The sequence below is a fragment of the Pleuronectes platessa genome, chromosome 10, assembly GCF_947347685.1.
Source record: "Pleuronectes platessa chromosome 10, fPlePla1.1, whole genome shotgun sequence".
Taxonomy (NCBI): domain Eukaryota; kingdom Metazoa; phylum Chordata; class Actinopteri; order Pleuronectiformes; family Pleuronectidae; genus Pleuronectes; species Pleuronectes platessa.
Window position 1 is genome coordinate 27,442,815 of NC_070635.1, and position 144,179 is coordinate 27,586,993.

At 40.6% G+C, this 144,179-nt stretch overlaps 4 protein-coding genes across 9 annotated transcripts in view; 3 read left to right on the forward strand and 1 right to left on the reverse strand.

Annotated features, from left to right (window-relative positions):
- The first annotated feature begins 18,894 nt into the window (after positions 1-18,894).
- Positions 18,895-37,537, forward strand: LOC128448849 (palmitoyltransferase ZDHHC3). 2 transcript variants are annotated; one of them, XM_053431665.1, is made up of 7 exons: positions 18,895-19,127; positions 20,738-21,191; positions 22,487-22,611; positions 22,848-22,944; positions 23,428-23,509; positions 26,898-27,028; positions 36,221-37,537. In XM_053431665.1, exons 2-7 carry the CDS (start codon positions 20,850-20,852, stop codon positions 36,425-36,427), a joined length of 984 nt encoding a protein of 327 aa, XP_053287640.1. In that variant the 5' UTR covers positions 18,895-19,127; positions 20,738-20,849; the 3' UTR covers positions 36,428-37,537. The 2 variants fall into 2 exon arrangements, with proteins under 2 accessions (XP_053287640.1, XP_053287641.1); XM_053431666.1 differs by lacking the exon at positions 36,221-37,537 and adding an exon at positions 31,569-35,923.
- Positions 32,202-52,258, reverse strand: LOC128448850 (transmembrane protein 42). The gene is made up of 3 exons (XM_053431667.1): positions 51,500-52,258; positions 46,381-46,527; positions 32,202-45,233 (listed from the first exon to the last, which is right to left on the reverse strand). The coding sequence occupies exons 1-3, from the start codon at positions 51,731-51,733 to the stop codon at positions 45,090-45,092; spliced, it is 525 nt and encodes a 174-aa protein (XP_053287642.1). The 5' UTR covers positions 51,734-52,258; the 3' UTR covers positions 32,202-45,089.
- An 8,285-nt stretch (positions 52,259-60,543) lies between these two features.
- On the forward strand, positions 60,544-84,213 carry kiaa1143 (KIAA1143 ortholog). The gene is made up of 3 exons (XM_053433127.1): positions 60,544-60,799; positions 80,132-80,285; positions 82,838-84,213. Exons 1-3 carry the CDS (start codon positions 60,686-60,688, stop codon positions 83,038-83,040), a joined length of 471 nt encoding a protein of 156 aa, XP_053289102.1. The 5' UTR covers positions 60,544-60,685; the 3' UTR covers positions 83,041-84,213.
- A 16,207-nt stretch (positions 84,214-100,420) lies between these two features.
- ppp1r35 (protein phosphatase 1, regulatory subunit 35) overlaps positions 100,421-144,179 on the forward strand; it is a 46,018-nt gene continuing 2,259 nt past the window's right edge. The window contains exons 1-6 of one of the 5 annotated variants that reach the window (XR_008339815.1): positions 100,421-100,551; positions 101,373-101,553; positions 131,086-131,185; positions 134,841-134,950; positions 135,030-135,126; positions 140,845-140,992. Coding sequence is in view for 4 of the 5 variants with exons in the window: in XM_053431645.1 (XP_053287620.1) it covers positions 101,374-101,553; positions 131,086-131,185; positions 134,841-134,950; positions 135,030-135,126 (487 nt within the window). In the remaining variant the exon portion in view is untranslated. Of the gene's footprint in view, positions 100,629-100,970; positions 101,058-101,372; positions 101,554-131,085; positions 131,186-134,840; positions 134,951-135,029; positions 135,127-140,844; positions 140,993-144,179 lie in introns of all 5 variants that reach the window. The other 4 variants (XM_053431645.1, XM_053431646.1, XM_053431643.1 and 1 more) reach the window with 4 other exon arrangements.

Genomic DNA, 144,179 nt, shown 5'->3' on the forward strand with positions numbered 1-144,179 from the left:
GTGGAATTAGCGAGAAAGCTGCTAAAAGAAGAATAGAGCATCGAGTGCTTGAGCAGAACTAGTGCATTTTTTTATATTTATGAACTACTTACATTTAACAGTTTGTTCTCATCAAGTTTTTTCATAAACCTGACTTTCTCCGATTGTATTTTTATAGGAAAATCTCTGTCTCTCCACACTGTGCTGGTAAGTTTAAGAAGAGATGTGCTGTGCTGTTTAAAATACATTCTCCAGGTTTACTTTATCTGATCCATTTCATCATGTGTTCACACAGCCTGATTCCCGCACACAACGATGCATATTAGGCCGAGACTCGCTGAAAGTCCGGATTTGCAGTGCGGAAAACGACGCCATTGTATGCAAGTAACTGTTTAGGAATTAGTTTTTTTGATGTGGATCTTCCAACGGTGATGCAGCGAGGCTATTTCCATTTATTAATAATAAACTCATGTTACTCATGTTGTTTTCCAGCTGCCTGTACTATGACGTACTAAGACAAGCTATGAGCCAGTATGAAGGAGCTTCCCGTACATCCAACCGGACCTTGCATCAGCATTGAGGAGTTCAGGAGTCGTCAGAGAAGAAAGAGGGTATGGTTATATTAATTAAATAATTTTTCAGTTATATGTATAGGTGTATGTTGTCATTGAACTGTGCTAATTGTACTGAATGTGATTACAGCTGATTGAAAAGGGACAGATGACATGGATCCAGCATCTGGGTCGTCCAACGTATGACCAAGAGGCTGCAAAGAGACATTTCAAGCTTCACCCGATTAGTTTTTCACTGGCTAGGCCAGTTGTGTTTGTACAATATTTGTGCTGTATGTAAATAAAGCTTTGACTCAACATATACCTTGTTCATGTTTTTTTCCCTGTACAATATGTTCACATATAACATAAAGCATCACATGAATGAATGTATAGTCTTAACTGCACTGCTTTTGGTAAAGGCTTACTAATAAATTATAATATATATTAATATATACATTATTAGTAACAACTGTTATGACCACATGGCTCAAGCATGGCATAACAAATTGGGAGACACGCAGTGACAAGTTTTTGGTATATTTATTTAACAATAAAAGGCCCTAACAAGGAAATTAATTATCAGTGTAGATGGCAGCTTAACTATGTGTAATGTGTTATGGACTGGTGTAATGAGAATGTACAACAAAACCAAAATGAAGACGATGAGGTTTGGCAGCAGCTTCAGTCACCCAGGCAGCGAGAGCCCGACAGGCTGGATGTCTTCCTCCTTTTATGGGCCAACCAGGCCAATCAGATCAATCAGTTGCACCTGCTGCAGAAAGGGAAGAGCCAAATGGCCCAAGTAGTGAAGCAGCGCCTCCCCCCACCACACAGGGGAAGGACACCTTCCCTGACCGCCAGGGAAGGGGGACGTAACACAACTATATACATTTTATTATTAATATTGTTTGGGAGGGGTTTACCCACGTGCGTACTACAATGACACATGGTGATCAATAGCACCACTTCTACCAGCCAATCACGAGTGACTTTTCGTTTCAAGAGTCTGTGGTTTCCTCCAATGTTGAATCGAGAGAGGCTCTTACCAGCGGCTTCACTCTGATTCATATGCTTATTCGCGACCCCCCCACCTCGGCTCTCCCCCTTCCTTCGCCAGACCCCCCCCCCCCCCCCCCCCCCCCCCCGCGGTATGTTTACTCCACTTCCCTACGGTGTAACTCGCTCTATGAACCAAGTAAGTTTGCACAAACTTACTTGGCCAATAAACCTGATTCTGATGAACCTATGGATGCTTCAAACCTGTGTGATCTAATTTATTTTAAAACTCATCCTTTTAAATTCCCCCAAAGCATTTTGATTGTGACGATGCCATCAAGAATTGATTAATTGATAGTGAATGAATGAATCAGGCCTTTCAAGTTCAAGAGTACTTCCAAGCTGTAGATCTGTTAAAAAAGAAGACTTGGAAGAAATTCAAAAACCACTGTTCATCAACAAACATTTTATTTCCATTTTCAAAGGAAGTTTTCTATGTAATAACAACAGCACTTCTTGTTAAGGAAGCCAGGGATCATGTTGAATATCCTTACTGAAGTCCAGTTCAGTAAGTTGGACTATCTATAGCTCTATTAAAGTGATGAATAGACTTTGTCGATTCAACTGACATGACATTTTTAAAAATATTTTCTGCTCCAGAATCCTGTTTCGTACAACATGTACATTTAAATTAAAACCTTTCAAAATTGTAATTAAGCAATATGTTCCTCACATTTGGAAGGGATAACATACATAATTACATAACGAATGGGATCAGTCACAGTAGTAGAAATCTCGTAGAAATGTTTTGATTTTATGGTTTTACATAGTGAACAGGCAATATTGATCAAAAAGCCTCATCTAGTCTCCAGCAATTTTTGAAATAGGTACTATGACATTCTGATAAGCCTCGTTGAGCTAATGTGCTGAGAAAACACCTAACAGAGTATGCAGTGATTGAAAATTGTGAGCCTTCACTTGGTGGTTGGCAAGTGGATAACAGCAGACATATGTTGGATCACAGATAAATGGCACAACCCACTGGTAAGACCTTAGAGCCTTGTTTGTCTGGGTTGCCCTTATAGAAAACCACAGACAGAAAGTTGAGACCGCAATTGGATTCAGCAGTGAAAAAAGTGTCAATGTCGTTTTCAGCAACACGGCAGGGGATTCTCCGCTTAGATGAATTAACATAAAAACACAGAAATCTCTGGAGTGTTCAGGTGAGGGATGGCACAGGATGAAGAGGCAGGACAAAACACATTAATTTCACTGCGAACATCATGACCTGACTCATTGTTGCACAACACCACTGGTTTCGGCCCCCGTCACCAAAAGCTCTCTCGACATCCTCATCGGTGTGTTCCCATTTCGCTTTCTTTTTGATTTTTTTTGTGGCAGTTTTGCGTCTGTTGCATGTCGAAATACTTTAGTGGATATCCTGCTAGGTTTTGAAAATGGCATTTTCATACATTCTCTGGAAGGGGGCTGGCCAGATAAACTGCAGAAGGTCTGGAGGCTCTCACTCAGGCATTTGAGCTCACACACAGCCCCTCCTGAGAAGGTCAAAAAGTTCTCGCGAGTTCAGTGCATGTCTCAAAGCGTCTTTCAGATGTTTCAAAAGTTACAATACCATCACAAGTGCTGTGAGGTGAAAGAATATACTCTGGTGGAGGTACTGCATGTGCATAGAAAGTATTTATATAATAGGGTGAAATGATAGCTGCATATGTGCATGCAAGACAAATTATTTAATTAGATTAATTAATTGAAAAATACTTTGTACAAAAATAATATATACACACTTAGTGGTCACATTTTAGTGCAATCTAATTACATTTGTATTGTGTATAATATAGCAGATATAATCTCTATCTCTTCTCTCTCCACCTTTAAGGCTGGCGCATGGTTCTGCATTTTCAGAGACACGCAAGGACACGCAAACGTCGGTTTGCAGTGGCGATGTAAATAAACAGTCAACGACGACTGCCACACACAAAGAAGGCATCTCTATATTCTCAACTGGTCGAGGTAGATGCGACACCTTTGCCTAGAGAAATGTTTACTCTTACAGTTATGGAGAAAGATTCTCACTTAAGCCTAATTATAGGTTCCATTTTGTCTGATATATTTCTCAAATCCGATATATATATATATTTTTTCTCCATATACACATATACTGTATGTATCTTCTCTGGAAGTTGCACTTGAGATACTATGTGAGGCCTTTCTAGTACTTCTTTTTAAGAGACTGCTTAGTGTAAAAGCCCTTATCGTCGAGCCTAGAGCCTGCTCTTCATAGGTCAGCATAATTTCCGAACAAGAAAGCTATATAGTCAAGAGAAAATATTAAATAAAAGAACCAAACTGTGATGGAAAATGAAAAGATGCTTTCAATTGAAAGCACAACTTTATGGGGATGTGATTAGAGCCACTGTGTTAGGGTTTGTTGTTCTGTTGGACCCCAAAGCAGACACTGACTGTCAGTTTTGAACAAAAGGAGAGTTTATTTGAACAAATAACAAATGCAGACTGTGGCGGCAGGGTGCTGGCTGGCTCGGATATACGCGGGGAAACGAAGATGAGGAAAAGCAGCAAACAATTCATTAGAAATCTAGGTGTCACTATGGACCAGGCCTGACTCTGGACCAACATGTCAAATGTCTGATTTACTCCTGTTTTAACCAGCTGAGAAATACAATTTACATAATGTGATAAACAGGAAACAAACTTAAGCAACTAGCTTTGCAGCTAAGTCCGCCGCTCAGTGTCCGGGTGTCTCTCTAGTGTCTGAGTTCCAGAGTCGTTCCCGTGAGGCAGCTCAGAAGCTGCCTTTTAGCTCGAGGACCAATCAGCTAACAGCTCTCATCTTCGCTGATAGATCCTCTGTGTTGCAGGTGAGGGAGCTCTCCCTGCCCCCTCACCTGCACAGACAGATAACCACTGAATGATAACACTGATAAAAAAAACTCTGATTTAGAACCAAAATCGACAGAGAAAGTATGACACCGTTAGATTCGGGACGAATCAGAAGCTTTTAACCAGGAAAGAGGTGGGAAAACCACAACTCGAAAAGGCAGTGAACATATACAATCTGAAGCTCTGAAGCTCAGTCTTTATTTAGGCTCCGGAGCCTGCTCGGGTTTATTGCTTGTGAAAGAATAAATTCTACTGTATTGAACTCTGACCATCTTTTTTTCTTTTGATCAACAATTGAAGGCACCAGTAGCAATAGAATATACGTGTTGGATAAGAAGTCAAGTCTTAACATCTGGCCCAGTCTTAGACATTTTATTTCAAACAGGTGATAGAACCTTCTATTGCACGATAGTCACATATTTGCAAATAATTTCATGTCGCATTTCCCTGCCCCCCCCCCCCCCCCCCTGTTTACTTTAGTAACTGCAAACAATAACATTGGTTGATTTAAAATCTCAACAATGTTATAACAATGACATCCCCGGCAAAACTGTATCGTCTGTTTAAATCAACGACTACTGATGACGTATCAGGTTTCCTCGATGACTACTGAGTATGTACTCCTTGAAAGGCTGTCCCAATTCATAGGGGAAGATTTCAACCACTACTCCTTGTGACTCTTCTTCAAGAGAACCCTCGGAAACAAGGGGTGAAATCGAATTGGGCCTATGCATAGATTTAAATTTATATATATTTTACGGTAAATTGGCATTGCTAAATTGAGGTTAAGGTAAGGGTTACTTTATTTGTATCCATAGGTAGATTTGTTTTGCTGCATTAAAAAGAGGAAACATCCATCAAAAACAGTGCAAAATTATAACGCACAGACAGAAGACAAGACCACAAATACCATAACAAAAAGTACTAAAATGCAATGCTATCAATAGAAAACTGGATAGGGACAATACAAATTTGGCTATAACCCGTTCAAGTGAACGATTGCAGATGGAACAAAACTATTTCTGTTACTTATTGTTTTACCCCTTTGGGCTGTAAACCTTAGACCAGAGGGTAGAAGTTGAAATCCTCCATGTAGAGGATGCGAGTCAACAATGGTAAGGGAACTGGTTATCCTCTGTAACTGTGTGGTGTACAGGGATTCTAGGCTCACCTGACGCTCACCAATCAGCCAACTATATCATTTCACCATCTGACTCAGTCTGTTTCTGTCACATAAAGACAGGGTAACACACCATAACACCAAAGAAAAAGATAAAAGCATGATAAAAGTGTCAGCATGGGTTTTTCAATATTAAAATAGAGCATTTTAGTTAAACAGTACAAACGCTTGTGACCCTTTTTGCACAAAGCTCCACTGTTACTTAAAAGTTTAGCTTGGAGTCAACAATAGTCCCCAGATATTTATACGCTTCCAGACATTCCAGTTGGGGAATATTGACAGGGTTGTTCCACAAAAGAATCCAAGAGCAGAGGAGAAATCCGATAGCAGAGGATTCACAAGCGCGCAGAAAGTAGCCAGAATGCGGCTGAAGCATTGAGCACAGGAAATTTCATGGGACCAACAATATATATGAGTGCAAGCACATAGTTTGAGCAGAAGCAGAGCAAATTTAAGTGCATACAGGGGTTATTTGAGTGCAAGGGCAGGGTTTTTATGGAAAGTCATACACAATCTGAACATAAATTCAACAACTCATGCGCTCAAACTGAAAGACCATGCTCTTGAAATAAAGATAGGAAAAAAGTTCCAGAGAGGAATGACTCCTCGCAACAACAGGTCCGTGGCTGTTTTAATTTGCCTGAAGCAGAACAACAATCACAGACGCATCTGCGTACTTTAAAATTTAATTAAAAGATCTTAACTTTAAAAGAGCTCTGAAACATATTTGTATAAAAAGCAAAGGAGAGAGCACACACCCTTGTGGTGAGCCAGTGGAAGAGCAAACTTTATCTGATTAAAATCCATTCACTCTCACTCTCTGATGTGAACCAAGATCTTGACATGGCCTTTCCTTTTTCAGTAAGGAACAGGGGTACATCATGCTTCGCTCAAGGACAACATTTAAGATATCGGGTTATATTTTATGAGGTTACTTTGTGATATGACAACAGTGGAACCTTTTCCCGCTCTATCAGATTTTGGATGATTAAGGTGGATTGAGAAAATCTTCCGTTGAGTGTAATTTGGGTACCAAATTCGGGTGCCTCCAGGGAAGGCGCTGCTAGTTCCTCCTCCCTGCATGCAGTGTTGGACAACCTCGCTTCACCGCTGATTGCAGCGCACAAGTAATTCATCATATTTATAAATCCGCGGGTTCCAGGTCAGTTGGCTGGGATGTCGACCAATGCAATGGTGTCAGGGCTGGCAGAATGGCAAGCGTGAACCCAAAAGCACGACAATGAAGCAGAGTTGTAATAAGCAAAGTTCTTGGTTTAATAAAGAAAGAAGGGGTCAGAAGCCAGGCAGACAGTCAGGTAACAAACAAATCCAGTAAGGAGCAGACAAGAGGGAATCCAGGAACGAGAAGGGAGTTCAATCCGAAAAGGAGCAGGCAAGAGGGAATCCAGGGACGAGAAGGCAGGTCAACACGAAAAGGAGCAGGCAAGAGGGAATCCAGGGACGAAAAGGCAGGTCAAGGTGAAGATCAGGCAAAACAGGGATACGCTGGAAAGCTAGGGAGAAACACACTAAACAATCTGGCAGAGGACAAAGGAAACAGGCAGGTAGATATACTGGGGTGACTAATGAGTTGATGGAAGACAGCTGCGTCTGTGGGTGGGGCCGGTAAAGGGATCTGTGGAACGAGGAAGTGCAGAGCAGGAGGGAGTGGCTGAATACTGAAAGGACATATGGATTAGTATTTACAAAATATAAGATAAGACAAATAAAAATATTAGTAGGAGGGTGAATTTGTGACAAGTGGACTCCACACCCACTCTTGCTCCGGTCTCCATGCCATTTCCTGTTTAGGGTTCTTTGTTGGTGGTGAAGTCAAATCCAGCAGCACCCCTGGGTTTTGGTCCTTCATCTCCGGTAGGACAGATCCCAGCAGGCCCTGTTCATATCACCCGATATTCCAGGTGTTCACTACATATCTTGTTTTTGATAACCACAAATCATTATTTTTATTTTTCCTTTCTTACTTTATGAACCAAACACACATTTGATATTTCGACATAAATTTTATACACATTGTCAAAAATAACCCTTACAGTATGCATATTTACCACGGAACACCTGTCATTAATTTCTCCCGCCTATATCAGTGGTTCTCAAACTTTTTGATACAAAAACAAAGAAAAATGTAGTTTTTGCTAATATAACTAAATTAATTCAAATTCAAGTTTCCCCTTTTCCTGTGAACCAAGAACATTTGCTGATACAAAAAACAAATTAAAAATCAACTATCCATTTTTTCTGTTAACAAAAGAAAAGGAAAAGTATCAGCAATAAAAACATCAACAAACAAAACTATAGTATAAAATGCTCGTGTCCTGCTTCCATGCAAAGCAGGTCCTCCTTTTAGTTCAGCTACACGGCACGAAAAAACACGCGCTATGACGTAACCAACGAATCATCGACGATTAAATTCGTCTGCGATTATTTTTGTCATCATTTTTTGTCTACTACGCCGATTAATTGTTGCACCCCTCGTTCCCTCATGGGTTGCCGACCCCTAGCTACGGCAAAATAACGATTTGTTTACTGTTTCGCCTCACATTTCCCCCTCCCGGTCACATGCCCCACCTGTTATGCCTCGGCGCGCCAAACAGTTTGAGAATCACTGTGTTAGTGCAAGAGTGGAATATTAATATAACTCAAATAAACAAAATGTGGGAGACTATATGTAAGAAAGTAAATGCTATGGGTAAAACAAAAGAACAACGTACGAAATTAAGAGAAGCTGGCAGGACATAAGAAGGAGAATACAAGAAAAGATTGCTATAAAACTTCTGCAAATAAAACAGGTGGGGGGCTGGTGGAAGAGATGCCTCTGACCAATATTGAGCAGCAGGTACAGCTCACTTTCCGGAAAAAAATGTTCTCTCCATCTTCTTCCATGCAATCTCCTCCTCCCCAAAATAACTGCAGCCATCTGTGCACAACGCTATCCCGATTAGCAGCTGCCTTTCAAACGTATTAAATATAGACGCAGTCACAATCACTTCAATTATTTTCAGGCTTTGTAAATCACAGTGTGTGTGCTAAATTAAAGTATTTGCATCTACTCCTCCCAATATTTTGTGCACTCGGGTAGAAACGCCTGATATTGCATATTCATTAAGGCAAACGTACTAAATTGACAGAGCCTGTTATTCTCCACGCAATCCTCAGTGCACACCGTTTGTAGATAGGCTTGCAAACCTTTAGTAGATCAGGCCCTAAGTATATTCAGGAGATCTTACAAAGAGCATCACAATATGACACAAATTTACGTCTATATAACTGCAGCTGTGGATTACAGGATATGGAAACAGTTCCATTAACTAATCTATTGGCCTTTGCAACTTTTGCTATATTAGATGAAACAGTTTGATGGCGTTTTCAACAGTTTTTTTCTTAAACAGATGACGGAAACATCTTTAAGCTGTTGCTCTCTTAAATAGATAGAGACATGCAGCATGAATACTAATCTTGAACATCAAGTAAGTGTAGGATAGAGTTCAAAATGAGTGCAAGAAAAACTAAGACACTATTGTAAGTTATTCTATTATCTTACTATTGTAAGATAGACCCCTCCATCTTATGGAAATGGAGGGGTTAAAGAGTAATAGTACCCAGAGAAAACCCACATGGACACAAGGAAAACATGCAAACTCTTCACAGAGTTATAATATAATATTCATTCATCTATAGTATATTAACCTGTTTGTCAATTGTTTCCCCTTGTGACGTGTCTTGATGCACTTGTAGTGTACTAGCATCAGTTCCATTTCAAGCCCTTGCCTTTTCATATATTCAGTAAGTCATAAACTGTCATAAAAGCATTCCTAAAATTAGTATTGGCCATTATGAAGTGTATCATGATATACTCAGCAAGTTACTTGTTGGCATTATCATTGTACAGCTGTAAGCATTCATATAGTGCATGTCAAATTAAAGATATACAACACAAGTTATTATAATTTAAGACTTTCGGATTATTTGAGAAGTCTTGATATCTTAGAAGAGATACTGTTGCTCTGCATGCAATACATATAAGGTGTAGATTATGATATTATTTAATGGGATGTTAAATTTACCGAAAAGACAGAGAAGTTTAAGAATATTGTTGAATATTTAGTATATTAAGAGCCTGCATTATGATTTAGAAATATGTCTTTTAGCATTGGTGGCATTCTAATGAAACTTGAATTAATCATCAGAGCTACTTGAAAAGTATAGTCATTGAATCAGTGAGAAAAAGATTAACTTTGGTCTACATAAAGTACATACTGGGAAGATATCTGCTTTAAATGAATGTAATTCATTAAAAGATCAGTATTGTTCTGTGTTATGCATACATGTGGAGAAAAATACATTTAAAAGCAGCTTCAAAAACGTTTTTCACAACTAGTGAGCTTGAGGGTTAAGAATATTGCAATGATGTATGAGTATATGTTTTGATGATATCCTTCAACTAAGCACCTAGTTAAAATCTGATCATTTTATTCAACCTGTCTGTCAATTCCATTGGAACTAACAGTATAGTCAAGTATGCCCTCTGCTGTTGTGCTGGTGAATTACAAGGTTCCAATTCCAACGCAACATCTTCACATTGTATTTTTCAATAATCTGTAAGATTAACATCTAAATCAAAATTGAACGATTCAGCTGTTCAATGATTGAAGCCAGCATATCTACTTATGTGTTTCCCTCTTGGAGGAGCAACTGGTGGCAATTTTTTATCGAGTTATTAAAGTGCAATCCAAATATTAAATGTTTATCAGCTGCACTAAATAGGGAAGAAAGTTCAAAGAAATAAAAGGTAAATGGGGCAGTTTGAGATATGGTATCTTGCCCAAGGACACTTTTGCATTTGGAATGAGTAAGATTGGGATAGAACAACCAACCTTCTGGTAAGAAGACAACCGCTCTCTTGGTCAAAAAAATCGAAGAAACACATTGTCAACGTGTTGCGTATGTATAGTTTGTGCGTAAAGCAGAATATAAATTTTTATTATTTTTGGTTTAGGAGTAAAGGCCAATGTATGCTTCTGCGTTTTGACGGACACGGACAGATAGCTCTCCTCGGAGAGCTTTTCGTGCCGCGCTCATTTTTCTAACTACACGTCGAAATGACGGACAGCCCACGGATAGCACTTGGCTGTGATTGGTCCGCTAACGCCAGCATTTCGGAATGGAAACTTCCTGTTCCATTCCCTACATCACAATAAACCAAAATCACAACTACGACTCTATGATTAATGTGACAAGTGTGTTAAGCCAGCGGCGTTGTCCGGCTGACGGTGGCTGGTTAGAGCACTTACAGCATGTGTGTACGGTCACATACGGTTATAACGAACTTTGATAACGGGGCTAGCGGGCTAGCCACCATGCTAACTGCGGTGGGAACAGCGCAAAAACCCGCTGACTTTAATCCCACGACTGTCATGACACTGTTTCTCAAACACCGTCAGGTTAGAAGCAAACACTTGGTAGTAGCTAGTATCGGGTGTCCGTGCTGACTGTGTGTGGAAGCTGGGGGGAGCTAGCTGCCTCCGTGTAGCTTCAAGCTGTTGCAGCTGTTGAATTAGCAACGCAGTTTGGAAACAAGACCGGGGAACCGCTGCGTTAAGACACGATAACAAAAGCATTTTGACCCGCTGGGTGTCACTTTATTTCAGCAAAACTGTCGCGTCATCAACATCCTTTTTGTTGCCATCGTTCACTGTGTGTGAGGAGCCGGGAAGAAGGTAAATAAACCAGCGTGGACTTCTTCTATATACATCATGAGGTAGGCTTCTCTAAGCTCGACTTCACTTGCGCCATCTACTGTTCTGGCGGTGAATTGTTTTCACAACAAAAAGGCTCGTAGAACTATAAATCAAAAAGGGTCCGTCCGATCCGTCCGTCCGTCATTCCGAAACGGACTCGGAGAAGCATACTGAGGCCTTAAAGGCCAAATTATAGTCGGGTTGCACGCACGCACGCATGCACGCAAGACACGCAACACGCCCCTTTCGTCCCCTCTGCGGGCTTGCGTGCGTCCGCCAATTTTCCTAACTACACGACAAAGCGACGCGAGCCTCACGCAGCCCGCAAGGCTTGTGATTGGTCTGCTTACTACATCCCGTCCAGAGTCTAGTTTCCGGTTTCATGCCCCACAATACGCGGAAATCACGGAAGATTTAGAACAGGGGTGTCCAAAGTCCGGCCCGAACCATTTTGTATTGGCCCGCGGCATATTCTAAAAATATAATGAAATGTGGCCCGTTGTATGAAAAAATAAATCATACATTTTTAAAGTGTAATTCCTCTTTTCACCACATTGGGGCAGCATCACATTATTGCAGTCTCTGCAATCAGGCTGGGGATCTGTTTCCTTGCAGCGCTCACATCTCCGCTCATTTCTACCATGGCAAACGCACCGAAGAAGAGGAAAGTTGACACCAAGGGCCGCCGCTTTCAAGAGAGATGGGAGTTCGAATACTTTTTCACAGAAACTCGAGGCAATTGTATTCGTCTCATTTGTGAAGAGAAGGTTGCTTTGTTTAAGGAGTTCAACGTAAAGAGACACTACCAGACGAAACATGCTGAAAAATATGACAAGCTAACAGGGAGTGACCGTGCTGAAAAAGTGAAGCACCTGCAAACTGCTCTAGCAACACAACAGAGATTCTTCACACGGGCCCGTGAGTCAAATGAAAATATCACCACAGCAAGCTACGAAGTGGCCTTGTTAATAGCTAAACATGGCAAAGCTTTTAGTGAAGGTACATTTATCAAGGACTGTGTCATGAAAATGGTGGAGAACATTTGCCCCGAGAAGAAGCAAGAATTTATGAATGTTTGCCTGGCACGTAACACTGTGGCACGGAGAGTCGAGGACATATCGTCAGATATTCAGAGACAACTGAGGGACAGGGGAGTGACTTTTGATTATTTCTCATTAGCCTGCGATGAAAGCACCGATGTTTCTGACACGGCCCAGCTCTTGATTTTTTTAAGAGGAGTTGACGACAACATGAAAGTAACAGAGGAGCTGCTTGACCTCCAAAGCAGTGTTCGAATTACGTGGGAGCCAGAGGGAGCCGAGCTCCCAGAGAGTGAGGACTAGCTCCCATGAAAGCAACAAAGTCAAAAATCTGAGGGGGTCTCTCATATCTGAAGGTGTCTGCCATACCTAAAGTGTAAAGATGCTAATTAAATAACTGTTGATAAAGCAAGGGGATATGGCTGGGCAATCATATGTCTACATAGTTTCAGTAATAAGTTAAAAAAGTAAAATAGGTAGAGTGTAGTCAATCTAACATGCTAGTTAGGTGAAATGGTCAGCAGTTGGTGGTAATGACCATCACTCAAGAATAGTGACTCCCTATTGGTTGAGAGGCGGGATCAAAACAAACACACGGGAGAGCACAGAGAGAAAAAGAGGTGAGAAAGGAGACCGACTGAGTTGAACTAACAGTGAAGTAAAAGAGGGAAATTAATAAGGATACTACAGCAGTATTAAGAAGGTGACGCCACATTAAGTTTTGTAAGAGTTTTTTGTTTTCATTCAGCTCGCGAAAGGGCACAGTATTTTATGTTCCGTTTGTTTGGAGTTATCTAGCTGGCTCAGTATTGTGCACGTATACAGTGCTAGCTGATTTAGCGGAGGTGTACCGCCGTCATCTAGCAAGATAACGTGCTGCTCAGGTAGCACCCGAGCAACCCGGACGCTCGTGGTTCCTTTGAGGCAGCCTACGTGGGAGCTACGCCACTGAATAGCGCCGCTAGCTGCCGGGAACGCTAGCGGTTCCATTCAGCTACGTGGGACGACCAGTTGGCCAGGAACGATTGCCGGTTAGCTACGTGTGGATGCTAGCGGACCTACTGAAGGCAATATTATCGGTGCACGCGCCACAAACCAGGTGGTCGTGAGTAGCCCTTATTGGGCGCCAAAGAACCCAGTTAACAGGACCTGCAACGGGGGGTTGAACTGATCGTTTTATTTGTGCCTTTCCAGTGCCGGCTTTTGTATTTTCTTTTATACCTGTATGATGTTCCTGTTTGTAACAGGTGACTGTAATTGCATGTGAACACAAAGTTTATGTTATACTAGGGATAGTTTTGTGACAGTTACTATTCGGTGTGGCCTATTATTAGCTCCCATATTGATAACTCAGTTTTAAATGTGAAGTGCTGTTTTATGCAGTTAATTGATAAGGGAGATTGCTATTGTCATTATTGGCCTAGTGCCCATATCCATTGAGTTTGTTATACAGGGACTAAATATAGTTTAAATAGCCTAAACATAACTACATCTTATTTCTGGTAGCGAATCATTATTATTTCAACTACATGACTGCTTTGGTTAAATAAATTATTTGTAATAGTTGACAATGTGTTATGGACTCCACTCATTTCCATTAGTAGATATTATTCAGGGAGTTTAAAGTGAACTCAGGTAAAAGCCGAGTCTTAACAGGGAATTGACTATAGGGCTACATATATATGGACTATTACAATCAATAATATATTGAAATTAATTAAAATAAATCAATTTCTGTACAAAAATGTGTCAGTCTGTTGTGTGCGTGTGTCAAGTTATATACAGCCTATGCCTACCGTGCGCAAAAGCGCTGCTCGCGCCTAGGCTATTTCATTGTTTAGCCTTGGTAGGCTTTGTGCGTGGTGCGCCAACTTTTTTATGAGATAGAGACCCCCTTAGAGACAAAAAGATAATTCGAACCCTGCTCCAAAGCCTTAAGGACCAAACTAGAGGAACGGATCTATTCGCTTCTCTTTGTTCAGCTGTGGATGATATGAAACTACCGTGGAGTAAAGTTTCTGGTATCATTACCGATGGTGCGCTTGCCATGACTGGTGAGCAACGTGGATTGTCCACACTGATCCGCAATAAAGTCAGCAAAGAAGGAGGTAACGCTATAAAACTCCACTGTATAATTCACCAGCAGGCTCTCTGTGCCAAACATCTCAAATGTGATCATGTTATGAAACAAGTTGTAAAGGCAATCAATTCTATTCGCGCTAAAGCTCTTCACCACCGACAGTTTCAGCAGTTCTTGCTTGACATCCAAGCTGAATATGGAGATGTAATTTATCACAATGATGTGAGGTGGCTAAGTCGGGGGTCCGCAATGCAGAGATTTTTCTCTCTCAGAGAGGAAATTTGAATGTTTTTAGGTGAAAAGGGGCAGCCGATGGAAGAATTGTCCGACCCTATATGGCTGGCTGATTTGGCTTTTTTGGTTGACATAACGAAGCATCTGAATGGGCTGAATGTTAAGCTTCAAGGACGAGATGCAGTGGTGAGCCAGCTATACGCTCACATCAAGGCCTTTAGAACAAAACTGCAACTTTTCCAAAGACACTTGTCCCAAGCAGAGCCCTGCACCGCGCACTTCACAGCTTTGAAAGAGGTTATTGACAGTTTCCCACAGGACAACATTGGTGTGCAAATGAAGAGTTATGCAACAGCTATCGCATCTCTTTCTGTGGAATTCAACAAACGCTTTCAGGATTTTGCAGTTATTGAAAAGGACATGTTGCTTTTTTCTTCTCCCTTCTCCGTGGACCCTGATGATGCTCCTCCACAGCTGCAGCTGGAGCTCATTGAACTGCAGTGTGACGATGAGTGTCACGCCAAACACCTGCAGCTTTCTCTCGTTGACTTTTACGGGCAGCTGGATAAAGGCAGATTTCGAGAAATGCGAACATTTGCCAAGAAAATGCTGAGCTTATTCGGCTCAACATATTTGTGTGAGCAGACATTCTCTGTCATGAACTTGAACAAGAACCAATTGAGGTTGTAATGGAACATTTATTACATTTCACAGCAAAGACAATTATCAATTCTGGTTCATACAATTCTACCTAGCTGCGGCTAGGGACCAGAGCACCCTGTCATTTAGTCAGACTGGGTCAATGGCACAGAACAATGGAATCACATTTGATTTATACTAAATAAGTCCCTCCTTTCACAGAGGTAGAATGTTTATCCAATCAGCTCTCTGCGTGTTGTCTTCAGGCTTAGATTTGGTCACCTCCAATCTGAATGAAGGACCCCTTCAAAAGTCTCACTACACATCAACATCAGGCTTAGACTCCAAGTCTCTCTTAGACCCCCGTCTCTGCTGGATGACCCATGAAAGAGTCTAGGTGTGAAAACCTTTTGTCCCAGCAGAGGCACAGACGAATCTCTAACAAATACACATCTAAGTCTCCTAAGCTGACCCGCACATGTTGCAGTTCTTGAAACACACAGAAATACATCTCAGAATAACATTCCCATCTATAACTGTCATTCCTTGCATGAAACATAACTAAATATAAAATCTGCCATCACAAGGTCAAGACTGAGTGACTCCCACTTATGTGACATTTTACGGATCTCAACCACTGCCCTCAAACCAGACCTGCCCTCTTTAGTGAAATCCAGATCTCAACATCACCCTTCTCATTAGTGTCAGCAAGTTACAGGTTTCTTGATCAATCTGAAATTGAGTGTTTTGAACTCCTGTTTAAAATGACCATGAGGCAAAGATTTTGATCTAACTCATGGAAATGTAATGTATATAGTTCAATGTTATCTGAGTCTCCAGATATAAATGTTTTGGGCAACAAAGCGAGTTGCAGCCATTGTCTGCAGTACCTGTCATGTCAGCAAGTTATAGGTTTCTTGATCAATCTGAAATTGAGTGTTTTGAACTCCTGTTTAAAATGACCATGAGGCAAAGATTTTGATCTAACTCATGGAAATGTAATGTATAGTGCCTTGCATAAGTATTCACCCTCTTTGGACTTTTCTACATTTTGTCATGGTATAACCACAGATTAAAATGTATTTCATCGTGAGTTTATGTAATGGACCAACACAAAATAGTGCATCATTTGGAAGTGGGGGGAAATATTACATGGATTTCACAATTATTTACAAATAAAAATCTGAAAAGTATTGAGTGCATATGTATTCACCCCCTTTACTGTGAAACCCCTAACAAAGATCTGGTGCGACCAATTGCATTCACAAGTCACATTTGCAAGTCACATAATTAGTAAATAGGGTCCACCTGTCTGCTGTAAAATCTCCTGTCACCTGTCTATCTCAGTATAAATACACCTGTTCTGTGACGGACTCAGAGTTTGTTGGAGATCATTACTGAACAAACAGCATCATGAAGACCAAGGAGCTCACCAAACAGGTCAGGGATAAAGTTGTGGAGAAATATGAAGCAGGGTTAGGTTATAAAAAAATATCCAGAGCTTTGAACATCTCTCTGAGCACCATAAAATCCATCATAAGAAAATGGAAAGAATATGGCACAACCGCAAACCTACCAAGAGGAGGCCGTCCACCCAAACTGAAGAGTCGGACAAGGAGAAAATTAATCAGAGAAGCAACCAGGAGGCCCATGGTTACTCTGGAGGAGTTGCAGAGATCCACAGCTGAGGTGGGAGAATCTGTCCACAGGACAACTATTAGTCGTCTACTCCACAAATCTGGCCTTTATGGAAGAGTGGCAAGAAGAAAGCCATTGTTGAAAGGGATCCATAAAAAATCCCGTTTGGAGTTTGCCAGAAGCCATGTGGGAGACACAGCAAACATGTGGAAGAAGGTGCTCTGGTCAGATGAGACCAAAATTGAACTTTTTGGCCTCAATGCAAAACGCTATGTGTGGCGAAAACCCAACACTGCCCATCACCTTGAGCACACCATCCCAACAGTGAAACATGGTGGTGGTAGCATCATGCTGTGGGGATGCTTCTCTTCAGCAGGTACAGGGAAAGTATAGGGTCAGAATAGAGGGAAAGATGGATGGAGCCAAATACAGGGAAATCCTTGAAGAAAATCTGATGCAGTCTGCAAAAGACTTGAGACTGGGGCGGAGGTTCATCTTCCAGCAGGACAATGACCCTAAACATACAGCCAGAGCTACAAAGTAATGGTTTGGATTAAAGAATGTTAATGTCTTAAAATGGCCCAGTCAAAGCCCAGACCTCAATCCAATAGAGAATCTATGGCAAGACTTGAAGATTGCGGTTCACAGACGGTCTCCATCCAATCTGACTGAGCTTCATCTTTTTTGCCAAGAAGAATGGACAAACCTTTCCATCTCTAGATGTGCAAAGCTGGTAGAGACATACCCCAAAAGACTTGCAGCTGTAATTGCAGCGAAAGGGGGTTCTACCAAGTATTGACACAGGGGGGTGAATACTTATGCACCCAACAGATGTCAACTTTTTTGTTCTCATTATTGTTTGTGTCACAATAACATTTATTTTGCACCTCCAAAGTACTATGCATGTTTTGTTGATCAAACGGGAAAAAGTTTATTTAAGTCTATTTGAATTCCAGTTAGTAACAGTACATAATGGGGAAAAGTCCAAGGGGGGTGAATACTTATGCAAGGCACTGTATATAGTTCAATGTTATCTGAGTCTCCAGATATAAATGTTTTGGGCAATAAAGCGAGCTGCAGCTATTGTCTGCAGTACCTGTCATGTCGTGTCCTTCCCGTCATTAGAGTACACAAGGTACAGCACAGTGAGTCTGTATAGCATACAGAATTTTTATTTTTATTTATTGTTCTATAGCAGTGTTTATTTGCATGCAACTTTTGTGGTTAAAAAACATCAGAAGAAAATATTGGCCCCCGGGCCTCTTCACTTTATCAAATCTGGCCCTCTTTGCAAAAAGTTTGGACACCCCTGATTTAGAAGAACGAATATGGACCAAATAGAAGAGCACTTGGCAGAAGAGATCCGATATTATAATCGCTTGTATAACCCGTCACTGACTAGCGGATTTGTCTAATCATTGTTTTTATTTTCTATATAGTTAAACAGAAGACTTTGAGGACAGGGTTGAAAAAATGATTACAACAAGAAGGCTACAAGCCATTGCGAAAGCACTAATTCTTAATTCCTAATCGAAACTCAAACCAATAAACTACCTTAAACTGTGTCCTGCAACGCCATGCCACTAAGAAAAGGAAACTGAACATATAGTATTCTGTGATAGAAAAATAAATACACTGGTAGCATAACATTTAACAGCTTTATAAAAAAAGTATGTTTAAATATATATATATATATATATATATGTTTGTATATATTTTTTTTATTTACATTTGTTAGTTTTTTTAGTTTTTTTCGTATAATGTTGGAAGCCATGGAAGAGGTGGTTCCCCGAGTATGTCAAATTGGTGGCGCATGCGTACGTCTGAAACGGAGGTGGCTTTGCAGGTCGAGGTACTCTACGCATGCGCGAATCCCACAACCTCGGTGCGCAACCAGTTCACCATACGCTGGAACCGTACGCATCCAAGGTTGCAAACACTATATCGAGGATATATTGAGGAGGAGTCACAGAACAGCTGCAGAGGGATCGGGTGGAAGGTGCTCTTCCTGGCTCATCGTTCAGATGACATTCAGCGGAAAATAATGATCATCCATCTCCAGTGAAGGCAGCCGAACAGTCCCGGTAGTCTATCGCTTCACAGTTGAAAGTAAGCATACCGACAGGAATATGTGAACAAGTCAGTGAATGCTCACTCTGAGACGTTTGTAAAGCAACAACAAGCATTAGCTAAAATGTACTGTGTGTTGGTGTGTGTGTGTGTGTATCAGGTTTCAGTGGATATGTAGGCCTGAAAACTGTCTAATCACTAAATTATTACTTTATCTAGCCTAAGACAAGGATGCCTGCTTACCTTGCAACAATGACAAAAGTAAGATATGCATATGATGTCTTATGCATACGATTTTAATGTAGACTTGATGCATCAAGGAGACCAGATGGTGAAACATTATACAAATGCCAACAGAGTAACATAAGCAATTGTCTGACAATTGTCCCACAGCATCCACATATATCTTCCTCTACTTGCATCACCCATTCCAACAGCACATTCATGTTTGGCTAGAATTGCTTTCACTCTCTATGTTAACTGTAGGTGTTCTCATCCTATTGGATAGTTTAGTCAAAAGCATGCATACCTAAATCACATTGTGTCCTTAAATCTTGCCACTGGTGGAATACGCAAAAGAGGTGAAGTTGGTGAGAGTGGATGTTGGTGCCTCTCTGTCTGGCGCATCTGAATTAGATATGAAAATCCCTAAACGTAGACACTACAATGCACTGTTTGTTGGTCCATTATCTATAACCTGACCTTGGGCACTTCTTGTAGAGAAGGGAGTGTGTGTGGAATGTACAGGATTGTAAAACTTTCCTCAACATAAAGTCTGCAGAACCTCAGGAGGAGCCGATGTGAGTAAACAGCAGGAGATCCAGCGCAGGATTCTCCCCGAGTGAGTAGGGAGGTTGATGATGGTTCATGCGTAAAGTTAAAAAATAAATAGAAAAAAAAGAAAGCAATTATATCAGGGTTCCGCAACGGAATTAATACATTACTTACTGCATCTGTCTGTTGCACCACCCCTTACCTGAAAAGTCCTGTAGAGGATCTCCCGCTCTTTTGTGCTTGTGTGTAAGGCAAACAGCAGAGAAAGACTGGAGGCCCGCAGGTGTGTTCTGAAAATGGAATTAGAGTTGCAGGGATGCTTGAGGTTCCGTATATTTATTGCTCAATGGGAGAAAGTTTAATTAGTGAGTTTACACGGACATGTTTTACGATAGAACAGGAATTATTAACCTGTGTATCTTTGGACCGTGGGGGGGTGCCAGAATACAGAGAGAGGACCCACACAGTCATGGGGAGAACATTATTATACTGTATACAAACAGATTTATTCATATATTCATCTCTTTTTTCAAGGAATTTTCTGTCAAAAAAGTGCCCATCACAATTTTTCTTAATCCCAACCTAATATCATCAAATTGCTTATTCAACAGTTACAATGCTAAATTTATTCAGTAAATTCTCACTGTTAAGAAGCTGAAACTACAGAATATTACATGTTTGATTATCAAAAGGGCTGACTATTGATTATGCGTCAATAGATTAAGCGAATTGTTTCAGTTTTGCAGCATCTTTCATTTGTGTCTATTGCTAGTATGTGTTTTTTGTACAATACATCCAACAGTAGCAAATTTTTAATCCCTCAGATTTAATAGAACCAATGCATGTGGATTAATAATATGCTTTTTCCCCCTTAGAAATTCACAAGAGACAAAAATTGTAGACCCTCCTGCTCCTCGCCATCAGCATGCGGTGACTGGGGTCTGAAGACCCAGTGTGTCCGGCAGCAGAAGGCAGCTTAAATGAAGGATGAAGAGCCCAGTGCACAGATACAGGGACGTAGACCATGGGCGTGGGCATTCCGGGGATAGGGCAGGAGTAAACTGCCTACAGGCTGAGCAGCGAATCCCCATTTCCAAAGATGTTATCACTTCCTCCTCTGCCTCTGCCATGTGGTTCATCTGGGATGCCTGCGGCATAGTGTGTGCGGTCATCACCTGGCTGCTGGTGTTGTATGCCGAGTTTGTGGTGCTGTTTGTAATGCTGCTGCCCTCCAAGAGTCTGACTTACTGCATTATGAATGGGACCTTGTTCAACACACTGGCCTTCCTTGCCCTCTCCTCACACCTCAGAGCCATGTGCACTGATCCTGTAAGCTGAGCTTTTTCGGGGGTTAATTTCTGGGGCTGTACCCAAATAAGATTTTTTCAGTTGGATATTCAATGATTCTTTTTATGTGTCATGTAACACCATTTTTTGTTGAAGGTTTTGGCGAGATGTTCAGGGTTACTGCGATCATGTAATTTACTCACCCTCTAAGCTATTAGGGTTGGGCAATTGGCCGAATATAACGTCTCTAATATAACATCTATAAAGACTGAGTCCATTGTCAGTTGTTATTTTAGTCATAGCTGGGTAAAAACAACATAATTTGTCTTTAATTATTATTACAAACGTGTTGTGTTAGAATGTTTTGCTGCACTGCACGTTTGCAAAGATACAACGGTTAAATGGTTTGTATTTATATAGGTTTTTTCTAGTCTTTACTGTACAGTTTGCCATTCACACACACATTCATACAGTGCATCTATTAGCAGCACTTATTTTCTATGAGGGACAATTCAGAGTAGGGCTACACGATATTAGGAAAACATGTCATATGTGATTACGTTGTTTGATATTGCAATGACGATATGACTTGCAGTCCCTGGCTACGGATGCAGAGACCACGTCAGCTCCATAGCCGGGAGAAGGTGCACAGCCCGGCTGCAGCGCCACCGGGTCCGGGTCAGACACCACAGAGCCATGCACAGCTCCACTAAGTCCACCTATGGCTTTAATTTGGGTCTTTTCATACACGTTTTTTTTATCTTTTAGCGTCTCTGTCATTGTCCACTGCGCCAACTGCGTCAAACCAAATAAAGCGACACCAGCTCCTCCAGCACCACATACATTTACTAAGTTTACAAAGTCTGTTGTTTTTACCCAGACTGCATATACTAGTGTGTCCAGAGAGAGAGAGATAACAAACTGAGCTGAAATTTCTTCAGAGTTAATTATTTGGATACTTAAATACAGCAAAAGAAGAAATTGAAACTGCGAAGAAATGCAAAGACTTTATAGAGCTCTCTGTGTGATAACAAACACGAGATAACTCGTGAGCCATCATATTTTTATTTTTGTTGCATTTACATAGAATGCAGAGAAAGTATTCATGAGGATGTGCATGTCTAATAACTGACTTGTCTCAACATGCATACTTATATCATCTTTATTCGGGCAAAACATGTCAGTAATGATGTATGTCGAACAAATGTTCAAGAATGTGTATGGATAGGCAATGCAAAATCTCAATATATAAGTATGTTTAGCCTTATTTGCTAATTATTTTGACTAATTATCAAAAATTACACTCAAGTCTTCTCTGTGGTGATGTTTCCTGGAAGGGGGCCGTACCTAAAGGGAATGCTACTAAGGAATACATAGAAAGCCTTCAGTTGAAACCAGGGCAGGTGGTCTACAAATGTCCAAAGTGCAGCAGCATCAAGCCTGACCGAGCGCACCACTGCAGGTAGGGCTAAATGTGGTGTAATATGCTCATTTCAGTATTTGATGTTCACACACCTTGTCCTATATTTACAGCTGCAGTGTTTTTGTACAGTGCACACTGTTATCAGAAATGTCAACCTAAGAAAATTGCTCCTGCCACAATCTTGTTTTTTTCACTCTCTACTAACATTGTAATTCACAGTTTGCCTTTTATTTTGATCAATTACTGTTTCCCCTTTACGTGTAACTCTCTCACAGTGTTTGCAAACGCTGTATACGGAAGATGGACCATCACTGCCCCTGGGTCAATAACTGTGTTGGGGAGAGCAACCAAAAGTACTTTGTGCTTTTCACAGTAAGTTCACGCTGACAAGGAGTCTCAATCAGTTAAAGACCAACTTTCAGCATCTAAAGTTGGAAGATAAGATAAGCTTTATTCATCACGTACGCAATTTTACATGGTACAATGTGCAGTGAAATGTGTTATTTTGCCTGCATCCAGTTTTTTAAATAGTAAAATAAAAGACACAATATAAAAAATAACACACAGTAGTATTACAAGGTAGGATATATAAATACTATTATATGTAAAGTTAGGAACTGTATAAGTGTTTAGAGTCTGGTTTAACGCTCAGAGATTACCAATTTGTCAGATTGTAGCTGAAAACCCATTTTACTAGCTTTTTTAAGGGGTTACCTTGGTAATCAGTAGAAGTTGCTGTTGTAATGCCATACAGATGCAGATGAGAGGGATTCCTCAGTGGTTACCACTTTGTATGCAGTGTATATGAGGAAATGTCCTTCATTGTGTCTTTTCTTTTCTTGTCTTTTAACCCAGATGTATATTGCACTCATCTCTCTCCATGCTCTGGTCATGGTGGTCTTCCATTTCCTCTATTGCTTTGAAGATGATTGGACAAGTAAGTGTTTTTAAAGCTCTATAACCTATAACTTCCTTCCCTATCAAAAAAGATCTGTCAGAATTTTGAGTCCTGGATTGATATTGTATTTCACTGTAACTATTCTCTGACACTTTTATTGTAATACAAATTAATTTAAGTAACATTTAAAATTATTTAAGGATATACATTGGCAAGGTTTATTTTAGTTTGAGATATCTTAAAAACTAAAGAATGTTTTACACCTAGATTTGGCAGAACAGGTGCGTAGGAGAGGGACAAGTAGATCAAAAACTGTGAAAAGAGCTCCAACGTGAAATCAGTAATTTATTATGATGCATTATTTTGGTACTAGACCTTAACAGGTCAGCCACCCAGTCACATTTTTTTCAGGTTAAGTTTTCAGTTGAACCTGAATTGATTCATTCATGGCAAGTTCAAAATTACCATTAAATGAAGATAAATTATCATTATCATAATGAATATGATCAGGCCTCACAAAATTATATATACAATAACCATTGTCATAGAAAAAACTATATATCATAGAAAAATAAACATTTATACATCAATCCAGAATCTTCCTCCATGTCCACCTCAACATGTAAATGCAACCAAAATCCAAACAAAATCAATCAAAATCATGTCTAACACATTTTTAAATAACTTTTTCGGTTCAGAAAGTTATCGATTCACCCTGCCTTCCCTTTGAAAGTAGAATGGAAAACCTATATTTGTTTTAAGAGGTGAATAAACATTATTATTATTATTACTTACTTAGACAAAAAGAAAGACGAGAATGGCAGAGCACATACTGTACCTCCGCCAAAGCCATGACATGTGACATGACATGTCTGTCCTGCCGATGGTCTTAGAAGTTAGAACATGAAGGAAAAATGACTCTGTCTAATAATCTGCACCAATAATTTCAACCAAGAAAACTAAATGACCATCAGTTAACATCAGGCTTTTCAAGCTAAGTCACAGAATAAGACAGTATTTTTCTCTTTCTATCCATAATGATGATGAATTGTTATGGATAAATCTCCATCAGGCTTTATCTACACTGACAATACTTAATATATAAATAATAGCGTTGTTATACAATTAATGTAAGGTGCCTATAGTTAATGTAAGAAAACCTTAAGAATTGGACATTGTCCTTTTGTAGTAGTTGGAAATAAAAAAATTGCAAATATTTGCGTTCCTGCGGGACTCCAGACAGTGTTCCTTCCTCAAACTCCTTACCAAAAACCATGATTGGCTACATGCCGGGTATAATCGGTAACGGTGGTGTTGTCACAAGTTTATAACCCGGTGGGAAAGACTCTACACAGTGGCATCCCTAGTGTCTAGTTGTTACTATTGTAAATGGGTTGAAGATAGAAAGAAAGTTGTCGAATCATACAGCAGCACCCTTAGACTTTCATTCTGTTTTCATTGCAATTTGCTGTTTGACTGACTGCCCTTAATTAGATCTCGTTTTTTTATTTTATTTGTATTACTATTAATATTTGGTTTACAAAGTCTTATCTACAATTAAGCCCGATTCGACTTTAGTTGATCCCAAAGTCAGAAAATCTATTTTGTAAGATGAACTAAAAAAAGAGTCGATTGTAGGTTTGAGAGTAAATACAGCATTAACTGTATTGATGTTATAAAAACTTTGTGAAATATCATGATTGAAAGCTGTCGCTGACTTAGGATTAGTTGAGCATGATTTGTCAAGGTGGGAGCTTAGTACCATGGCTCCATATCCCAAACATTACTGTTAGTGTTGGAAAAAAACTCTTCTCGCGATAATCTTTTTCGTCATGATATACCACTATATAAATCAAGTCAGCGCCACTTCACTTAGGCACATTCGTTAGGTCAACAAGGGAGACAAGTTTGTGTGTGTGTCTGCTCATCTCTGTCCCTCTTCACACATAAACAGATAATCACAATTAAAAAAGCCACAGAATTCATATTTATGTTCCTGGATAAACGGGACGTTGCTCTTCTGCAACAATTATGTTAAAACACAGCATTGCATCATAATCTGCGGAATAACTTATCTTCTGTCTGTCTGTCCGTTAGTCCATCCGTCCATCCATCTTCACACAAGAACTGATAATCACATGTTTTCAGTTATTATGATTTCTGATCATTAAATCCGGATCGTTCTGGTTACTTTAACCCTGATGTCCTGGAGACATGTTATGTATGTGTTGTGTAGCAGGTTTAAATGTGCGTATCCTAAACACTTGAGCAATTCAAAGAAACACCAAGTAAACGTCTGTACTGTACGTGTCCTAATAACTTCTGATCAGTGATGGTGTTTATTGGTGAAGTATAAAGTGAGCGCAGGTCAGTGGGGAGTGAGGAGGAAGCAAACTCAGACAGTACAGGACGACAGGATCTTTAATTTGAGTGTCCTGTCTACGTCCTTGTAGTGATGCATCTAAGAATCAGAAATGTCCACATCTCTCTGCAGGAGCCCAAACATTAGCACATGTGCGGCTGCCGAATGCAACTACTACACTCTGCTGTGTGCATCAACCTAACCAGCGACGTGGCTGTAACTCTATTCCAGCCACAAGATCAGTTCGGTGCTGCTTTATTCTCATTAACATTGGCTGTTCGGGTATTCTGTCAAAACATGGACGGAATGACTTATGGATCATGTCTTATATTTCTATCTCAAAAAATATATATTGTGATAATTATCTTTATTGTTTTATTGCTGCAGCCCTTACTACTTTGCAGATTCTGTCTCTAAATAACGTCTTTGCCGCAAGATGGCATAATTCATGCCTGGGATATTTTGGCTTCATTTCTTGGGAGAGGGAAGAAGAGGATACCTTTCCTCCATCTTTATATACAGTCAGGATTAAAACTTGAATTAGTTAATGGATGTTTCTGTTACGGACTGTCAAGCAGTGTGAGCAGCAGTTCCAATTTTGAGTGACCTCATCATAAATATGAATACTCTCCTCTACTTTGTTCATAATGAAATAAGACAGCAGGTCACATTGAAAATCAGGTGTTTGTTGATTTTTTATGATGAGTCGATAAATTTACAAAACTTGCCACTTAACAAAAATGTATGTGTATAAGGGACTGGAAAATACAGCAGCAGTGACTGACTGTAAAGTGGTGATAAAATATAGTATTAAAGTTGTACTTAAACCTGTAGCTACAAGTTTTTCTATCTGCTTAGAAATTCACCCTAACTCTCCATACTCAGTGTATCACTCTCTGTGGCTGCGGACTGATTAGTGTATAAGCTTAGCCTCCTTCATTTAACGAAACATGGTTCAACATTAAAATAACTGTAGTTTTTTTTTATCTTAGTGTAGCGGTTTTTCATATGATCCTCTTCTTTGCCCTCTCAATTCTCTTTCTCCTTGTCCCTCTGTCCCCCCAGAGTGCAGCTCCTTCTCTCCCCCTGCAACAGTCATCCTCCTCATAGTCTTGTGCTTTGAGGGTCTCCTCTTCCTCATCTTCACCTCTGTGATGTTCGGCACCCAAGTCCATTCCATCTGTACCGATGAGACCGTAAGTGACCTGTTTAGTGTCAAACACACCCCTCCTAACCATTTTTTCTACAACATCCTGCTACTTTTCAGATGTTCTCCATGCTATTTTCTCCCTCTGTTGTTTAAAGATTAATATCGTTGACTTTCCAAATCTAATTTAGACCATTGCAGCCAAGTGATGTTTCTCCCTCTGTAGCCTGAGGGTACATCCACACAACTACGTATTTGTTTCAAAACACATCATTGTTGCTATGCGTATGCCTGTCATCCAAACTATAATGGAGAAGTTTGAAATAGAGTTGGCCCTGGTTTAGTTTGAAAACTCCAGTATTGTGATGTAGTCTGATTCGTTTCTATCTGTAGAGAATCGACTACTAACGGTGAGGGCAAAACTTTAATACCTACAGGTCCATCTTGTCATCGATCCAGAAGAACCAATCTCTATTGCACTATAGCTGCTCCTTATTCACAGTGACCATCTGCCTCTTGTTAACACCAACTCACACTTGCCTAATGTATATGAATAGTCAGCTGATTCACATTTTCAGGTGTGTTAGTATGTACAGGGATTATTACGGCTGGTACGACACAGAGGAGACCTGTCAATTCTGCAAATCCCAGAACCTGAGCTTGCAGCACATCCTGTCTGGCTACAATGATACGCTTACACAGGGCCAGTATGAAGCCTGAGGGTACATCCACACAACTACGTTTTTGTTTCAAAACACATCATTGTTGCTATGCGTATGCCTGTCATCCAAACTATAATGGAGAAGTTTGAAATAGAGTTGGCCCTGGTTTAGTTTGAAAACTCCAGTATTGTGATGTAGTCTGAATAGTTTCTATCTGTAGAGAATCAACTACTAATGGTGAGGGCAAAACTTTAATACCTACTGGTCCACCTTGTCATCGATCGATGCAAATCCCAGAACCTGAGCTTGCAGCACATCCTGTCTGGCTACAAGGATACGCTTACACAGGGCCAGTATGAAGCTCCCTGAAATCCTTGAGATATGCAAACTGGAAGCCAGCCTCTCAACAGTTCAGAATCAGAATTCTTTTGTTGGCCAAGTACATTTTCACATACAGGAAATGTATATGGTGTAGTTGGTGCATATGGAATAAAACAACAATATATACAAGTAGAAAAAGCACTAACTGAAATTGGCAAAAGAGCAAATATCATCATAACAAATAGTGAAAACTACAAATAAAAAATACAAATAAGAGACCAATGTTTTAGGAAATAGAAAAATAAGTTATTTGGGCACTTGCAGAACTAAGGTGCAGTGATTTATTTTTGATGTAGTTTGTAAGGCAAGTGGGCAAGATTCACAGCAGCAGGACAAGGGAGTGGTCTCTCCTGTCTCCAGGAGTGGAGTGGAACATGAGACCTGACCTCGACCACCAGTTGAAACTTCCCTTCCCTTTGACAGGACATTGTGCTATCGCTTACCCCCCAGTGGGACAGTCATCATTGCTGAACTGTCGGTTCCATGGGACGATGGTATGGAAGTTGCCTTCGAGAGGAAGAAGTATACAGAGCTGGAAACTGTATGCTCAACAGCAGGATGGAGGGCATACACTTATCCAGTGGAAATCCGCTGTACAGGATACACTGTCTCATCCACCCAGCGGTTCCTTATGTCTATTGGGGTCAGAGGCTACAAGCTGAAGCAGGGTCTCAAAGACCTTGCAAAGGAGGCAGAACAAGGGGCTCCAAAGGAAGGATATGGTTTGGTGCAGAGAAGGATTCTAGGGCCAGCTGCAGTGAGTGGTAGTGAGACATCCCTGCAGCTGCGCTTTCACCTCGAGATTTTCCGAGATTAAAGGAGCAAGTGAATAGTGGCTCCCACTTGACAACCCTGCAGTAGGCGCAATGGCACCATCTTAGATGCGTCAAACAGAGTTGCCCAGCAGGTGGACCCACTTGTGCTTACATTTACATTTGATTCAAAGCCAAATCGTTTGTTTTGGACAGACATTGATTCAGTTTTAAGAAGCTGTTTTAAAACAAAAACGTATTAGTATGGATCTAGCCTGAGAAAATACTTTTTTACTTTGATTTAAAATCTTTGAATAGAAACTTGAAGGTTGAATGTGTGGTTTGGGATGGTAAGACCAGTGATACAGGTATATATGGTTTCAAAAAAATGCTTGTGAAATTAGTCTTACAGTAACATGGAGCTCTTCCACACTAAGCTGTATGCATCCGTTAGAGCAGAAAATAAAAATTTAATGCAGTGCAGGACTTCCCTGTGCTTCTCATACAGCTTGTTATACTGTATTGGAATCATGATATGCAGTTATTGTAGTAAGGAGGAGATTGCATGGAAAAAGACTGAGAGAATGTTTTTTCAGAAAGTGGAACTGCACCTGCTGCTTTAAACTGGTCAGGAGCATCTCTTCCACCGGCCCTCGACCTGTTTTATTTGAAGAGGTTTTATTATGAGATATAATATCCTGCCATTTTCTCTTAATTTTATCGGTTGTTCTGTTTGTTATACCCACAGCATTTACCTTCTCACAGATACTCTCCCATATCGCGTTATATCAGTTATATCGATATGTCTTTGCTGTAGCTTAAATACATGTTATTTGCCTTTTCCACTAACACCTCCAATTCCATGACATTAAATTTCGCTTTCTGCTTGCTGTCACTTTGCTCTCTGTAATGCTCCATGGCGGAAACCAGTAATGAACGCAAAACACTCAAATTCAAATACTACTGCCTCTACCATGTTTGCACCTGTTATCAATTACGCAATTAATTTTAGAAGATCACCCGCAAAATGTCCACCAACTAAATGTGAAATCTGTTATAATGCACACACAATTTAGCACTCTTTATTCAGGCTCTAAGTAGATCAGGCCTATGGAGTATTCCAACCTTAGTCACATTATGTAAACATGTATAAGTGCGACTAAAAATGCTCCTTGGTTGAACCAGTGCACCTAATAGTTAGCTGTCTATTTGTATTTAGCAAGTTGTGTCCTTTGTCTGAGAGCAAGGCAAAGTTTACACTCAGTCACACTCACTGACACAGACAAACAAAAAGTGAAGCAGATATGAGAGAGGAGAAATTGTTGATGTTAACAAGGCAGTATGTGTCGAACAGTGGCAACTAAACCGAATACAGTGTTTCCATGACGGACCGCCAATGCAAAACGATTAGTGCCTTTGGATCAGGGCAGAATCTGGGTCAATATATTGTCCAACAAAAACTGTTGTGTGTAACAGGCCTGCCTTAAAGGTCCAGTTTGTAAGATTTATGTGAAAGTTATCTATTGGCAGAAATTGAATTTAAAATAAACACCAGTGTGTTTCATCTAAACTGTACAAATTGTTGTTTTCTTTACCGTAGAATGGTCCCTTTATATTTAAATACCAGACTGGACAAAGTAAACACCTTTTGAGTTTTTATAACTACTGAAGGATACCACAGGTTCTATGTCACGTTTGGAGGTGAGAGGCATTCAGGTGCAACATGACACCACTAGATGTCACTAAATTCTACAGACTGAACCTTTATTATTTTTAATAATGCAGGAAGTTAGAGGTTTCCCTGCACAATTTACAGCTCAAGTTCTCTGACAATATCTGTCCTATCCAAGCAAAATTGGTATTTCACAATGAAATATCCTTAACTGAATCGATATATTGAACGAATTGAAAATCAAATAAAATCAATACCATGTGAAAAGGAATTGAATCGGTTTGGCAAATCACTGCCGATACCCAGCCTTAGTTGAGAAATTACTAATGTATTTGGGAACTGTCAAGAAAAGGTAAAATAGGCGTATTGTTGCGATGCCAAAAGGATCAGTGAAAAATCATAGTTGCACTTAAATAATGTTCTGGTGCACCAGTGCAATCAGAGTAAAATTTTAGTCTGGAGCCCTTATCTTAATCACAATATAATGGCCTTTTGGAGTTTTCACAGCAGTCTGTGACATCGACATATGGCAGCTATCAACTGCTTGATAATACATCTCCTGGGTTCCAATGTAATGTCTGAGATATGATGACCTGAGTTGTAATCAACCAGAATATAAATTAAGTATTCTGTGAATATCGTGTGAAGACTATGTCCACTTTATCACAAATGGTAATGGTAAATGGTCTGTATTTTTGTGGCTCTTTTCTAGTCTTCATGACCACTCAAAGCTCTTTACAGTACAGTTTTGACATCAACCCAATTAAACACATTCACACAGTGCATATATGTGCTGGACTATCATACATCAATTATACACTCCCAGTACAGCCGTCAGAGACAATTTGAGGTTCAGAAGCTAGCCCAAGGCACACCGAATGGGGGATACTGGGATCTTCTGGTTAGTGGATGACCTGCTCAACCTCCTGAGCAACAACCACACCCTTCAGACAATAGAAGTAGATAAATATATCACTGGAAGCCTGAATTACTTGGCTTTTGGCACAGACGGTTTCCCTTCCCTCATATTTAGCAGTTTGAATGAAGTGATATTTTCATTTGGATTTATTGACAGGGTCTCAAAAGCACACCTACTGAAGTTTGGTTATCTTTCGTTTTCAGGGTATAGAGCAGTTGAAAAAGGAAGAGAGAAGATGGGCTAAAAAAACTAAATGGATGAACATGAGGGCGGTGTTCGGACACCCTTTCTCCTTATTGTGGTTTAGTCCCTTCTCCACCCCTGACCATGGGAAGGCTGAGACATACCAGTATGTGGTGTGAGAGCTCAGCGCAGGGAACGAGGCAGCCGGGTCGGAAACAAATTGTGAGGCCTGGTCCAACCCCACAGAGCAGACGTTTGCCATTTGGTTACTCCCAATGCTGAACACGATTTACACACTGTATCATGGACAGCTTCTCATCTCTTTTTTTGTTGCTCTATACATTCAATTTTGTGATAAATCGCAGAGAAAAGGAAACTTTCAGTTTGTGTATCCTGTATCCAACTATGATGAATCTTTTTTTATCTGACCTTCTCTGTGTTGTATCAGAAAACCATTTTCTCACTCTGTCTTGTCTTGCTTTTCCTTAAGATTTTATTTCAGCTAATTTACAAGAAGTCATTTAACCACCTTTCCCGATTGATTTCTTGTCAGTCAAATAGTTTTAGATTTAGGTACTGAAGTTTTAAGACATACACTCTGATATTTCCACTGCCATCCCAGTAAAATAGAAAAGACAAATTAGGGTTGCAACTTATCATTTAAAAATATATATATTATACCGAAATGTATCAAATTTACTCCCAGAGAAGAAAAATAGAACAACAAACAGGACATTGCTTCTGGCAATACATACATATAACCCTAACCCAAACTAATGCATATTTCAAAGCAACAATTAAATGCAACAATTTTACCATACAAAAACAGCTTGAAAATCATCTTGATGTTGTGCCTCTCTCGTTTTCACTCTGGCCCTCTTCAGAAATGTTATCAACATCTGATCTGTGATCTGATCACATGTGGTAAGAGTTAAGCGCAGGTCTGAACGCACCCAAATGCGTCCTGAGATCTGATCACTCAAGCCAAATGCGGAGGTGGAAGCATGTAATCAGATTTTTGCTAATTGAATGCAAATGCAATCTGGGCCACGAAGGAAGGGCTGCATACTCATCTTACCTACCACAGTTTCACAACGAATTACACATTTAATAAAGAATCTAACATGATTACACATCTCAGTGCCCATATTTTGTTTATAGCCACAGCAAAAATATCAACCCTTATCACAACATAATGATTGACGTTCTCCTTAATTGATAAACTCCTCAGCTACATGACATTAATTCAACCCCTCCGGACTCCTCTCTCCCTACCTCTTGCTTGCTAGCTCACACCAACTCAAAAAAAGCACACAGTAACATCTGCATATTCAGTCTGGATAAAACATGAACTGAAAAAAAAAATTGTAATATGTAATTATTTGCATTTAGAGTGGAAAAGTGAGATCTGATTGCAAGTGGTCACAGGAGACATATTTAGGATGCATTTTATGTAAATTGTGACACATACTTAATGCTCTCTACTTGTGATTGAATCCCTCAGGATGGGTGTTAATACTAGGTGTGAACAGGGCGAACAGAGTTCGCTGTATTTGTTTCAGGGACTGCACTTCCTGTTCAGGCCTTGTTTCAGTTAAGTGAGTGTGGCTACGCAATGAGAGATTGAAGGGCTGTGTTCTCTGTACATGGAAAAACTGCATAACGTCAACAACTCAGAGCTGTTACTCAGCACAAGTTACATAAGTAGTTTTTAAGACAATTCGGGGCTCCTTTCACACATGCACATCACAGTGGGAGAGACTCTGCTTAAACACGTCCACAACAGGAACCAATCGTTTACATGATACAGGTAAGGGGTGGTACAGCAATGAATTCTGCTTCAGAGATTACATGCCTTTGTTTACACATCGACACCAGCTTCGACTGACATTGCCACAAACTGTCTTGACATCTTCATCGGGGTCTTCATGTTTCCATCTGTTGCGTGTCAGAAACATCATTAACAGAGGTTTACGAAACGTTATTTAATATATAGATAGGTCACATCTGCATAAATGATCTCTGAATTTTATCAATCATCCAATTTTAATTGTATAGCCCATATTCACAAATGACAATTTGTCACATAGGGCTTTAACATGTGTGACATCCTCTGTCCTTAACCCTCAACAAGAGTAAGGAAAAACTACTAAAAACCCTTTCAACAGGGTTAAAATACGTAGAAACCTCAGAGAGAGCCACATGTGAGGGATCCCTCTCCCAGGACGGACAGAAGAGCAATAGATGTCAAGTGTAGAGGAAAACATAATCAGGATAAAGGTTTTAGCAGCATTGATGAGGGTAGACATTTGAAGGATAACTGAAGGTCAGATACTTGAAGGTCAAGTATCTGAGGAGAAATACTATATTTCAAGCAGTCCTGCTGCAATCATAGTCTATGGTCAGCAGCCAGCAAGATCATAATCCACCATCAAGATCGGATCCACTATAGTCCACAGTCATTGTCCACTGCCGCCAATTAGGATCCATCATCAGATGCCACCTCGGTTGTGGTCCACCACCATTATCTGATTCCATTATTATTATGATCAGCCTGTGTTTTTATGCCACACTTCAGATGGATACATCTCAATCTAGAATACACAGCAATTACAAAATAAGGTCTGACTCTACAAATGAAAAAAAAAAACAGAACATAGAAGGCTGCTGTAACCAAGTGGTTACCATGGTCAGTTGTCTCAGTACAGAGCACACAGCTTTCAGCTTAAAGATCTCTTTAATGATGGACACATACGTTTACTATCCCCCCCTGCTTTTCTGTGGGGCTATTCGCTCTGTTCTTTTGACTTTCAGAGGACCACAATCCTGTGTGCAGCATTCCTGTCTCCCTCTGTCACAGTTGTAAAATACCCACCAGGCACAGCTGGAGGTGTCCCTGATCCACCTCCTCAGCCACAGCTGTCAATCATTTTGATTGAAGATAAAAAAGTATTTTTTTTTTCCTCCAAAGAAAATCTGTTTGCCAGCTTGCTTTGCTTTGCCTTGTTTTGTTGAGACATTTTTGCACTGTTAATCTGGGAAATTTAATGGCCTTTTGTGGGCAAAATTCCAATGTCAACTTATAGTATCTGTATCTGAATTTTCATAGAAAAGCTTATCTTCCTGCAGTAACAGATTTTCTCTGTTTTCTTCTTTTTTTTGGAGAAAAGCTTGGCCTACTGCAGTAACACCAATTCTATTCAATGAAGGATAAAAAAAAAAGAGTCTTGGCTATACAATTATCTCGACTGGAGAAAAGTTTAAAATCCTGTTAAAGAGAACCTGTGTAAAAAAAAATTGAACTTCTGTATAGATAGAGCATATTAAGCAGCATCTGGATTGTAATGGACTTCAAAGCCTCCAAAATTGTATTAACTTGACACTTACAGTTCACATTTACACTAATACTTACATCGGCACACTGTATCATTTAAAATGTTCACCTATGTGAACCGATCTCTGTATTTTATACCTCTGTTCTTTGTCCAATTTTCTTTAGAAATTTGAATTCTGTCCAAATATTCTGGAGATATTTTCAGCACAGGCACAGAGAATCATTGTTTCTCAATTGCAATAAAATAACTATGTTTGCCCACTTTATTTGTAATAGCTAACTGTGTTTTTCAATATTTAAATAATGTTTAAAACATTTTATTTTTACTTTCCCCTAACACACTCCTATACTCATTCACCCTTTCATTGTTAAATTTCACTTCTGTCTTTTACCCTTCTCCCACTTTACTGTTTGTAATCTGACCCTTTTCTCCCAATGTTCTCTCCACTCTCATGCATTTGCTTTGGTTGATAACGCACTCTGCCAAAAGCTTTCTGAAGCAGACGGCTCTTTAAACATTGACAGAGGTAAGCTTGGATAAGAGATCATGTTAAAAAATCCCATCAAGCTAAACACATCATAAGCGTGCTGATTTCAATCATGAGGTCAAAGTGCACTACTTATTTCTTTTCTTTTTTCTTTCAGTTTTAGATTCAACTAAACATATGTTTGAATGAGTGACCTCTGTATCGCTTCTGCTGTTTTTTAAAAATATTTTGTACGGTTTCTTATTCCAATTATTAATCAATTTCAAGTTGCACGTGAGCAGTTTTGTGATTTAAATTAATCTTGGGCCTGTTTCTTAGAAAACAAGTGAATTCAGTCTGGTAAAATTATTCTCGATAGGGATTTTAGGAAAGTCAGACATTCGTATTCCCTTAAAGCAACATCTGTAATGATTCCTTCACCCACCCTTATTAGATCAAAATATTTTTTTCAATTGTTTTTGTATTGCATTTTTTTAGTGGACCTGGAAAAAAATTAAGAGGACTACAGATTTTGTTCGTCAATTTTTGCAGTATAGTCACTCTAGGACAGGATTGCTGTTGGCCAAAATGGAAAGAAGGAATAAACTCAGCAACAATTTCTTTTAAACATACATACAGCAAATGAGTATTATTGCCTGTTCAATAATTTAATTATCAATGCTATTTTTAGTCTGGTTCGTTTCACGTGTGTCTGAGAAGCTAGCCCACGAAGCTAAACCATGATTGTTTGCTGCAGTTTTTATAGTACCGTCATCTGTGTCCCATGTGTGATTGATTATATGTAGAAGGTTCACAGTTAGTCCTTGTGACTCAGCTCCTTTCACCATCAGACTCATTGTGTCTTCTCCAGGCAATCGAGCGTCTGAAGGGCGAGACAGGGAAGTGGGTGAAGGTGCCGTGCTGGGAGGCCATGCAAATGGCCTTTGGAGGCCCGTTCTCCTTTTCCTGGTGCAGCCCCTTCACAGGGCTGAGTTGCAAGACGAGTCCTCTAGAGCACAACACCGCCACACAAGGGGACATAATCAAGGAGGACATCATAGAGATATCGCTCAACTAGCACTGGAGAAAAAAAAAAATCTTAGTCTGAAAGAGCTGCTCCATTGGCACATGAAAATCTCTTGGTTTCCAACGTTTTCTAATGTAGAAACCACCTTTCTGGAATTTAACATTTACATGTATATAAATATATATTAGAATATATTATATCTAATATAATGTGTTTAATATAAATTGTGTGTGAACTTTTCTAAATGCACTGTACCTTCACACACCGTAAGAGAGAATCCAATGATCAGTAAATTCCTGCTGCCAGACCTGCAGTCTCTGATAAAATAAAGGCAGAGAGGCTGCAGACGCAAATGTCCAAGTGAGAGCCTCTGGAGTTTCTGCAGACTTTCTCTCTCTGGCCACCTTGTATAAAGTTGGAGCACGTCAGGAGACCAATACATAAGCGACAGAGAGGTTGATGATGTTGATCATGCTGAGAAATATCTCAGCATGACAAAGTGGAGCCATACAAATAGAACTCACAGATGAAGAGGTCAAGAGAGTTATTGGTGATATGGGCCGATGCTGGTGTTGATTCTACCTCCGCAGCAGAATTTAGATGTTACTTCCTGCCTGCTGCACCCCCCCTAATCTGAACACTCCATGGAATTTGTCGCTGTTGTGAACACACCTGAGCAGAGAATCTCCTTAAGTGTTGTTCATTTTTAATAGGAAACCTCTTGAGCAAGACCCAATTATCCAGAGTTCCTTTAGAGGTCATGTCTGAAAACGTCTTTTTACAACTCTGCTTCATTGTCTCTGAGGATTTGTATTCACCTTATGCCTTATCGGTCTTTCATGAGAAAATGTTTAATTGTAACATACTTTGCATATTGTTCAACTTCTGATCTATGCTATGGCATATGTGTCTGAGTTTCCATTATCCTTTTTATCACTCCTGTGCAAAATGGAGGGTAATTGTCTTCAGTTAGAAGTTTCTCCTCTGTAATTGAGTGAGCTAGAAAGAGGCTGCTGGCTAAGAGTGTTTACATTTTTAATGGGTGCTTGATGTTTGATAATGTTTACATTATTTTACCTACCTGTGTTGTATGACTTTGTGGGTTTAATCACATATTTGTCTTAATTGAAAGTTCATATTAAATCTGTATTTTACAAATTACCATGGGTGTGTTTGTCTTAAAAGCAAGTGTGGTCAGACACCTTGTTGGTGCATTTCTATATTTTTAGGCAGCAGCAATTGCAGTATTTGCACAATTGACCAAACAATTCTTATCCAGATCCACATTTTTAGAATATTAATATTTAGTGGCATAGCCAGAAACACATTGTGTGCCATGCACACTCTGCTTGTTACACACACACACATACATAAGATGTGCACAAAATGAACCCTATTCCTCTTCAAAAGCATTCTCATTTATCTGGTAAATTGTCAATTATGACCTTAGGCAATCTGCTGATGCCTAATGACATGACATTAGTGTTTGCAACTAACCAATGATTTCATAGGAAAACTACAATGCTTTTGAACAATGTGCCTGGTGCCTGGTTGCGTGGATTTGATTTGGATTTGCATGGATTTGAACATGACTGATAGCACCAACCCCAATGTGCTTTAGACCGTGAGCTTAGATAAATTAAATAGTGCTCCTTTTTTTAATATAGGAAGAGATGTTGAATATCCCTTGTATGTTTGAAGATCTTCTGCACAATTTAGGTTACCAATGACCACTAGATGTAATGCCTAAAGTAGGCATTAAAAGATTCCCCAAATCCTTGGTTCTGTTCATACCTCAGATTTTCAATTCAAGAATTGTTGTCTAACTAAGCTAGTTAAACAATTACCTCAGATATGGTCACCAAATCATGGCTGACCAAAATCATTTGACACATGCAGTAAACGTAATGTCTGATCTTTATAAACAAAACAGCTTGTTTTTAAATAGAATAGTTTGTGATTTGCATCTGTTATTGTGTAAATCTCAAATTAGTTTTGTTGCATGCTCAAAGTAAAGAGATCAACAGGCTGCACCTACAGCATTTGTGAAAGTGATGTCTTCATGTGATGTATATGTTCACATTGGTGCATAAGCAGTACTGTGCTACCTGTATGTATATCAAAACCATTGCTTGAATCAAACTAAATTCTGTTCAGTTTTTCAAGTGAGTTAAATGAGAAGATAGATACTACTCATTTATGCAGGGGTGTCCTAGTGGGGGAAAGAGTGGAACTGACCTTCCAGGGCCCCAAAGGGGAGAGAGGCCCTTAAAAACCCTGTGTTTGTTTCTGTTCTTTTATTATTTATTTTGTATTATTTTATTCATTAAATTTCGAAGTACTTAAAAGTGGCTGAATCAATCGATTGATATTCACTGAAATTTGTATCCAAATAATTTTATTAAACTGATATTGCTAATGTATTTTCTAATTTGTATATTTAGCCATCATCTTCCAATGTATGTGTATTATTTTAAATCTTTTAAATGGTGGTCTCATTCCGTTGATAGTGTGAATAATCATGGAAATATTCAAGCAGATTAAAACCTTAGAATCATATCTCTAGCAAAATTATCACTACAGAATGTTAACGTCTGTGTCTCACTGGCTGCGGTTGCGGAACAAATTAAAGTGGCCAAATCAGCTGGGGTTCAGCCACAAATACCACGCAGCTCTTCTAGATATTCAAGGTCTCGCCTATTTCCTGCTTATGTGTGCAGTTTACAGCAGAATACATAGTGAAAATTATCTTAACAACAATTAAATGTTTATATGTTGAATATGTCATGTAGTAGAAAAAAACTAAGTATGGCGGAAAACTATTTTGTAGTTGAAAAGTAACTGAAAAGACCTTAATAACCTGGGGTCTCATTTATAAAAGAGTGCATAGGATTCATACTAAAAGTGTACGTACTAACAAAAGCCGAAAATGGCGTACGCAAAAGATAATTCCAATTTATAAAACCGTGGGCACGCACACCCGAACGCAATGTTCGCTTTATAAATCACAGTCCACCTGAAAACTTTCGTAGGTGGATCTGCCTCCAAATCCGCCATCCACACGCCCACTTTCAACCATAAATGGTCAATGCAAAGCACGGCACGAATATAAAATGACGCTGCTGACCAATGGGCTTCCCCCGTGAGTCCTGACGGAGTCACGGCATCAGGCGATGAGAAGGAAGAAGTGAAACTTTCTGACACTGACATCGAGGCATCTGTTAGTGAGGTGGAGGTGAAGAGCGACTTTATGGGTTTCTTCATTTCTTGTAAGTGATCTGTGTGCTCTGTGCTCCTGATGGCACAGTCACGTTCACTCCAGTGATATGATGATACACGCATAGTGTTATAAGCAGTGTTGGGAGTAACGGCGTTTAAGTATAACGGCGTTACTAACGGAGTTCTTTTTCAGTAACGGAGTAATCTAATTAATTACTTTTGTCATCGTTACAACACCGTTATCGTTATTGATAATGTAAAGTGGCGCGTTACTACAATTTGGTTGAATGAAGCGTGCGGTTGTAACAAATCACCCTGTTCAAACCCCAGGTGAAATGCTCTACGCTTTTAATTTTAAGGACACGGGCGGACTCGACCCGCTGTGTACCTTGCGCGCTGCCCGACCAAGTTATTATAAACTCAAGATCCCTGGTTGGACCGATTACCTTGTTATCGGTCTAACCCCTAATTAAATAAATATAAATATAAACGAATTCGACACAAAAAGGTTGCGTATTATAAGTGTATTTAAACAAAACCCACATCAATCCCACATATCCCCGTGCTCGATCCCGCAAACCATGGCGGCCCCGTAAACATAAACACGCTATTTACACACATTCAACACATCAATATTTCCCCCCCAGGTCCATAATATAATCCCCAAACAAAACGTCCCAAACAAAAATGCCTGCAGGTGAGCGAGGTGAGTGTCGCAAACAAATCAAACCAAGTCCACGCTTTCTCACCCCCTTCCAGTGCCCAGAAAATGTTCAGTCCTTGAAGTAATCCGATACGCGACTCCCAGGCAATAATCCCGTTCGCTGAGAAAAATCCATGCAAGTCGTATAAGATCTTCTGGCAGTCGAACCTCTGGCCGCACCGCCAGCCCGCAGCTCCAAAAAAACCACACACCTTCAGATAGACAGCCCTTGCTGGTACGTCACTTCCTCATATTTATCACATTTTGGGTTACATAAAACAATATGACCATCATCACACAAATCATAAACAAATACATACACAGATCCATATCCTCATTCTTATAATTTGAAGGTGTCTGACTAATAATATATATACCTTTTCCGATACATAAAGTGCACTCAGGTGACCTTTACACGGTGTCATATTACACCCCAGCTGCGTGGAGAGAGCAGGGCGTGGGGATGACGACACCGTTGCAAACGCGATGATGATTGGCTGGGTGGGCGCGCGGATGCCCTGCTCACGCTGTCTCACTGCACGCTCTGACTACAGCTCAAGACAGCGACAATGGCGACGAGCCAGGGAAATTCAAAAGTAGCGTTCAATAACTGTAAGTACCGGCACTACTTCTCACTCTTGGAAATTAAAGGCAAAAATGTCTATGTATCATGCACGCTATGCCCAGGGAAAAAAACTTTATCCACGTCTGCCACAAGTAATTCAAATCTAATAAAGCACCCTACATCAACCCATGCGAACATGACACTTGTTGCTGCTGCAGCTGCTAACCCAAGCCCAAAAGAAGCTAGCGTGAGCTCCAGAGAAGGAAACGGAGACACTCAAACAACCCTCGATTTTTCGGGTCAGCATCAGCAACAGGTGACCAAGGCCGAGCTGAACACACTGATTGCAGGGTATGTTGTTGGAAACATGCTACCCCTATCCACTGTGGAGTCAAAGTCATTCAGAGCTATCCTTGCAAAAATACCAATACGAGGAGGAGGACAGGGGGTTGCCCCATGCCGAAACACTTTTGCTAAATTCATCGACAGTGAATACGAAAAAATGAATATTGAGCTCAAAAAGTCATTGGATGAATTAGAGTACATTTCAACTACAGCAGACATCTGGACTGCCCACAATAAAAGTTACATGGGTGTGACAGCACATTGGATCAATCCAAATAACATGGAAAGAGAGAAAGCAGCTCTTGCCTGCAGACGGTTTAAGGGACATCATACTCATGACGCCATTGCAGTTGAGCTTGACAATATACACTCAACATATGGGATAACACACAAAATCACAGCAACAGTGACTGATAATGGCTCTAATTTCGTTAAAGCATTTAAGAGGTACCAGCCACTTGAGTGATTCTGAAGAAGATGAAGATGAGGTGACATTTACAGACATTAATGATGCTCTACATGCAACTGCTGATGATCCTGATGTTGTGATCACTTTGCCCCCCCACAAGAGATGTGCATCACACACACTAAACTTGATTTCATGCACAGATGTTGACAAATGGCTGCTGTCGCAACCTGCAACAAAGGCTGTTTACAGAAGTGCTACTGCCAAATGTACTGCCCTATGGAACAAGACTAGTCGATCATCTTTGGCTGCTGAAACAGTTGATGAGTTGGTGTCAAAAAAGCTGCTTGTACCTTGTACAACACGATGGAATTCCTTCTATGATGCCCTGGCTCGAATCTGTGGAATATCCATGGCAGACCTTAACACCATCTCCTCCAAATTAGGACTGACAGCGATAACAGAAAGGGAACGCCAGTTTTTAAAGGAGTACTGTACTGCGATGAAGCCCCTTACAGTTGCTTTAGATATACTTCAGGGAGAAGACAACTGTTTTCATGGTACACTCCTACCAACGATGGAGACATTAATGCTGAAGACAGAAGCCCTTAAAAGTGGCCTGCAAATACTGAGGGACCTTCCTGACGCCATAGTCAAAGTAAGAACCCATGAATTGAATACTTTTTATTTATTAAGTGAACATTGCTGAGTACTCATAATAATAAATACTACTAATTATAATAATAATAATAACACTGATTTGTGTTGATCCATACATTTAATGTGATTATTTTTTATAATTTCAGGCTATCAAAACCAGATTTGCTTATGTCCTGGGAAATGAAGAGGCGATACTTGCTGCCGTAACTCTTCCAAAATTCAAACTTCGCTGGCTGCGGTCACAGGAGTTAAAGGATAAGGCTAAGGCAAGTATGCTGGCAGAGTGCCGTAAAATTGTCCATGAAGAACCACAGCCAGGTACCAGCAGCACATCTTCACATCACACAGATTCAGCCAAAGAGAGCGATTTCTTTGCTTTTGAGGAGGATGAGGACACCTCTTCAGCAGAAAACCAGGTGGCAGACTATATTAGATCTTCAGAACAAAACTTAAACTCTCTGTGTGGATTTTCTCTCATCAAGAAAATTTCACTACGTTACAATGCTGCTACTCCATCTAGTGCACCTGTTGAGAGACTGTTCAGCCTGGGCAAACTTGTTTTCTCTCCGAAGAGGAACAGGCTGTCGCACAAAAGATTTGAAAAGCTTCTCCTCCTACGTTACAACCACTGGTTTAATTGTTAGATGAGAGGAGTATTTCAGTATAGATAGATTAATGCATTGATCATTTTCACTGAGAATGAACAACATGTTAAGCTACATTGAGAGTTGGATAGTGCTCTGTTTATTGTGCAATAATATACAGGTTCAGAGAATTGCACTACTTAAAGGTCAAATTTTCGATTGTTTCTTTTACAGAGATTTGCACTATACTTAATGGCCAGATCTTCCTTTGTTACTTTTTACCCAAGTTTACATTTGCGTGTTTTGCACTTGATTGCAAAGTGTGAATAGCTGAATATTATTTATTTTTAACATTTCATTTTGTTACTGTTCTGAATATTTAAGAGTTGGATAGTGTTCTGTTTATTGTGCAATGGTATACAGGTTCAGAGAATTGCACTACTTAAAGGTCAAATTTTCGAATGTTTCTTTTTTACCCAAGTTTACTTTTTTGGGTATTTGGTTTTGTACTTGAATGCAAAGTGTGTGAATATTATTTTATTTTCAATATTTAATTTTGTTACTCTACTGAATATTTAAGAGTTGGATAGTGTTATGTTTATTGTGCAATGGTATACAAGTACAGATAATGGCACTACTTAATGGCCAGATTTTCCTTTGTTTCTTTTTACCCAAGTTTACATTTGCACTTGAATTTTATTTTCAATATTTATTTTTATATGTTTTAATTCTATGCATCATATGGCAGGCTGCAATCTATTGAGTTCAAATAAATACCAAATGTTCTAAAATACTTTATATAGTGTTTTTATTCTTCAATCAGTTAATATAAACATCTTTGACGTTAAAGATGTTACAGAACGTAACAGCGTTATAAAACATGAAAAATAACGCCACAGTTACTTTGCTGAGTAACTAATTACTCTAACAATGTGGTAACTGAGTTACTAACTCAATTACTTTTTGGGAGAAGTAATTTGTAACTGTAACTAATTACTTTTTAGAAGTAACTTGACCAACACTGGTTATAAGATATTAATAAAACTATTAATGACTCGGCTCCGTAACTCGGCTGTTAAATCGAATCTGAACGTAATTTGCTTTAAGTTGTTTTATATATTTTCAAATTAAAAAGCATGTGTGGAGCAGATATGTTGCGCGAGCAAAACTAAGATGTTGGTTTTAATGTAAATTATGAATTGGATCAATAATCTGACTGCACTTCACCACCTCACGTCTGCATCGCCACTTTCTTATCTCCAAAACATCCGTACGCATGGGTCAGAGTTTGCGTAGAAATACGCTGATTTTCCCATCAAGTTTGTTTTTATTAATCAAAGTGCCATACTCCTTCCATTTCTTAAAGATGGATTTAACTGAACTCTGTGGGATGTCCAGTGAGTTGGAAATATTTTTGTAGCAATCTCCTGACTCATACTTTTCAATGATCATTTCTTTGAGTTGCTTGGAGTGTTCTTTTGTCTTCATGATGAACTAGAGACTGGACCTCCCAGACAGTTGTCTTTATACTACAATCACTTGACACACATCAACTGCACTCAGGCGATCTCCATTTCACTAATTGTGACACTGCTGGCATCAACTAGCTGGACCTCTGTTGAATTAGGTCAGTCACTTTAAAGGGGGTGAATATTTATACAAACAATTATTTTACACTAAGTATTTTTTATTAATTGAAATTAATTCTGTTTTCACTTTGATATGAAATAAGCTTTTTTTTCAATTATATTGACCATGATCACATCTATAAAAGCAACAAAAGGGTGAAACATCCAAGGGGGGTGAATACTTTTCATAGGCATTGTATGCAACAATCCCTGATGTTGGGATAATTGTTACCAAAATACTAGTTTTGAAGGAAGGAAGGAAATTCAATGTCCTCACCTTTCCTCCAAGTATGGATGTAGGAAGAATGAAATCATATCTGCCAGCAATCTGTTGTTTTGTTATTTAGATTTATTTTAATATTTTATTCCTTTGTTATCTATGTTTTCCATGTTTAAATGTTAAAGTTTGTCAACTGTCTGTTTGATGTTTTTGTCACCAACCCCAAAAAAGCTTTAAAATAAAATATAAAAAAATTTAAACTTGAAAAGTTTCCATTATCCTGTCACAGTTTGTCAATGAAGACATCCTGGTTGACCAAGGTTTTTTGTGACCGTGAATGAAGAGCAGAGGCCACACAATTGGGACAAGTTAAATTACTGCCATTACTCTTTCTTTTTTCCCTCCCCCTGATGGGGAGACTGAGGTGTGGATACATGAAGCACCAACAGTCCACACAGAGTGACAGAGATGCCTGTCCACCATAGAACAGCATGCGTCTCTCCAAAAATCAGCCTTCCCAGGAGGGCCTGAAGACACAAAGCAAAGAGAATTGTGAAATGGCGATGAGGCACAAACCCTAAACACTTTCACTAAAACTTTATGTATTCTATTTAGTGCTGTCAGTTAAACGCGTTATTAACGGCGTTAACGCAGACCCATTTTAACGACGTCAATATTTTCTCGCGAGATTAACGCAGAGCTGCCAACTCTCTCACTTTCGCCGTGTGACAAACGCTTTTGGTTGGTGGTTGACTAAGTCACAATAATTTTTAAAACATCATCGTATCAGGCCGTCATGAAGTACCAGGAGCGGGCGAGTCTGTGTGTCTGTGTGTGTCCTCCCAGATAGCGCACCGGTCCTGGGGCTCCGCCCCCTGCCCCCGCTCACTCGCACAGAGAGACACAGTGAGATCATAGCTCGTTCATGTGAAGCAGCCACTCAGTGACTGACTGACTGCTTCTTAACTATGGAAACAGTGAAAACACAGAGTTTCTTTGGTCTCAGCTTCAGTATCTGTGTCCGCCTCCAGTCTGACCTGCTCTCGCTTTTTGTTTTAATATTTCGCCAACTAAAATATATATTTTTAAGCTATTAGGCTGCAGCTATATGTTTTTATTTATTTGAAAATAGGGTACTTCTTATTTCATACATTTTCCACAAATATGGGGAGGACTCAAATAGCCCTACAAAGTTCTGTGTTTAATTTATTTCAAAGTAGGCCGACACTTGCCTGTGTATTTTGTTTGTTTGTTATTTTGTTGCTTGTCTGTTTGAGTAGCTGGCTGAAAGCAAAGAAGTAGTAGCCTTACCTTTTATTGGTAACCTAACTGTTACGGTTCATTGTTTCTGAAATAAGAGGCCTGACTGCTATGTTCACAGCAAACTTGAAAAAAAGAAAATATTAAGCCATGGTTTAACTGCACTATAGGTCCTTGTTTACCTGAAATGTGCACTTTATAATTTTATTTTCTACCCATGTTGTTTTTCAATAAAATAAAACATTTGCATAAAGCAAGCCAATCCACTTTCCCATGTTAAGAGCATTAAAACGGAAAAAAAATTATGGAAAAAAACAAATGAAAGGACATATAGAATAGATACAAATTTGCGATTAATCGCGATTAAATATTTTAATCGTTTGACAGAACTAATTATATTATAAGAGAGCTTACTGAGGAAATGAAATTGGACGCAGTGGTAATCACTGTAGCTCTGGCTGTAGAGGAGCAGAGTCGGAGAGCCTTAGAGAAGAACGTCCACATGACAGTGTTGCAGGTGAACAGCAGAGCTCCACACAGCAGCCGCAGGGGGGCGTGAAGCTGGAAAAACACAAACATGGAAAATAGGACAGCAGACGTCAGCTACAGATGTTCACTGTGGTTCAGGTCTTTGGGATGTTTCCTTTTTATTTGTGACTAGACGACATGTACTGTATTGTTCGTATGTCATTCTTTTTTCTCCATTGAACTGTTTCTTGATTGATATAGTAATTCTGTTTAGATTCAAGCCATGTACATGCGGTGCCATTTATGCAGACAGGATTAGTGTGAAAAGCAGCAAGGAGACTAATAAACTTGAGTTAAAAATGTCTCTTCCTGTATCAACATATCAAAATAGCTACTGTAATCAATCTGTGCCCACTTCTGTGAATTTATTGGTTCCAAAGGTACTGAAAGATATGTAACATGAAATTTAAAAAATAACTAAAAGATATACATGTACAGAGGAATACAAAAGAATAAACATCCACAAGGAGGTACTGAAATAAAAAATAACACGCAAAAAGTTATAATTATTATGTGTATTGGAAGGTTTTACAGGACACAAACCAATCTTGTTGTTCAATGCTCTGCGTGGTTTGACGCTATATTGGCTACTCATCTATGATGCCGGAAAATGTAGTTATTCCATATTGAATCCTTTATGAAAAATCTCAGAAAAAAAGCAAGCTGCAGGACCTTAAGACAGAGGATGAAGGTGAATTAGCCACCTGGAGCCACGTTATGACATTGTAAGCCGAAAATATTTGTCCGAGACGGCTCTACCTGAACTGCATGCTAAAGTGTCCAAACACATATTGGAGAGGCTAAAAGACGTCAAAGCTCTGAGTTTCACCACAGATATCTGGAGCTCTGACGTTTCCCCCGTGTCACTTTTGAGCTTAACAGCACACTGGCTGGATGAGAGTTTCGTGCCACACAGTGCAATGTTAAATGCAACAAACTTCCGTGGGTCACACACCAGTGACGCGATTGCAGCTTCCCTAAAAGAAATGCTTGATAGGTGGCAAATTCCTTTGAATAAAGTCCATGTCATTCTGAGGGACAACGCCAGCAACATGCGAAAGGCGATGGACATCATGAGAGTGCGTAGTTTAGGCTGCGTTGCACATACAATGCATCTCGTTGTCATCGAGGGACTTCTATCACAGCGTGCTGTGAGTGATGCCGTTGCAAGTAGGAGACAGATTGTTGGACACTTCAAACATTCCCCGCTAGCTTATTCACGGCTGCAAGATATCCAGCTTGAGATGAACCTACAAGCAAAACGCCTGCAGCAGGACGTCAAAACCAGGTGGAATAGCACCTACTTCATGATCACAAGTCTGGTGGAACAGAAGCGAGCACTGTCTGCTTATACTGCTGACCATGACCTGCCCACAACACTCACGGCAAACCAGTGGGCCTTGCTTGAAAAAACAAAGAACTGTCTAGAACCGTTTGAGGAGTTTACAAGGATGGTGAGCTCAGCCACATCCTCCACTGCTGATGTTATCCCAAGTGTCACCGTTCTGAAACGTATCCTCTCTATGGAAACCGAGGCTGACTCTGGGATTAAAACCATGAAAAGGACGCTCTTAGAAGCTGTTGACAAGCGCCTAAGCACCGCGGAAGACGAACCTCTGTATGTACTTTCCACACTGCTGGACCCAAGATACAAGGACAGGTGAGACTGTAAACTTTTTGTAAGAGATTTTTCACTTGTGAGAAAGATTATTTGACTTTACTAGAACATATAAATATTAAATATTATACAGACATTATAGATGTAACATACAGTAATAACATATTTGAAATTTAAAGTAAGGATAACTGCATATGTGATCTTTTTTTTTTTCATTTCAAGAAGTATTAGGCTAGTTTGCTGAATTTATAACTGAAACCAACATGTTTTATTTTTTCAGATTTTTCACCAGTGCAGACTCTGTCAAGCGTGGGAAAGATGCACTTGCTAAGGAGCTGGAGGAAGATGTGAGGACCACCACTGCTGATGGAGCATCAACGGCTTTGGAGCCACCAGGAAAGGCCCCCCGAGTGGAAACAGCAGCAGCAACTCCAAGCAGCAGCAGCAGCAGTAGCAGCAGCAGCAGCAGGAGCGGCTTCATGAAAGAATTTGGCAAAATTCGGGGGGAGCGAGAAGAAGGTCCTGGTGCAGCAAGCAGCTCTAGTACTGCTGTACAATTGCATGGATATTTTACAGAGGAAACAATTCCTACCACAGATGACCCATACAAATACTGGGGAGTCAACCGCCAGCGCTTTCCTGGCCTTGCTGCTGCTGCCTTCAAATACCTCAGTGCACCCTGCACTAGCGTTGAAAGTGAAAGGCTTTTCAGCACAGTCTCCACCATCATGGACGAGAAGCGAAACAGACTCACAGCCGAGAGAGCAGAAATGCTTGCTTTCCTAAGCAAGAACCTGCCAGTGATGCTTAAGCCTGAGCTTGAGAAGCTTGAGAAATCTGCTTGAGCAGGTCACTGACACTGAGTGTCAGTATGTGTGTGACTTATTAAGCCTCAACAGTTATTGGTGAAAAAACTTGAGAGAAGCTATTGTTTTCTCAATTTCAGCTCCTTTATTATTTATTACAAGTTATAAGTTGGTACTACCTCTAATTTTGTTTTTGTTTGTTTTTACCAAGCTAGAGAAGCTATTGTTTTGTTCAGATGCTTTTGTAATGGATGTTTAATTCCCATTTGCACTAAACTATGTAAAGAGCTGATTGCTATTTATTTTGAAAGTCTTCCAACCAAGCTAGTGAAGCTATTGTTTTCTCAATTTCATCTCCTTTATTATTTATTGCAAGTTACAAGTTGGTACTACCTCTAATTTTGTTTTTGTTTGTTTTTACCAAGCTAGAGAAGCTATTGTTTTGTTCAGATGCTTTTGTAATGGATGTTTAATTCCCATTTGCACTAAACTATGTAAAGAGCTGATTGCTATTTATTTTGAAAGTCTTCCAACCAAGCTAGTGAAGCTATTGTTTTCTCAATTTCAACTCCTTTATTATTTATTGCAAGTTACAAGTTGGTACTACCTCTAATTTTGTTTTTGTTTGTTTTTACCAAGCTAGAGATGATATTGTTTGGTTCAGATGCGTTTGTAATGGATGTTTAATTCCCATTTGCACTAAACTATGTAAAGAGCTGATTGCTATTTATTTTGAAAGTCTTCCAACCAAGCTAGTGAAGCTATTGTTTTCTCAATTTCAGCTCCTTTATTATTTTATTATTTATTTTGTTTTACATTGTATTTGAATCCCTAATTGCACTGACTGAACCAGTCACACTATATTTTTGTGATTAAGATTGTTTTACTGGTGCACAATTATATAATAAATAAGTAATTCAGTACATTTATATCTGTTTATTTGTTTTATAAAAAATAGGAAAGAAATGTTTAAGTCAAGTCTCATGATCCCAGTCTTTTCCCCCCAATGAAACTTACAGTTTGTTACCATAATTTCGCGCTGTTTTTCTATATCGGTATCGGATCGGTATCGGCCGATACTAAACCTCAGATATCGGTATCGGTATCGGAGGTGAAAAAAGCGGATCGGTGCATCCCTAGTTCTTGGATGTGTTATTACTGGCCCTGGTGTTATTCCTTTAGAGGTACAATGTGCTGTGATGGAACTAACTATGTTAATGTGACATTTTCAATAAAGAAGGGAAGTAGAATTAACATCCTCATTAATATTTTTAGAAACTGAAAATTTCTGAGGAATAATCTGTGGAAAGGTGATTCTTACATGTGAGCTCTGGGCTTTGTTATTGCGTTCTTGTACCTTGAACACTCCTGAAAATTGAAAACTTCCATTGATCACACTGCAAACATGAGGACATTTAAAAAAAACATTATGAGGATGCTGGGTCAGTTTGATGGTCCTTGCTAACTTCTTGAGTTCATACTGAATACCATTTTTGCAATGTAAAAATCTTCCCTATTCCTAAATGGATTCTAAATAAATAAGTGCACCTGTTCAGATAATACAGGGTACATAGACAGTAGTGCTGCAAACTCTGTAACCAATCAGTGGAGCGAGAATTGTGATTCCGTTTTTCAGTTTACCATTCTCATCTACATTGTGAAGCCATGGCCAGATACTCACATCACTTTATGAGGACACACAGGCCTTTTTAAGCCTCCTCAAACAGATGCTACAAATAGATTTAGAATAGAAATTACTATTAGGTAATAACGAAGGTATCTATAAAATTGAAAACATTTCACTCTTATCCTAACCGAATGATCACAATTAAGGTAATAGAAGTTAATTGCATAGTCAAAAATGGTGATTGTAGAACAGACTGTAGTATTGTCTACCATGTTTACATATTTGCTATGTCTAATATCCATGTTTACGAAGTATTTTTAAACCACGTGGAAACTAACCAGATTTAAGGATGGGTCACATCAAATTAAGATTTTATCTTTTTTACCATAATCCTTATGACTCTGCATTATTTATACCTGCTCTGGGCTCAAGTTAATAGCCAATCATCTCTGTAGGAGGAGAGTTGGATGTCTAGAATCCCATTTTTTAAATATTTTTCCTCTCGACAAAAGGTAAAAGCAGATCCTTGCTTTTAACTTAAAAGTGTTTTTTCTCCTTTAACATGGCTCTACTTCATTAATTCGGGTGAAATTTGACAGATTATAGCTCATCCAGTCCTTTTTACCTTCAAAAGTACCTTTTAGGGGCTATTAGACATGTAGTTCTTTTGAACTGGGGCTGCATTTTAAAAGAAATTTGAAGAAAGTAATTTTTGTGCTTTCCTAGTTGTATTGGTTTGTGTTCTTTTCCAGTTATATGACATTAATTATATGTATTTGTTTTTCAAAAGGTTTAAAACAGAGCCAGGGCATACATACATTTAATTACATCATGTTTTTCTCAGTAACCTTCTGATATCAATTTAACATGCATTGACTATTCCTCATATTATCAGTCTTCTCTAAAATAAAGTACAACGTTGAGAAAGGGACAAAAGATGGAACTGTTTCTTACCCAGTCACAATCTGTAGTTCCACCGTATTTTTCCATCGTTAAGCTACACACATCTCTTATGTAGTCCGCACCAAGGGAAAGCTTTGCAGACAGAGACGCGGCCGCACTCAAAAACCCCGCTAACAACGCGCAAACAGACCAAGAAAGCATACTTGACGTGGGTATAATGAGTGTCTCTTTTGAATTGAAGGCTATAGTCCCTGGTTTGTTTCCAGTAGTATTTAGAAGAAACATCTGCTAAATGAACGTCAACAGTTATCATTTCAAGCAAGCAAGCAACACGGTGACGACAAAACCCAAACCTTCAATTACTAGGGCCGTGTTCCATTAAGCTCGGCCCTCGTAACGCCGTAGGAAAACGTCTACAGATTGGACGGTTCTATGTGTCCGACACAGTAAAAACTATAGCTTTCACTACTGTTGGTATCCGGAAGGGCCATCTTGGATTTTGAAGCTGGGGGTGGTGAGGTTCCTCAGACCTTCCTAGCCGACTTGATGGGGCGTTCCAGTTGCAACTTCCGTCTCGTGGGTTGGAAATTCCGAGCTTTGATGTTTATGAAACGGGGCATAGTGCCCAATTCATGCTTCAGCCTCGAAGCTACGCCGTAGGTATGCTTAATAAGGGGCCGATAATCCATAGTTGTGGGTAGGAATGTGAGTCGCGCTGCAATTACACCGCCGAAACGCTTTTGGCGGTAGAGTTTCTGTGTTTAGTGACTTCCGTGCCTCACGGACAGTCAAAGCGACCTCCACTACACGGCACGCCTACTACATGCCACGACCACGCATTATGTGAAAGACACGTACGGCTCTCTAGTGGCTGCAGGTCTGTAGTATTTAGTCCCAAATGTTAAAATAATTGTTTTAATAATTTTTAACACCAACATTTTAATTTAAATTAAAATTGGAAAAAAATACAATACATCATAAAAAACAAACGTTAGAACACTTTGTATAAAAAAAGAGAACACTAATATCCAGACTTTACATGGTAAATTTAAATCTTGGCTCATCCTCCAGCAACACTAAAGAAAGCATTATCCCTTTTGAAATTGACTTTCGGATGCAAAGATGTCCGTTAGTGTCTCTGCTCGCTGCCCCCTGAGCAGCTTAATGTCCTCACCTGTTACCAGAGTGAATAGTTTATGACTGAGGTCTGCATAGGACAGCAATATGAAAGGAAAGTAGGCTACCATCCAAAAACAAACATGAAATGACTTACATTATCTGTTAAATTGTTAACAGGGTCTGCAAAGTAGTAAAGCTGGCAGTCACTGAAATCCAACAAACACATTATATGTTGTACATTACAGTTAATTTAGCTGATCAGTTCAAAGTGTAGGACTCGTCTACAATCAATGTCTAATGAGCTTGTTTTGCCCTCTGGGTTCGGTGTCCTCAACCTGTGAGTGTTGGGAGAGACAACTCTCTCAAATGTATTGAGTTCAGGTTGTACAGTGTTGCTGTCCTTTTATGCAGTATATTGTACGTTTAAAATATATACATTAGAATTAAAACAAAAGGAACAACAGAAAAGTTAAGAAGTTGACAAAAACATTAACATCAAAGAGTGGGAGAGACACATACAATTTGTGGGGTCAAAGTCTTAAGTCGTTTCTCCATGTAATTAAAAAAGGGATAATCAATAAGACATTCAAGAAATGTACCTGCATTGCAGGTTGTAAGTTCATCTATCTTTACTATATATTTACATTGTTTATAAGAAAATATTTTATTATAATTAATAATTTTATTTTTAATTATATAATTCAAAACAATGGCTGGTATCTCTGTATTCAGGGCAATGTCCATCATTTTACTTAACCAATAGAGATAAAGCAAAAGTCGCAACATTGTAGCTTCAAAATTTGTTTTCTTATATTTGGGGCTTTTAACAGACATTGTCAAATAATTCCTGGCATGGCTGATGAATCTGAGTTCAGTGATCTTAGACATTAAAATCATATATTACAAATAAGCAAACTAGAAATTGGTGACAGTTTACACCCAAATGCTAAGGTCACTGTGACCTGAAAATAACATTTAAAGGGCTCATATTTGACACCTTTCTGGGATTTAATTTGAGGCATTGGTACACCTAAGATGATCTATCAGTGGTTTAAAGTCGAAATAACTGCTGCAATGTGTATTTCCATGTCATCTCTTCTGCCCATAGACTGAAAACGCAACTATGCAATGTCTGTTTCCCCAGGAGGGGATGTAGTCTGACCATGGGTGACAGATTTCAGATGATGTGTGTGTATTTATATGTATATAAAAATAAAACTACATTATCTTCATCTTTTCTCTTACAACTTGACTTGCTAGTTTAGCGAGAGTAGTACGTATCAGCCCTCTCTCCCTGGCGATTCATCTACTCCTTACTCGAATCAAAAATATGTTAAGTGAAGACAGGATAAATACATACAGGTTCATATTTCGCAATATTTTCACAGACCAATTTGAACAATCTTTTCAGTCGTGTACAGTCAGTTTCTATGGGGTACGTCCCGAATATATCTGATGGTGTGTGTTTTCTATGACCTGCATGAGTTGTGGTGATAACATATGTATTAAGAGCGCATCACAGCACAAACTAAGGTAGACAAGGTTATTTTGACATTTAAACATGGGCATTCAATGTGTTTCACTCGCTAAAGTATTGATACCGAATGTATAATAAACATAAACAATTCTTTTGAGGTTTTCCACAGGCCAGTGTTCCAGATTAACTGGTGATCATGGCCACTGGTGCTATGTTGTCTTTATTCCAGATGTTGCTGGTCGGTTGCAGACTCGGTGGCAGATTTGTCATTTTCACAAAGCGCCTGTGTGTCAAGTGTGGTGATTTAATGAAGGTGACGTTGAATTAAACATCAAACAAAGAAACCTTCATGAGTTAATGTAATGTGTCCGAGGCAACATCACATTGAGCAGGCACGTGCACAGATATACCCCTAGTGGTGCTCAAGCACTGGCCCTTTTGCCCTGGATGAGAAAAGTGCCCCTTCGGCTAGAGCCCAATTTTTCCTTCATTCATCAATATTTAAGAATACAAATTACTGTCTCTGTCATCAATTCCCCCCAAATGTATTTTGATATCTGACGGGGCATTTATTTGAGTTCTTATGAGAATTTCGCCCCGACTTGCTCCGCTGGATTCACAATATCTCTCTGTGTTTTTTATTTATTTATTATTATTTTTTTTTATTTCATGAATAATTTTGGCGATGGGTGGCATTTTTTTTTGGTTTGAGCACCTGCACCCCGAAATGTCTATGCACGTGCCTGACATTGAGACAACAATATAAATCATATGGGTAAAAAATAAAGATGGTGTAAAAATCTTGAAAGGGTTTCGAAACGATGAGCCAAAGCAGTATTAGCTTCCGGCCTGATGACGATCTGTCTGCCTGTCTGTAACAGAAATGTCGAGAAGTTCTCAACCTGGCTTGAGTATATGGTGGAACCCAGGCCACAGTCCCAGAGCTTGATGCTCTGTCCCTATCCAGGTCCAACTTAATATATCCTGATCTGGTGTCTGAGCCAGTGGAGGCACAACAGCAGAAGGCTTAGCTGAGGGAATAAAGATGAAAAAAACCATAATTGGTAACATGTAGTCGTATAGACATGTAGATTGCATAATAGATGAAAACAATTTGGAGTAAGGTTAACATCTTCGGGGACCTTATGAAAACATCTCAGGGGTAGAGAGGCTAGTCTGAGTGTAATAACATTTATTATCGTTATTATAGACTGTATAATAAAGGACAATTTTCTGTGTTTAACTAATAATTAAATGCACAATATGTTACTTCTTCTGCTAGGAATCTTTGAATCAAAACGATGAAAACAGAAGAAATAGGTTGATGGCATTATGAAGTGTCGATGTGTTTTTGGTGGAAATGGTGTTTGTGTCTTTGATGAAAACAACAACCAAATCTAGCTTAAGTGCCTCAAGCAGAAGTCATCACGAACTAGTCAACATTTTATTTACATCATGTTTAACTACATTCAACGACTTCCTTTCTCACATATCAAACTTAAACATTATAGCAACTGGTGCCTGTAAAAGCCCCGTTACTTGAATACAATTTTGGATTTCTCTAACTTCTCTTGGTTGGAGATTTGTTGGAAAAATTCCGATAATGTAGATATACAAATCAACAACACATATATGTAGATGTAGTAATTATTACACTTTTTAATGTTGAAACGTTACATATTATAGGTTTAAAAACAGACTTATGGAAACATCTTACTGTGCGGTGGCTCAGCTGTACTAGGGGCTGGTCTGAGCACAACAGAAGGACCTGCTAAGACAGGGGTAGACAACCTTTACTATCGAAAGAGCCATTTTGTCCCCTCTTCCCCCAAATTAAATCTGTCTGGAGCCGCAAAACATATTTGATAACACAGGTTATAAAGTTATATATATAGTTATACAATATATATAAAAACTATACTTTGTTGCATTTATTAAACTATAGAACGACCAAAAAAACTGTTGACATTTAACTGCTATTTTTACCTGTTACAAAAAAGGAAAACACCAATGTTTGTTTATTCCTCGCCACATATCAAGCATACAGGTAAGCCAACATCGTTGGCAGTGAAAGCAAATTAATCTGAATTAAACTCTATTTTCCTCCCAGACTTTTCTTTTTGGGGATTTGTGCCTGGTTAGTTTACCGAGGCCATTGCTCGGGAACTCTAGATAAGCGACCTGCAGGGAAGAGCGCTGGGCCGTGATAGGATGTGACGCATATTTTAGTTGACGTAATATTAAAATAAAACTTGATTCTGCTCTGATCTGGACGGTGTGGCCTAGGGGGTAGAGTGCTCGTTCTCCAACAATAAGGTTGCCGGTTCAAACCCCACTCTTCCCCATCTGCATGCTGAAGTGTCTTTGGCAATACACTCATAAATGTTGAGTGTACTAATTGTAAGTCGCTTTGGACAAAAAGCGTCAGTTAAATGACATGTAATGTAATCAAGATGCTGCAGCGCTGTGGCGCTGATCTCTGAGCAGCTGAGACGAGAGAAACTCTTTGTTTCCACTGTTAAGAAGCAGCCGGTCAGTCATTTAGCGGCTGCTTGACGTGAACGACCTCTGATCTCACTGTGTGCGTCTCTGAGCGAGCGAGCGCGTGAGCCCCGGGGCCTGTGTGTGTCCCCGCTATCTGGGAGCGCGTGCACACACACACACACACACACACATTCACCCGCTCCCGGTATTTCATGACGGCTTGATATGATGATTTAAAAAATGAACGTGAACGTGACGTTCAGTCATGTTCATCATATGAAAACCGATTCGTTATGTTCACTGTTCGTGAAAAATATGCGCAACGTGCACTGTACAGGGAGCCACTGCAGAGGGGCTGAAGAGCCGCAGGTTGCTGACCCCTGCACTAGACAGTAAGATGTTTCCATAAGTTCCTTGAAGATGTTAATCTTCCCCCAAACTGCTTCATCTATTATACAATCTATATGCTTAAACGACTACTTTTATCTTTATTCCTTCAGCAAAGCATTCTGCTGTTATGCCCCACCTCAGACACCAGATCAGGATTTAAAAGTTCGACCTGCTCTTTTCATCAGAAAGTGTGGATATGGACAGAGCATCAATCTCTGGGACTGTGGCCTGGGCTCCACCATATACTCAAGTCAGGTTGAGAAGTTCTCGACATATATGTTACAGACAGATTTCTGGAATATTAAATAGATCGATTGTTTACATATTCATTGTTTAATGGAGCATTTTCTGTTTTTAATTTGTGTTAAGTCCTGTATGTTGCTTTTAAGTAAAAACCTTGTTTCACTTGATTTCATCTTCATTTGCTTATTTTCAATAAGAAGAAATGGCCAAATAGGGTTAATAAAATTCTTGAATACAACAGTGTGACAGTTCTGATTAGAAATATGCTCTCAGGGTATTACTGCATACTATATTGTACTGATATTACTTACTATACTGATGTGTAAATTTTTCAGAGTGAAATGATGTTGAGTCTAAACTACTTGTCATTTGAAACTAATTTAAAGGGGACATATTATGAAAATTCCACTTTTGTAGTGCTTCTACACGTTAATCTGGCATGTCTACCGTCCCAAAAACTCTGGAAAAAACCAACTCCCGCGATTTGTTAGCTAAATTTAAGGAAATAATTCCGATTACATTTAAACCCGTATTATCCGTAGATATAAACATCAAATTCTTTAAAAACCCGAGCTCCATTGGGATCGACCACCTCGTCCATAGCTCTGCAGACTCATTACGATTAACATTAGACGCAATAGCGCCTCTAAAAAAGAAAAATGGCAAATATAGTAAATTAGCTCTGTGGTATAATTCCCAGACAAATGAGTTAAAACAATTATCAAGAAAACTAGAAAGGAAGTGGCGCTCCAGCAACCATGTTTAAAGCCTCATAGACTGGAAGAATAGTGTTAAAGAATATAAAAAGGCTCTCCCCAAGGCAAGAGCTGCCTACTATTCAAAACTAATAGAAGAGAATAAAAACAACCCCAGGTTTCTCTTCAGCACTGTAGCCAGGCTGACAGAGAGTCACACCTCCACCGAACCCAGTATTCCTTGATCCCTAAATAGCAATATCTTTATGACCTTTTTTAATGATAAAATTCTAACTATTAGAAATAAAATCAACCATCTCCTGCCCTCAATTGGCACTAATAGCCTCCCAACAACAGAGATCTCAGAAACGGCTGAGAATCCTTCCCATTACTTAGACAGCTTCTCTCTGATCACCCGTGATCAGTTTACCAAAATAATCTCAGGTTCTAAACTAACAACCTGTATCTTAGATCACATTCCTACAAAATTAACTAAAGAAATTCTGCCCCTAATTGATAGTTCGTTACTTAACACAATCAATCTGTCATTATCGAGCATGTTTCAAGGACATAAAAACCTGGATGACCCGCAATTTTCTCTTATTAAACACAGATAAAACAGAGGTTATAATACTTGGCCCTAAACATCTTAGAGATGCATTATCTCATGATATAGCTGCGCTAGACGGCATTGCCCTTGCTTCCAATGAAACAGTCAGGAACTTGGGAGTGATCTTCAATCCTGATTTATCCTTTAATAGTCACTTAAAACCAATTTCTAGGACCGCCTTTTTCCACCTGCGTAATATCTCAAAAATCAGACATGTCCTTTCGCAAAAAGATGCAGAAAAACTAGTCCATGCCTTTGTTACATCAGGACTTGACTATTGTAATTCATTATTATCAGGCTCCAGCAGTAAGTCGTTAAAGACTCTACAGCTTGTCCAAAATGCCGCAGCACGTGTCCTGACGAGAACCAAGAAAAGAGAGCACATTTCTCTAGTATTAGCATCGCTACTCTGGCTTCCAGTTAAATCTAGAATAGAATTTAAAATTCTCCTCCTCACCTTCAAGGCCCTTAATAATATAGCGCCTTTATATCTTTAAGAGTTGTTAGTACCTTATCAACCCACTAGAGCACTTCGCTCCCAGAATTCAGGCCTACTTGTCGTCCCTAAAGTTTCTAAAAGTAGAGTAGGAGCCAGAGCTTTTAGCCATCAAGCCCCTCTGCTGTGGAATAAACTACCACTTTCAATTCGGGAGGCAGACACCATCTGTTCGTTTAAGAGTAGGCTCAAATCCTTCCTTTTTGATAAAGTTTATAGTTAGAGCTAATTAGTGCGGCAGAACATAACTTGTTCTATTTTCTAAAATAGGAAGCGTTTAGTCTAAAAAGGCATAGAGGTATTGATGGCTGATCTACTGAGTGGGCCACATGGTTTTCATCGTACTATCATACAAACCAGTAGCCAGTCAGATTTACCTTGAGCCTCAGTGTAGCCCCACGTTCAGCCTTTATCATTGTATCATTGATTACAAGGCAAAACCGCTGATGCGGCAAAGGGAATTTATGACACATGACACACGGAGCTTCTCCTTCCTCTTCTCCATCCCTATCCCCCTTCCCCGGAATCCCTTTGCTTTATCACCCGCAGATCCAGGTCCTCTGTGGCCGCACCATGGATTGTGGTTTGTGGATCGTGCATCGGGGGTCGCGCTGGTGGATCCAGTGTAGCGGATTTGGTGTCGTGTGGGCTGATCGTGGTGGTGGTGGCGGACCCTGTGTCGCGTTGGCATTGGGTACGGGCGGTGGACCAGGACTGCGGCGGTCGCTCGTGGTGGGTCCTGGTGGGCGGCGGTGGACGGTGACTGAGGACTGGAGTGGCGTCTGGTCTGGATGGTGGATCGTGGTCCTGCTGGTTGCTGACCATGGACTGTGATTGCAGCGGGACTGCTTGGCATGTCATGTTGGGGTTGTCCTTCGGGATGTTTACCCTCATAAAATGCTGCTAAAAACTGTAATCTTGATGATGTTTTACTACACGTGGCATCTATTGCACTTCTGTCCGTCCTGCGAGAGGGATCCCTCACATGTGGCGTAGGTTTCTACGTATTTTTACCCTGTAAAAGGGTTTTTAAGTAGTATCTGTTATTAGTGATGGCGAGATGAAGCATCATGCAGCATTGACGCTTTCCATCTTATTGGTTCACTCATGGGCCGAGCTTCATGGTGTTTAATTTGCTCTATTGCGCCATCAAGTGGACAATAAATGTAAAACAAGCAGAGTGATTATAATGACAACATGGGTTCGAATTGAATAAATGAATGACTGATGTTTGTGTTGCCAATACATAAATTATGAACTCATTAATATGGTGTCTGTCTTTATGATACAATGGTGGGGTCAAAAGGGAAAGTGAAAACAAATTGGGCAGAGGGTTGTGATGTGACTGTGCTTGTGTTACTAGGGACAACAAATAACACGTAAAATATGGACATATTCATTTTTATTTAAGAATTACAACTTTTCCACAGTGCTGGGTTTCAGGCGGTTTATTTTTCTTTGCAAACAAACGCGCAATAAAGTCCAAAGTCCACAAAATGTGAGGGGGGTTCCATTACGTTTCGCTAACCCTTATATTTCGATTCGCGATCCATTTCCGGACTCGGTCACGTGGTACGGCCGGCTCGCGTCATCAGGACGAGCCTCGATACGCGCTTCACACAAATCTTCTTGGATTGCTCGACACACTCTTCGAAGCCTCGACCCGGAAGGACCCAGCAATATATTTTATCGCATTTGTTGCCGTGGAATTTACGGTTTTCATATGAATAAAAAAAAGGTCAGTGGAGTGTCGTGGGTGAAACCAGCTGAACCCTCCTTTCTGAGGAAGTTTAAAAATGATGTTGGATACAGAGACGGACCGACCGTTGATACAAAGGTATGTGGTGGTTTGGTTTCTTTAGCTGACTGTTTGTGTGTCAGCTAGCAGTTGGCTGCCGAAAATGTTAGCCTATTGTAGTGTATGAGATCTAAATATAAGCTGCTGATGAAATAGTTTGAAACAACACATATTTAGCATTCGACATGTTAAACGTCTGTTTCTCATTCAGTAAAGCTAAGGTGGCTGAACCGGTTTTTAACGAGTGTATAGTAAAACCTTTAAATACACTTTATTCACACCATAAGAAGCGATCAATATATGTGAGAGAGATAACTCACTGTAATTTATCATATGGACAATTATAACATTTTTGTAATTTCCCTGGGAATAAATTATGAATCTTGATGAAAAAAAAACTTGCATATTTAGAGTACTGATATCTAGGAGTGCTACCTGGGAGGCTGTGGCTAAGGGGGTAGAGTGGTCGTCATCCAACCTGAAGGTCGGCAGTTCTATCCCCAGTCTGTCCCATCTGCATGTCGAAGTGTCCTTGGGCAAGATGCTTAACCCCGAATGGCCCCCTTTAGAATAACAAAGTGCTGCGAATAGATGCACTGTATGAATGTGCGCATGGATGGGTGAATGTAAAACTCACTACTTACTGTAAAGCGCTTTGAGTGATCATCAGGACTAGAAAAGCGTTATATGAATACAAAACCATTTACATGATTGAGGGGACTATTCTGGTTAAAAATGTGCTGACCTCCCATAAAGCCAGATTGCATAGAATAAATAATTTATTCTAAACATAATTTGTTTGCTTGTAGCATACAATGATGCCAGAAATGTATAGTTTGAATCGAGCATGAGGCTAATTTACAAATAAAAAAGAGTTATTCAATGCATATGAATGAGTGATATCATGCTGTGTTTCATAGAAAAAGTTAATTTGTACCTGTATCATTCGTATTTTTCATTTAAAACAAGTCATTATTTCGTTATTCATTCATGAATCTGATACCAAAAAGCAATAAGGTTTTGTGGTTCGCAGTTTGGATTGTTTACTCAGATCAAAAATAGGAAATGAAAAACCATGTCACAGGCCGAACTTGATTTTGATATTTGTATTATTTGTTTGACCCGGAAAATGTCCTGCCTTGTTAGCTTCAGCGCTGGTTAACGTGATTCAGTTTCGCTAGCCTTGATGATCGATCAATCATGGGGAGTTTAATCTTTTTCAGAGGAACTTAAAAACAATCTATCAAGGATGATGAGTGATGACCAAAAAATCTGCAGGATCTTCCGGGTATGGTAGTTTCCTCTAAAGCTACGTCATATTTATTGTGTAAAATTGCACAAAGGTACGTTATTTTTTACGAAAAGGTACATGTTACCAGTCTCTTACAGTAATGTAGCCATATTTCCTGGGAGTGACGGCCACTTTAGCCCTTTAGACCTCATAGTAAGTGGACCTTACGAGGTGCATGGCTAGAGGATCAGTGTTATTAACTCATCTAGCGTGCCAGCAACACACCCGACCCGCTTGCCTTCCACTGCGCAGCCAGTGCTCCTGCGCGGTGGAAGGCAAAGCGGGTCATTTGTGTCATTCATAATCCGATTTGTCGATTAATTATTTCAATAGATTAATCGACTATCAGAATAGTCGTTAGTTGCAGCCCTACTCATGCAATTGTTGCTGATGGTTGTAAGGAGAGACACTGATGCATCCTCATTTCGGGCTCATCCAAATCATCCTTAGAAAATAAGAGAGGAAGAGAAATCATACACTAATCACATCCACTGAAACACCATGGGTATCAAGCAATAACACACTGGCACTTTTATAGAAATTGATTAATTTGTAGATCTAAATAAATACAAATAAAATAAAAATGTGTTCCCATTGCACTAAGTGTGTGAAAAGCCGTCATCATGGAGGCATGGTTACTCTTGAAAAGTGGCAGTATTTAAATAAAAGTGTCCTGAAATAAGCTGAACATAATTCACAGTGTCAAGTCATATCAGGGGCAGCAACCCAAACTCAATGTAGAAAGACAGGCCTGAGAGCAGCAGCTATGCTCACTGTGTGGACATGTACAGGTAGGCAGTGTGTCCTGTAGGACATTATTGCAGTAAAACTATTGAAAAATTTGAGTTTCATTCTGTCTGTGTGATCAAATTCATGAATGTGTAATATAATCTCCAAATGTGTATCTTTTTGAGTATTTCATCTCCATATACACATTTTAAAATCTGATTACACACACACAAACTCTGAATAACTTTTTGTAGATTGTTTGTACATATTTGCAAATCTGATCTAAGCACAGATTTAAATATAGATTTGAAGATATTTTGAAGACATTGTCAAATCTGTTTACACACACATATTCTAAAGACAGATTTGCAGATCCATGTACACCAGGTCTATTCAACTAGCAACCCCAGGGCCGGATACAGCCATTTGAATTTAACCATGGCCTGCAAGACTGCCTGCAAATCAGTATAGCTTGATAAGAAAAAATAAAACTAACAGCCTCTTGTATACTTTGAGACATGTAACTCAGAGCCATCGAGTTTTGCTGTTGCCTCTACCAAACCTGTATGGTTACGTCTTTATGTGACGGTGAAGCCTGGACACTAACCAGACAGAAGAGGCCCTTCACCGAGTTGGAGATTGTTAAAGACTGCATGCTTGCAGTTATTGATGAAATGATCGTTGACGAAAAAGTGAAGGAAAGCGTCACTTCATCCATTAAAAAAAAGTGCCTCTCTCGGACACATCAACTCTCCGCAGAGTGGAGCTACTGGCAACGGATGTCGCAGGGAAGCTTTTGGAAAACCTTAGAAAAGCAGAGTTTATGTCTATCGCTGTGGATGAATCGACTGACTGTACCGACATGGCCCAGCGGTGCATATAGTGGTGGGAGAGAGCGTGGCCTAGGGGATAGAGCGGGTGTTCTGCAACAAGAAGGTGGCTGGTTTGAATCCCACTCTTTCCCATCTGCATGCCTAAGTGTCCTTGGCAAGATACTGAACCCCTAAAGTGGCCCCTCATAAATGCTGAGTGTTCTAAAAATGTAAGTCGCTTTGGACAAAAGCGTCAGCTAAATGACATGTAATGTAATGTAACAAAGTATAAATACTTTGTGACTGTACTTAAGTAGATTTTTCACGTATCTCTACTTTACTAGAGTATTTATTTTCATGATGACTTTTTACTTTTACTCAATACATTTGAACACAAATTTCTGTATTTTCTACTTCTTATATTCTCAAATCTGGTTTGTTACTTGAGAAGCAGAGGTTTGAGCCGCGAGCACCTCTTTTCTAGCTCACTCGCGTGCCCCCTGCCTCGGGAGATGCACAGGTCCGGCGACGTGTTTTCCGTCGGGGGGCAGCGCGAAACCTAAAGATAATGATACAGTTAGAGAAAACAAAGGGAGAGATACTGAGACGGAGAAAGGGAGACAAACGGATGAATGAGACGGAGAAAGGGAGACAAACGGACGAAAAAAGTGGCGGAGTGGGATAAAAAGTGATTCTAAAACTGTTAAATTGTTAAGATGTGTTGAGATTTATTATCTGTCACGTTTTTTTCTGTCAAATTGGTTGAGGCTTTAGAGTCAAGTCAAAATTTAAATTATAGCTTTTACTCCCTTTATTTTTCTGAAGTTAAGCCCTTTATTTGAACATGCACAATTTTCACATTTTATTTTTCTCTTATTTTGAAATGCAGCCCTACTTTTATTTTGTTAATGAGGGAAAATTGCACATATCTTCAATCATACATATATGTTAAGTGCTACGTTACGTGACAATAAATATTGTCAAAAAGTTTTTGAATCGTTCTGAATTCATTTGATTTGACAGTCAGGTACTGAGTACATGCAGATGTTGATACAACTACTAGGCTACTTAAATATGTATCACACTTAATAGTTAGACATTAGAATCTTCGGGACCTTTGCTTCAAGACATTTTCTCTAACTGGACCTCTTTAAATAGTTGAATACCCCCGCTCTAGATAGTCAACTGATCGGGGACCTCACAAAACCATCCAATGGGGAGTAGCAATGTTTGTACAAAGGGCAGGGACTTAATCAACGCCATCACATTCCCCATCTATTTCTTCCCTTTAGAATGATCAAGGTGCTCATGCAGGAGTTCGGTTCAGTCTTTATTATTCTGTCTGCAGCAAAACTAGACTGTGTTCAGTGATTTTTTTTTCTTTCTTCTCTGTACTAGCACTATGCAGGTTGTTAACAAAAGATAAACAGTTCTATTTTGTGTGCCTAGATCTTGTTTCCCTTTGCTGAGTTATCATAAGGGGCATTGTGTATCATTCCGGCTACTGATGAAAGGTCCATGTTAAGTGATATTTACAGAATTTTGCAGTGGTTATACTGTTGTCTATTATTGTTCTAAGGTAGATGCAAAAGGCACTTGTTTATTCTGTTGTGTTGATTCTTTGTTATCCCTAGAAGTTCAGATGCACATGTCCATTACTATTTGAACCTCACCATCTGGGGGTTCAAAATTTGTAAAAATTCTGCTTGTTGGTTATGGATGGAACTCCGGCTATGACCGGTAGAGTGAAAAGACTGGTGGCCAGGTTGGCAGTCGTAGCCCCGCATATGCAGTTTTTACACTGCATCATTCATCAGGCTGTACTGTGTGCAAAGCTCAGCGGCGATCTGAAAAACACCATGGACACTGTTAGGAACATTGTGAATTACATCCGCTCAACCTCCAGCCTTCAACATAACCTCTTCAGTATGTTGCTTGCTGACGCAACTGCAGAGCACACTGACTTGCTGGTTCATAGTGATGTCAGGTGGCTCAGCAAAGGAAGTCCACTTTCTGTGTGACATTTGTGGACACTTGAACACTTTGAAACTGGAAGTTCAGGGGCGGTTAATGTCTATCGCTGATTTGGTTGAGAGGCTGTGCTCCTTCAAAACAAAGTTAATGATTGTTTTGACAGACCTAATAGCAGGAAGGTTGCTGCACTTCACACAACTCTGTGCATTCATGAGTGCAGCACCTGGGGCACACATGAAGGCCAGCCATGACAAACTTCATGAGAAAACTGACTGATATCTTCACTGAGAGATTCCAAGGCTTCAGTATTCTCATTGAGGTACTGCAGTTTGCTCGTGACCCATTCTCCATCAAACCTGAGGCAAACTTCTGTGTAAAAGTAAAAGAGATAATGTCTTGCATTGATGGGAGCATCCTTCAGATGGAAATGGTTGATGTCCAGTCCTCATTTGCTTTAAAGAAGCACTTGGGTGCAGTGAACTTTTGGTGTAACCATGTTAGCCAATACTAGAACCCCACAATCAGGAAATTGGTGCTGCTAATACTAGGGCTGCTCGATTATGGAAAAAATCATAATCACGATTTATTTTGGACAATATCAAAATCACGATTATTCAAACGATTATTAATATGTGCCCTTATTCTGAAGTCTATGCTTTAATTTTGTAATCACTTCCGGTTCCGGTAAACATCTGCGTGTCTTATTCCTCCGTGAAACGCGGATATCGGTGCCCGGTTTTTCAAACCCTTAATGATGGCAACCCTAAAGGCCGGCGCATGCTTCTGCAACTGCGGCTTTTCACGCCGCTGTTGCGAAGGACTCGTCATTCATGCTTTTCCAAACGTTGCGCGAGTTACAAAGCAATTCCCCGCCAGAACACTAGGCGGAGTAACGTGTTTTGTCGAAGACGACCTCTTTCTTCTTCGTCGATTGTTTATTTACATAGCCACTGCGGCTCTTCGTAGCCTTTTTCTGGCGGACAAATCCGCCAGTCAGTGAAGGGTTATACAAGTGATCATACTTTCGGATCTCTTCTGCCAAACGCTCTTCTATTTGGTCCATATTCGTTCTTCTGAATCGTCTGTTGTTTCTGCCGGTATTATGTGGCATGAAACCGGAAATGCGACTCCGGAAAGGATGTAGTTAGCAGACCAATCGCATCCGTTGCGGGCCGCGTAAGGCTCGCAGAGCTTTGCCGTATAGTTAGAAAAATTGGGCGACGCACGTAAGAAGAGATACATAAGCACGTAAGGGGCCCGGAAGGCCTCTGGAAGGGCTCTTGCGCTTGCGGGCCCGTGAAAACGCAGAAGCATGCGCTGGCCTTAACACTCTATGACCGACTGACCGGCGCGGAGAAATGTGGGTCCGGTCTGACCAGTCTGAAGAATTGCAACTAACGACAGAATTGTTGTTAGTTGCAGCCCTAATTATTTTGAGACAGTATCTCATTATTATGACTTACTATCTCATTAGGACTTATTATCTCAACTCAAACAAACACAAAGTAAACTGTACCGGTCCTAATAACTTGTGATCAGTGGGGGTGTTTGTTGTTAAAGTGTAAAGTTAGCGCAGATCGAGGGGAAGTGAGGTGGAAACAGACACATACAGGATGATCGGACTTTTAATGAGCGTCTGTTCTGATCCTGGAGCAGCTCTGGTTATTATTATGCAGCGGCAGCACATCGCTAAGACAATGAACGTAGCAGAAAACATGAATCAATTATGTTATGTCTCTGTATCGATGCATAGTCGCTAGGACTGCCGTGATTAGTCAACGTCATCGATGACGTCAACGCTGAAAATGCGTCGCATCTTTTTTTTTGTTTTATGAATTTACCTTTTCGATTTCTAAACAGTTTCATTTCAATTCATTATAACAAATGTTCTTCAATATTACTACGTGACGCCTGGTTTACACCGGACCCCGAAGCACCGCGCCGCGCAGCACAGCGCTGTTCTCAAGCGCGCTGGCGCCTGGCTGTTCACACGGGACACGCATTTCTCAGGGTCGGTCAGTCTGCGATTCTGCTTTATTCGCTTGTTGTTGTATGTCACCCATTCAATGTACTGGTTTGGGAGTAAAAGATGATGGTCTTCATAGCCTCCCCCCACCCCCCACCCCTCTCTGGGCAGAGGGGGACATTTAATTATGTAATTGGGAAAATTGGGGAAATCAAAACTCCATGACAAAATAAGGGGAATACAAAGTATGGGATGCATTTTGATAATTTATATTATAAAAAATATGTCATTAATACCGTTTAAATTAATTTTTCAGTGTGTTTCCTGGCGTGATACGCTCGCGGCGCATGGAAAAAATATACCGTAGTATCGTTTAATGTTATTCACAACAGTTGATTGACATGTAGGTTTAGCTAATAGGAAGCCCCTATGTTGGTATGTTGTGGACCAATAGGATGAGGCAATGAACGTGGGGGGCGGGGTCAGACCCGGAAGTGAGGACCCAAATAAAGATGTCAACTTTAGTACACAGTCCATCTCACGCACATAATTAAGCGAGCTCGACAGACTCGACGCCGAAACCATCGGTGCAGGGCGCATCACATTCCATGTGAACCACACAAAGGTTTGACAGGGGTGTGGATAAGAGGCGCCTGGCTTTCCTTGGCGCTGTGCGGCGCTTCGGAAATGAAATGAAAGGGTCAATTCGTTTTTTTTGGAGGAAAATGTATCGTTTAGATTAATCAAATAATCTGTAAAATAGTCGACAGATTAATCGATAGAAAAAATTCTCGTTAGTGAGCGCCCTAATAGTCGCCCACTTCAATGACACAGGCGGCTGTCCTGACCACAGCCTCTCAACCACGACTTCCCTGCTCTGTTGAGCCCTGCCCAGAGTCAGTATAAAATACACTATTTTCAATAAATAGACAATAAAAATAGCACAGAAAGGATAATGATAACATTGGTTCTGAATGTATTCACCTATAAACCTCTTCAAAAATTACAAGGTTGTTTTTCACTGGCATAGTGGCATTGGCAATAGTTTTGCTGCTGTAGCCATCCACTGCCAAGACGCGTGTCACTCCAAACATCATAAGCTTCTCATTTTGATCAAGGTGAAGTTTATGGCCCCCGTATTCTGCATGATAAGGGACCGGATTTAGATTATGAGCACCCTGAAGAAAATTTTAATATTATTATTAATGCATGCAATAAATATTTGTTACCATATTCGCAAAATGTTTTTACCAAAAGGAAATTCTTATATGCACGGACTTATTATTATAATCAATTGTTTTAAGTTCAACTCCTAAATAGAGGTTTCTATAGGTGATGTACATAAGCATTGCTACTATTGTTTTCATATTATTATTATTAGGTTACAATATACTTTCTTTACCTTAATACTAAGCCGACCTCGGAATTCATTGTATTTCATTCATTCGTTGTATTCATTCTCCTGCATGCACTCCCATTGAAGATAGGGGTGCAACGATTAATCGATGTAGTCAACAAAAATCGATGACTAAAATAGTCGCCGACGAATTTAATCGTCGATGATTCGTTGGTTACGTCATAGCGCGTGTTTTTCGTGCCGTGCAGCTGAACTAAATGTCGATTTACCTGAGGTACTGATGGAAGTAGCAGTGGAGTGAGCCATCCTGCTCCACTCTTATTTCTGAAAGTTGCGCATGTGCAATAGCGACAAAACATGGACCAATGGCGTCCCATTGCGTACCAGAATGTCAAAAGTATGGGAAAACTTCACCATTAACATAGACCGGAAAAAGCTACCTGCAATATTTGTACGGCGGACCTTGCTTTCCATGGAAGCATGACACGCGCATTTGAAGAGGAGGCACGTTTGACATTGTAACGTAGACGATGCAGACTTGCCTCGGTAAGATATCCTGTTATCTAGCTTGCGATATAAACGTATCCGTGCACAGGATTCTAGAATACATTACAAAAATATGGTTGAAACTTTTTTTCACGAGTTTAAGAGCGTAATATTATCCTATTGCCTGACAAACGTCTTTTTTAATCACAATTATGCAGCCCAAAGAAGCCTAGTTTCGTTTGTTGATGTTTTTATTGCTGATACTTTCCCTGTCCTTTTGTTAACAGAGAAAAAATGGATACTTTTATTTATTTATTTTAAGTAACAGCACTTGGCCTGTTCTTGGTTCACAGAAAAAGGGAAACTTGAATTTAAATGAATTATTTTATATTAGCACTTTGCCTGTCCTTGGTTTTAAATGGACAAAAATTCAATTTTTTGTCTTTGTATCAACAGTACCCTAATATGCAGCAAAGCTGATTAAAATACTTTTTTTAATGAAGTATCTATATTTATTAGGGCCCAAGCACCGAATGGTGAGAGGCCCTATTGAAATTGTAAGGATTTTTATTATTATTAGGGCCCGAGCACCGAATGGTGAAAGGCCCTATTGAAATTGTAAGGATTTTTATTATTATTAGGGCCCGAGCACCAAATGGTGAGAGGCCCTATTGAAATTGTAAGGATTTTTATTATTACTAGGGCCCGAGCACCGAATGGTGAGAGGCCCTATTGAAATTGTAAGGATTATTCTTATTAGGGCCCGAGCACCTCCGGTGGGAGGCCCTATTGAAATTGAAAGAATTATTCTTATTATTACCACCGCATGAAATTACTTGTTTTTTCTACAACTTACATTTGGATGTATTCAATCAATCAATCAAATCAATCAAATTTTATTTGTATAGCCCATATTCACAAATTACAATTCGTCTCATAGGGCTTTAACATGGTGTGACATCCTCTGTCCTTAACCAGAGGGTAAGGAAAAACTACTAAAAACCCTTTTACAGGGTAAAGATACGTAGAAACCTCAGAGAGAGCCACATGTGAGGGATCCCTCTACAGGACGGACAGAAGTGCAATAGATGCTACGTGTAGGAAAACATCATCAAGATTAAAGTTTTTAGCAGCATTGATGAGGGTAAACATTTTGAAGGATAACTTCAATACTATATGTCAAGCAGTCCATCTGCAATCAAAGTCAATGGTCAGCAACCAGCAGGATCATGATCCACCATCCAGATCAGATGCCACTTAAGTCCACAGTCATTGTCCACTGCCGCTTATTAGGATCCATCATGAGCTGCTGCCGCGGTCCGAGTCCACCGCCCGTATCTGATGCCAACGCGACACAGGATCCGCCATTACCTCTATGATCAGCCCACACGATATACAATCCGCCATACTGGATCCACCATTGCAACCTCTGATGCGCGATCCACAAATCATAATCCATGGTGCGGCCACAGAGGCCCTGGATCTGTGGGGATAAAGCAAAGGGATTCCGGGGAAGGGGGAAAGGGATGGAGAAGAGGAAGGAGAAGCTGGACAGAGAAGCTCCGTGTGTCATGTGTCATAAATTCCCTTTGTGTCTTAGCGTCATCAGGGGGTTTTGCCCTGTAATCAATGATACAGGCCGAACCTGAGGCTACACTGAGGCTCAAGGTAAATCTGACTGGCTACTGGTTTGTATGATAGTACGATGAAAAGCATGTGGCCCACTCAGTAGATCAGCCATTAATACCTCTATGCCTTTTAGGACTAAATGCTTCCTATTTTAGAAAATAGAACATGTTACGTTCTGCCGCACTAATTAGCTCTAACTCTAAGCTTTATCAAAAAGGAACGTTTTGAGCCTACTCTTAAACGAACAGATGGTGTCTGCCTCCTGAACTGAAAGTGGTAGTTTATTCCACAGCAGAGGAGCTTGGTGGCTAAAAGCTCTGGCTCCTACACTACTTTTAGAGACTTTAGGGACAACAAGTAGTTACTGCTGGAGCCTGATAATAATGAATTACAATAGTCCAGTCTCGATGTAACAAAGGCGTGGACTAGTTTTTCTGCATCTTTTTGCGAAAGGACATGTCTGATTTTTGAGATATTACGCAAGTGGAAAGAGGCAGTCCTAGAAATTTGTTTTAAGTGACTATTAAAGGATAAATCAGGATCAAAGATCACTCCCAAGTTCCTGACTGTTTCATTGGAAGCAAGGGCAATGTCGTGTAGCGCAGCTATATCAATAGATAATGTATCTCTAAGGTGTTTGGGGCCAAGTATTATAACCTCTGTTTTATCTGAGTTTAATAAGAGAAAATTGCAGGTCATCCAGGTTTTTATGTCCTTGAAACATGCTCGAAATTTAGTTAATTGATTACTTTGTTCAGGTTTTATTGAAAAGTATAACTGGGTGTCATCCGCATAGCAGTGGAAATTTACAGAATGTGTCCTGATAATGTTTCCTAGTGGAAGCATATATAATGAGAATAAAATTGGGCCGAGCACAGAACCCTGTGGAACACCATGGTTAACTTTGGTGCGCACAGATGACTCATCATTAAGTTGCACGAATTGGGAGCGATCAGAAAAATAATATTTAAACCAGTTAAGGGCTGTTCCATTAATGTTAATTAACTGTTTAAGTCTTTGTAATACAATTTGATGTTCAATTGTGTCGAATGCTGCACTGAGATCTAACCGAACGAGGACAGACACAAATCCCTGATCTGAGGCTATTAGAAGGTCATTAGTGACTTTTGCCAAGGCTGTCTCTGTACTGTGATTGGCTCTAAACTCCGACTGAAAGTCTTCATATATATTATTTTCCAGGAGAAACTCAAAGATTGGCTACAACTTTTTCTAAGGTTTTAGACATGAAGGGGAGATTAGATATTGGCCTGTAATTGGCTAAAACCTCTGGGTCTTTTGAGTAGGGGTTTGATTACAGCTATTTTAAAAGACTGGTACATAACCTGATGATAATGACAGATTGATTGTGTTAAGTAACGAACTATCAATTAGGGGCAGAATTTCTTTAAGTAATTTTGTAGGAATGGGATCTAAGATACAGGTTGTTGGTTTAGAACCTGATATTATTTTTGTAAACTGATAAGGGGTGATCAGAGAGAAGCTGTCTAAGTAATGGGAAGGATTCTCAGCCGTTTCTGAGATCTCTGTTGTTGGGAGGGTATTAGTGCCAATTGAGGGCAGGAGATGGTTGATTTTATTTCTAATAGTTAGAATTTTATCATTAAAAAAAGTCATAAAGATATTGCTATTTAGGGATCAAAGAATACTGGGTTCGGTGGAGGTGTGACTCTCTGTCAGCCTGGCTACAGTGCTATAATTGTTTTAACTCATTTGTCTGGGAATTATACCACGGACCTAATTTACTATGTTTGACATTTTCCCTTTTTAGAGGCGCTGTTGAATCTAATGTTAATTGTAATGAGTCTGCAGAGATATCGACGAGGTGGTCGATCTCAATGGAGCTCAGGTTTTTAAAGAATTTGTTCTTGATATCTACGGATAATACGGGTTTAAATGTAATTGGAATTATTTCCCTTAAATTTAGCAACAGCACTATCAGGTAGACATCTAGAAAATTAGTTTTTTATTAGTGGCATATATTCAGTTATTGAAAAATCAAAGGTTATTAAATTATGGTTTGATAGAACTGGATTGTAGTACTGTTAAATGTTCAATTCCGACACTGTACGATTATACAAGGTCAAGTGTGTGGTTACGACAATGAGTAGGTTGGTGTACACACTGACTGAAACCAATTGAGTCTAGTACCGAAATAATGCTACGCTAAGGCTATTTTTATTATTGTCAACATGAATATTAAAGTCACCAACAATAATAATTTTATTTGTCTTTAAGACTAGGTTTGATAAAAAGTCATGGAATTCCGCTAAAAATTCGGTATAAGCCCCCGGAGCACGGCAAACTACAGCAAATATGATTGGCTGTTGGGGTTTCCTGGATTGGCATGGAAGACTAAGAGAAAGACATTCAAATTAGTTATAGCTGAGTTTAGGTTTAGGATTAATTGATAGACTGGAGTTAAAAATAGCAGCAACTCCACCTCCTCGCCCAAATTCTCTGGGAACCTGTGAATTTATATGACTGGGGTGAGTAGATTCATTAAGACTGACATATTCATCAGGATGCAGCCATGTCTCAGTGAGGGACAATAAATATGTTGTAATCGGAGACTAGTTCATTAACTAAAATAGCCTTAGTTGACAGTGATCTAATGTTTAAAAGCCCACATTTAAAAGTCTTAATTTCCTGTGTAGTTTCAGAGGTTGTTTTTATTTGTGTGGAGTTCTCGCTCTGTTATTGTTTAATTTCAATAATTTAATCGGACGGTTGACAGACACGATCTCTATGGGGTTGTGTGACTGATCCAGAGGGAGCACAGAGAAGTGTTTAGCACTGCAGCTCTGCTTCCTGGTCCCAACTCTGGGTTGTCATGTTATAGACTTAGTAATATTCCTAAATAAGAGAGCTGCTCCATCCCAAGTGGGATGAATGCCGTCCCTCCTAACAAGACCAGGTTTTCTCCAAAAAGTTTGCCAATTATCTACAAAGCTCACACCATTTACAGGACACCACTTTGACAGCCAGCGGTTAAAAGACAACATGCGGCTAAACATGTCATCACCTGTTGTGTTAGGTAGAGGGTCAGAGAAAACTACTGTTTTCCGACATCATAACATTCACTTTAGTGACCTCCGACATGCGAAGCCGGGAGTCATTCCTGCGACGTGAATTATGATTTTACTGTATTTACATTTAGTTTTAGCCAGCAACTTCAGTTTAGATTCGATGTCGCCGGCTCTGGCCCCCGGGATACATTTTACTATGGTCGCTGGTGTCGCTAACCTGACGTTTCTCGGAACCGAGTCGCCAATAATCAGAGTTCGTTTATCAGTGGGTGCGTCGCTGATTGGAGCGAATCTATTTGAAACGTGAGCTGGTGGCTCTTTAATCGTGGGCTTTTTAAGACTAGCACTATGCCCCCTCCGGAACGTCACCCATCAACCCTGGGCTCCCTGCTGCATGGGACAAGTCAGGGGACTGCTAGTTAAGGCTAAGCTACGTGCTATGCTAGGTGGCTCCGCGGCTAGCGGGAGCCGGCTAACTACAGCTAGCGGAGGTTCTAAGCTGCGGAGCCGAGCTTCTAAGTCGCTAATCCTTGCCTCCATCGCTTCCAACACACTACATTTATGCCACTACTGTTAAGGGAGGCAGAGGAGTAAGTAAACATAAGACACGCAATAAAGAGCAGTGGAGCCACAGGGAGAGAGAGAAGACATCGCTGCTAAAGAGCTAAGAGGGTGTGCTCAAACAGAACACAGAATCACTAAGCATGATAGAGTAGGGGTTGGTATGTAAGGGTGTTTAACTACAGATCGGTGATTTTAGCCATAGTAATACAGAGAAACAGCTGTGTTTAGCAGAGGAGCTAGTACAGAGAGCGACCACCACCATCGGCAAGAAAACAGGAAATGGCGCAGCACGCTTACCGTAATGACGCAAATCGAAGTTCCTCCTCATCCACTTTGCGAAACCATTTCAAACTGTGTCAAATGGGTCTCAAGACCTTGATAATGTAGCCATAAGATTACTGTGACTTTTCATCATGCGGATTATTAATGGCGTGGCATCAACGTTTATCAGCTCGCCATGACACACGAAATCGCTGTAACTTCCCTGTTCATGGGTCCATCTGCCTCAAACTACAGCCATGGCCAAAAGTTTTGAGAATGACACAAGTATTGGTTTTCAGAAAGTGTGTTGCTTCAGTGTTTTTAGATCTTTTTGTAGGATGTTACTATGGTATACTGAAGTATAATTACAGGTATTTCATAAGTGTCAAAATATTGTATTGACAATAACATTGAGTTCATGAAAAGAGTAAATATTTGCAGTGTTGACCCTTCTTTTTCAAGACCGCAATTCTCCCCGGCATGCTGTCAATTAACTTTTGGGCCAAATCCTGACTGATGGCAGGTCATTCTTGCATAATCAATGCTTGGAGTTTGTCAGAATTTGTGGGTTTTTTTTTGTCCTCCCGCCTCTTGAGGATTGACCACAAGTTCTCAGTGGGATTAAGGTCTGGGGAGTTTCCTGGCCATGGACCCAAAATGTTGATGTTTTGTTCCCCGAGCCACTTAGTTATCACTTTTGCCTTATGGCAAGGTGCTCCATCATGCTGGAAAAGGCATTGTTAGTCACCAAACTATTCTTGGATGGTTGAGAGAAGTTGCTCTCGGAGGATGTTTTGGTACCATTCTTTATTCATGGCGGTGTTCTTAGGCAAAATTGTGAGTGAGCCCACTCCCTTGGCTGAGAAGCAACCCCACACATGATTGGTCTCAGGATGCTTCGCTGTTTGCAAGACCCAGGACTGATGGTAACGCTCACCTTTTCTTCTCCGGACAAGCTTTCGTCCAGATACCCCAAACAATCTGAAAGGGGATTCATCAGAGAAAATGACTTTACCCCTGTCCTCAGCAGTCCAATCCCTGTACCTTTGGCAGAATATCAGTCTGTCCCTGATGTTTTTCCTGGAGAGAAGTTGCTTCTTTGCTGCCCTTCTTGACACCAGGCCATCCTCCAAAAGTCTTCGCCTCACTGTGCGTGCAGATGCACTCACACCTGCCTGCTGCCATTCCTGAGCAAGCTCTGCACTAGTGGTGCCCCGATCCCGCAGCTAGATCAACTTTAGGAAACAGTCGTTGCATTTGCTAGACTTTCTTTGGCGCCCTGACGCCTTCTTCACAACAATTTAACCGCTCTCCTTGAAGTTCTTGATGATCCGATAAATGCTAGATTTAGGTGCAATCTTACTAGCAGCAATATCCTTGCCTGAGAAGCCCTTTTTAGTGCAAAACAATGAAGACTGCACGTGTTTCCTTGCAGGTAACCATGGTTAACAGAGGAAGAACAATGATTTCAAGCACCACCCTCAGTTTAAAGCTTCCAGTCTGCAATTCTGTCTTAATCAGCATGACAGAGTGATCTCCAGACTTGTCCCGGTCAACACTCTCCCCTGTGTTAACAAGAGAATCACTGACATGAGGTCAGCTGGTCCTTTTGTGGAAGGGCTGAAATGCAGTGGAAATGGTTTTTTGGAGCTAAAGCTAATTTTCATGGCAAAGAGGGACTTTGCAATCAATTGAAATTCATCTGATCACTCTTCATAACATTCTGGAGTATATGTAAATTGCCATCATAAAAACTGAGGCAGCAGACTTTGTGAAAATGAAGATTTGTGCCATTCTCAAAACTTTTGGCCAAGGCTGTACATGTGTGTATCAACAGCCCCCCCCCCCCCCCCCCGAAGATACACAGATGGTTTTAAGGAATGGGCGTGTCAAAATAACTGACTAGCGCCCCCTAAAGGACAGCCCCGGCACCACGTTTGGCCGACATCGATGGGGACATGTGTCTTTTCATAACAAACAAATAAGTCTCTTGGATAGGTATGCTAGACCAAACAGGAAGCCCGCCATTTTGGATTTAGTAGCCATTTTTGCCATATTCCACATTTTTACTTTGATGTACTTGTCTCAGGGCTTTCATCAGATTAACTTAAATTAAGATCAGTGTCATCACAACAAGATGGAGATAAAAATTTCTTTAGAGATTGATTTTTCATCACACCGTGTGACCGTGGCGTCAAAGTTTGATTAAACGCCATCAAAACATGAGGTTCTGTATCTCGGACATACATTGTCCAATCGAGTCCAAACTAGACATGTAAGACAAGAGTCGCAGCTTGAAGACATCGACACAGAAATTATGACTTGAAATCCCCCCCCCCCCCCCCCCGGTGGCTACAGGAAGTGACATGTTTTATAATTTGATGAACTGCTCCTGGCTGCTTTACGATATACAGCTCAAATGAGCTCAGTCAAGTCATTGGATCATGGTCAGAATTCTGACGTTTCCTCATACCGTGTAAAGATTGATGTGCGGCGAAGTATCAACCTTCGCCAAAGGACACGATGTTGTCATAACTCCACTGTGCATTGTCCTATCACTACTAAACTTCTGTCACATGATAAGAGTACAAGCCTGAACAGCTCTGTGTCAATATTTCCTCAGTGTCATTGAGCCAACTACTGATTCGCCATGAAACAGGAAGTACTTTGTTAATCTCCTCTGCATTATCCAAACAGCTCCAAACTACTGACCTATGATCACAATCTTGATCTTAGCAGCTCCATATATAAATATTAGGTAAGGGACATAGTGCGACCTACTGATCAGTGTGAAAATTATGTTTTGGTAACATAAGGGTGGCCGTGGCTGAGGGGTAGAGTGGTCGTCCTCCAACCTGAAGGTTGGCGGTTCGATCCCCAGTCTGACCCATCTGCATGCCGAAGTGTCCTTGGGCAAGATGCTGAACCCTGAATGGCCCCCCATAGAATAACAAAGTGCTGCGATTAGATGCACTGTATGAATGTGTGTGTGAATGGGTGAATGTAAAACTGTACTGTAAAGCGCTTTGAGTGGTCATCAAGACTAGAAAAGCGCTATATAAATACAAAACCATTTACCATTGTCCAATTGATTCAAAATTGCTCACGCTACATCAGAGCGCCTACTTGAACAGATCTATATGTCTGTGCGTAATGATAGTGATAGCGCCACCTACTGGCAACAGGAAGTAATTTTTGTTTTACAACTATCATTCGATTTACATAAAATTGTCAGTTTGATGTGCAATTGATAGCGTGGGCCGTAATGAGCAATTAGCAGGCAAGGATCGACAACGTGTGACGCAGTGCGCAAAACGCATGCAACGCAGAGACTTGAGCTTGGTCAAAGATCGCTCTCTCCAATGACCGCAACAGGCTTCAACGTGCGGGTGCTCGGGCCCGCCAGTGCTACAACCTAGCCCTAGTTGTCTTTATTTTCAGTCATCACATGCCGTGACCAACCTCAAGCTAAATTTAAAAGCTGTTCTCTCAATTAGAGCAATTGAGAATTTGTGTGATTCATAATCCAATTAATAGTTTCAATAATCAATAGATTAATAGACCATCAGAATAGTCTTTAGTTGCAGCCCTAATTGAAGGCAGATAGCCAGTCATTAATTTGCGGCAATATTATGGGCCTGTCTGTTAAGAAAATAAGACTAAGTCAAAAATTAGTATGTTGTTTTCTATATCAGTGGTTATCGCCAACACCAAATTTTTTTTTGATGATGAGCCAAAACGACCAGCAGGTGGCAATGCGAGAGTGAAATATTCCCTTTTACACTCAATTAGCTGCATTTTAATTAAAAACCCAAAAGTGCATCTTATGGACACAAGGTAATATAGCTTACATAGCAATTCAGTAACTTCAGCCTTTTTTAACAGACTCAACAGTGCTTTCATGCACAAACGAGAAATAAAAAAGTATCGACTGAGAAGTAGTTTCAAAAAGACCCAAATTATGTAGCTTTAGCTGAGAATACTCACTCACTGAATCTATGACAACTAACAAAACTGATCCAATTCACACTCCTTAACAAATACTGTTAAAGAGTGTGAATAGACGACACTCCGGCGCATAAAAAAATCCCCTTCAAAATAAAAGGACCGGATTTTTTTCTTACCATTTTTTATTTGCCCAGGCAAAAGCCTGCGACCCACTGAAAACGGGTCTGGGTCACGACCAACCAGTTGAGAATCACTGTTTCTATATGATTTTAAATATTATTTAACTTTTAATACATTAACTATTAAGTTAATAATTAAATCTAAGTGTAAATGACTCCACAACATTGTTTCATGTGTGTAATTTTTTTTTTGCATAGATGTATTTGTTATAGGATATCGCTTTTGCTTTATTTACCATTAACACAGACGTGCTTTATTTTGGAAAGACACTATGCATGAATGTGGGTAAATTGACAGTTTACAGATAATTTCTTCAGACGTTATTTTGTGAACCTAAATCTTTATTTCTTGCTTGAAAAAATTCCTGTTGCGGTCCAGCCAAATATAGCCAAGATAGGCAGGAAATAACATTTTAAAACGTGAATTAAAACTTACCTCATCAATGGATCCGATCACAGCCCGCTCCAGTTATGTGTACTCCAGTTATGTCTTTTCGCCTAAAGTCGTGCTTAACACAGAATCTTCTAACACTCATTTCAGAGCATTGCTGGATACCCATCTGCTGCAGTGTGGTGAAAATCTCTGAATGCGTCTTGCCCGTTTCCAACAACTCTATTATTAAATCAGCGAATGGTTGAAGTGCGACCATTGTGTCGAGGCAAATTAGAGAGTGAATCACACACTGCAAATTTGTTTATGTTCAGTTTATCTCGTACAACACAAGAATACACTGACTTCCGGGTCACACAAATAATACAAGTTAAATATCAAAATCAAGTTCGGCCCATGACCCGCTTTAGAATTTTCCTATTTTGATCTGAACGAAAAGATCTAAACTACGAAAAATAAAACCGTTATTCATTTTCTGGTATCAGATTCAAATATGAATAACGAAATAATGACTCCATTTATAATTGAATATGAAAAGAAAAAATGAGACACGGATTTACACTGATTCTTATTATTTGTTTCTACTTAATACCATATCAGGACCACAGTTATTATGCATCCAGCATCTTTGTAATAATAGATTGTAGTTCTTTCTATGAACTAGAAACTTCTGAGATTTCTGGTAGAAATGGTTTAAGAAATACGTATATGTCCCTTTTCCCATTTCCCCTTCTCAGCGTGACATGATGCCAGTACTGGATGATGACAGTGGGAGCGATCGAGAGGATGAGCTACCTCAAGTTGTCGTCCTTAAGGGTGGAGACCTGACGGCAGAGGAGGTGAAGAAGATCAACGCTGAAATCCATACTGGTGGTGGTAGTGCAGATAAGGGTAAGAATGAAGGAGCAAGAGCACATGAAGAATCGTGTGATCCGATATATTTTCTTTTATTATATCACTGCTGACCAAACTTAAGGGGAGAAGTTTTAACTAAAATCAAAACTACCTTCTCCACTCAAACCTGTTCTGGTCAGTGTTGCATTACATATGAAGAGAGTTCCTGACAACATCAAACATGCACACAGTGTTCGAGGTTATGATAATAATGTGTCTTTAAACAGAGGCAAAAGCAGCGGCATTGTACACTGTTATTTTGACTGAACAAAGTCGCATTATATAGATGCATAGTTTCTGACCATCTTGCAAACTCTATCCTCAAAAGTTTCCATTGTGGAAATATCTTCCTTGTGTACTATTGTCTGTAACCTAACAATATGTATTTATATATGTATGTGTATACTTACATATATATATATATATATATATATATATATATATATATATATACACTACCGTTCAAAAGTTTGGGGTCACTTAGAATTTTCCTTATTTTTCAAAGAAAAGCACTTTTTTTCAATGAACATAAATTAAATTAATCAGAAATACACTATACATTGGTAATGTGGTAAATGACTATTCTAGGTGGAAACATCTGGTTTTTAATGAAATATCTACATAGGTGTATAGAGGCCCATTTCCAGCAGCTATCGGTCCAGTGTTCTAATGGTACATTGTGTTTTCTAATCGCCTAAGAAGACTAATGGATGATTAGAAAACCTTTGAAAACCCTTGTGCAGTTATGTGAGCACAGCTGAAAACTGTTTAGCTGGTGAGAGAAGCTATGAAACTGGCCTTCCTTTGAGCTAATTGAGTATCTGGAGCATCACATTTGTGGGTTCCATTATACTCTCAAAATTGTTTGTTGTTAGAAATGAAGTCTATTCCATGCGAGAAATTGCGAAGAAACTGAACATTTTCTACAACGGTGTGAACTACTCCCTTCAGAGAACAGCACAAACGGGCTGTAACCAGAGTAGAAAAAGAAGTGGGAGGTCCCGGTGCACAACTCAGCAAGAAGACAAGTATATTAGAGTCTCTAGTTTGAGAAATAGACGCCTCACATGTCCTCAACTGGCAGCTTCTTTAAATGGTACCCACAAAACCTCAGTGTCAACGTCTACAGTGAAGAGGCGACTCTGGGATGCTGGCCTTCTAGGCAGAGTGGCAAAGAAAAAGCCATATCTGAGACTGGCCAATAAAAATAAAAGATTATTATGGGCAAAAGAACACAGACATTGGACAGAGGTAGATTGGAAAAAGTAATTTGTGAGATTCACAACAGGTGAAAAGATGCTGGAAGAATCCTGACGCCATCTGTCCAGCATGGTGGAGGTCATGTGGCTGCTTTGGTGCTGGTAAAGTGGGAGATTTGTACAAGGTAAAAGGGATTTTAAATAAGGAAGGCTATCACTCCATATTGCAACGCTATGCCATACCCTATGGACAGCGCTTGATTGGCGCCAATTTCCTCCTACAACAGGACAATGACCCAAAGCACACCTCCACATTATGCAAGAACTATTTAGGGAAGAAGCAGGCAGCTGGTAAGCTGTTTGTAATGGAGTGGCCAGCGCAGTCACCAGATCTCAACCCTGTTGAGCTGTTGTGGGAGCAGCTTGACCGTATGGTACGCAAGAAGTGCCCATCAAGCCAATCTAACTTGTGGGAGGTGCTTTAGGAAGCGTGGGGGGAAGTTTCTACAGATTACCTCAACAAATGAACAGCTAGAATGCCAAAGGTCTGAATGCTGTAATTGCTGCAAATGGAGCATTCTTTGACGAAAGCAAAGTTTGAAGAACAAAATTAATATTTCAAATAAAAATCATTACTTCTAACCTTGTCAATGTCTTGACTATATTTTCTTTTCATTTTGCAACTCATTCGATAAATAAAAGTGTGACTTTTCATGGAAAACACGAAATTGTCTGGGTGACCCCAAACTTTTGGACGGTAGTGTATATAGAGAGAGTTGATTAAAGATAGAACGCTTGATTGCTTTGGAAAGAAAGGGAAGAAAATAAACAGGTCTGTAGTTTTTTTACTTCGGACGGGTTGAGGGTGGGTTTCTTCAGGAGAGGGTTTACTCTTGCCTCCTTCAGAGAGTTAGGGAAACAGCCAGTTGACAGGGAAGAGTTGATAAGATGGGTGAGGAAAGGAAGATCGGGAGCAATAGACTGGAGAATGTTAGATGTGATCGGTTCAATGGGGCAGGTGGTCGGGCAGGCAGAGGTTTCCAAGGTAAGAACTTGATTGGGAGACAGGGTGGGGAAAGAGGAAAGCAAAGGGGATGAAGAGGAAGTTGATGGACATGTAATTAAATAAGACTGGGGGGTCAAGGAGGTTGGAAAAGATGGAGAACAGTTTTATGGGGTTAAAAAATTAGGATTATGGTCCAATTTTTTTTTTTGAGAGACCCAAAATGAACACTGTAAGTGGAATTAATGGAGCTGTGCATGACTGCCTGGGTGTCTGCCCAAGGCTAGGATGGTTCTGGGTGTCTTTGTTTTGCACAAACTTAATGAATCTCTCTTTCTTTTCTGCAGACGATGGACCTCCTCCTGGCGGTAAAATATTTTTCAAGAAACCAGCCAAGCGCTCGTCCTCGGACAAATTCCAGGGGCTCACTGCCAGCTCCAGCAAGAAGAAAAAGATTGATGATGGAGAGAAGGAGATGAAGTCTGGAAAGAAAGTAAAAAATAACAGTCTTCTCTCATTTGGAGGGGATGAGGAGAAAGACGAGGACTGAAAGACTTGTCATTACAACAGATTAGTCAAGGAGGTATAGAGCCTGACCAATGAGGATTTTTGGGGTCAATGTCAGTATATCAACAGATGTCTGTGTCATTCCTAGATGTCATTTTTCAACTCTTATGACAAAGAAATTAATTTTGTAATTTACATTTTTACCATAAATTTGATAAAAGACAAATCATTTTTTAACTTATAAAATGTGATCATAAATCAAGATTTTCCCGCATTAATCAGTAAAACTCTGATGATGATAAGTATGTGAAAGGCTCATTTTATTGGTCCACTGATAAATCGGTCGGGCTCTACTTAAGTGAAAATTGATTGTTTACTAAAAGCATCGAGAGCAGAGTCTGGAGTTCATCCACAGTATGCAGCTGTTTCTCAGCACTGGGAACACAGCTGGTGTGGTCTGTCTGTTTGATGTCATTTTTATAAGCAAATTTCAGAGACATAAATGACTAAATGTAAACAATTTAACATAAGAGTTTCTTGCCCTTTTGTTTTTGAATCAGTCATGTTATTGTTGTTTGAGAATATAGTTTTGTGCACGATTCTTCCAACTGAATTTGGTGCAATCAGGGACCCTCGGACATCCACATATTGACATCTGGTAGGGTCTCTCCATAGTTGTTTTCAAATGATGCAGGATAATTTGATAAGAGGGAACCAGGTAACACTTGGTAAATTACCTGGTTGATAACTGGTAATTAAATATATTTAATAAAATTTAAAAAAATCCACTCTTTTATGTTTGGTAAAAACGTAGCATAATATTGGGCGACCTTCTGGTAGAGTCCATCAAACATTTGATGATGTTTTTTCTGTGTTTGACTTTGAGAGAGTAAAGTGACAGGACATCTTGTCATGTGGATCTGACTGAGCAATATAATCTCCTGCTGTGCAGATCCAGGAGACATTGAACAGACACTTGCCACTTGAAGGTGGAAAATTCTGCTTCACAAACATTAAGAAAATTGTGTTGCTTTGTGTCTGAATCCTTCTCATTTGTTGTCAAGAATGGTGTAATAAGAATAGTGATATTATTCACAAGTGCCATTGTGGCAAGCGCTCATTGTTAAGCGAGTGTATGAATATATGGGGTGGCACTGTATAAAGGTGTCTGTGCATGGCAATAAACTGTACTGCAAAGTACAAATTGAAATTTTAATTTGTTATCAAGTGTTTGTGGCTGTAATGTTTTAAATATGAAATAATAATCATTTGTACTTGTAAACAATAATTTCCATTTTAATACATCCCAAAAGACATGGTTAAGATAACATATGCAGGCTATGTAATCTCGTCGACCTTTAACAACAAACTCTAGTCAAAACTATGTTTGTATAACTGGGCGCTGAAAAAGCATTTGATCAAGCTAATACACTCAACAAATTTGGCTTCGGGAGTCATTCATCAACTCGATAATAACACTACATCTCACCCAAAGCCACAGTCACCACAAAGGATTGCACAATTCCCCAGGGCACCTGGCAAGGATGTCCACTCTCTCCATTATTGTTTGCTCTCTTCATAGAGCCACTTGCTGCAGCCAAACACAATAGCAACAGCATCAAAGGTATACAGGTGCATCTCAATAAATTAGAATATCATGGAAAAGTTAATTTATTTTGATAATTCAATTCAAACACTGAAACTCATATTATATAGATTCATTACACACAGAGTGAAATATTTCAAGCGTTTATTTCTTTTAATTTAAATTATTATGGCTTACAGCTAATGAAAACCCAAAATTCTGTATCTCAGAAAATTTGAATATTACATAAGACCAATAAAACTGTCAGTCTACTGAAAGTATGTTCATATATAAGCACTCAATACTTGGTCTGGGCTCATTTTGCAAGAAAACTGCATCAATGCGGCGTGGCACTATTGAGGTGTTACGGAAGCCCAGGTTGCTTTGATAGCGGCCTTCAGCTCGTCTGCATTGTTGGGTCTGGTGTCGCCTATCTTCCTCTTGATAATAGATTCTCTATTGGGTTCAGGTCAGGGAGTTTGCTGGACAATCAAGCACAGTGCTACCATGGTCATTAAACCAGGTATAAGTACTTTTGGCAATGTGGGCAGGTGCCAAGTCCTGCTTGAAAATTAAATCAGCATATCCATATACCTTGTCAGCTGAGGGAAGCATGAAATGCTCTAAAATGTCCTTGTAGATGGCTGCGTTGACTTTGGACTTGATAAACACAGTGGACGAACACCAGCAGATGACATGGCTCCCCAAATCATCACCGACGGTGGAAACTTCACACTGGATTTCAAACATATATTGCGATTTCTTGCGATTTCTTTGGGTTATTTAATTTTTTTAAAAACTGGACCATGGAAAACAGTGGAATCATACCTTCAATTCACTTAGAGCTTTACAAGTTTGATTTCAAATATTAAAATTAACTTAATGACTGCCGGGCAGCCAATAGAGAAAATAAATAAAAATGTGCCCTATTATTGTATAGCCCCTGTCAACTGCACACAAACTGACCGATTATGAAATGTATGCCACTTAGGCTACTTTTAAACAATAAATAAAAGGTAAATTAAATAGAATGAATAAAAGTTTACTTAAAATATAAACTTTGAAATAAACAAAAAGTAGGCAATGCGTCACTGTTGTTTGCATGTAGGCTATGCAAAGCTAGTGCTTAGGTATGTTTAGATTCTTGTGCAAAAACAAGAGCTGGTCAATATGCTCTGGGGTGAGGTTGCACCCCCCCCCCCCCCCCATATATATTTTTTGAGGGACAAAATTACTTTTAAATGTGTCAGCCAGAGATTTTGTATTTAAATTACCTGAATATTTAAAGACTTTATCCATCCACTTAAAACGGACCATATCGCATGGAAGTCCCCCTGTCAGACCAATAACCAAAAACAATTCACTCTTCCGAAAGTTAATTTTGTTTTGTTATAGGAGTAAATCATCTGCATACAGTGACAACTTATGTATTGTTCTGAGGCAAGAAATGCCCTCAAATTTCTCCTCAGATCGCAGCCAAATGGCAAGTGGTTCAATGGCAATAGCAAACAGAAAATGGGATAGCGGGCACCCCTTGTCTTGTGCCGCGTTGTAGCTGAAAAGAAAATGAGAAAATAATATTTGTTTGTTCGGAGGCTACTGGAGATAAATATATAACAAGAGTAACTTGGCCTTAGTCAGAGTCGGAGAGAGACGGCCAAGCAACAAAGCCTCATTTTACACATCATGCAGAACTAGAAAGTGAAGTACAGCAAATGTCTTGATGACAAGGTGATATGCCACTCTGTAAAGCTGTAATCGAACTCATAAACTAATTTAACAGTTCTAGTTGTCTGGATGTAGGTACTTTTCTACGGTGAGTCGTGTAGGAAATGATGAATACTCTTAAGTATGCCTTAGAAGATTCCCATAAGGTTCCTCTTGACATATTTAGTAGGGATGCACCGATATGGAAATTCTTGGCCGATACCGATACCGATATTTAAAATAACAATCTGGCCGATAGCCGATACCGATACCGATATTTGTTTATTTTCTATTTGTTGTTATTCATTCACCCTTTTGTGCCAGAAAAATAATTAAATCATTATTTAAAAAGCACTATTTAAAAAATGTTCAGCCCCTCATCACTCTTATCTTTTAATGACACAAATTGAATCAGATTTATGAAACAATCTTTGATTTAACTAAACTTTATTTAACAGAGACATATAATGACCATTTTTCCGCAAGTTGAAATGGTTCCTTGGGATCTTAATGAAATGACTGTAACATATTTTGGTCAAAATACCACAAGGATAATTTAAAACAGCACCTTTTTACCCTGTCTAAAACAGGCCTGTTAAAGTAGCATTATAGAGAACGCTCTTCTCATTCTTTTACGGTAGCAGTATTACCCGTTTATTAGAGGTGTTACGGCTTCTGTGTGTATGACGTATGTTGTCAGTTCCCTTGTTACCTGTGCATGAGAGGGATGAATAGAGCCGATGCACATGAGAATAAAGTACTTTAACAGACGTTACGCTCATACTTTTTACGCCAAGTTACACTGCGTGAGTCAAGATAACTTAACAAGCCCTCCTCAGTTTTACCTGTTTTTAGTGTCGGGCAGAAATCACATCGCGTCAACACCCACCGTGGCCCTTCGCGATGCTTGTTTTAATTAAACAGTCGGATTCCCCTGGTCCGCACCAGTTCTCAGTCAGCTGCTAGGCGCCAGCCGGAGGGTTCCCCCAGCGTTCGCCGTAGCTGAGGTGATCCGCGAAAAGGGCCCGACACGCGTCCAGAGTCGCCGCCGCCGACCGCGTACCCAGTCCCCTCCAACGGCCCGCCTTCCGTGCCGGCGATGGACACCGCCCCGCGGTCCAAGAGAAAGAAAGCCCCCGCACAAGCGACGCCGTTAGGCGCCACCGGATTAGGACCTCCCGGTGCCGCACACTGAGCCTCTGGCCGCGGAGAGGAGGGCGACGGAGCGACTGCTCCCCCAGCTGGGGCACGTGCCCAGCGGTTTTACAACAAATATGAACATCGGCCAATGATATCGGTGAAAGTCAAGTTTATTACCGATAAGCCGATATCAGTAAACGAGGCGAATATCGGCCGCTACCGATGTTCGGCCGATAAATCGGTGCATCCCTAATATTTAGTGTATCATTTATCCCCAAAAAATATTTTATATTTGATCTTAAGGAGTATACGAATGAGCCGTTAGCAAGTAAATGTGATTTAAATCTCTTGTATAAAGGTTGGGTTGTGATAAGGAAAACTTAAATCCAGCAAAGTAGGGGCATTGTCTAATGTTTATCAAAAAGCAATCTGCGAATTCTCCCCAGTGATTATGTGAAAGGGCTCAATATTGGGAATAGAGATAAAGAACCTGGAGATAAATTGCTCGGCATCCCAGTTAGGTGCATAGATGCTTGCCAAAACAAACTGAGTATTGCACAGCCTGCCTTATATGATAACAAACCATCCAGTGGAGTCAGTTAAAGTGTTTTCTGGTTCAAATGAAATGCTACTACTAATTCAAATTGCAGCACCCCAGGGTCTAGCACCAAAGTTTGAGTGATATTAATGATCAGATTAAATCTGCCCTTTTTAATACACAAAATCTCATAACTGTTGAGATATGTCTCCTGCAAAAACACTGTTTCCTCTCAGATCCTGAAGGTGTGACATAATCTAATATATCTTAGATGCCTGATTTTCCCCTTTAACTATCCAAGTTATGAAACAAATGATTTCATTGATAACATGTTTTTATCTATCATACATATGGCACTGAGTCAGCTTTGTGATTGTGCAATTTAATATCTATCTGTTGAGTTATAAGAAGAAAAAAAGGGAGAAAGCAGCAATAACCAATACAGAGCCCACCCGAGTGGCCCCTATCCCCCACTTCCAACACAGCAACTGATGTATCTGTGACACAAAAGTGCCATGCTGCATCTTTCAAAATTCTTCGGAGGTTGCTGCCCTTAGTTTAACCCTCCTCCCATCATACAGTCATCAAAAAATAAGAAAATAGACTCAACTTTAAAAAACTGCCATCTTTTTAGCATTAGTTCACCCTACAGCGGTGCCCATCATTCTGAATCAAGCTCCCAGGAGGGCCTTGGCATGCTACAAATCAATGATCTGAAACCAGTACAACAAAGTAAACGATGCATACGCAAAGCGGACAAGAGAGATTAAATATGTTGCCCATACTTTCAATTTCCCAGATTTTGGCCCCCAGATGATGGAATTTCCCCATCTTTAATTATGTACTTAATCCATACTTTTGTCAGTTCAATTAATCAATCAAATTGAGCCATTTTGTGACGCCCATTGAAAATTCCTCCAGAATACGTAACTTTTCACCACTTTCAAATTTTCTGCAAATTTTGAGCATATTAAAACCCTCAAAAATCCAAATTTGCCTGAAAATTTATAATAATAACAATTAAAAATGTATATGTCTACAAAAGTTGCTACTACTATATTCATAGTAAAATCCAGTTACTTCCAAGTCTTCCGGCTGCAGCTGTCTGGAGACGCCTCCAGCCGACGTGACTCCGTCCAACTCCCCGCTGGATTAAAGTCCAGCGCAGGTGTCATGTCTGTCCGCAGGACGTCTGACAAGACTGGTTAAAGGAACGGCTCGGAGATAAAACACAATGCACCACAGAGAACTTTGCATTTTGTGTAAAGGGGTTTCTTACAGTATATTGTGCAGGACACACACACAGAGCACACACACACACACTGTAAATAGAAAAAGAAGAAAGAGACGAATGCACTACTCCGTTCACTGTTCAGAGGACAGGCACTACAACACTGAGGAAAGTAGTAGTAGTAGTAGTAGCTTTATTGTCAATTTCTTCACATGTTCAAGACATACAAGGAATCGATAGGACGTTCCCCACTCTCCCACAGGATGTCAGCTGGAGGATATGGCTGGGGGGAGTGAGGGGAGAGAATTTAGCTGCCTGACAGCTTGGTGTATGAAGCTATTTCTGAGTCTGGTGGTGCGGCAACGGAGGCTCCTATTAGTGTTGTCGCGATACCAAAATTATGACTTCGATACTATACCTGCCAAAATATCACGATACCCAATACTTTCGATACGATACCACAAATACGATACTATACCACAAAACGATACGATACCACAAAGACGATACGATACTGCTTTATGTGATAGTAATAAATAAAACATCTGTAAGGTTCCCTTTTTTACCAGCTTGTTCCTGCCCAGCTTTTTGAACACTTAACAAATGGCATTCATATAGTATTAGCCTACAGCAAGATATTAATGAAAACTACATGGTGACATCATAGCATTGATTATACAAGGCTATGTAGGCCTATTGTCCGTATCTGACTATATGACTACATAGTTATTGTGTGTTTGAGGTGAAAAAAACCTAAAGCTATGTGGGTTGGGTACAATAAAAATGGACACATAATTAAAGGGCAATTTCTCCCCTTTATTGAAAAACATGCCACCACATACCTTTGTACCAATACACACATGCCATTACACTATGGCGAACAATGAGACTTGTTGCAACTTGCAACTATTGCACTTATTATTATTACAACTGAATACAACTGAACCATTTACACACTTTTCAAACTATTAACCCACTAACAGTAACAATAACTCAATAAATTAACTGTAATTTTTGCTGGTCTAGTTAGCTACTGAACACGTTCTAACAAAAAAACTATAATAGTCACTCATGACGATAATGTGCATTGTCTCATTTTCTGGACAGTTCTTTTGCCAGTTGAAGGTTCTTAGCCAAAAAAACAAGCATGTCAACATGCTCTTCACTCAGCCTGGCACGCCTAGGACTGCAGATAATGATGTACTAAACACTCTTTCTGATGCACAGCTTGTGGCAGGAATGGACAAGTACTGTCTGGCAAAACAAGCAAGATTTGGCAGAGTGGCTGAGTGGATTTTCCACCAGGTCAAAGGATCTTCAGTGGCACTTAATTCCTTCATGTGTTTATACTGCAAGAATTCACTTCTTAGTTGGTCAGTTGGTTGCAAGGGGTCACAGTCACTAGCCTCTTCTGACCCCTTCTTTTCAAATTTAGATCAGTTTTCCTTTTTTTTTTTCCTCCTTGGCCTTCTTCTTGCTGCTGATGCTGCTGCTCTCCTGTTCGGACCTGCTCCACTGGTTGTACTGAGGCTTCATGATGTTTTTGCAAAAGATGTTCCTTCACCTCTTCCTCCACTGCAACAAAAGTGTCTTTGAACCTAGGATCCAGATATGTTGCTGTATTAAGGACAATGTTCAGCTGTGTGTCTTCATATCTGGAGGCAAAGTCTGATTTTATTTGGTCTTTCATGGCACCTGCAGTGATGCGTTCTCCATCCCTCTTCTCCAGACAGGAACATAACTTCCATTTCAGAGGCAGCACAGAAGACAGTGTGGGTACCTTTTCTCCACTTAGTGCATCCGTTAGGTCACTTATCGGGTCAAGTATTTCTCGAACAGTCTCTAAATTTGCCACATCCGAATCTTTTAGCATTAGATGCCACTTCTTTCTGTTTTCTGCCAAAACAGCACAGACAGCTTGTTGCTGTTGACAGAATCGGTCCACCATCGCAAAGGTGGAATTCCACCGGGTGGGTTCATCATGAAGGAGCTTTTGCAAAGGAACATTTAAGAGCGTCTGTTTGTCTTTCAGGCTCCTTTGCATCTTATTTGACCTGGAAAAGGCAGACAAGGTTGTCCGAAGCCTGGACAAGCTTGTTTTAATGGTTTCCAGTGCTAAAGCTTTGCCCAATGCCAAATGAAGATTATGTCCAAAACAGGGTATCCAAGTGAAACTTTCAAATGCCTTTTTGTTGTTGGAGGCATTGTCAGTAGTTATACCAGCCATTTTTGATATGTTCAATCCCCATTTCTCACATACCATCTCCTCCAGCGCTTCATGGATGGAATCTGCAGTATGGTCTGAATACAAAGGAGTACATCCTAAACACCAGGACTGCATTTCCCAGCTTGGTGTTATGTACTGGATTGTGAGTGCCATGTATGGATCAACTGCCCTGCTTGTCCAGAGGTCAGTGGTGAGAGCAAAAAAAGGCTGGCATTGAAGTTGGGCCCTAATAAACTGGTTGGTCTCATTATAAATCTGTGGAATTTCAGTGTTCATGAAATAATTTCTCCCTGGCATATCATACTTCCTCTCCAACGCATGCACAAGATTCCTGAATCCAGTTTTTTCGACCGTATATATAGGCACCTGATCCGTACAGATGAACTCAGCCACTGCTCTGTTTAGCTTCTTTGCATCTTTTGAGTCTCTCTCATATTTCCGCTGGCTTTCAAACAAGGCTGGAAGGGAGCTCTGTCTCTGTGTTGCTGCTGACTCTGCTGGCACACGTTTGACTGTCTGTGGGATAAACAATGCTTAATTTACTTGCATATAGAGTTTGATATTCTCACATTCATATTTTATCTTAATATCTTTTTATTTTTCCTTAGCTAAAAATAAAAAGAATTAGCTGAAGATCCACCCTCAGGCTTCACCAGGCCCACTTAAGTGAAATTGTAGGTTATTTAGCATATATAGCGTTTTCTGAATTTTTTTCTTAATTGAGTTTAATTTTGACAATGAACTGAGCTACGTTCTTGCAACCAAATTGAAAGCTAGATCAACGTCTTAAACGAGAATACATGCAATGGGGCAAGAACACATTCAAGTGACTGGGGTGACGTCTAATGTTTCTAAGTGCGCAAATACACACACGCGTAACGTGAGGGAACGTCACGTTAATTTGTCAAATCAGCATCGTATCAGGCCAGCATGATAAAACCAGGAGCCGTGACAAATTAACGTGACGTTCCCTCACGTTACCGTTCAACATATGAACACTGTACAGGGAGCCGCTTCAGAGGGGCTGAGGAGCCGCGGGTTGTGGCCCCTGGCTCCGGAGAAAGAATTACTTTTTTTACTGCTCCGCCATTAAAAAGATGTGGACGTCAAAGCATTAGTTGTGCCTCACATCACCCTCCCGGTCGCGCACCCCACCCGTTATGTATCCGCCCGGTCGCGCCACATAGTTTGAGAATCACTGCGTTAACCACACTTCATTATGATCATCGTCAAAATTATGTGATGGGGAAAATCGCTTGTCGCTAAAGTAGGCTAATGCTACTCGTGTTGGGCTGTATATGGGTGAGATTGGGGGTGTTCATGTTTACCTGTCGTTCTTTGAACTCTCTGAAGAGTTCGGGGTGTCTGTCTGCGAGGTGCTTTGCCATATTTGACGTGTTGCCTCCCTTTGCCTGTGTGGGTTTCAAGCATGTCTTACACACGGGTCTCTGTACGTTGATCGGCTTTCCTTCGCACTCTGCTTCATAGCCGAAATATTTCCATATTTCACTTCTGGCATCCTTTTTTTCGATAAGCCGAGGACGGTCGGCAAGAGCTCCTGCAGATGATGCCATGTCTCCCCTGAGATCATTCGCTGTGAGCGAGGGCCGCCTGCATGTGTGAGAGATCGCAGCCCCGCCCCTCGCAGTCTAAGCGTGCAGGCAGCGTGCATGCAGAGTGACAGGGGAGCGGAACAGCAAGTGCGCTCTGATTGCTGCTATTTAAATGAAGTACCGGTACTAAAAATATGCAAAACCGCATCGTTTTTAACGTAAGGGTACCGAGGTACCTTTCTAGTGCCGGTACACCGTGCAACACTAGCTCCTATACCTTCTTCCAGAGGGTAGGAGGCTGAACAGACTGTGTGCGGGGTGGCTGGTGTCACTCGCAATCAAGGTAGCATTCCGGGTGAGGCGGGTGGCGTATGTGTCTTGCAAGGAAGGGAGTGGGGCACCACTGATCTGACCAGCTGTGTTCACTATGCGTTGCAGTGATTTCCTGCTGTGTTCAGTGCAGCTACGGTCGTAAAGTCCGATGTGGGGGAGGGGGGAGGCCTTGTATGCTCCTTTGTGTGAGGTATAGACCAAGTCCAAGGTGTTAAAATCTCCAGCGATGATAGTAAATCCATCTGGGTGTGCTGTCTGTTGTTCGCTGATAGCCTGATATAGTTCACAAAGTGCTCCATTCCTGTCACTGCTGCTGGAGGTTGGAGGGATATATGCCGCGATTAGCAAAACTGCAGTAAATTCCCTCGGCAGATAGAAAGGACGGCACTTTATGATCATAAACTCCGCCAGTGGTGAACAGTGTCTGCATACTACCACAGCGTCCTGGCACCACGCATCACGTATGTAAACATAAACTCCTCCACCGCGTTGTTTACCTCCGTTAACGTGGGCTCTGTTCGCTCGATAGCATGTTTAGCTGCTCAAGATGTACAGCGGAGTCGGGGATGTTGTCATTAAGCCATGTTTCAGTGAAAACAAGCACACAGCAGTTACTCACTGTCCGATTCGCTGACCTCAGCAGTCGTATATGATCCATTTTGTTGTCCAAGGATCGTACGTTAGGCATGATGATGGATGGTATGGCTGGGCGAGTTGGGCTAGCCACTAGCCTAGCTCGGATACCTCCGCACTTGCCCCTCTATTGCTTCCTTGCACACTGTTTCCGACGTCTCTTATCGGGGCTGTAGACGCAGTCGGGTCTGGTGTAATCACGGGCTGGCAAAGTAATCCGAGCTCCTTGATGGTTGTCTCTGTTGTAGTATCCAACACGTTGTTAATCTTGCTCTTGCAGATGTCTAACAGAGCCTGTTAACTGTACTTATAATCCGACGCAGACAGACGAGACGACACGATAAACTTTCGGACAAACACTTATTAAATAAACAAAACACTGCGTTTTCGGAAGCGTGAGTGGTCACTGCGTCTATACGCGCCGCCATCTTCAGATGTTTTCTTTTTTTTAAAAATTGTATTGTTTATTCAGTTTTTCCCATTTACACATACAAGACATATACAACAAAGAAAAAAAAAGAAAAAAAGTCAGTTATGGCTGCAGGTATCCCTATTCTACAAAATCAGATTTATACAGTTTACAGTTCACATGTCTTTCGTTATGTCATATAACACCCATTTTTTCCACTTTGTTATAGAAACATCTTCCTTCAGTCGAAGTTGGTAGGTCATTCTCTCCATACAGTATGTTTCTCTTACAATCCCTAACCATTGTTCTATGGTAGGAGATTCAGTTTTGTACCAGTTCCTTGTTATTGATTTCTTAGTTGCAATCAACAGTATCTTGACTATATATCTATCACTTCCAGTTACACTTTCAGTTACATTTCCAAGGTACATAGTCTTGCTTTCATTTGGTATTTCATATCCCAGTATGTCTTTAATTGTGGCACCGACATCATCCCAAAAGGAGCGCAGCCTGGGGCACATCCAGAAAATATGTGCATGGTTAGCTTCTTTGCTCCCACACGCCCGCCAGCATGATTGTTCTGTAGCACTTTGTTTACTTTTTATTTTAGGTGTTATGAAGAAACGGGTCAGATTTTTCCACCCAAATTCCCTCCACATTCGTGAGTTTGTGGTAGTATGTGGTGCTTCACACATATCAAGCCACTCCTCAGGGGTGATGCCGATGCCCAGCTCCCTCTCCCATCTAGCCCTAATGTAATCAGTTGAAGCACTCGTACAGTCTCTGAGGTTTTGATATAACACAGATACCACCTTGATTTTCGACCCATTATATACTCGCGTTAGTACATCTATCACTCTGTTTAATTTTTTTGGGCTCGTATTTCCCTTATAAAATATTCCCTTAGCTGTAGGTATCTAAAAAAATCCTCTTTTTTTAATCCATAAGTTTCTCTAAGGTCCTGAAAAGACATTATGTTTCCTTTCTTGAGTATTGTACACATGGCAGTGATTCCCTTCCTCTCCCAGTTTCTGTATGTCAGGTCACTCAAGTTTGGCTTGAATCTTTCATCATATGCAATCCAGCTCAACAACCTCACTTCCTTTTCCAATCTATGCTTTTTAATGAAATCAGCCCAGATAGTCAGTGTGTGGGAGGTTATTGGATCTATTGAACCTTTTAATGTTTTTATCAATGTAATGTTGCCCAAAAGGGATTGCACTGGTTTATTAGCCACCCTCATCTCAATCTCTTTCCATTTGGAGTTATAATGTTTGTCACACCACTCGACTATTGGTCCAAGTTGTGCTGCCTCATAATAATCCTTTAAATTTGGGAGTGCCATACCCCCCAGATTCTTAGCCAGTTGTAGCGTGCTATATTTTATTCTTGGTTTTTTACCGCTCCAAATGAACCTCGGTATCATTTTGTCCCAGGTTTTAAATCTTTCTAGCGGTATCTTAACAGGAAGGGACTGGAAAAAATACAACAGCCTAGGGAAAATTTTCATTTTAATAATGTTGATTTTTGAACTGAAGTACAGTGATATGGTCGACCATCTCTCAATATCCCTCTTAATTTTTAGGTGGATCTGATCATAATTTATTTTCTGAAGATGGCTTATCTAGGGTGACCATACGTCCGTATTTCCCGGGACATGTCCGTATTTCACGTCCTGTCCCGGGTGTCCCGGGTTATTTTTAGAAAGTGAGGAAATGTCCTGGTTTTTAAAATTACCTTCTTTGGACCATTACATTTACATGCACTAGGGCACTGCCCACGGCGCTGCGTGCGACGTAGCCTAATCCCCGCCCCTATGCTGTCAGCCCTATTAATCAGAACGTAGACAACGTGACTGTCAGTCATACGCAAGCAACATGCCGAAGCGCAAGTGCTCGTTTACCGACGAATTACTAAAGAGTTTCCCGGCTTTCAGACCGGGTCGAGACAAATGGGAAGCCTTGTGCACAGTGTGCAAAGCAGGCACATATGTCTCGGTGTCCAATGGAGGTGCAAGAGATCTGAAAATCCACCTGGACACCGAGAAGCACAAAACAGCTGTCCGAGGCGAGGGTAGTGCTAGCTCGATCACACAGTACTTTCTCAGACCAGGGAACGAGGATGCAGTGAATGCAGCGGAGGCTGCATGGTCATTTCACACAGTGAAACACCACAACAGTTACAGATCCATGGACTGCACTAGTGCATTGCTCAAAAAGACCCTCCCCGATTCAGACACTGCTAAAAAGTTTAGTTGTGCCCGAACTAAGACCGAGGCTATTGTTGATAGTGTACTGGCACCGCATTCTGTAGAAGTGGCGCACGAAGCACTAAAAGACATCCCTTATTGTGGTGTAAGTACTGATGGGAGCAATCATGGTGCGGTGAAAATCTTCCCCATCATTATTCAGTATTTTGATTGGAAGGCGGGTGGTGTTCAGAGTAAACTAATTGAAGTGCAAGATACACCCAACGAGACTGCAACGACCATCGCCAATTACTTAATGCAAACATTGACGAAAAACCATTTGGCCTCCAAATGCGTCGCATTTACCGGCGACAATTGCAACACCAATTTTGGTGGAACTCGGCGTGACGAAGGGGGAAATAATGTGTTTGCACATTTGAAGAGGCTGCTACAAAACAAAACATTGATTGGCGTGGGATGCCCAGCACATATCCTTAACAACTGTGTCCATCACGGGGCAGATAGGCTTAATGTGGACATTGAAAATATCATTTTCAAAATCTACCAGTACTTCCACATATACACTGTACGCACAGAGTCCCTCAAAGAGTACTGCGATTTTGTGGATGTGGAATACAGGAGGATGCTGTCACACAGCAAGACCAGGTGGCTCTCTCTATTCCCAGGAATAGAGAGGATGCTGCAGATGTTCCCTGCTCTAAAAGCATTCTTTTTATCCCAAGAAAAGCCACCTGTGATGATCAAGGTTTTTTTTGAAAACCCTTTTAGTGAGGTGTATTTGTGGCACATGCACTCCCTCATGTCCATCTTCCACTGCCACATTCAGGAGATGGAAAGGGAGGACAACTCCATCATGGAAATCAAGAAAATATTGAGCAGCATCCACAACATTGTTATTGAACGGAAGACCAATAATTTCATGTCCCTGAAAGTCAAGGGACTGCTTGCCGCACACCGCAGAGAAGGACTTGGAGAGGGATGTGACAAGTTCATGGCGGATGTGCTAGGCATGTATAGCTCATGCTTGGAGTACCTGGAGAAATGGATGGCGCCCAAGGAAGAATTCACACCTTTCATGTGGATGGACATGAGCGAGGCACCTAAGTGGGATGATGTGGAGGCCTGCATCAAGTACCTTGAGGAGAAAGGGGTGGCAATTGACGATGTGAAATGCTTTGACCAAGTGTCCAATTTAAAGAAATTTGTGGAAAGCTGCAGTGAGGATGAAGCATTCATGGGCCTGCAGGTGCACCAGAGGTGGGTCAAGTACTTCGAGAAGGCCAAAAGCATCGGATGCTACTCGGAGCTGCTGAGGATGGCACAGTTTGTCTTCGCACTTTCTCCACATAATGCAAATGTGGAGAGAGTGTTTTCACTGATGCAGGGCCAGTGGACAAAGGAGAGGAACCAGCTCTCAGTTCCATCTTTGAAAGGGATCCTATTTGTGCAATACAATCTCAAAGATATGTCATGCAAGGACTTTCACACGTACATGTTGGGCCACAAGACACTGCTGAAGAAGATCAGCTCTACAGCAAAATACAAATGGGCAAAGAAGGACGAGGAAGAAAAACCAGACGAAGAGGAGGACAAAACAGATGAAGAGGGAGACGAGGATTAAGCAGGGAAGTTAAGATGGTGTGTTGATATTTATTATTTTTTTTTGTATATTTTAAGTTATTTTTTCGAGTATACAAGAGGGTTTTTTTTGTATTATGCTCATTTGTTAATTTATTTTCTCCAATAGGCTACCTGATTGTAAATTAGCTCATTTGTTATTTATTTTAATTATTTTCAATGATTGTAAATCAGCTCATTGGTTAATTCCCCCCCCCCCCCCCCCCAATAGCCCTACAAAACAGACTTCATTTTGTTCATAACTGAGGCTAAGTGAGTGTTATTTCGAGTTCAGAGTTATTGATAGTGAAGTGAAGGATGTTAAGATGCGACATTATTTCTTTCATTGTGCTGTTCATTCATTACAGGAATTGTTGACTCAAGCATTTTGAATAAAATTATCATTTGTTATTGGAGTTATTGTTATTGACTTTTACTGAAAAGCATTTTTAATAAACCAACTGTAAATATCTTGTTCTATCTATATAATATAATATACCGGTATAATTGAATAATAATAAAATACTATTAAAGCAGCAGCATCCTCCACATGACCGCCCACCCCCCAGCCACCCCCCCACCGCCCCGCCCCACCTTCAACCCCCCCGACAAGGTGTCCTGGTTTTCCCAAATGAAAATATGGTCACCCTATTTATTCAGCAAAAACTGTCGCGTCATCAACATCCTTTTTCTGTTAGTTGCCATCGTTCACTGTGTGTGAGGAGCCGGGAGGACGTAAATAAACCAGCGTGGACTTCTTCTATATACCTCATGAGGTAGGCTTCTCTAAGCTCGACTTCAGTTGCGCCATCTACTGTTCTGGCGGTGAATTGTTTTCACAACAAAAAGGCTTGTAGAACTATAAATCAAAAAGGGTCCGTCCGCTCTGTCCGTCCGTCAGTCCGCAACGGACTCGGAGAAGCATACTGAGGCCAGTTTGGCCTCAGTATGCTTCTTTCAGTTCAGAATTAGTTGAAAACCATTGTAATCAAAATGTCAATCAACCTACCTTGGTCAAATCTTAAACAAAGGTCTATTAATTAGGCTATATTGTGGTCATTGAGGCACAACAATAGTTTTCTGGTTGAATGTTCAGCTCAAGGCTAGAAGGCCCTACAAGTCATGATCAGAGGAACATGAATCAGAAGAAGTTCAGGTATTGCACATCTTTAGCATACCACCCAAAAATCCACTAGAATGCAGGAAACAACATCTACTTAAACCAACATTTCCTGGGGGGGGGACCTTCAGCTATGTCTTTGCGTCACAGAATGTAACCAATGTTGTCCATCTCCAGTCGGCCGCTCCTATCAACGACTTCGGGCCCCAAAGGCCACCAGAATGCAGCGAACAACATGGATACAACGCCAAATTCCAACAATTCCCTGATATTTGAGCCACCAACGTGTGTGGCTGTGTGCGCGGCAAAATGTTGGTCACCCCCGACAAAATCTCACTCCAAGGTTTTTTGAAAAGTTGGCCGCTCTGAGTATATGACAATTTAAGTGATCATGAGAAAGAAGAATAGAAGAAATTATCAAATAATATTTAAGCACTATGGGATGAAAGGGAGTATCAACATAAATTGTATATGATGTTCACAATGTCATAACTGAATAAGGTGTTGAAGAAATCTGGGAAATCAACCCCAGGGAAAGATTAATAGATAGATAGATAGTATTGTTGTAATTTTATAATCAGGTATGCCGATATGGATCGTTGTCAGCCAAGTGAAAAGAAAAATATATTTTTCCAATGTGTAAACGAGAAAAGATCCTAGTTTGACAGAGTTTTATAGGCCAATTGCTCTAATGTCTAATATAGGAAAGATGATGGAGAAAAAGATTAATAAAAGATTATTTTACTATCTACAAATGAAAGGTAGTTAAAATGTTATGAGAGTGGATTTAGGAACAGAATTAACATGAAAGACATGAAAGATGTTTAGCGCATAAAATCAGGAAGGCACAAATCAGTGGAGCATATATTTTAGTTCTCTCCAAAATACCATCGAGAGAGATAAACATTTAAAATCTATCACCAAAAAAATTGTTTAACATTAGGTTTAAGAGAAATCTTGCTCAGGGATTCGAGTGATACATGATACAGGGCGATATTCAGACGTCCAAAAACCACAGGATTCTACAATAGATTTTAAGGCAACCATCCTTTTTTAACCACACTTCTTTCCAGGCGGTGGCGGTAATGCACCAAAGAGTTGTTTGCCAACCGCCATTTAATATCACAAGAAGAAGAAGAAGAAGCAGTAGTAGAAGAAGAGGAAGAAGGAAAAGCTTGAGAGAAGTTGCATTCGCGAAACAATGGAGTAATGTAAACGTTTTACATCGTCTAGAGAGAGATAAAAAGAGAGGGTGAGTCCCTTGCATACCTCTCTTATCAATCTCTCGTGATCTCTCGCTGCTGAGGGTCGTTGACAGGTCTGCACCAGGTGACTCAGATAATGCGCGCTAACTAGAGGACATGAACGAGCCTTTTCTGTTATCTCTGTTATAAGGGATTAAAATCATGTTTGCCATAAATTCTTCATCGGATTTATATTGTTGGATTAAGCACTAGTTGGAATACTGCCACGAATACTACTATTGTAATCCCTAATCCCCTATCAAAGACAAAAGAAAAGGCTCGCTCTTTTTTCATGGTGAATTTTTGTTAATATATTGTTACATATATTTAACGCAGTTTAACAGAAAAGCTGGTAAGGGCATGTGCGCTATCGCATATGTTGAATAAACTGAGCTCTTTCGATAATGTTTTGTGGCGGAAAAAACAGTTCCTCGTCACTGCAATGACCACGAACTGGCTGGCTTGACTGCAGTTGATAAATCGGACAGGTACCCCACATTAACTTTAAAGCGGGGTAAGTAACAAGTTGACTCCCTAAGGTTAAAGCAGTTTAGTTTGCTGTTTAAATACCAACAGCTTATAGGCTTCAGTCAGTGGAGTAGCGTTTTTCTTCAAGAACAAATGAGCACATCATTTTTTATATGTAATCTCTTTATTTCCCTATGTCTTGTGTGTGGTGATCCTAGAGTGACTGAAAATCGTTGTTTCTAATAGTTATTTACTAGGCCGTGAGAGTAATGATGTTTACAGCAGAGGCTAAAACATTTTCTTTAAAGGAGCTTTACACTGAGTAATTATAAAGGGTTGCTATTTATGGTGTTTTTGTCAGAATGAGGACCTCCTCGCTCCCATCTCCTCCACATCCTGCACCCCTTCTGATGTCCAGCTCATCTTTAAGTGGCTGTGCAGAACTCGACCTGTCTGTCACACTCAACCCCACCCCCAACACTGGCCACTCAGAGATGAAGCCCAGCCCCCCAGGACATACCAGAGGAAAGAAGAAAGAACAGGTGACAATTTTATCCTTTAGTCCTTATATCGCTATTTTCAGACATGAACTGCAGGTATACTCTAGAGAATGGGCTATGGAGTTTACCTGCACTTTGCTTTTCACACATGCACAACACAGCGGGAGGTTCTCTTCAAAGACACGTTTACAACAGGAACAAATCCCTCACATTATTCAGGCGAGAGTTGGAGCAGTGGGTGCAAGCAGGCAGAGACAGCAATTAACGTATTAACTCAACCGCGGACATCACTTGATTAAGTTTACAGCACCCCAACACGTCTCAGACCTGGAGTTTCATTTATAATACTGTGCGTGGGACTCGTACTAAAAGCCGGAAATGGCGTCCGAAAAATAAAATAACACAGCTGAACGCAATGTTTGTTAGTAAAGCGGAGGTGAAGACCATTTTTATGGGACAGCAGTGATGTCACTAATAAAGAAATTACACTGATACTCTGCCGCTGCTGTGGATAACACAATGTGTGAGAGTGAAGACGATAGAAAAACGGAGCCGAAAATAAAAAAAGATCCAATTCTAAGGTGGAGGCACGTTCTCAGAATGTGACGGAACGTGTTGTAATGTCTGTTCGAATTACAATCATCCAAAACTGCAGGATTTTAAATTAAAAAAAGCTGTGATGTCTGCAATTTAAAGAATTTAACCGAATTATTATTATATGCTCATATTTGTACTGGGATGGTTCGGTTCCGTCGGTCGATCTGTGTGATACTGGACTCAATTGAGCACAAAGATCACAGATCAATAAAATCTATATTAGCTGATCAGACATCGCTGAACCCTCGCTTCCTCCTAATCCTTCCATTCGGGTGCATCCATCACGCAGAATCACAGACCAGTGTCATGGCAGTATTTATTTTTTTAGAGCAACTGGACCAATTACCGTACATCAGTTGATACTAACCTCCACTCTGGGATATTATTCGGAAAGTTTCTTCATTTCTTGTAAGTGATCTCCTGTGCGCTCCTTGCGCCTGATGGCACAGTCACTGCAGCGATTTGATGATACACGCACAATGTTAGAAGATATTTTTAAAAACTGTTAATAACTTGGCTCTGTAACTGCGCTGTGTAATGGAATCTGAACCTAATTTGCTGTAAGTTGTTTTATATATTTTTAAAGGTTTGTCTGGAACAGTTATGTCGCACAAGCACAACTAAAGCGGTTGGTTTTATTGTCAATGATGAAGTTGATCACTAATCTGGCTTCAGTTTACCACCTCACGTCTGCATCGCCACTTTTCCCGTCTCCAAAATGTTTGTACGCATTGGTCAGAAATAGCGTGGAATTTTTCCTTCAAGTTTGCTTTTATAAATCCCAACGTTTCAGGCTAGTAATGTGTACGCAACGGTTATAAATTATAACGCTGGTCTCAGTTCAGCACAAAGATCCATGATCACAGCTCTATAGAATCTAAATCAGCTGATCAATCAGTCATCATCATGGGATAGGGAATCTTCGTGGTAAACACTGCTACATGCCTGTAATTCTACAATAGGAACTTTCTTACTCAACTTTCTTTGTTCTCATATTGTTCACTTGTACATAGCCATGTACTGACGCTTGTCTTACTTTCAACAAGGATTGCAGAGCTTACAGTTGGGGTTTTGAGCATATCTACAAATGTTTTTGTGTGTATACATTTGTTTATATCAGAGATGGACTGCTTTAATTAGAAAAAAAAAAATCAACTTATTTGAACATGCACAAACTCATAGATGAGAGCAATCAAAGGGAAAATAGGTTAAGGTTGCAAAGCAAAGTTCAGCATACCAACTCAACCTCTGTCCCTCCTACACAGGTGAACAGGTGCTTATATAAACCCCGCCCCTATCCATATAACCTATTTCCTTTGAAATTAAAATGATCGCAAGTAAACAATAAATTACAAACAATCCCATAAGACTCCCCAAATACAAACCTTTTACATTTTATATCATAACCAAGATAATAATAATAAAATCCTTTAATTTATTTATGGCTCCTACACACTAGCCCCTAATTATTAGGTTATCACACATAATAATTACCCACATTCATATTGATAGGAGAAATATTAAAGCTTAATATTTAAAGTCTTTCTTCCTGAGTCACAAGTCAGTGAAGGGCAAGAAATCCTTTCGTTTCAAGTAAAACATGGCGAAATAGAAAACAATCGAATCCCGATATTTTTTTTAATATCAGTCGATATCTATATATATATAACGATATGAATCATATAACCAGAAAACTAATTTTCTTCACATTTCTCCTTATGTACAAACGTTTGTTTTTATGCACTAAACAGATGTTAATTGCAATCATACAAACCACTATGGTGAAAATGTGTATATAAAGTACATACTCAGCATTTTTTTGCTTTAATATTTTTTTATTCTATTGAGTTTTTATACTTATTTAATCTCTGCAAATATTCAACTCCTTATATTGCGGCTTCTGAGGAAAAGGCTGTAGTCCTGAAGAGCTTTAACATCCTCCATTTTAACAGAATGCCATGAAATAGCCTTGTCCATGTATGCTGATGCAACTTTCCGCAAAATGATCTAACAGGAAAAGCTTGAGCTTTAACATCTCCCCTCTCTGGATTTAAGTGATGGCAGCTTCTCATAAAAATACAGTCTGTCACTGTATTTTCCAGTGTTCCTCTCCCCACCTTTCTCAAAAGCCTTGATGAGCGCATGCTAATTTAGTGGATCTCAATCACAAATTGGGATCTCTCTTTTTGCCAACGATGAGAGGCATTGTTGTTGTATCAAGAGTGTTGTTATTTAATTTTGCTTTCTCATAATGCTGAATGCTGTATTTTTCATCATTTTGTGACCCAAAATTTGCATTGAAGATGTCTCCGTATTGAGAGTGTGGGTTTTCTGTTGCAGTGAGATTCTTTCAATATTGACATGGTTGATTAAGTCACATGGGCCCAGACAGAATGAACTGAGATATAATTTTCTCCTTGGGCCATGTTCCTGGATCCAAGTAGTCATGTTTAGTTTCCTTTAGGTTTTTTGAGAATTGCGGAATAATTGAATCAACATTTGGATAGAGAGTTTGTGCTTTTGATTTGATATGAGTTCATTGCTTTTGAACGCTTTGACATGGATTTCTTTCAATTTAGGTTGCAACACCAGCATTTGTTTGACTCATTTTCCTTCGTTAATTTATTTCCGGTTAGATTTTTATTACAAAACCTTTTGCATCAAAAAAATTCTAAGACAGAGAAACATCCAGCAAATGTTATTCCAACAGAGCAGCAGATCGGCAGCAAACTCAGAGACAGAGTGATGATTCACATTTTACCTTGATTCAGCGATTACTGCTTAATGTGCAGAGTGATTCAATCCTTAATCATTCCAGCACTTGTCCCCAATGAACAAACTATTCAAGATGCAGCCGGCATTTCTTCCATAAACGGCTTTATTTGCGTTCATCCATCCATAAGGTTGCCTTATTGTGATTTGCTTTAACTCTGGTATCTGAAGGGTTTGACAGCCAGCGCTTACCTCTGTGATTTCACCCCAATGTTTTCTTACTGCCTGATCATCTACATTCAACTGATCCTTTATCCGTTTCGCTGCTTATGCTTCTTCGATGCCTGTTTTTATTGACAAAATTGTAGTGACTTCAAGAAGAAAAGTGTCGCTGAGGCAGCGCCTAATAATTTGAATGACGCGCCCGCTGATACAAAAATTCCTGCATTCCGAATGTTTCAACTTTTTTTGAAGAAATAATGATCAACTTATTTAAACATGCACAATGTCATAGATCAAAGCAATCAAACAGACAATAACATAGTGTAAGGTTGCCATAGTGAAGTTTAGCGGTCAACAAAAAAACAGCATTCCCACTCACCCTCTGTCCCCCCACACACTCAAAAAAGAATTACTCCTAAAACATTGACTTTATGTATTTCAATTACATGTACATTTTCCATGTAATTTGATCACAAAAGTGATGTAAAGAGATTAGGGCTGAACGATTAATTGCATTTGCGATAAAATCGCGATATGATAAAACGCGATTTTCTAATCGCAACGTGCGCGATTAAAACGTGCGAAACAGAGTAGGGCTCTGGGATGCTCTCCTCACCCGCATCAAGAATGCCGCGGGACCACAAAACTCCTCCGATCCAGAAGATAGCGAAGCAAGCCTGCATCACCTACAGGGTCCCAAAGTCTTCGGCCGACGTGTCGGACACACAGAGCGAGCTCATCTCCCCGGTGACCACGGTGCGGGCGGCGGACCTGAAAATCGCTCCCCTGAAAAGCAAGCCGAGCTCCGGGGCGGCGCGGCTCCAGGGCCCCCCGGTCACCTACATGTCCTCCCTCTGTGCCTGTTTAAAGGAAATCAAATCCTGGTTTTCCCTCCAATTTCCTGAAACTGAACAATGAAAAAACGGAGGCAGTCCTCATTGGCTCCAAGCACACCCTCACCAAACAGCCCAGTTTCACCCTCACCATAGACAACTCCTTGGTTTCCCCCTCTCCTCAGGTTAAGAGCCTGGGTGTCGTCCTCGACAGCACCCTATCATTCCATACCCACATCAACAACACTCCGGTCTGCCTACTTCCACATCCGCAATATCAACCGCCTCCGCCCCTCACTCACTCCCAACATCGCCGCAATCCTGGTTCACTCCCTTGTCACCGCCCGCCTGGATTACTGCAATTCCCTTCTCTTTGGTCTCCCACACAAACTCCTCCATAAACTTCAACTGGTACAGAATGCTGCTGCCCGTATCGTCACTAGAAGACCATCCATCAGTCACATCACCCCCGTTCTACATCAACTTCACTGGCTTCCTATTAAACACCGCATTGACTATAAAATCGGCCCTCCTCCATATCAATGCCCCTACCCGATCGCTCAGGTCTGCTTCCTCCATCAGCCTGACCGTCCCGATTCCATCTGTCCACCATGGGATCTAGAGCCTTCAGCCACTCTGCCCCTCACCTCTGGAACTCCCTATCCCCTGACATCAGGAACATTAACCCAAATTCAATCACTCTTTTTAAATCTTGCATTAAAACCCACCTTTTTAGGCAGGCATATAACTTTTAATGTTCCTGTCCGCTGAAGCTGTTGTTCTGCTGCTGCTCTGCTTTGTGCATTTTAAAATTTTTCTATCATGTTCAATCAGTGTAAATACATTAACTTAATTCAGATTTGATACAGTTTTGATGTAAATGTAAACTTCTACATAAACCTTACATGTTTATTTAGTTATTACATTTAAAGTTAAGGGTAATTTCTACATTAACAAAGTATTATACATAAGAGCAATGAATTTCCAATTGGTTATTCCATCTTATGTAATAGATCACAAAGCAACACATACAAGCACAGTGTTGCGAACTTTATTGCAAGATCAATTTAAATACAAACGTGGCCAATAGTAAAAATTTCAAAATCTTTTCCAGCAGCAATTCAATTCCCTGCCATTGCCAAGAAACATGTGCAATGGTCAAATTAAACACATTACCCAAACTACATAGTGCACCAGGTTTTCCAATGAACAGTAAACCCAACATTACTTACAAAACTTTAGGTTATGCATGGATTTGTATCTTTATCTGACAAACATGAAACTTTTAGGAACATGAATTTCAGTTGAAATTTTACAAATAGGATAGGTTTTCCAGTACATGACAAAATCTGGAATAAATGCGCAAGGCCAAGTTATGTATTGTACCACAAACTTCAATGGAAAGGCACAAGACTCAATTATCAATCTTTGATGTAAGAATCGTTACATTAAGGATTCAACCAAAAAATACATCTAAACTAATAACACACCCTTTGGAAGAATCAGTTTTTCGGGGGTTGCATTATTCTCCAAAGAACTAATTGGCAAAAGCAGAACCAAATAAGAAAACTACTAACCCTTTTAAACAAATTAACTATTGAGTCTTAATTCCAAGAACGCACTCCTAATAACATCACTATGAGGGAGGCTAATGTGATCCCAGCTTATTGGCACCAGCATTCAAAGTTGCACAATAAAGCAGAGGCATGTTAACATTTGCAACAGTTAGGAAGTTTTAGGGTGTGTTATGAAAGCTGTGATGACAATCTCATGGACAGATGACAAAATCTGTTCACATCCTATATAACTGTCTGCTTTACTCAATCTGGCTAAGCCCTTGTGGACCAGCTCCAGGTGCTGGAGAAGGTGAGATAAGAGAACAAATCCATATAAACCTGTAACGCTCTGCACATACCAATATTGACAATGTGCAATTTAAAACCATCTTGGATCAAATTAAATTGACATTACACAAAGGAGTCTCCATTCCCACATGGTGGAATTCCTTAGATGACATTTTAAAATAACTCATGATGATATTAATTTGTCCGTTGTAAACAGCCTTCCTTTTCAGACTGATTTTTGCTGAGGTATCTCAATTGTCACTTGGTAGCATTTATAGTGATAATTCAAGGACATTTTTATAAGATAAAAGTCCCAGTTGCTGCTTTAGGTGGCTGTTGAACAAATAACAGTGATATGTAACAGATGATACTAGGAAATATCAATGCAGAAAATGACCTAAAGGTCTAAGAGCAGTTTCCTCCACCAAAGGCTCCAAGAAATCTTAAGAGTCAGCAAGTTCACACATTAAGTGGAAAAGAAGATGGCAAGAAATACAAATCGGAGAAAAAATAGGTGTTCTAGTGTTTGCTACAAAAATTGTTTAAACACTTGACCTAGTGAGGGGGGGGCTCATTCCAGTGATTTTACCAGGTCATCAAAATGGTAATATTCAACAAATCAAGTCTGGACCTTTTGGGACAGTTTGTTGCCATCCAAGTTCATCAAAACTGTCTGGAAGAACTCAAATGTGAACTTGAGATCCTTGGGATATCTCAGGTTGAGTGTATAAATCAGCCCAAACAGTATGGCACAAATGCATCAATGCCCCCAATCACCACTTCAACGTCCTCCGGCTTGTCCTTTTCATCACCTGCTTTGTGAATAAAGTAAAGTAGGGCTGGGTGATTTTTCGATCTCGATTTGGGATCGCGATAAAATTTTGATTGATTTTGATTATCTCCTTGTGACATGTATTCGATCTCACGTGGCAAAAGTAAGCGCAACAACAGAGTCGGAGTCTGCCGGCTGCTGTCTGCAGGTAGGACACAACACGCCCACTTCCCATCGTGAGAGTAGCTGCAGTTGCGAGAGAGAGAAAAAGAGAGAACGAAGTTGGAAAAAGGAGAAAAAATGAGTGAAACTGAAGTCGGGGACAGCGAAAATAATGCCGAATGTGAAAGCGACATCACCCGAAGCCGAAGACATCATTGGCACTAGGTAGACCTGCCAGGAGGGAGTAACATTAGTCTAGGCGTGAGATGACCAGGGTCTAGACCAGAACCTGCACCTCCTTCTGAGTGAGAAGGGGGCGTATTCTTCTGATGTTGTACAGCATGAATCTACAGGAACGTGTTGTTACAGTAATGTTGGCAGTAAGGGAGAGTTGGCTGTCGAGTGTCACACCCAGGTTCCTAGCAGTCTGAAAAAAAATGAGTGAAACTGAAGTCGGGGACAGCGAAAATAATGCCGAATGTGAAAGCGACATCAATACATCACCCGAAACCGAAGAGATTGTCTGAAAAAAGGGTAACGCGACGTCAGTTGTGTGGACGTGGTTTGGATACGGCAAAAATGACGAGGAGAAGACGAAGCCGGTCTGCAAAATATGCCGGCGGTCGCATCGCTAACGGGAACGATTCTGTTCTGTTAGCAAAACAACAGTCCATCCAGTCGTGTTTTGCAGCCATTGCCCCATATGAAAAACAATCGAAGCGGGGCAAAAATATAAAGAGAGCTATTACTTATTGCTTAGCTAAAGATATGATGCCCCTGAGCACAGTGGAGAGGGACGGCTTCAGGAAACTGATCAAAGTGTGAGACCACAGGTACGAGCTCCCTGGCAGAAAGTACTTTTCTCAAACTCTACCTCTGTATTCCTGCCACCAGCTCGCCCTCGTGGCGTGCTTTTAGTACAAGTGGCAATATTGTGTCCTGCCATAGAGCAGCTTTAAAGCCAGACGTGGTGGACAGACTTGTCTTTCTTGCAAAAACCTGTAATGGAGTAAATGATGTTCACTAGTGCACAAGTGCACAAGAATAACTATGAATGGTTTACTATGTTTACATGTTGTGCAATTTTGACTCAGATTTCATTCTACTTATAAAACATTTCAGAGATCTACCTTCATCTTTCAAGTAGTATTTGTGCCAGCGCCATGTTTACTCTTTTTGCACTTGAGATGTTCACTGTCCAGCCAAAGCAATTTGATGTGATAGTTGTCACAGCTGTTAGTTTATACTGTATAATGTTTCAATAAGTAAAAGCTTGTATTATTTTGTAAAGGGAGCATTTATCTGTGAGAGAAACAGTGAAAGAAAAGAGATACACACCTAAACAAGGTGTTGTTTTGTTTTCTGAGCTGAAAAAAGGACAAACAGTGACGCAATGGCACTTGGTCACCATCTTTTTAACTCCCTTGGGGAGTTGAATTGCAACCAGCCTAAGTAGCGCCCTCACTCCTTGAATGGGGAGTTGTCTTTATCTTACATTCTGGTGCCTATATTTGCTGTCTGTATTTACGGACTGAGCCAAACTGCTACCAACATGGTGTCATAAAATGAAGGACAACAGTATCACTCACTGAGTCCAGTACACATACGCTATCCACACTGTAAGATTTCAATTTTCTTACTTGCCGAAGCATGCTTTGTTGCCATGGACCCATATTCCATGGAGAGCCAACAGTCAGGTATTCATTTCAACCAAATACTATAGCACCTGAATTCATTGATTATCTTATCTTAAGCAGAGAGGAGGAATCGGTGAAATCACCTGCCTTACATTCTGTTTGGAATGAAAATCTGCAGACTTGGCCCTGCTTATGAACCAGCTTGTGTCAGGCATGTTGTCGATGTATGGAGCTTTTTTTTAAACAAACATACCTGATTTTACCTGTATTTTACCTGTAACAATGGTGCTAGCCCAGGCAGGCCAACATTTGGCCTGCCTGGGCTAGCACCATTGTCGTTGAGCTAATCCCAAACTGTACAATCCATCAATACCAAAGTTGTGCAGCTACACAAAATCTGACAATTTGATTAACTGATAGTATGGCATAATGCTGATATGCCACCGCTTTTAGAGATCAAATATTTGTCCCATTGTAAAAGTGAGTGGAGTCTCCCTTTATAATAAATGTTCTCCAGAAATGCTATCCACATGAAAACAATTGGGAAAACAACACTTTATAATGGATTTATTGTACAAACAATTAAAAAAGTATATGGAATGACCTTTTCCCCAGGGGAAAAATAATATCAGTACACAAATATGGTAAGCAGTTATACATCAGCAAAGCAGTGGGCAAAATATCAATACTCACTTCACTCACAGTAAACAAAGCAGGCCATCTGTTTACAAGTTAAGAGATCACAGGTGCATCCTGGACAACCTCCTGTCTTTTTTTACATTACATTTCATTTAGCTGTTGCTTTTATTCAAAGCGACTTACAATAAGTGCATTCAACCCCGAGGGTACAAACCCAGAACAACAAGAATCAAGAAAGTACAATTTTTTCAAAAATAAAGCAAAAATACAAAGTGCTATAGGTAAGTGTCATTTAAGTGCTACTAAATTGTTAGTTTCAAAATTGTATTCAAGTTATAGTCGGAAGAGGTATGTTTTTAGTTTGACGGCGGAAGATTTGTAAACTTTCCGATGTCCGGAGGTCGATAGGGAGCTCATTTTACCATTTAGGAGCCAGGACAGCGAACAGTCGTGAGAGTGTTTAGCTCGCAGTGAGGGAGCAACAAGCCGATTGGCCGAAGCAGAGTGGACAGAACGGACTGGGGTGTAATGTTTGATCATGTCCTGGATGTAGACTGGACCTGATCCGTTCACAGCACGGTACGCAAGTACTAATGTTTTGAAACGGATGCGGGCAGCCACTGGTAGCCAGTGAAGGGAGTGATGGAGCGGAGTAGTGTGAGTGAATTTAGGTAGGTTAAAAACCAGTTGAGCTGCTGCATTCTGAATGAGCTGCAAAGGTCGGATGGCACTAGCAGGTAGACCTGCCAGGAGGGAGTAACAATAGTCCAGGCGTGAGATGACCAGGGTCTAGACCAGAACCTGCACCTCCTTCTGAGTGAGAAGGGGGCGTATTCTACTGATGTTGTACAGCATGAATCTACAGGAACGTGTTGTTACAGTAATGTTGGCAGTAAGGGAGAGTTGGCTGTCGAGTGTCACACCCAGGTTCCTAGCAGTCTGACTGGGGGTTAACACGGAGTTGTCAAAGTTAATAGTCAGGTCATGGGTGGGAGAGTCTTTCATTGGGAGGAAAAGTAGTTCAGTCTTGTAAAAGTCAATTTTCCGGTAGTGTGTCAGTCAGACAGGCAGAGATACGTGCTGCTAACGGTTTCAGATCGGGGAAAAGAAAGGATTACTTTGGTGTCATCAGCATAGCTATTGTAGGAAAAGCCATGTGAGTGAATGACAGAGCCGAGAGAGTTGGTCTACAGAGCGAAGAGGAGGGGACCCAGGATGGAACTTTGAGGGACTCCAGTACTGAGAGGACAAGGATCAGACACAGATCCTCTCCAAGTCACCCGATAAGTGCTGCAATTGAAGTAGGAAGAGAGCAGGGAGAGAGCAGAACCTGAGACACCCAGGTCCTGAAGGGAGGAAATAAGGATCTGGGGTCGGATTTATAAAGGATTGCGTAGGATTCTTACTAAAAGTGTGTGTACGCACACCTGAACGCAATGTTCACAGTCCACCTGGAAACATTCGTACGTGGATCTGCCTCCAAATCCGCCCTCCACACGCCCACCTTCAACCATGAATGGTCAATGGTCAACGGAACGAATATTAAATGATGCCGCTGACCAATGGGTTTCCACCGTGAGTCCTGACGGAGGCACGGCATCAATCGATGTGAAGAGGAAGTGAAACTTTCTGACACTGACATCGAGCTGTTTGTTAGTGAGGTGGAGGTGAAGAACGATTTTATGGAACAGCAGTGATGTCACTAATAAAGAAAATACACTGATACTCTGGCGCTGCTGGGGATAACACAATGTGTGAGATTAGAAATCGCTGAACCCTCTCTTCCTCCTTGTCCTTCCATTCACGTGCACACATCACACAGATCCCCGCACCACTGTCACGGCAGTATTTATTTATTTACAGCATCGGACCGATTCCCTCACATCAGTGGATCCTTACCTCCACTGGGAGATTATTTTGAAAGTGTCTTCATTTCTTAAGTGATCTCCTGTGCGCTCTGTGATCCGTGCGCTCTGTGGCACGGTCACGTTCACTGCAGCGATATGATGATACACGCACAGTGTTAGAAGATATTATTAACTATTAATGACTCGGCTCTGTAACTCCACTGTTAAATAGAATCTGAACGTAATTTGCTGTAAGTTTTATATATTTTTAAATTAAAAGACTCTGGTGGAGCAGATATGTCGCGCTTGCAAAACTAAGATGTTGGTTTTAATGTAAATGATGAATTGGATCAATAATCTGCTTCAATTCAACACCTCATGTCTGCATCGCCACTTTCCCGTCTCCAAAACGTCCGTACGCATGGGTCAGAGTTTGCTTAGAAATACGCACATTTTCCCGTCAAGTTCGTTTTTATAAATCCCAACTTTGGCGTGAGCAGTGGCGTACGCACGTTTCAGGCCCCGTTTTGTGCATCCGCAACGGTTATAAATCCGACCCCCTGGAATATACGCACATTTTCCCGTCAAGTTCGTTTTTATAAATCCCAACTTTGGCGTGAAAAGTGGCGTACGCACATTTCAGGCCCCGTTTTGTGCGTACGCAACGGTTATAAATTCGACCCCTGGTGGTTCACTGTGAAATGCAGCAGAGAGGTCTAGAAGGATAAATACAGAGGAGGGAGAGGCTGCTCTAGCAGTGTGAAGTTTCTCAGAGACAGCAAGGAGGGCAGTCTCAGTTGAGTGGCCTGCCTTGAAACCAGACTGGTGAGGGTCAAGAAGGTTGTTATAGTGGAGATAGGAGGAGAGTATATTAAAGATAGCGCTCTTGAGAGTTTTAGAAAGAAAGGGAAGAAGAGAGACAGGGCTGTAGTTATTTACTTCAGAGGGGTCGAGGGTGGGTTTCTTCAGGAATGGATTTACTCTTGCCTCCTTCAGAGAGTTAGGGAAACAGCCAGTTGACAGGGAAGAGTTGATAAGATGGGTGAGAAAAGGAAGACGGTCAGTAGTGATAGACTGGAGAATGTGAGATGGGATGGGGGCAGGTGGTCGGGCGGACGGAGGTTACCAAGGTAAGAACTTGATTGGGAGACGGGTTAGAAAGAGGAAAGCGAAGGGGATGAAGATGAAGTTGATGGAAATGTAGTTATAGAAGGAGGATTAGAAAATGGGGAGCGTATGTCCTCTATCTTTTTTGTAAAGTAGTGGACAAAGTAGCTTGGTAGGAAGGGAGGAAGGAGGAGGGGGACTGGGGGGTCAAGGAGGTTGGAAAAGATGGAGAAGAGTTGTTTGTGGTTAGAAAATGAGGATTGAATCGTAGTTTGGTAAAAAGTGCTTTTGGCTGTGGAAATAGAGGCAGAGAAAGAGGAGAGAGTTGACTGATAAGCGAGCAGGTCTTCCAGGTCTTTAGATTTCCACCATTTATTTACTAATGCTTGCATAGTGGCTCTGTCGGCACGCACTGAGTCAGACAACCACGGAGCTCGGGAGGACTTGCGGACCTGTCGTGACGTAAGAGTCAAGAGATGAGGACAGAGTTGAAAGGAGTATGTCTGTGGAAGATTTAGGATGTATGAGTGAGAAAGAGTAAGTGGAAGGGCTGGCTGATAAAACAGAGGAGGCTAGAGAGGCGGGAGAGAGGGAACGAATGTTGCGACGGACAGGTACAGAGTCTTTTGATGTGGTAGGGTTGTCAGTTTGAGATGGGAGAGAGTAAGAGATAAATAAGTGGTCGGAGATTTTACACTGACCTCTGGGTGTCCAGTCTTGCAAAGTTTTGAGCGAAAATTGGAAAGCAAAAACAATCTTCTTTTTTTTTAACAATATTTTTTATTGAAGTTTCAAGTGCATATCAAACTTTATGAAGAATTTACAAACATTTTCATTTATATCCCCTCGAACAGCCACTCATTCACACAGACAAGGAAAAAAAAAAAAATAACATGGACAATGACAACAGACATCAAACTAATGGAGTAAAGTAAATAAATAAGAATAAGACGTACAAACAAAACAAAAAAAAAAAGGCAGGATCATTTCACAACCTGTTATTCAGTCAGTGTTATCCGTTTCATTGGTCAGAAATGACATAAATGATTCCCAAATACAAGCAAACTCCTCCTGTTTACCTTTAACAATGTATGTCAATCTCTACAGTCCAAGACAAGTCATCAACTCCTTCTTCCATATTGCCAGTGATGGTGGTTCTACATTTTTCCAATATAGTGCAATCACTCTCCTTGCATGGAGAAGTCCAAAGTCAACCATCTTCGATTGCTTCGTTGTTCTGATGGAGTCTTTGGAGTATATTCCAAGTATACAGTTGCAATCAGAAATATTCAACCCCCTCACCTCAATAGACATTATAGTGATATGGATGACAGATAATGACAATAAATGACAAAAAAACCTCATCAAACAACAAAGGATATTTATTGATACGTATTTTAGTTATTTTGACAACAGAAGTTGACTTAACTTGGAAGTTCAAATGAAAAATGTAACTCTTTCAACACATGTGCATGTGCAGTATTATTCAACCCCCCAGCTTCAGTACTTTGTGGCGCATCCTCTAGCTTTTATAACTTCTAAAAAATGTTTTCGGTAAGTGCAGACAAGCTTCTTACACCTCTCAATTGGAATCTTTGCCCATTTTTCAAGTGCAAAAGCCTCTAGATCAGTGATGTTTGATGGCTTCCATGCTGCAACTGCCTTCTTTAAATCCCACCAAAGATTTTTAATCAAATATGAATCTGGTGACTGTGAATGCCATTCCAGGACGTTCCAGGATCTTTTTCTCAACCAAGCTTTGGTGGACTTGGAGGTTTTGCTTTGGATCATTGTCTTGCTGGAAAGTCCAATGATCACCAAGGTTTAATTTGTCAACAGAAGGCATCACATTCCTCTTTAAAATGGCCTGGTATTTCTGTGAATCCGTGATGCCATGTACACAATAAAGATTGCTAGTTCCTTCCGCAGAAAAACAGCCCAACATCATCTTTGACCAACCTCCATGCTGGACTGTGGGGATGGTATTCTTCTGGTCCTAAAGCCTGAAACATGCTTCTGCGTTTTCACGGGCCCGTAAGCGCAAGAGCCCTTCCAGGTCCCTTACGTGCTTATGTATCCCTCCTTACGTGCTGACGGGTGTCGACCCCCTTTTCTAAAATTTACGGCAAAGCTCCGCAAGCTCACTCAGCCCGCAAGGCTGTGATTGGTCTGCTCTAGATCCCTTCTGGAGCTGCATTTCCGGTTTCATGCCCCATAATACAGGCAGAAACAACGGGAGATTTAGAAGAATGAATATGGACCAAATAGAAGAGCGTTTGGCAGAAGAGATCCGAAAGTATGTCCACTTGTATAACCCGTCACTGACTGGCGTATTTGTCCGCCTGAAAAAGGCTACAAGGAGCCGCAGTAGCTATGTAAATAAACAATCGATGAAGAAGAAAGAAGGCGTCTCTCAGGCTTCGACAAAAAGCATTACTCCGCCTAGTGTTCTGGCGCGGAATTGCTTTGTAAGACGCGCAACGGTTGGGGAAGCATGAATGACAACGAGTCTTGCGCCACAGCGGCGTGAAAAGACGCAGACGCAGTCGCAGAAGCATGTTTCAGGCTTAAGCCTGGCCTTTCACACGCCAGACATACCGCTGGTCCATACGTCCAAACAGTTCCAGTTTGGTTTCATCAGTCCATAGAACTGTCACCCAAAACTCAGTAGTCTTATCCAAATTCCTCCTGGCATATTCTAGTCGACTTTTGATGTTCCTTGTGGTCAAGAGCTGAGTGTTTCTTGAAGCCGGCCATGAAGTCCTTTTTTTATTCAGTGCACGTCTTGTAGTTGCCACTGTCGCACTTGTACCAGCCTTCATCAGGTCATCCTGTAGGTGTCTTGCAGTCACACAGGGGTTTATCTGAGTTGTTCTGACTAAGTTGCTGAGGGTCCTAGATGAAATGTTGGGCTTTCTTCCACGGCCAGGCAGGTTTGAAGCTGCTCCATCAGTTTTAAACTTCCTTATAATGTTCCCAATTGTGTCTCTTGGAATATAATTTTTGAGGGAAATCTTCTTCTACCCAAGGCCTTTCAGGTGTGATGAAATAATCCTCTCTCTCAGCTTTTGTGGAAGCTCCTTTGTCTTTCCCATGATTGCAACTCACTTTGAATACCTTCATGGGTGGGGTTTATATATGCATCACAGCTGAAGCAAATGAAGGATCAGTATAGAGTTCCCCAAGGCTTAATAATGTTTCAACTCAAGTTTAGGACAAAATAACTGCCAGACAGCTTTAAAAACAACAATATTATATAGGGGTTGAATAATTGTGACATGGCTATCTTAACAAAATATACTGCTACACACAAATACTACATCATGCATTTTCCATGTTGATTTTCTGTATCACTCAACTCATAAAGAAGTCATCCGAAGCAGAATCTTGCTCAAAGCACTCCCGCTCAAAGCAATCTTGCTCAAAGAGCAAGATTCTGTCAACTTTAATTGATAAATCCTTAAAATCTTTGGGGGGTTGAATATTTCTGAGTGCAACTGTACATATTGTTGACGTCAAAGGAATGTTACACTCAACCATCCGTGATAAACATTTAACTACATTTTCCCCAAATACCAAAATCTTAGAGCATTCCCATAGGCAGTGAATCAAAGTTCCCTTTTCAGTCAGACATTTAACACAAACATCCGGGATGTTAGGGGAGATATGGTGGAGTTTTGCAGGGGTTATATAAACCCTCATTAACCACTTATACTGAATCAATTTTAACCTTGTGTTAATTGAATTATATTGCGCTTTTAAACATGCTCTTCCCCAATCTTCTTCACTAATATTTTCTTGTGTGTCTATTCTCCACACATTTAATTTATCTGATGCTGATTCTGTTGAGTACTCTGCTAAAAGGTTATAGAATCTAGATGTATGTTTTTTACCATTCAAATTATTAATCTCCGTTTCCTCAATAATCGATAGCGGGGGTGTGGCCATGAATGTCTCAGATTTAGATTCTATAAAACTTCTTAATTGCAAATATTTGAAAAAATGTTTTTGAGGAACTCCGTACTTATGATAAAGTTGATCAAATCTGAGAAGGGTACCTTCAAAATAAAGGTCCGAAACGGTCCCAATTCCTTTCTCTGCCCATAATTTGAATCCCCCATCCAATCTACCAGGTTTGAATTGTCTGTTGCCCCAGATAGGAGTAAATTGTGACAAAGTTAATGTTTCATCAACAAAGTTATGTGCTGCATACCACACTGATATAGTATTTTTAACAAAAGGGTTTCTTGTCTGTTTTTTCAGTGTCTTGATATCTGAGGAATATAAATACTGCTTTATGGGCAAATCTGACACAGATTTTTGTTCAATATTTACCCAAGCAGGTGGTGTGGATGAAGAAAAATAGTACATTGCAGAACTTAATTGAGTAGCCCAATAATACCATTTCAGGTTTCGGACCCGAAGTCCTCCCCTTTCATAGGGTAAATATAATACCTTGAGCCGGATTCTACCCTTTTTATTGTTCCAAATGAACTGGCTAAATATACAATCAGTTTTTTTATAGAAGTTACTTGGTAATGGAAGCGGGAGTGCTTGGAAAAGATATGTAAATTTGGGTATAATAGACATTTTAATAAGATTTATACGACCAATCATTGATATCGGCAATTCAGACCACCGGTCCAACTTTTCTGTCACTTCGTCTACGAGAGGGCAATCTTAATACCCAGATATTTAAATCCATCTTGCGTGGCCATAAATGGTGTATTTATTTTTGGATTGCGTCTTTCTTCTTCATTTAGGAATAACAATGCTGACTTAGATTTGTTTATTCTATATCCAGAAAACTCGCCAAAGTTTTCGAGTAAAGTAGTCAAATTTGGAATACTGTTCCTCAGGTTCGTTAAGAAAAAAATTATATCATCAGCATATAATGCTATATGATGCTCTATGTCCCAAATCCTGATGCCGGACATATTCCTACGTGTCCTTACTGCGATCGCGAGAGGTTCTATTGCTAAAGTGAAAAGCAGAGGAGACAAAGGGCAGCCTTGCCTGGTTGAGCATTGTAAACTGAAAGGTTTAGAAATTGTATTATTAGTCAATATTTCTGCTGTTGGGTTTGTATACAGTACATTAATCCATTTGAGAAATGTTTCTCCTAGACCATATCTGGGCAGCAGATCAAAAAGGTATTTCCATTCTATTCTATTGAATGATTGGATGATTGAATGATTGTAATACGAAACCATTCTGATCATCACCAACCAATTGAGTATATTGAGTATATTGAGTATATTGAGTAAAATATTGTTCTAATCTTTTAGAGAGTGCTTTGCATAATATTTTTGTATCACATCCCATTAAACTAATGGGCCTGAAAGATGAACAACTGGTTGGTGATTTGTCAGGCTTTAGTATCACAGTTATCATAGCTAATCTTAACGATGGTGGAAGAGTTCCTGTTTTATATGATTCCTTAAACATATCTAATAAAGGTTGCGCAAGTTTCTGTTTAAACTTCTTATAAAATTCTATAGGTATCCCGTCGGGACCAGGTGCTTTCCCACTGTTCATACTGCTCATGGCCTCATAAAGATCCTCAACTCTCCGTCCAGTGCCTCCTATTCATCTTCAGATAAGTTCTGGAACTGTAGCTGATCGAGAAATGCTTGTTGTTGTGTAGCTCCTGCATATTCTGATTTGTACAATAGTTCATAAAAGTTTCTGAAGGTAGCATTAATTTCAATTGGGTCTGTTGTTAAGCCAAGCCAGTAGTTTGCTTGGCTTTTCACCCTGATCATAGTATGCTTGCTTGGTCCATAAGAGGTTTTTAGCAACCTTGTCAGTTGTGAGTTTATTGTATTCAGCTCTCATTACTGTTAATTGTTGCTGTTTGTCCTCGTCATTATTCTCATAAAGATCTAATTCTAGTGTTTTAATCTGTCCCTCCAATGTTTGCATTTCCTTTTTGTTCTGTTTAGTCTTTGAGCTTGTATATTTAATAATTTCTCCCCTTATATATGCCTTGAATGCTTCCCATCTTACACTGGCGGTTGTTTCATCCGTGTTTAGTAGGAAATAGTTATCTATGCAGGCTCCTATGAATTTAAGAAAGGATGGATCCGGTAACCAATATACCTGGAACCTCCATCTCTGAGAATGTTGAGCAAATATGCCTAAGCATATTTCCATTGAGGCAGCTGCATGATCACTAATCACTATGCTCGTTTGTGACATTAATAAGCAGTTCAACAGATATTAGGAAATAATCAATACGTGAGTATGTTTTATAAGTAGAAGAGTGACAGGAAAATTCTTTTTTGTTTGGATTTTTTCCTCTCCATACATCGACTAGCCTTAAATCTTTTATGAATTCAGTCAGTTTTGTCCTCGTCTGTACGTGCGAGGTATCAATTCCAGTTAGTCGATCCATTACTGGTTCAACGTACAATTAAAGTCCCCCCCGAAAATATAGAGACCGTCTAAGGTAGACACAGTCAACAGTAATTTTTCAAAAAAAGACGGCATGTCCTCGTTAGGACCATAAATATTAATGAGATTAACTTTATGTGACATAATGTTTCCTTGTGCAATCACATATCTACCAGTTGGATCTTGAATAGTTTGAGTAATTTGGAATGGAACTGACTTGTGTACGAGGATAGCAACACCTCGAGCATAATTATTATAAGAAGAAAAAATCACTTGGCCTGGCCATCTTTTTTTCAAACAAGGTATATCAGGGGCCATCAAATGGGTTTCTTGTAAGAAAACAATTTTAGACCTGAGATGTTTCAACCTATTTATAACTTGTTTCAATTTAGTCAATTTTCTAAGCCCCCTAACATTCCAACTAGTGATCTTAATTTCAGAATTATTCACAGACTAAGTTTTTTGCCACCGATAACATCTTCTGATATCCTGGTGATGTTATAAATGTTGCTGATTCTGCCAAAACCATACACAAAAATATAACACACATTGGAGGGGAAAAGAAAAAACGCAAGAACAGCTAGAACAGTAATAACCAAAACGAGAAAAAAATCCAATCCCACCCCCTGGCATTTCCACTGAAATGCCTTCCCACACCCCCTTTAATAAACCAGCTCTGGAGGATGCTGATCCACTAATATTGAGGAGCAGCTAGTCTGCGTGCCCTTGACCCTGGACAGAACAGCCATGAGTCCAAACAACCCTAATGTCTCGTATTTTAACATTAACCCCTTTCTCTGTACTCAGTTAAAGCCAACTCTGTTCGTGAAATAAAAAATGTAAAAAAAAGATTGATTGCATTAAACAATGCTGTACCAGAAATAACGTTGGCTTATGTGTTGTACCACAGAAAATAATCAAATAAGATAATTTAGGAAAATTATCCTAATTGTTGTTGTTTTTTTTGTTTGTTTTTTTAAATCATGTTCCCTACTTGAATTTCTGTCCCCACCTAAAAGTTTGAACCATTCCTTGTCTTTTCAGTATAACATTTAGTAACCCTAACACAAAGAAACAGTCTTTATTAGTCTCTGTATATCATTTATGATACCTGACTCAACTGTTGTTTACCTTCTTGGTGCGTTCAATGTCCGTCGTAACTTCAGGAACTGTGCATCACGTCCGTGCGGTCTGTACAGTGTTTATGCAGGTCGTTCCATGCCTTGGTAGAACTTCTCGGCTTCTTGCGGTTCTGAAAAGAGATGAATTCTTCCATTGTGAAGCACTCTCAATTTACAAGGATTGTGATGAAATCCACGAAAGTTTCCCGTGGCCACAAACTGCTTGACAACCGGGGCAAATTCTCGCCGAATACGGACCGTTTCTGCAGACAGATCCTGAGAGAAAGAAAGCTTGCAGTCGTCGTGCATGATTTCTCGCTTCTTTGCTTCGCGATACACAAATTCCTTCTCCTGTAACTTCAAAAAGCGGACAAGAACTGCTCGGTTCTGGTTAGGTTTGACCGGTGCCAGTGTGCAATGAACTCGCTCCAAAGTGAACATTTTATCAGGACAGCCGAGCCATCGCGGTAGCATGTCGTTGACAAAGTCGAAGAGTGGCTTATTTCCTTCAGCTCGTTCACGTAGACCAAAAATCCGCAGGTTCTTTCTTCTGCCTCGATTTTCCAAATCTTCTGTTTTTGATTCAAGATAGGCAATTCGTTTAGTGGCTGAGGCGAGTGCCTCTTGAGTGTGCTGCAGCTTGTCTTCTGTTGTTGCTACACGTGTTTCTGCCTCTCCGATGCGCGTTGCATTTGCAGCCACGTCCCGTTCCACATCTGAAAGTTTACCTTCAATTCCCACAATTGAGTTTGCCACATCCGACAAACGGTTATCAATGTTGTCCAGTTTCGATCCGAAGTCCGAGCGGAGGGACTTCAGTTCTGCCAGCACGTCAGATATATTAGCCATGCTGTTAGCTTCAGTAGCCACCGTCGTCACTGCCGGAGAAGTTGTTGCCGCAACGATACTTGCTTTGCGTGCTCTGGAGAAAATATCGTAGGGTTTCGATTCGGATGACTCTGACATATCAAGAGGCGCTCTGTTTGCTCGAAAATTATCGGTGCATTTGTGGGGTTTTTCTAAAGTTTGTGTTCGGTTGTGTGGAGCTTTCAGGCTACGCCGCCATCTTGATCTGTTCCCCCCCAAAAAACAATCTTGATCAACAAACACTGGTATCCTTGACATGAGGCTAAGTTTTTGGATGTCTTCTCCAACAAAACAACTCTCAGATGGACGGGACTTGACATCTTTCACGCAATGTATGCTAGGGTCAAAACAAATACACTTAACAAAAGTTAGGAAAAGTACTCAGGATTAAAGGTAACACAGGGTGAGAACTAGATACAAATAATACGTTGAACATGTAAATCATAGAATATGGATGCAAATATTGAGAGGGGCTTTGTATTAATGTGCAAATACAGTATCTCTCATAATGAAAATTGCACGTCCGAACAGTATCTACGGTTATCTTTTTGAGTTGCGATACATTGAATTTCTAAAAAGAGACATCGAGAAATACAGGTCACATTATAGACCAACCTTAAACAATTATGTTTCTTTTCAAGGTAACAATCTGTCTCACACCTACAGTGATATCACAGAGAGGATAAACATCGGTCAGGTCTTAAAGATCAACTAGGGAAACTAGGGAATTTGCAGCCAACAACTCCTCGTCAGTCTGGAAAGGCCTTCGGGGGATCACCGGCTGCAAAACCAAATACCCCCACGCCATGTGCGGACGTTCGACTCTGTTGGCCGGCAACGCGGACGAGACATCTAGCCTTTATATATATATCTATGGTGGAAATCGCTGTAAAGACGTCATGGAGCATGCGCATAAAGTGAAAGAAGACAACAGTCGAGATCCTACTAGCAATCTTCACATTGCTGAACGACTTCTCTACCACCTGATATCACTGTTACCACAGCATCAAACAGGACTAGTTAGAATCGAGCACTTCGCCATAACCCTCGTTTGTGTTAAATTACCGCTTTGAAACTTCTATCTATAATAAAAATCTTTTCACGTCAGATTTGCTGGTTTTGAATAATGGTCCAATGAAAATAGATTAAACAGTGATAGATTAAAGTGTTGCTTAGTAATGTCATCCCTTTCATAACCAGCTTCTTAACAACATCGATTTGGTTTTTGTTGTTGCTATGATGAAGTGACGCAGCGGGGTTGGGTTCAGGCTGGAGGCGAGGCGTGGTGCGTTCACGATTAAATACAACAAACGGATAAAGCTGAATCGCGGGCTGACCGGCGCTGAGAAATATGCGTCCCGTGTGAACGGCCAGGCGTATGCGCGCTTGAGAATTGCCCGGTGCAGCGCTTCGGCGTCCGGTCTAAAACTTACGAAGATCAGTCTTGTACAGCCAGCGGGTGTATTTCCACTCTGATAGCCAAGCTGGGTCAAAACCTGTCATCCGGTGGTGACCGGACAGATGCTTGTCTGGGGCAAGGCGTGCAGCATTTGGAGCAGGAGAGCTACTCCCGCTGCTGCTCGCAGGAGATTGGCTCTTACCATCATCCACCTGGGAGCGTTTAAAAAACGCTCCGCCGTGCGCGATACAGAGCTGAGGAGAAATCTAAACGCGCGACCATGTAGAGACAGAAATGACATGCCTCTGGCGATCTGGATCTATATTATAAAAATAAATAAATAATTAACTTGATCTTCCGGGGGGGGCGGGAGGTCGGGGCGCCCCCCTAATAGTATGGTAGGGGAAACACTGGGTTGGTATGTGTGGATGTTTAACTATAGACTGCCGATTTAGCCGTAGTAATAAAGAGAAATATTATAATAACAGAGGAGCTAGTTCAGAGAGAGTGGCCACTACCAGCTGCAAGAAAACATGAAGTGATGCAATTTGCTTACTGTAGTACGTCAGTGTGTAGTACGTCAATTTCTAATTTAAAACAACCATATTTATCTTTGCAAATTATAAAACAATCCTATTGCTACACCACAAGAAATGGCAAAAGGGAGGACTTTCCTTATAAGGTTGACGTCACGTTTGTCCCGCTCAGTCAAAATAAGTAGTCTCCATCCAAGGCTGGGGTTCACGTCGGTAACGACATGACGTTTCCGCACACGTGCATAGTCTACTTTAGTGATCTAGTCAAATAATGTTTAGTCGATTTGTCAACATTACAATTAATACAAAGCATATTTACCTTATGTTTAGTTAATAGAATAAATACACTTGAATTCATATATTTCAGTCACTTTTTATTTGAAAATATTGCTTAACGTTTTATGAGGGTCTAAAAAATGTTTCCCCCCATTCACTATCCTAATGATCTATTTCCTTTCAAATTAATACCATAGTTAGTAAACAATGAATAACAAATAAACCATCCGAAATACAAACCCATTACCTCTTTTACATTACATTAAATTTCATTTAACTGACGCTTTTATCCAGCGACTTAGAATAAGTGCATTCAACCATGAGGGTACAAACCCAGAACAACAAGAATCAAGAAAGTACAATTTCTTCAAGAAAGCCAAAAACTACAAAGAGCTATTAGTAAGTGCCATTTAAGTGCTACTAAAGTTAAATCATAACAAAGTTATTCTAATAAAAATACTTTTTAATAGGGATGAGCGAGTACAGCATTATCCGTATCTGTAAACCATATGAATTATCTGTATCCGTACTCGGGGTGGGCGGGGCCTAACCCGGAAGTGGTTGTGATTTAACCCGGAAGTGGTTGTGATTTAACCCGGAAGGGGTTGTGATTTAACCCAGAAGTGGGCTGGATTTAACCCGGAAGTAGGCCGGGTTGTCTTGAAACGGGCGGGGCTTTAACCAGTATGTTATTTTAAGCATGCAATTGATATGGGTTGATCAGAAATTGTTATATTTATTGCTGATTAGAAAACTATTACAGGACAGCATCAGCATTGAGCTTCAGATCAATGATTTTGATCACAATAGCAAACAAACTATTTACAGAACAAGTTTTGCAACAATGAATACAACACATGCTGTTGCAATTATGAAGTGAAATGTAATAACAAGTGTTTTCATACTCAACGTAACTTTCTTTTTTAACTTTGAATTTTTTTTATGATTTTTAAATTTTAATTTTTTTTTAATTTATTTCCACACCAGGTGTGTGTGTGTGTGTGTGTGTGTGTGTGTGTGTGTGTGTGTGTGTGTGTGTGTGTGTGTGTGTGTGTGTGTGTGTGTGTGTGTGTGTGTGTGTGTGTGTGTGTGTGTGTGTGTGTGTGTGTGTGTGTGTGTGTGTGTGTGGCTTAATTTGTAATATTTTTTATACCACTACTACCTAGAAAGTGTCAGACACTCAGTGCGTGAAGTAAAATAAAACTGGTTAGAGCCAACTGACGGTTAAAAAAAAAAAACGACTGGCAGAGAGAGAGGGGGAGAGAGAGTAGCCAGACGCTAGAGAGTAGTCAGACACTCAATGCGTGAAGTAAAAAAAAAAACTGTTTAAAAAAAAAAATAAAAAAAAATCTCCGACAGGCAGAGACGCAACGCGAGTCGCTTTCTACCAGCACCACGTCATAACGAACCCACGTTTAACAGAACTCTACTGGTTAATAAGTAAGTACAAACTGAAATAAAAACAAACTTCAAGCTGAAGAAACCCTAAGCTGTGACGCTGTGTGAGGATTTTCATTCAGTCCGAGCACAGATATTGACTCGTATTACTCGTATAATACTCGTGCTCGGCAAAAGTGCTTTATCCGTACCGGATACTCGTTTCAGCCGAGTATCCGGCTCATCTCTACTTTTTAACTTATTCATGGCTTCTACACCGGGCACCTCGTTCTTTTACGAAAAGCATTGGAACAGGCCCTTCTCTAAGTACCCTATGGAAGAGTAGATTGACCCTGAGAATGTCTCTTGGGGGATGATTACACATGTATATAGTTCTCGACTTGACAATTCACTGAAGACATTGGCAGTGGAAAGTAGGGCTGTGTTAAAAAAATCGATATGGCGATATATCGTGACATCGTCATGCCGATGCGGGCATAAAATGCTCTAACGGCTGTCTTGAAAACGAAACTTCACCTATGGTGCAGTTCACAATAATGCCAAAAGGCGGCAGCATAGGCAAAAACCGCACACGTCTCAATTCAAAACAACCAAGGGAGAAACACCGAAAAAATTGGCGGAGTTATTGCACGTGAAATGCTTTGCCCGCAGTGCGAATTGTGCCGCTCAACATGCACTCAAGACGCCCACTGTTTCTTACTTACTCTCCACTGAGGTGTGGAATAATGCCAAGGAGTTGTGGACCTTAACTGAAGCGGACCTGTCCTGTGCTGAAGATGAGGCTAAAGCCCTGAAGCCGCTAAAAGCTGCAACACTCGTAATGTCCGAAGAAAAGACCCCTACATGCCCAGCTGTGCAACTGCGCTCATGTTCAAGCAACAGACTCGGCTCTTACGAGGGACATTAAAAACACCGTATCCGGGGAACTTGGAAAGAGTTACGTGAGCAAAAGATCCTTTCTGTGCTTCGCCTTTTTTTTTATGGGGATTAGAAAGATAATAATTTTATTTTACTTTTAAGATCCTTTAATGGCCATAGTTTTAAGAACTTTCAGGAGTGCGATCCCTAAGACTTCGCCTTTGCTGTTATATGGAATAATAAAGAGCAGCTGTTGTAGTAAATCTGTGCAGGACATGGTCATTATTCTAAAGCAACGTGTATCGTGATACGTATCATATCGTGGCCTCTGTATCGTGATACGTATCGTATCGTGAGTTTGTAGGCAATACCCAGCCCTAGTGGAAAGGGTGTGGGACAGGGAACTTGCAGAAGATATCCTGGAACCAGATCGCAAGATACCTCAAAAAACAAAAATCATACACTTTAAAGTAATTCACAGAACATATGCCACTCCTCCTTAACATTTTGAATATTATTTTGGTCACCAATCTAACTGCACTCACTGCCTAGATCAGGTACCAGGCACAATGATGAAATGATAATAGATTTTTGAAGGGTGTAATGTCGACATTGTCGAAATGACTGGAATCCATATAACACCCAACCCACGACCTTGCCTTCTCAATGATGATTCGACACTACCTCTGACTCTGAATCATCAAACACTTCTTCAGGCACAACAACAAAAAATACCATATTGAGAATGCAGTTTCATCCCACGTTGCCCTTAATGCATTACTGAATGGCATCCTTCGAAGGCACAACAGCCTGTCTAAACAAAGCCAAACCGGCTACTGTGCAGGCATGGTCCAGCCTTCCTCTATCGCTAAGGGACAACCTCAAAAAGAGGGCAAACCTGTATAAGTAAGATCAATCAAGTTGTTGCACTAATCTGATTTATGTCCTTTTCTTGCTCTTTATCAGTCTACTTTGAACTGTAATTTACTTTGGAGAGATTGCCTCTTATTTTCTCTTCACCAATACTATATTGTACAATATCTTTTGGAAATTTAATTTTGTACCATGTGTGCTGCACTGCAGTTGATCAAAATTGTCTGTGTTTGAGATGACTTGATTATTTCAAAATATTGAAGAAAAAGGAAGTGGATCAATAATCTAGCTTTAAAGTAGCTCCTTAAGTCTCCAAAATATCACTACACATTGGTAAAAATGTTGATGCAAGTGAACACATTCTTGCTTCAAGTTATTTTTTTTTTAATATATCCTAACCTCTGAGCGAGAACTGACGAATAAACAATAAACACAAAGTGGGGTCTGAACATGCATACGTACACACTAGCCACATTCTCTGAGCTGTGTGGAAGCAAATGCATCCTGGGTCACATATGAAGGACCGCCTACTCAGTGATATAAATCAAGTTTATTTACACTTCGCAGTGCACATATGCTGATTTCTTTGTGACCACTTTGTGAACAAAAATGACATGATTATGTGCATATACTCTAGGTGATATCCAACAACTATAGGTACGTCTGTGAATAGATGCAATTCGAGTAGTCAACTTGTGATTAGATCTCTCAGGACGGATTTTATTATCAGGTTTTAACAGGGCTGATGTTAACTCAATCGGAGGATATGGGAGTGCACGTGTTTGTGCATAAAAAGGGAGTGTGTGCCCAGGCTGAGAGTTGTTGTATAATGGGCCATGCACTGTATTTCTCAGAGCAAGAGTGCAAATTTGTTCGTCCCAACAAATTTTTACAGTGAAATGTTACACAGTGTTACCAAATGCTTTTTGACAATGCAGTGCCTCGTGAGAAAATTGAAAGTGTTTCTGTCACATGAGCTTACAAATTATAATTTGTTATATGATTGAGATGCAATGACACAAAAAATAAGTAAAAACATTTAGGATACTTAAATTATAGCCTACACATGCACTCCATTTGATACTGGCCGTTACTCATTAATTATGAATTAAGATACTTGCACTTTGGCATTGTACATGTATGATGCTACCGTGTTAAGTGTTGTGCAATAGTAGTAGTAGATTTGACGTTGTCTAATTATTAATAATCATGAAAAATGATTATTAAAATAAAAATAATTTATTAAAAATAATTAAAAATTATAAAGCTATTAATTAAGAATAGTAAAATAATTAATTAGAAATTATACGGTTATCCATTAATAATAGTTAAATAATTAATGAAAACAATAAAATTATCAATTAAGAATAATACAATCTGTAATCAATGCTTATCGTTGCGGGGCACCACCCTGTTTACAGGGACCAACGAGTCAATCTTTAAATATCAGTCTCAAGTGATATACGTTATATTAATAATCTCAATATTCAATATTAATGATTATATAATAAACAATGAAGGGTTTTAAGTTTGAGCACAGGCTATAGTAATCCAGCTGTATTCAAATACATATGTACAAATAATCTTTATAAATAATATTTATTAAAAGGGAAATAAAGTTAATGTCATTCAATGATTCTTCATTTAACAAACTCCAATATTTCAAAGATGACAACAGCAGCAGCAGCACTTATCACAATTGTCACACATGTAATACTGAGTATCTATGTATGTGTGTGTGTGTGTGTGTGTGTGTGTGGTCGTGTGTGTCTGCCTGTCTGTGTCTCTATGTGTGTGTGTGGGTGTGTGTGTGTGTAAGGAAGAGAAAGGGGAGTGGCTATGGCGTAATGACGAGATAACGTGGTGACGTCGTCTGGCCGAAGACAAGATGACAAGATGGCGGTCGAAGACAAGATGGCGGTCGGTCGCCAGTTACACAAAGGAATATTTATAGACAAAGAGATTTCTTATCTCCTGGTTCTGGCGCCGAACGGCGTCGAGATGAATTTAGGCTCTTTTAGTCAAGATTTAGCTGTATAACATGAAATGTATAAGTGTAGGTCGGGACGTGTGTAAAACAGGTTTAGGAGAAAAGAGAGAGAGAGAGAGAGATAGAGATAGAGAGAGATCAGGAAAGCTCTCAAAACATCGTCAGAGACAAGGTTACAGAAACTTTACCACTCGGTACTCAAATTGGAGTTGTGTACCGAACTTTTTATCGGCAAAGTCTCTGCAAACCCAGTCGGATGATAACAGTGCTGTCGTAGACTCTCCATAACGGCGCGAAGCACTTTAAAACATTTCAACACGGTACAAAGGAACCGGAAATGATGTATCGTTTCGCCGCGTTCAAACACGGACTGAAAAATAGATCCGCAATCTTCAAACAAACATACAATCAAATAAATGACACGCTAAGTATTTAAACTAGTTCTCTGCCCAGACAATTAATAAGCCTCTTACTGTGACCTTCACGGTGTTGCATGTGCATGTCGCGCGGATATTCCGGAAGTCCAGTGAATAATCCTGGCTGCTCAAGCTCGGTGGCGCTGGTTCCTCTGTTGCAGCGGCGTTGGCTGGGCCGAATAGGAGCGGATTCTTCTTGGTCCTCAACGGGATGACGTCGTTCTTCTGCAGTGATGAACAGCGGTGGCACAGTTGTTTTGGAGATCGTGGAAAAGAAAAGTCTTTGTCTCGGCCGGCGAATGAGCTTCCTGTTGCGTGGCCTTTTCAAGTTAAAAACAAAAATAGTCTTTCGAAATAAGTGTTGACTTAAGATAAAAGAAAGAAAATAGAGATGAAAAATAAAACAAACTTTTGTTAAAGTGGCCCCCTTTAGAGCTGGAACATCTGGGAGACCCGGAAGGGCCCTGGTCGAAGTCCTTAGCAGGGAGAATGGCTGCGATTTTTGGGGTGTCAGGGCTTTTATTAACCTGAGGAGGGCCAGCCTCCTTGAGGTGTGGTCATGGGATGATGCTGGCTTTAAGCCAATTGAGTGTCAGAGGTCAGATCAGAGTGGGAACGGCCAGGAGCAGAGCAGGGGTTTCTGGGGAGACCCCAGGGATTAAGTTACCACCAGAGGATACAATCTCCATGCTTGATCTTAGAGGGAAAACTTTAGCTGGCTTCAGGCTGGCCCCCACGCCTCACTTTTACAACCCATTGTGTGGACTCCACCACATGGTTAGTTCAGTAGGGACTCTTGCCCAACATAAGTATTTATTTACAATAATTTCAGCAGTAACAATCAGGATAAAATACCCACAAATTCTATTAAGGGCTAATTATTCATTCTCATCATTACAGTTTCTCTCAAAAGCTAAGGCACACTAAATTAAAATGGGATCCAATTGATCTTTGTCACCCTATTGGATTCATACATTTTTTACCCCTCTTTCTAAACGGTGAATGTCTGTGTTTGAGTGAGAAATTATATCATCCTGCAGTCCTGATGCGTGTCTCTTCTTTTGTTCTTAAGGTGTGTTTTGGAGAGTCAGTGGTCGTCAGAGATGCCCCACAGACGCAGCCCATTAGAGGTCAGCTGTGGAGGAGAGGATGTTACCATGGTAATATTAGAGGTAAAATTAACCCTGGGCTGGGCAGGAAAAAAGCCGTGGTCCTGCTCCAACATTGTGTGCAAGTACTGCTCTTTCAGGGCTTACTCGAATCAAAAAAGGCACTCATTCACTGGGAAACAGATTTTTATTTTATCCAATCAGCCCCAAAATTCTGTCACATCAATCAATCAATCAATCAAATTTTATTTGTATAGCACATATTCACAAAACACATTCGTCTCATAGGGCTTTAATATGGTGTGACATCCTCTGCTCCTAGAATTCAGGCTTACTCGTCCCTAAAGTCTCCTAAAGGTAGAATAGGAGCCAGAGCTTTCAGCCACCAAGCCCCTCTCCTGTGGAATCATCTCTCACTTTCAGTTCGGGAAGCAGCCACCTTCTGTACGTTTAAGAGTAGGCTTAAAGCCTTCCTTTTTGATAAAGCTTACAGTTAGAGCTGGTCTAGGCTTGTCTTAGACCTGCTCTTAGTTATGCTGCTATAGGTCTAGAAGGTCGATAACATCCACTGGCGGTATGCATTAATTAGTGCAGCAGAACGTATTGGTATTGATGTCCGATCTACTGAGTGGGACACATGGCTTTCATAGTACAGCCATACAAACCAGTAGTAAGTCAGATTTACCTTGAGCCTCAGTGTACCCTCAGGTTCAACCTGTATCATTGATTAAAAGGCAAAAACACCTGATGACGCTAAGGTGCAGAGGGAATTTATGATACATGACACACGGAGCTTCTCTTTCCAGTTTCTCCTTCCTCTTCTCAAATCCTTATCACATCAAAGTAATTCATATCTCATCAATACATGTTTCTGACTTGACCCTTCCTTGGAGTCCCTTTGCCTTATCGCCCACAGATCCAGGGCCACAGCTGTGGCCATATCATGGATTACGATCTGTGGATCGCGTATCAGAGATCGTAATGGTGGATCCAGTTTGGCGTATATTGTGTATCGTGCTGGCTGATCGTAATAATAATGGCAGATCCTTTATCGTTGGCATCTGATAATGGTGGTGGACCACGACCGAGGTGGCAGCTGATCATGGATCCTAATTGGCGGCAGTGGACAATGACTGTGGTCGATAGTGGCATCCGATCTTGATGGTGAATCATGATCTTGCTGGCTGCTGATCATAGACTGTGATTGCAGCAGGACTGCTTGATATATAGTACACTTGTCATCTATTGCACTTCTGTCTGACCTGGGAGAGGGATCCCCCACATGTGGCTCCCTCTGAGGTTTCTACATTCTTTTTACCCTGTTAAAAGGCTTTTTAGTAGTTTTTCCTTACTCTTGTTGAAAAGGACAGAGGATGACACAACATGTTAAAACCCCTATGAGACAAATTGTGATTTGTGAATATGGGCTATACAAATGAATTTGATTGATTGATATGATGGAGGTGGTTGGGGAAAACCTCATTAGGCACACTTGCTGTCCAGTTCTTTTTTTGTATTATTGTTTATATACATATTCTACGTTTGCCTCTTTTGGAAAGACTAGCTTGTACAACAGCTTCATTTTCGATGTAGTCAATTGTGGATGTTTGGACTTCTCCTTCAAGGGTATTGCAGCAAGGCATAATGTAAACCACAAGACAATGAGCCACAAAATCGTAGTAGCCATTACTAGTCACATTACTATATAGATATACACCAGTAAAAGTTACTAAATGGTTCAGATGAAATAGTGATAATGTACATGATATGAAAATGAGCATAGGTGAAATAATGTAGAATAAGAAGTAACTTAAAATGAAAATAAATAAAAGTAGAACTACATAAGAATAATTAGACGCAGAGCAAATATTTATATGAGCAGCAGACCATCCGTTAGCTATATAATTCAACTACACTGCTCCAAAAAATGAAGGGAATTCTTAAATCACACATCAGATCTTGATGAACGAATAATTCAAGTTAAAAGTCTTTAGTGATTTACATTGTATAGATTGTTGAGAACAAAATGTTGAAACAATGTTCAATGGAAATCAGCCAATTGAGGACTGGAATCAAAACCACACAGTAAACAAAATAAAAAATTAGGGTTAGCCTGTGGTGGTAATTGGCGGCGCCGGATAAACTGATGCATCAAGCCCCATAGGTGTGTGGTATATTCAGCTAACGTAAATCGTTTTGATATGGGTTTAAAACATAATGACAGGTTTACAGCTGGGGGGCCCTCGTTCCTGGGCTCTCAGAATTCCTAAATATTATTCCATATGTTACTCATTGGTTCTCTCCCTCGGAGAATGCTCTTTGACCTGTTCGATGGAGGTGTTTGCATTCCTGTGTACGAAGCTTGTCTTCATGTGTCCTGTGCCAGGAGGAACCCAGAGTATTTCATCTTGGAGAGCTGGACTACCTGTGCAACCTTATTGGGCTGCAGGTACCGCCTCATGCTACCGGTAGTGTCAAGGACACTAGCAGAACAAAAAACTAGAGAAGAATCAATCGGGAAGGATAGGGAGAGAGCTATTGTCTGTGGCCACCACAGTAACATTCCCATTTTAGGGGTTGTCTTGCTGTAGCTATCTTATCACATTGAAGTAAGTCATATCTCATCAGTACATGTTACTGACTTGACCCCTTCCCCGAGTCCCTTTGCTTTATCGCCCGCAGATCCGGGCCCGCTGTGACCGCACCAAGGATTACGATTTGTGGATCGTGCATCAGAGGTTTTTCCTTACTCTTGCTGAGGGTTAAGGACAGAGGATGTCTTACCATGTTAAAGCCCTATGAGACGAATTGTAATTTGTGAATATGGGCTATACAAATAAAATTTGATTGATTGATTGATTGATTGAAATGCAGCTTCTGCTCTGATCAAGAAGCTGCGGCGCTGATCTCTGAGCAGCTGAGACCAGAGAAACTCTGTGTTTTCACTGTTACAACTGTTAAGAAGTAGCCGGTCAGTCACTGAGCGGCTGCTTCACGTGAACGAGCTCTGATCTCACTGTGTCTCTCTGATCGAGTGAGCGGGGACAGGGGGCGGAGCCCTGGGGCCTGTGTGTGTCCCCGCTATCTGGGAGCGCGCACACACACACACATTCACCCGCTCCTGGTATTTCATGACGGCCTGATACGATGATTATTTAAAAAATGTACGTGAACGTGACTTTCACTCACGTTCATCATATGAAAACTGATTCGTTAAGTTCACCCTTCGCGAAAAATATGCGCAACATGCACAACACTGTACAGGGAGCCACTGCAGAGGGGCCACAGTTTCACATGTGCACTGATCTTTCATTCCAGCTTTCCCAGTTTGTTAATGGGAATTTGGTGAAATATTAATTGGGAGGTTATATCCAGGTTATCTTTTGAAGTAAAGATCAAGGTATACAAAAGTATGTTCCAAAAAGTACATTTTCCAATATATATCCTTAAATAATGACAGACAGACTATCTTAAGCTCATATTAATCATAATTTAGATAAACTTATTCATCCTCTGAAGTCAGAAAAATTATTCAGAAAAAGTGCTCCTCTATATGAAAGTAAGGTAACTTTCTATTAAGTTGGGCTTTTTGTCTTATCTTGGAGAATGTATTCTATTTATTTTTTATTTTTCCTCCCCATCAAACAGATTGTTTCTATGGTCATTGAATAACTGAACGATGAATAAAAAATCTTCCTCTCTTCTGCTTGGTATAAAGCCCTTAGGCTGTCAGTGGAGCCTCCAGCTGAAACATCAAATCAAGAACTTGACTCCCTGGAGATGGTGGAGTTAAACACTACTCTGGCTCTGAAGGCAGAGTTTCAGTCACTGCAGGTCAACACTGTTTATCACTAAATCATCACTGAGATCATTAACATTTTGTTACTATAGTAACATGTTTCTTGACCTGCAGGCTGTGGAGTTTAATTTCCAGAACGCCATCCAAGAGACTCTGTATAGGTCAGAGAGGACTAAGAACTTGATCAACGCAAGAGCTACTAAAGGTAATACACATGACCACACAATGGATGCTTCTCATTTGCCTTATTTCATGTCTTCTTGTAGGGCTGGACAATGTGACTTCAGATCAATATGATGATTATTTCAAACTTTTACCTCAATTACGATTAATGAATGATTATTTTATGCCCCGGCTCCTGCTGCTGTTTATTTTTTTCAGAGTAACAGGTTCTGCCTTGACCAATGAGATAAAAGATGAGTGCCGGTATATTAACTATCACAAACGTCAATATAGGGCACTCACCATTGATGACAGTTAGCTAGCATGGCTGAGGCTAAGGTGAAAATGTACAATTGCCATTCAGAATAAGAAGAGGAATTTATTTTTACTTTGGTGAAAGACAAGTGCGTATGTACAGCGGGTAAAATAAGTGTTGAACACGTCACAATTATTCGGACTAAATATATTTCTAAAGGTGCTTTTGACATGACATTTTCACCAGATGTCGATAACAACTCAATTAATCCATATATATATATATTCCATTTTATTACACATAACTTAATTTCTGAACTTATTTGTTTAGTTTTCTTTGTAGGTAAGGATTACTGCGGGTCTTACCGACATCTGGTGAAAATGTCATGTCAATAGCACCTTTAGAAATATATTTACTGAGAAAAATGGTGACGTGTTCAATACTTATTTTACCCGCTGTATGTTGTGCCATCAAACACAAGCATTGTTTAAAAGAGGAAATCTGGAGCGGGACCACAACACCAACCACCAGAAATTCAAATACTGCTACCGTGAAATCCACACAAGGAAAGTTGACGTGCTAAAATCGGAGTTGAAACGTCAGCAATCGCTTTTCACAAAACCTGCTACACAAAATATAGGCTGCAACTGAAGTATAATTTTGTGTAAGTCACCTTTTGATTAAACACAAGAAGTCTATTACAAATGGCGATTTATTCAAGGCAGCAATAGCCATTACCGCAGAGTCAAGAACTTAAAAAAAAAAAAATCAACTCATTTGCACTTAAAGGAGAGAACGGAAGTTAACGATATTTACAATGAGTTTACAAATATATTTGTGAAAATCACTTCCCCATTTATAAACTGGTGGCAGTTACTACTGATGGGGTCCCGGCAATGTGCGCTTTGTACTCTGGATTTGTAGCACTGTGCGGTAATTACCCTGATTTTCCTTACTTCGTGAATTATCTGAATGATTCATTAGCCGGCCTTGACTGGAAGGTCATCTCATGTAATGACAATGGTGGTCAAACTGATTCATAATTCGAGCAGATTTCTCCAGCACTGCTTGTTCAAGGCGTTATTGCATGAGCTTGATGCCGCTTACGGAGACCTGCTCCTCCATGCTGATGTCTGATGGTTGATTCATGACAAAGTGCTGCAGTGATTTGTTGACTTGCTGCATGAGATCATTACTTTTCTGTCGGGAAGGAATGATGAGCACCGGGAAATGTCAGATGATTCATGGCTACTGGACGAGGGTTTCTGACAAACCAAATCTGAATGCACTCATTAGCGAGCTCCAGGGAAAAGTCAGACACTTACTCCACATGATAAGCGCAGTGAATGCATTCAGGCAAAGCTTGGTGGTCAGACCACAAATTTAAAAAAATGGAAGGATGACACAGTCATACCCTGGAGAAAATGTCACAGGCCATCAAAGAAGTTGATGCCTTTCCCCGTTAGCAGTACTTTGCTCACTTGGACAAGATGGCAACACAGTTCAATCAGTGTATTGGTGAGTTATATGTCATGGAAGATATTGCTGCATTCGTCTCAAATCCATTTCTGCCGGGGTTGAGCAGGCTGTACCGGTAATGATCCCTCGGCAGGTTAACCTTCAGAAACTTTGTTAAGATTTGTACTCCCTCTAGATCAGGAATGTCCAAACTTTCGTCCGGAGGGCCACATACAGAAAAATATACGAAGGTCTGGGCCACTCACTAGATGTGAGGTATACTACCACACTTCTAATGCACTAATATTGGCTTAATCAATCAGATTAGTAGAAAAATTTGAAAATAGTAAAAAAAAAAAAAAAAAAAAGGTTGTCAGGTCATTCTCTCAGTGACAGCCTCAGATTGGTTCTTAGGGTGCTGATCCCCCTACATTGTCCTGTATGAAGGGAGAGACAAGAAGAGAAATAGGGGATGTGGATATTTCAAGCTAATTAGACAAATAAATGATTGGGCTTGTTAACAAATTGTCATCAACTTTAATTGACTGAATTTATTAAGTAATTGGGCTCATTAACAAATGAAAACTGTGTGAATGTTTTTAACTCACCTGTAATGGGAAGAATGTTGCGATTTGGTCTGAAGGACAGCTGACAGGTCAGGAGTAAGTTTGGCGCCACCCAGTGTTTAAACTAAGAAGTGCAATACAGTGGGCCCTAGTCCATTGTCAAGACAAGATTGAACTACTTTTCCTTCCAGGGAAAGACTCTCCCACCCACGACCTGACTATTAACTTTGACAACGCTGTGTTAATCCCCACTCAGACTGCTAGGAACCTTGGTGTGACACTCGATAGCCAACTCTCCCTTACTGCCAACATGGTCCTGTAGATTCATACTGTACAACATCATGAGAAAACGCCCCCTTCTCACTCAGAAGGCAGTGCAGGTTCTGGTCCAGGTTCTGGTTATCTCACGCCTAGACTACTGTACCTCCCTCCTGACAGGTCTACCTGCTACTGCCATCCGACCTTTGCAGCTCATCCAGAATGCAGCAGCTCGACTGGTTTTTAACCGACCTAAATTCACTCACACTACTCCGCTCCTCCGCTCCCTTCACTGGCTACCAGTGGCTTTCCGCATCCGGTTCAAAACACTAGTAGTTGCCTACCATGCTGTGAATGGATCAGGTCCAGGCTACATCCAGGAAATGGTCAAACGTTACACCCCAGCACGTTTACTCCGCTCTGCTTCGGCTAATCGGCTCGTTGCTCCCTCACTGCAAGCTAAACACTCATCAAAATCACGATTGTTTGCTGTCCTGGCTCCTAAATTGTGGAATGAGCTCCCCATCGACATCCATACATCAGAAAGTTTACACATCTTCCGCCGAAAACTAAAAACACACCTCTTCCGTCTACAGCCGTGGCCAAAAGTTTTTAGAATGGCACAAATATTCATTTTCACACAGTCTGCTGCCTCAGTTTTTATGATGGCTATTTGCATATACTCCAGAATGTTATGAAGAGTAATCAGATGAACTGCAATTAATTGCAAAGTCCCTCTTTGCCACGAAAATGAACTTATCCCCAAAAAAACATTTCCACTGCATTTCAGCCCTGCCAAAGAAGGACCAGCTGACATCATGTCAGTGCTTCTCTTGTTAACACAGGTGAGAGTGTTGACAAGAAGAAGGCTGGAGATCACTCTTTATTGCAGATTGAGACAAAATAGCAGACTTGAAGCTTTAAAAGGAGGGTCGTGCTTGAAATAAATGTTCTTCCTCCGTTAACCATAGTTACCTGCAAGGAAACACGTGCAGTCATCATTATTTTGCACAAAAAGGGCTTCAGAGGATACTGCTGCTAGTAAAATTGCACCTAAATCTACCATTTATCTGATCATCAAGAACTTCAAGGAGAAAGGTTCAACTGTTGTGAAGAAGGTTTCAGGGCGTCCAAGAAAGTCCAGCAACGACAGGACCATCTCCAAAAGTTGATTCAGCTGCTGGATCAGGGCACCACTAGTGCAGTGGTTGCTCAGGAATGGCAGCAGGCATGTGTGAGTGCATCTGCACGCACAGTGAGGCAAGGACATTTGGAGGATGGCCTGGTGTCAAGAAGGGCAGCAAAGAAGCCACTTCTCTCCAGGAAAAACATCAGGGACAGACTGATATTCTGCCAAAGGTACAGGGATTGGACTGCTGAGGGCTGGGGTAAAGTAATTTTCTTTGATGAATCCCCTTTCTGATTGTTTGAGGTATCTGGAAGAAAGCTTGTCTGGAGAAGAAAAAGTGAGCGCTACCATCAGTCCTGTGTCATGCCAACAGTAAAGCATCCTGAGACCATTCATCTGTGGGGTTGCTTCTCAGCCAAGGGAGTGGGCTCACTCACAATTTTGCCTAAGAACACAGCCATGAATAAAGAATGGTATTAAAACATCCTCTGAGAGCAACTGCTCCAAACCATCCAAGAACAGTTTGGTGACAAACAATGCCTTTTCCAGTATGATGGAGCACCTTGCCATAAGGCAAACGTGATAACTAAGTGGCTCGGGGAACAAAACATCGACATTTTGGGTCCATGGCCAGGAAACTCCCCAGACCTTAATCCCATTCAGAACTTCAGGTCAATCCTCAAGAGGCAGGTGGACAAACAAAAACCCACAAATTCTGACAAACTCCATGCATTGATTATGAAAGAATGGGCTGCTATCAGTCAGGATGTGGCCCAGACGTTAATTGACAGCATGCCAGAGCAAATTGCAGAGGTCTTGAAAAAGAAGGGTGAACATTGCAAATATTGACTCTTTGCATAAATTTAATGTAATTGTCAAAAAAATCCTTTGACACTTATGAAATGCTTGTAATTATACTTCAGTATACCATAGTAACATCTGACAAAGATATCTAAAAACACTGAAGCAGCACACTTTGTGAAAACCAATACTTGAATCACTCCAAAACTTTGGGCCACAGCTGTTTGCTAACACTTTAATAGCACTTAAATGGCACTTACTTATAGCACTTTGTAGTTTTGCTTTATTTTGAAGAAATTGTACTTTCTTGATTCTTGTCGTCCTGGCTCTGTACCCTCGGGGTTGAATGCACTTATTGTAAGTCACTTCGGATAAAAGCGTCAGCTAAATTAAATGTAATTATATTTTTAGACTTTGATACGGGTCAATTAAAAATGGATGGCGGGCCGCACTTGGCTCGCAGGCCATAGATTGGACACCCCTGCTCTAGATAGTCAAGTTTGATTATCTTATCGGCGCTCTGCCAGGGCCGTGAGCGACTTCAGCAGGGCTGATCCGAGGAACTCACAAAACCGTCCAATGGGTAGTAGCGACGGCCGGTGTGTAGAAAGGGCAGTGACTTAATCAACGCAAGCAAATTCCCCATTCATTTATTCCCTTTAGAATTATCCAGGTGCTCATGCAGGAGCTCGGTTCAGTTCAGTCTTTATTATTCTGTCTGAAATTTGGCCTGCAGCTAACTAGACTGTGTAAAGTGATTTGTTTCTTCTCTGTACTTTCTTCTCTGTACTAGCACTGTCCAGGTTGTTAACAAAAGAGGAAAACTATCATATTTTGTGTGCCTAGCACTTGTTTCCTTTTTCTGAGTTATCATAATTGGCATTGTGTATCATTCCTGCTACTGGTTAGAAAGTGAAATGTCCATGTTTAGTGATATTTACAGAACTATTTAGTGGTTATACTGTGGTCTATTAGTGTTCTTAGGCAGACACGAGGCACTTGTTTATTCTGTTGTGTTTGTTCTTTGCTGAAGTTCAGATGCACTAGTCCAATACTATTTGTACCTCAATATCTGGGGTTCAAAATTACAGTATATGTATATTTTTGTTATAATTTTTCCGTCTGTTGAAATAGAGCCTGAAGAGAACAATTTTTGGTTGTTTTGTGTCTGTATAGGCCTACTATAAGAAGCATTTACATTTTTGGTACTTGTACTTTTACCTCTGATACTTAATGTCAGGACCAGGCTTTCCATCTCTTGTTTTCCCTTCCCCAACTGTGCTCTTTCCACAGGTGGCTCAACCTGGAGCTGGGAGGGGCCTCCTGTCGGATACCTTCGCAGCTGAGACTCATCTCATCAACTCCACGTCCACTCCATAAAACCTCAGCTCATCTCCCCTGTCTTTGCCAGATCGTCCGTTCACCTGTGTGCACCTTCCTGGTTCGACTCCTTCCACAGAGTTCTGAATGCCTGCCTGTTTACCTGCCTTCCTGCCTGCCTGCCTGTTTACCTGCCTTCCTGCCTGCCTGTCTTTTTCGGACATTCCAAATAAACCTTTTTTCTGCCATCAATCTGCTTAAAAAAGGATCTTAACAGAACGATCTGGCCAACATGGACCCAGCAGACACAACACCGGATTCCGGCCAATTACTTCATGCTCTAACCAGTCAAGGAGCTCTTCTTGGACAGCATGAACAACTTCTCCAGGCCCTCGCAGACAATAACCGCTCTCTGGTTAATCAAGTTTCTGAATTAACTCGACAAGTCTCGTTACTTACCTCTCTTTGTGCCTCATCTCCAGCTGTTGCTTCTCCACCTAATCCTGCTCCCCCAGCCCCAATACCACCTGCTCCCACTGCTAATCTAGATTCCCTGGCTACCAACCCCGAGCCCTTTAATGGAGATCTGAAGACATGTCAGGGTTTCCTGCTCCAGTGTGGTATGGTTCTTCAACAACGTTCCTCATTTTTTCCAGCTGACCAATCTAAGATTTGTACGTTTTGGGATTGCTGAGAGGGAGACCATTGGCGTGGGCCAAAGCAGTTTATACACCTTTTTCTCTTACTACTGTGACCTATGAGGATTTTGTTTCCAATTTAAGAAGAGTTTATGATCATCCGGATTGTAATGGCTCTGCATCTAGACGTTTATTGAGTCTCCGTCAGGGATTAAGGAGCGCAGCAGATAACACTGTGGAATTCTGGACCTTGGCAGCTGATGCTCAATGGGATGAGCGTGCCTTAAAAGGGGACTTCGACTCGGGTGCAGAGGATAATTTCCTTGACTACGATTTAGCTATACAGCTAGGTTTAGTTCTCGAGCCCTTAAAGACTCCCTTGAATGCTAATGCTCTGGAAGGTAGGTTTTTAGCTAAGATAACCCATCAGACTACTCCCCTCACCCTCGTCCTCTCTGGGAACCACCGTGAAACCATTTGTCTCAAGATAATGTCATCTCCAAATTCACCTCTTGTTCTTGGTCACCCATGGTTGAGTAGACACAACCCCCACATAGATTGGGCAGAGGGGAGTATCGTAGGTTGGAGCAGTTTTTGTCACTCTACATGCCTGCAGTCAGCTTTGTCCCCAGCAGATAGAGCCAACGCATGAGGTTGCCCTCAACCTAAACCACCAGACTTGTCAGCCATTCTTCTGGAGTACCATGATTTAGGTGAGGTTTTTAGCAAAGAACGAGCATTTTCTCTACCCCCCCCTCCCATAGACCCTATGATTGTGCTATTGACCTGCTACTTGGCTCAACTATGCCCGCTAGCCGGTTATATAATATCTCGCGCCCTGAACGAGAGGCCATGGAAAATTATATTAAAGAATCCTTAGCTGCTGGGATAATCCGCCCATTCTCTTCCCCTCTTGGTGCTGGTTTTTTCTTGGTTTAGAAGAAGGATAAAACTCTCCGACCTTGGATTGATGTCCGTGGCCTAAATAACATCACTATCAAGAACAAATACCCCCTTCCGCTAATCAGCTCTGCTTTTGAACCTCTTCAAGGAGCCTCTGTCTTCTCCAAACTGGACCTCTGTAATGCCTACCATCTTGTGTTTGGATTCAGGTCGGGGATGAATGGAAGATGGCTTTTAACACACCCCTAGGTCATTTTGAATATCTCGTTATGCTTTTTGGGTTGACCAACGCTCCAGAAGTTTTTCAGGGACTGATGAATGATGTCCTTCGTGACTTCATTAACCGTTTTATTTTGATGACATCCTGATTTTTTTTCCCCAAAGACCTCAGTGAACATTTGTCCCATGTCCGGCTAGTTCTCCAGAGACTACTAGAGAATAAGCTTTTTGTCAACGCAGGGAAGTGCGAGTTTCACACCAGCTCTGTCAGTTTCCTGGGGTACATCATCGAGGGTGGGCAGGTGAAGACGGACCCTGAAAAGATTAAAGCTGTATCTGAATGGCCCACACCCACTGCTTGCAAGAGATTGCAGAGTTTTCTTGGTTTTGCTAACTTCTACCGCCGATTCATCAAAGGCTTCAGTCAAGTGGCAGCTCCCCTCTTTAAACTAACCTCTTCCTCTATGCAGTTTTCCTGGACACCGGAGGCAGAGGCAGCATGGTCAAGATCACAAGCTTCACCCATGTGCATATTATTCGCGTCGCTTGTCACCTGCTGAGAGGAATTACGATGTTTGGAACAGGGAGTTATTAGCGGTCAAGTTAGCTTTAGAAGAGTGGAGACATTGGTTGGAGGGGGCGGAATAAGCATTCGTAGTTTGGACTCATCACAAGAACTTACAATGCATACAGTCAGCTAAAAGGCTAAATTCCAGACAGGCTCGGTAGGCTTTGTTTTTCCGTCGTTTCAATTTTTCATTAACTTACCGCCCAGGTAAGCGTAACATCAAGCCGGATGCCCTCTCCCGACACAAGAAGGGTGAGATGTCCAATACAAGTTCTGAAACCATCTTGCCTCCCTCCTGCATTGTGGCAGCAGTCACATGGGAGATTGAAGAGGAGATAAGACGGACACAACAGAACCATCCTGATCCAGGTACAGGCCCAAGTAACCGTCTTTTCGTCCCAGATTCTGTCTGTTCCCAGGTCTTACAGTGGGCTCACACCTCTAGGTTTGCCTGCCACCCTGGAATTAGCCGCACTCTCTCTCTCTCCTGAAGAGACCCTTCTGGTGGCCCACAATGGATGCTGATACACATTCTTATGTTGATGCCTGTTCTGTGTGTGCAAGGAGCAAGGCTTCCCACCGTCCTCCACCCGGCCTTCTGCATCCACTTTCTGTTCCTAGCCATCCCTGGTCACACATTGTCTTGGACTTCGTTACTGGGTTGCCGCCCAGTAACACAGTTATTCTCACCATTGTGGATCGATTTTCAAAGACTGTCCATTTTCATGCCCTACCCAAGTTACCATCTGCTCAGGAGACTGCTAAACTATTAACTGACCATGTTTTCCGTCTACACGGCATACCAGTTGACATCGTTTCTGACAGGGGCCCCCAGTTCACCTCTCATGTGTGGAAGGCTTTTTGCCAAGCACTTGGCCCCAAGGTCAGCCTATTGTCTGGATTCCACCCACAGACCAATGGACAAGCAGAAAGGGCTAATCAGGACCTGGGGTCTGCCCTGCGCTGCATCTGTGAACTCA

What these genes read in the sequence shown, in the direction of transcription:
- LOC128448849 (XM_053431665.1), top strand. Translation starts at nt 20,850, where the DNA reads ATGAAGAGCCCAGTGCACAGATACAGGGACGTAGACCATGGGCGTGGG. An exon ending in GAGCCATGTGCACTGATCCT is followed by an intron (nt 21,192 to 22,486) that starts GTAAGCTGAGCT and finishes GTTTCCTGGAAG; the next exon opens with GGGGCCGTACCTAAAGGGAA. An exon ending in CTTTGAAGATGATTGGACAA is followed by an intron (nt 23,510 to 26,897) that starts GTAAGTGTTTTT and finishes CTGTCCCCCCAG; the next exon opens with AGTGCAGCTCCTTCTCTCCC.
- kiaa1143 (XM_053433127.1), top strand. Translation starts at nt 60,686, where the DNA reads ATGAATAAAAAAAAGGTCAGTGGAGTGTCGTGGGTGAAACCAGCTGAA. An exon ending in GACCGACCGTTGATACAAAG is followed by an intron (nt 60,800 to 80,131) that starts GTATGTGGTGGT and finishes TCCCCTTCTCAG; the next exon opens with CGTGACATGATGCCAGTACT. An exon ending in TGGTGGTAGTGCAGATAAGG is followed by an intron (nt 80,286 to 82,837) that starts GTAAGAATGAAG and finishes TCTTTTCTGCAG; the next exon opens with ACGATGGACCTCCTCCTGGC.
- LOC128448850 (XM_053431667.1), bottom strand. Translation starts at nt 51,733, where the DNA reads ATGTTTCTTCTAAATACTACTGGAAACAAACCAGGGACTATAGCCTTC. An exon ending in GAACTACAGATTGTGACTGG is followed by an intron (nt 46,528 to 51,499) that starts GTAAGAAACAGT and finishes GTGTTTTTCCAG; the next exon opens with CTTCACGCCCCCCTGCGGCT. An exon ending in CGTCCAATTTCATTTCCTCA is followed by an intron (nt 45,234 to 46,380) that starts GTAAGCTCTCTT and finishes TTGTGTCTTCAG; the next exon opens with GCCCTCCTGGGAAGGCTGAT.